This window comes from Erpetoichthys calabaricus, chromosome 11 (assembly GCF_900747795.2).
Source record: "Erpetoichthys calabaricus chromosome 11, fErpCal1.3, whole genome shotgun sequence".
Lineage (NCBI taxonomy): Eukaryota > Metazoa > Chordata > Cladistia > Polypteriformes > Polypteridae > Erpetoichthys > Erpetoichthys calabaricus.
Genome location: NC_041404.2, coordinates 41,634,167 through 41,778,345, shown reverse-complemented (window position 1 = coordinate 41,778,345; position 144,179 = coordinate 41,634,167). Strand labels below are relative to the sequence as shown.

The 144,179-nt window shown below is 36.2% G+C and overlaps 1 protein-coding gene across 1 annotated transcript; it reads right to left on the bottom strand.

Annotated features, from left to right (window-relative positions):
- Nucleotides 1-26,086: 26,086 nt before the first annotated feature.
- Nucleotides 26,087-135,271, bottom strand: LOC114660354 (protein diaphanous homolog 1). The gene is made up of 19 exons (XM_051933821.1): nt 134,564-135,271; nt 69,482-69,508; nt 68,162-68,320; nt 67,484-67,585; nt 61,675-61,805; nt 60,407-60,493; nt 60,187-60,250; nt 59,721-59,860; nt 58,780-58,885; nt 58,093-58,203; nt 57,636-57,754; nt 49,972-50,088; nt 46,193-46,308; nt 40,065-40,129; nt 38,835-39,014; nt 30,833-31,441; nt 28,414-28,528; nt 28,060-28,068; nt 26,087-26,142 (listed from the first exon to the last, which is right to left on the bottom strand). Exons 1-19 carry the CDS (start codon nt 134,672-134,674, stop codon nt 26,087-26,089), a joined length of 2,424 nt encoding a protein of 807 aa, XP_051789781.1. The 5' UTR covers nt 134,675-135,271.
- Between the last annotated feature and the right edge of the window lie 8,908 nt (nt 135,272-144,179).

The window sequence follows — 144,179 nt, the reverse complement described above, 5'->3', positions numbered from 1 at the left end:
TCTTTTCTTGCGTTGTGTCCTTCAGATCCAATTAGCATCAATCCTTCCTATCTACAGAAAAGCCAGACTCTGAACAAATACCTGACAAGCATGATTTGCGTACATGGAGCACTAAAGCATGAAGTCACATTGGCTTCCTGCTCACACAAATGTGTAATTTGTGATATTCAGTATGAAAACATATATTTTAAATATAGGTAAGACTGGACAACATTTTTGAAATATACTGAAAAAGAATATCACACAGACTAGACTTTTGACTCACAATAAATGCTAATAATTATGACTGTAAGGACCACATTCTGGTTGTTACTGAAAAAACAGCTTGAATTTTTGATAAATTATTTACAGGTAGGTATTCAATTTTAAGGATTGTTGGTAATAATATATATTATAATCTATTATTAGTAATCTGGGGTTGGTCACGTTTCCATTTCAAGCAGTCTTAACAATGAACAGATATATTTCCACAGGAAATAAACACCTTACTGAAACTGAATCCTTTTTATGGTGTCTCTTTATCTCTCAGTTAAGGTCACTGCTGTTTTAAGTCTTTTCATTTTGAGCCACAGCAATCTTTTAGAAGAGTATCTGTATGAAACGGTACATTTATGTGAAGCAGACAAAAAAGTGAATTATAAAGCATTAATTAGTACTTATTCTTAATACAGAGGCTTTAAAAGTATCTAAAAAATACAAAGAAAAGCTATCATAACAGACTCAAAGAACAACTGCAGTCCTCCAGCTCCAAGGCTGCTTGTTAATTAGAAAAACAAAAAAGCCCACTGACCATATTTACAGAATGTAATCTAGGTATCATAAACACAGCTAAAACCAAGACCAAAATTGTTACAACAATGCATACAAATTCATTGACTAATAAAAAAGGATTTCACTTCACAAACTGAAAATTTAAGCAAAAGATACATTATACAGGATTATACAAATACACATTGTGAAATTATGAACAACATCCTCAAAACCACAATTTAACTCAGGGTCACACTGACCCATAGCCTATCCTGGCAGAACTGTGCACCAGGTAGGAAACCAGCCCAGATAGGGTGCCAGTCCACTGCAGAGCCCCCTCAGTACACACATATGCTTTCATGCATTGTCAAATTAGTATTTTTTTACTGACAAAGCATGCAAATCTTTTCAGACATGAGAAGAAAACACATGCTGACAAGGAAAATGTGTAAACACCAAAGTGAAAATGGACATGAATAAACCAGGATGCTGTATCCATAAGGCAACACTGCTAAGCACTGCAGCACAGTGCCACTCACACACAGTTACACAATCATATATATCTATACATATATGAAAAGGTCCTCTCTTTTCAATTGAAATTAGTTTTGAGAACTCTTAACTATTTAGTGCAATTTTAAAGAAACAGTTTTTCTGCAATTACTGCATATTCTTCAAACGTTTTGCATACCTTTTTTGGTTACCTTTTCTAACTTTTTTGCCAATAATTTCAGTTTGTGATATCATCTGACATCAAACTTCATTCTGTGCAAAATGCTTTAAATTAGTTTAATTTCCAATTGAAACAGAAATTAATGGCCTCGCCAATATTAATAAGAAGGGTTCTCTTTTCTTACCTTAATTAATACCTTACATGGATGAATAAAGCATTCCACACAGCCTTTTCTAAAAGGAAATTTGCATAAACATTCTAACAATGACTAGTAAAGGTTTAATGAGAGCAGAGGCAAACCAAATGACTGGCTGCATTCAGTCACACAAAGGCAGAGTCGATTTTCCAGCACAACGAAAAGACTAAAGTAGTTTAAGTCTAAAATTATATATATCAGGGTTTTCTGTCCAACTCTTCCTGAATATTAATTAGAAAAAAAAATCTTTTAAAAAACTCAAAAGGGTTCAAGCTTTTTCATTTTCTTTTGTCTGTTCAGCTTGCTGCTTAAAAGTGATGGGGGACTGAGTAAGCCAGTCAATCTTGGCAACAGAACCTTATTCTGGCAGTAACATGAAAGAAGCTTATAAGAAACTGACAGACTGACAAGCCTAATTTTGGTCATTGCCATGCATCTGCAGGAAGAGACCTATAAAATAAATTCAGCTGGTAAAGGAAAAAGGCAACTCTTTTCCAAGAGCAATGCACATTTTTTGTCTGTAATAATAGAACATAGAACGAAGGAACTAAACTGTAGCCTGCTTAAAATGCTACTATAAGTGCATCATGGGTTAATTTGTCAGTTTGTCCACATCTTCATGGAGGCAAATACTAAGTAGGGAAAAAAACAAGAGCATCAATGGAGGTCAGGAAGAGGCAGACTTTGTGAAACTGCTACAAAGTCAAGTACAGTCAACAATTAAACACATATAAGCAGACTGGCCTTGGTCACAGCTAATCGCATGTTCATATAGAATAACAAAGTCAATGTTAACTAAAGTTGCAATAAGATATACAAATTAAACTTGCTGAATCAGGAACGACAGAGGTCATAGCACAATAAAAGGCAAAATAAAAATATTTTTACTGGATATAGGTATCATACATAATGATTTCCAAAATATCATTCACTCAAAGGAAAACCAAAACGTGAAAAGTATGTTTATGACACTCAAAATGCAAAAATGCATGCAAACTATATTTGGAAATCATGTACGTAAACACGTCTAAAAGCCATTTTCATAGACAGGTGGGAAGCACTTAAATTGCATACATATAAAAAGCAGATCACTGAATTTTTAAAAAAAGAATTTCATTTAATTCAGTTATTTTGTTATTAACCTTAAACAGTTTTTATATTCCTGAATATTATGCAGTGCTCTCCAACTCCCCATAAAATACATTTTTAAAGTAAGGGGATTCCTGATAGTAGAAGGTTGCATGTTCTCTATTCTGTTCCTCCTTGAAAAGGCTTGAGGGTTGCTTTTAATGATGCTTGGTAGCTTGCTCTACTCTGTGCAACAAGAGTGCTGAATTATTAAATATTAATGATTTGGGGCCAAAGCTCTTACACTACCTTGTTAAAAACTTCATGCATGCAATTAAAAAAGAAAAAGGTAGACACACTTTCTTCTCACTATTAACCCCTCTTTATCTCACTAACACTGTATATTTTACATAGAAAAATTTCACACAAGTGTATTCACCTTTTTTGTGCAATCACAAAATATTTTAGGAAAACAAAGTTAAACTATACAGAAACTAAAATAGATATACCTAATTCTAAAATAATTTAGAATACGGACCAATTACATAAAAAGGTAACATAGGTATTTTATCACTTTTTACTTCAAAGTGTTGTAAAAATAATTGACATTTAAAAAATTACTTCATGATATATCCTTCAGCAGTTCAGGGTGCCCTCTCATTTAAGAAAGACAACACAAAATACCCCTGCACAGCAGATGCATCAGGCTTGCTGCTCAGTGTTTAATATCCCACTTCATAAGTGGTTTATCTTGAATGTACAACTGGATTTTGCTTTGCAGGAAGGTGTATGCATTACATTTTCCAGATAAACTAAAATAATTCAACAGCATTTTCAGATACCAAACAGCTTCATCCACCTCTCAAGGCTATTGAGACTATTGTTGGACCCCTTTTGGTAAAAGGGCTGGCGGTGGCAGCAAAGAAGGTTGCATTATCATCTTACAATGTAACACCATTTTTGTTATTATATTTTATAGTTAAACACTTTACTCTGGTGTCTGGCAACTTTTTAGGCACAGTCAGTCTATCTGGGTGGTGCCAAAGTAAAAATAAACAGAGTAGCTCTTACTATAGACAGCAAGAGGTTTCAAAGAAGACATTCAAAGTACTTAAGAGTTTAAGAAAAATGAGAATGTGTAGTATAAATGACAATCATTTCTAATATATGTATCACATTCTACAGAATAATGGTAGTGGACATATTGCAGTACAGAGTGCATGTGGAGACGGCATAAAGGCAAGCTGCACATGTACGCAGACTTTCCTTTATGAGAGATACTCAAAAATGAGTTTGTTTATTTAAAGATTACATTTAGTTAAAACTACTACAGAAAAACCTACATTCACTAATGAATGAAGTTTATGGAGCTTATCATTGAACCAAACCAAACAACAATGATGGACACATTGCTCTCTTTGCTTTCTGGAAATATTTACTAATTCATATCATCACCTGCAAAAACAAAATAAATCCTACAGTACTTGTATATTTGGACTGATTTTAAAAAATATATATATTCTTAATCACCTTACCCTAAACAGGGTCACAGGTAGCAAGAGCAGACTGCGACAGCTTTAGCTGCAAACCAGTCATCATTAAAATGAAAAACATAAACACTAGAAACTGACAATAATTAAACACCCAGGAGGAACTCTTAAGTCATACTAAACATTGTCAGGCAATTTCACAACCTGCACATCATATTTGGTGCTCTGAAGCACGCTTGTTTTCAGCATGGAACATAAGCTTATGTTGGAATGCAGAGCAACAATCAGCTCAAATTAATAGATCAGATATTTTAAGAGTAAGCAGATTTGATGGTAGAATGCATAACACTGTTAATCTGAAGATGATCCAAATCAAAGGCATACTGAAAAAAAGGTAATTCAACTTTTTCTTTGTATTTTCATCTTATATATAAACATCTACATGTGGAAGTGTGTGTGTCTGTCCGGGTCGGAAGTGAGAGGAGGAGTCAGGGTAAGGGCTCAGCCTCCGAGGAAACAGAAAATCCGCTTAGCCGCTAATAACACAAGCGAGGCCAGCACGTCAGCAAAACAAAAACTCAGAAGAAAGACAAAGTTGCTTAGCCGCTAACACCAGGCAAAACGGTATCCCTTTTATTTTACCTCCCGCCACTAATACACAAGTGAGGCAAGCACGTCTGCAAATGGAATCCTCTTAGGAAACAGATGCCCAGAGTAGTTCCTTTCAATTAATTACCGGACTTCTCTACAGTTCCGTTTTTTTTTTCCTGACGATTTCAAAAGTTTCTAGGACCACAGGCTTTTTACAGCATGGGCTTACACAGCTAGTATATAATAAAGACTAATAATAAAGAATTAACATCTTCAAGCATTTAAAGAATTCATACCAGTACTCTATAAAATAAGAGCACAATTGATGAATACAAAATAACAAGCAACCAAAAAATGTTTCCCTTTATAAAAACTGCACGCCACATAATCAAAGATGATTAACATTTGTAAGTAATAACAACTGAGACAAGCATAAAGGATCTGTAAATAGACATTTGCCTGATCAAAGAAAGAAAAAACAATTTTAGAAAAGTATACTTCCATTGGTATAGCATAATTGTGCTTTCAACCAAGTATCTATCACAAAACAAAAACTGATTTGGGTTTTATGTTCCTTATAGCAGTTAAAGCGGGTTCAGAAAGTAAACTGATAGAAGGAAACAATGACTAAAAGGGAACCAGGCTGATAAGGATAATGTCTAAAAACTTATGACTCTGTGAGAGGAATGCAGTCATGATGCTGTAACACTACTAATTCATTATATGATCTACAAATGTTTGTTATGAAATGAAAAAATGATTAATGAAACACACTCTGAAGAAAAAAAAATGAATTTGGATGATTTTAATGTAAATATTTGATGTATCTATGTAGACCCTGAATCATACTACTACAAGTAGCACCTCATTACATTGCTACATTTTAAATTCTGTGTCAGTATACAAACCTTTGTAATGCTTTTCAGAGACATTAAGTCCTCTAAAATATTAGTTGTCCATTACTTAGTTGTCCATTACTTCAGTATTACTGGTCTAGACTTGCATGTTCACTGCTGGTGTGTTACAATGATCAAGTTAACCCATTTCTGTGCTGTATTATCATTTTGTTGAATAATTCCCCACTGATTTTGGTGAAAAAGCAGATTGTCGATGGGGTAAAAAGGTCAGTGAATATGACCCCTAATCTCTGTCTCTATTTGTATAGTGGTCGTCAGATCTGGAGTAGTGTATCTGTTGGATGCACGGCATAGTAACACAAACAACAGCAAAAACACAGCATGGGTAACACATTGAAGAATTCTTTAATAGCTAAGCTATTTTGTAGCATCACTTTTTCTATTTTGTTTAAATCTCTACCCAAGACGTCTGATGTTTGATGAATTAATGTAACATACTTTAAAGCCACTTAGCCTTTTCCTTCTCAGATTTTATTAATTCCAGTGGTACGGAATATAAAATACAATCTCAAGATGCTGGCCTCTTAAAAATCCAAGGAGAAAAAAATTGCTTTAAAAGTAACTGTTAGAATACAAATCTAAAAATTATTATCAAAATATACATATATTTATATACAGTAAATGTATATGTGTATGTATGTATGCAATTTTTCTGTTCATGTTTGAAAATTATTTTTTGTGTTTCAGGTGTGTCATTCTGTGTTATGTCTTAACTATATTGTTTTGGAAAGTAGTACTGTGAGCTGGACATAAAATTGGAAAATACAATTTATAAGAATATTCTGATCAGAATGTGCCTATGACTTACATTACAGAATGTCTCAGAAATTTAAATGTCATTTTGCAATGGAATTGTTTATGACTTTATATTACATGTTCACTGCCACTTATCTACATTTTTAAAATTAAATAAGTTCCAATTGAAAATATGTATTTTTTTTGATGGAGGGGAAAGACATGAAGTAATTTCAGTGATGTTTGACAGTATGTGGGCATGCTCTGCTACATGTCTTTTAAACTTCTGTGTGTATGAGAAAGACAAAGTCATATGCTCTCTGCGTAAGATTATGGGGTGAATAAGGGAGAAGGAAAGGCAGCACTGAGTACATATTTTAAAAAGGAAGCTTGAAGGGCAAGCGCCTTATGGACAGTTGTAGCAACCTGTAAATATCTTCTTGAATTTTTTGGTTTAAGTTCGTGTTTGTTTTTTTCATAATACACTCCAATAACTGCAATGCATGAAGTCTTTTTAACTTTTAAATCATCTATGGCAGGTGCTGTTTTACCGAGTTCTTGAATGCTCAGTAAAACAAAGTGACAAGCCTAACCTCAGTGAAGTATTCTCTCCGAAGCTCCATAGGGAATGCAACATGTCTACAACCATCTCAGAGAGACAAAGATATAAGGAGAGTTGGGGGGCTGCTGCTGCTCCTCCTCCTCCTCCAACATTTTTCTCCTCAGAAGCACAATATTGTGTGTGAATGCAATTTAGGATAAATAAAACAATAAGACACACTTTTTAATTATGGCATCACTTTTAATATTAAGTCTCTATTGTTTACCACTGTCAAAAGATGAAAATACTAAAGTGACATCAGAATGGTAATAATTTTCTTAAAATTTTGGATTAGAGAATATTATGTTTACTCATTGTCATTATTGAGGAAAAGTTAGAAAAATCTGTTGTGGTGCTAGTGACATCACTTGTGTGTAGTTGATTAAGAGATATAAATAAAAGGATAGTAAATTATGACAGTGAACCTAAAATCCAAGTGCAAAATCAATACACAGGCAATAAAAATTAGAATATCAACTGCTAAAATGTGTCCATGTTTGTCTGAATGCATACACAGCCAATGTGTACAATCTAGGAGTGGACACAATAAACTTGCAGCCACTCAAACAGCACAGCCACACTCCCTACATTATATTACATAGGCAAACTATATAAAGTGCAGTATGACTGCTGCTACATTATCCCCAATTTTCACTTTTTTTTTTTTTTTTTTGAAAAGTGCCATATAAAATATGTTTTGTTGTGGATTTTAATATACTGTATACAAATTTAGCTGAAAGCTTTCTAGTACATACATTTATTTCTGTGGCTAAAACATTTATTCAAACAACACAGAAGTGCATGGTTTTCAAACTTTTACAGTACAAGTGGCTAGTGACACAACCAGCAATCTAAATGAAGTCTCCAGACTCATGCTTAAGAGTTTAATGCTTTATTTACTCAGCCACACAACCTGAATGCTACTGCTAAATTCCCAGTTGAGAGCTAGAAATGTGTTTACTGTATTTTGCAAATGAAGGTACACTAAGTATGAAAACCTGGTAGAACTACAATAATGTGTCTTATGAAAATACCTTAAGAGGGTTTTTGACAACGACTATAACACCAGGGCATGTCACTTGCAGAAATTTTCAGGTGATTCTTCACTTATGAGAAATACTGATATGGGGATGAGACAGTATAGAGGTCAGGTGAAGAACTTTGTTTCATGGTACAGAAAGAACTGTCTCCAACTTAACATCTGCAAAACCTAGGGACTGGTTATTGACTTTAACGTACCAAAGAGCTTCCATGTCCATTCGATATTCAGGGAGCGGATGCAAAGGTGGTGTACTCCTACAAGAACTTGGAGGTTTGCATCAATGATGGATTTTGCTGGACTCGTAACACAAAGGAACTATAACAGAGGGGGCAGAACAGGTTCTTTTTTCATTGGATTCTGTGTTCCTTTAATGTGGGTAGTGACATAATGTGGGGCAGTGCAATTTTCTAAGCTGTGGTGTACTGTACTGGCAACATCATTTCCAGAGAGGCCCACTGAATCAATAAGCTAATTAAAAGGGTAGGCTCAGTTATGGGACACACACTGAACCCCCTGGAGGTAGTAGCAAAGGAGAGAAATTAAACAAAAATGAGTGTCATTATGAAAAATGTTGCACATCCTCTCTGAACATTACACATTACAGCCAATGAATCATTCAGCAGAAATGTGCCAGGAAATGCTACTGGGGCTCCTTTATACCAATAGCAATATGCCTGTATAATGCCTTACTGTGACTGCCAAGTCATAAGTATTCTTTTTTTTTTAATTTTTAGTCATTCTGGTGTGTGGTCAGACCATAGTATGTGTTTATATATCTATTTAAAGACCTTCTGTAAAAAGCCAACTTACAAAAATAGCTAGCTAGTTAATTTGTTTGTTCACTCTATATCTCTGTCTATATCAATTAAACAGATTAATTAAAAAATGATTGTATTTCTTTATAAATACAGTAATCCCTCGCTGTATCGCGCTTTGCCTTTCGCGGCTTCACTCCATCGCGGATTTTATATGTAAGCATATTTAAATATATATCGCAGATTTTTCGCTGCTTCGCGGGTTTCTGCGGACAATGGGTCTTTTAATTTCTGGTACATGCTTCCTCAGTTGGTTTGCCCAGTTGATTTCATACAAGGGACGCTATTGGCAGATGGCTGAGAAGCTACCCAGCTTACATTTCTCTTTCTCTTGCGCTGGCTTTCTCTGATCCTGACGTAGGGGGATTGAGCAGGGGGGCTGTTCCCACACCTAGACGATACGGACGCTAGTCTAAAAATGCTGAAAGATTATCTTCACGTTGCTATCTTTTGTGCAGCTGCTTCCTGAAACGACATGCTGCACCGTGCTTCGTATACTTAAAAGCTCGAAGGGCACGTATTGATTTTTGCTTGCTTGTTTTTCTCTGTCTCTCTTTCTGTGCTCTTGACGGAGGGGGTGTGAGCTGCCGCCTTCAACAGCTTTGTGCCGCGGTGCTTCGCATACTTAAAACCAAACAGCCCTATTGATTTTCCTCTGCCTTTATGACAGTCTCTGCTCCTGACTCCTTTGAAGAGGAAGATATGTTTGCATTCTTTTAATTGTGAGACGGAACTGTCATCTCTGTTTTGTCATGGAGCACAGTTTAAACTTTTGAAAAAGAGACAAATGTTTGTTTGCAGTGTTTGAATAACGTTCCTGTCTCTCTACAACCTCCTGTGTTTCTGCGCAAATCTGTGACCCAAGCATGACAATATAAAAATAACCATATAAACATATGGTTTCTACTTCGCGGATTTTCTTATTTCGCGGGTGGCTCTGGAACGCAACCCCCGCGATGGAGGAGGGATTACTGTACACTAAAAGGTTGAAATTAACACTACTGTACTTTTTGGCCGTTTATCCCTAGTTATAATGAAGAAATTCTTCTCCAGGTGCAGTGTTTTAAAATAAAAATATATTTATTTCTTTTCAAGAAGAGTTTCAAATATTTTAATTCTCAGCTAATCACAAAAAATTAATTACAAACTTCCCAAGGTTGCAGATTAAAATTTGATACCGCAGGAAGCATCACCAAGCCCAAGATAATAACCAACCCTGAAATGAGCGCCAGTTTACCACAGGGCACATATGGACAAACACTTAGTGATTCAGAGGCACTATCTTACTTAAAACACACAAATATCAGACATGGGCAGAACACTGGAGAACCCACAGTTTGGTGGTGCTGATGTGGCGGAAACAAAAATTAAATAAAACGTATGCAGACACAAGAGAAATGGACATACTTTACTTTTAGTGTATAATTTGAACCCAGGACACAGTGTTTGATACTAATACTAAAACTCCTGCAGATCATGTTTTGAGAATTTCAGACATGTGAAGAAAAGCCTTTCTTAAACAAAAAAAAAAAATTCAAGAGTCCCAGATGAACTGACCACTTTACAAAAAGTAATTTACATTTGTTTAAAGCAAAACTGTCAATATTTCCAGTAAGAAATGCAATGGAAACTTTGGAGGCTCAGGGTAATATTCCTTTATGTAAAAAACAATCTGCTGGGACTGCTTCTCAAAGGTTTAGGTAGACCCTCATTCTCTTGAACAAAGAACAGACAAACAGAAATAAAAACACTGTATTATATAAAAGGATGGAGGAGATGTGGAGCATACTGGGGTATGATCAAAAAGACATGTACAATGAAGAGGTTGAAAAGAATTTGCCACTAAATGTATTTTCGGGAAATTGTGGTGTAGGAGGTATCTCAAAGGGAGAGAAAAGAAGCTTTGATTGCCATTAGTATAACAGGTGCTGATGCGGAATGTAAAAATAAAGATATTAACAAGAAACTTGTATGCATGGGAGTCAAAAAAATCTAGGGAAATTAAATTGCAAACTAAAAATGCCTAATATTAATTACTTTAATCAATATTTCCCTAATTATGTCATTTTGATTAAAAACAGCCTAAAGGTGATGTGTAAACATAAAGTGTGCATTTTGGGAAGAAGACTGACGGCAAATTTGTCTTGATATAACAGTAACAAACAATAAGGCTGAATGTTTGCATTGTTTCTTAACAATAGAATTATTTTGTAAACTTTAAAAACTAGTCATGAATATTCTATACTTTAAATTTAACGACTAAAGGTAATACAGGTATTTAAATATTGAATAGTTCATGGATCTTTGCCTTTTCTATGCAAATATTAATCTGTATTAAAAAAATATACTTTTTGCCTGTAAAAACAGGCATTTTCTTTCTAAAAGTGCAACTGAATATTTAAACAGAAGAAAATCAATTTATGGAAAAATGCTGGAGCATGTAATCAGCTAAAGTCAGATTTGCAAGCTTATTATTGTACCTGCAAAGCTTTGAATGCAGGAAGGATGACCCTCATTAAATTTACTTTATAAACCAATTCAGAGTTTTGTCACACACAAATTCTAATAAATCTACTGCTCATTTAACATCTCAGCAATCTGGAATGAACAGAATATTAATCATAACAGAGTTAAAAGTACAAAAGTGCAACAAACCTACCATCTCCTGACGCTTGTGCTATTCTACAGCTAGTCAGTACTGGCACTGAAACCAGAAGAATACTGTCATTAATTATTACAAGATGTACTTGCTGACATTTTGCTAATTTAAATAATATATTTAGTGTCTACAATTTTTATCTCTTATTTCAATGCATTTAACTTTAGGCAGCTTGTTAATATCTTTAAGCAATTTCTGGGGTAGCCATTTCTTTCTTTTTTTGAAATGAAATGACTGTGCAGTGTTAAATCACTCCGCTCTTATGTGGCAGTCTTCTGATTGGCTGACTTATAAATATCAATACATCAGTATGATAGAGAAGATTACACATTAAAATGTTAATTAATCCATTTATCATGGCTGCTGCACAAAACTTGACTGGCATGTTTATATATAAATACAAATATTAAAACATATGCTATAGTATACCAAAAGTTTTGCAGAATCATTTAGTATGAGGTGACAAGTCCAATTTAAAAGTAGACATACTTATTAGCAATAATTTCACATCACTGATATGAAGGCAATCAGACAGCATTTAAGTCTTCTGATGGCCTTCTGCATTAGCCAACCGATTAGCTTTAAGGAAATCTCAAGTATTTGGTAAAGTGCAAATCTCAAAGCCTCTTAGAAGACAGGAAAATTCGACTTCCAGCACAAATTTTGGGCATAGTCACTGTGATTAAAGGCCAACTTTAAACAGTGGTCACTTGTGACTTAATATCATTCACTTCCATTAATAAGAGATGGTGCATGTTGTCCTCTGCATTTCCAGGAGACATTCACTGCAAGAACTAAACTAGAAGAATATAAAATTTATCAGTAATAGTCAGGAGCAGTATAAATTATAATTCAGCATTACCAGTTTAAATCACATGAACAAAAATGATGCATGGTATTTTAAATTATTTTATCCACCAAATAAAAGACAGAAGATATAATATGCTTGGAGAAAATAGTCGGACCATATTAAACTCAACCAAATCATTCTGCCAGCTGATATTTAAAAAATGATGCCTATGGGAAACCCAAACAATTGCTTTAATTTAAAAAAAAAACACAAGCTGGAGCTTCACTGCCCATGGCATATGAAAGGACACATTTTTAATATATGACTTTGAATAGTTCAAATTACAAATACTTGGTGAACATGAAAGCAATTTTTATGTCAGCACTTTTATTGTAAGCTTATATGCATGCAGAGGTGGAGGAATGAATCCAATGAAGCCTACTCACAAGAAGCAGAGCATGCTACAGTAGCTATGAGAAGACAATTTTCTGAAAAGGCCTACAAATCCCTCTTATTTAAAAATTAAAACGTGCCTGTAAAAATAAATCCTTTCTTCTATCCAATGAAGAATTTATTATTATAATTGGTTCAGTGTTCCACAGATATCGTGTGCACAGACAGACATATAGATCTATGGATGAATACATGGATGATATAGTTGCATCTCCAATCCCAACCTCCAAAGAAACATCCTAAAAGCATATGCAACTAAGTTGAAGGAACTGGCTATGACACAAAGGAATATTAAAAACCCTCTATCTTTTCCACAAATGTGCCAAAGAAAAATAAAATTGTAAATAATACAGAAAAGAATAAGGCAATGCCAAGAATAACTCAGACGAAGGAAATGACATTCACTGCAAAAATTTTAAAAAGTGGTTGTGAAGAAAAGTCAAGGAAAAGGATTATAAAAAAAAAAAAGCTGGAAGCGATGCAAACATCCCTTCATCAAAACAAACGAGTGTGCTGGCGTAGTGAGTCGTTACCAGCAGGATGTCTGACATTTCAAATAATGTCTGGTGCTATTAGGCATTGTGGAAATTAATTCTTATAGTGAATGAACTTAAAAAAAAAAATGAAAGAAATAGGCTCTCTTAAATCTGAGGAAAGAAGATTTAAGAAATACATATTTTCCTCTGTTGAATACATTAGATTATTACAAAAACAAAAGCTTGGAGAAGGAAATTGTATACCGTATACTCAGTAAAAAGGACAAGTAAGAAGGTGCCTTGCCCAGACAATCCTTCACTATTTAAATTTGAATAAAAAAGCAAACTAACCTCCTGATTAAAATCATTAAACAAGCAAATTATGGCAGTACAAATAAGCCAAACAATACAGTTGTTTAAAACTTTTCATCCCTAAATTTAACCATTTAATTAATAAAGACATCTTTTTATTATAAAAGCAATGTCAGCCATGACTGTTTCAATAAGAAAATAATGTTTTAATCAAACACAAAAAGATAATAGGACATTAGTCCATGATTGGTACATATATTTTATCCATGCACCAAGCCAATAATCTTATAATCATCCTTCATGTCAAAGAACATATATTAAGACTCGAACCAACAAGGAAACTGTTACATCTAATGACCGATATTGTTCATAATATGCATATCAAATAAAGGACATACCTTTCCGTATATATACATATACAGTATTTTACTTAAAACATTTCATGGGCACAAGAATTATACAGAATCTTTAATAAAAATATTTCAGTATTACAATATGCCAGTACACTGAAGTCACTGCTGACACACAAAGGTAGAAAAGAATTACTTGTGTGTACTGCAAAACAATGTAATATTTGCCTTCAGACAGGGACTCATTACCCAAACAATTTGGTGGATTTTACTCAGGTTGTTTTCTAAACAACCCTAGATGTTTATTATTTGCCATAAGTGCCTTTGTCCGCATAGCATTTTGTGTGTGTTTGTGTATGTACATACGCATTTATCCTATAGAAAAGATGTTAAATTAGGTGATAAACATTTGGCACTGATCAATTCTAGTTCCAGGGATCCAACTTCAATTCCAGCCTGCTCATTCTGTCCATGGAATTGCCATGTTGTTCTGGTTTTAACATCCTCGAACCTAGTGTAACTAATGTACAGTATCATTTATGGGTTTGTGTAAGACTATGCTCTGTGATTAGAGAACAAGGAAAGACCTGCTTTTATTTTTGTCTGAAATTGAAAATTAATCAAAAATAAGAACAACATGAAAAGCTATTACTGTACTTCTAGCTGAAGCCAAAATAAAAAAAGTCACAATCATTTACAGCTTAGTCTTGCTCTTCATGCTTAAGGTGGAGTAAACACCACATAGCTGTTACAACATTTCTACATTAGGGAAATGAATGCCAAAACTGCAGTCTAAAATGAAGCACGCATTAAAGCCTCATGCATTACAACCAACACAAATGCAGTTTAACATGTCAGTAAGAAAACAGCTTAATCCAAAGATTGTAGCAATTAATGTAAATAGAGAGTAGCTTTAAATTATTTCATCCTAAAAGAGATGCATTTGATTTTCACTTACATTGTTGTTTACAAGATCCTAATAAATGTAACAGGGGTGTATAAATTTGATACCGATTGTACAAGTCTAATAACCATTCGATTTTTGCTACCTTCACACACGAACTGTTGGATAAATTTTCAACTCTGAGTTCCTTAAAGTCTAACAAATAACAAATTAGTAAAGTATAAAGCTAAAAAACATGTTGGCACTGAATAGAAGCATGCAGTGAAAAAGAAACTTAACAGCACACACCACTCCATTTATAAAGATTAAGATCACATTATTGCCTGTATGGACTGTCATTGGCTCTTCTAGTATGAAGCCAATTTCACAGATGCAGTTCCATAATCTTTTAGCACAGCAGCAGATTATCACTACAAATGAGGAGCTAGAGGGCTGCAGATAATTTGGTGGTAACTTAGGCAGTCAAGAGCTAAACAGCTCAAAAACTATTTCACTTGCTCAGAGCAAGAAAGTCATCATTAATTAATAGCAAATAAACAAATCTTATATGACCAAAAATTAATTTTTTGCAGCTACCTTTTCACAATGGTAAGACATACACTCAATAAGATTTTAAATCATAGTATATTTTTATTCAGCAGTTTTAAGTTGTTAATATGACTCATGTAGACATACTGCATTGTTATTAGCAGTTGATCTGGATTTACACTGCAATCCAGATGGGAGGAGTGTAATGTGATTTGTGTATTGGTGCTTGCATCATGGACAGCATCAAGGCATTTTATTGTTTTTAATTCATAAGAATTTACACATCACTTTGTCATTGTGGCCATTGTATATATATATTATATATATACTAAATATATATTATATATTAATTATATATTAATATATATATATATATATATATATATATCAATCACTGTAATAAATGCAATGTTGGCAGATGACATTTTTTCACATAACCAATCTATAGATTGCTAAACTCCTCAGATTTATTGTACAGAGATGTTAGAGATCAAAAATTACTACATATATTTGGAGGTAAAGAAATTCATTAAAATACTTAAAAAAGCTATGCTGTAAAGAAAATAAAAGCTGCATGCAAGAGTATGGTTACCCAACTGTAACTCTGTCTTCTACTTTTCTGCTCTTTTTCCTACTACATCTTCTTTCTAATTTAAAATTACTGCCACTTTTTAGCATGTGGCGTTCATTTTTTCATTATCCACTGTATCTGCCCATTTTAATTGTAATTTAGATTTTTAATTCATTGAATCAAAATTGCAATTTGCTTCTGTCAGACTGGTTTGTTGATTTTAATCTTCCTGGTGTGTCAAGCAAGATACCAATTTTTAAGCTGAATGATGGGTGATATCAGTTTGAGGATCATAGGGTTGGCAAGGAAAAGCAGCCTTATGTTGTCTGTAGCTATGACAAATATGTAGAGAGCTTAGCTGCCTGATCAGGGGAAATAAAGGCAGCATACACTTGGCATATATTTATTAAGCATAATCAGAATAGTCTGGAAAACAGGTATACGAAAAATCAAGGTTCACATTCTAGGATCTGAGTCAGAAATATCTCAGAGCATTTATCTTCATTGCAGACATATCAGAAAGGTATTTAAAAAAAGTGTGAGCACAATAGTACTAACAGGCAAAAGCTGTTAACATTGCTCAAGTCTTTTTTCTGTGTTTCTGATCATTTCCCATTGACATTCAAAACTACTTAATTAAATTCAGGTTAATGGGTCATGAATCCTATCTTTGCAGCATTCAATTAAATGAAATTAGGAATTAACAAATTCACGTTAATAATGTTTACCTGATTTACAGGGTTGAACACTACAATCTCATACAAGAGGCCCAACAGCCATAACTCGCTTAATTAGCATTAAAATGCTCTCCGTTTTGGGACTCCAAAAGTCTCTGAAAATCGATAGATACGTAGCATATGGCATGTTTACAACAGATACTTAGAGTAACAAAAAAACTTAATATTTAGTGACTAGGAATGCAGCACTAAAACATTCCTTTACACATGAAACATGTTTGTTAACTCCACTGTTCCTCACAGGTATACATAACTAATTCATTCACTCAAATCATATCAGCAGCTGATTCAAAAGCAAACAATTACCAATAAGATAATAAGAGATTGAATTAATCCAGAGTTAAAAGGAAATGGGTGTCAGTAATTCATAGATTAATTTACTAAATGCTTTCAAAAATTCAGATAGCCAGAATAAATTATTGATTCAGATAGCACAGACATGCATAACCTTTGACCTTAAACCATCTAAATCTTGGTCATAGGTTCTTTGGACTCATTACTGTTAAGTCATTATGACAGCACTGCTGAAGTTTATAATGATAAAGAGTCTGGTCATGCACCACTGTTCAGTTGCAAACAGTGGATGCTTAAATATATATTAGTCAGTCATGGCTTAAATAAAGATACAGTTTCTACATTTTAATGCTTGCTATACAGGAAAATCACATCTCAAAATGACTAAATCGTCTGCTGAGAATGACAAAACAAGTAAGTCAAAGTTGTCATAATAAGAATAAACTGAAACCATATTGATTCTTTCAATGCTATAAGACATTAAACCTTGGCTGCAACAAAAAGCAGAAGCAACTTATTCTTGTGGAACAGTGGCTTAGGACAGTTAAGTATTTGCGGCTTTTCATTTTTTTTTAAACAGAAAAGTAGCCTTGTTTATATAATACTTGTACTAATTATTCATATCAAGTCAATTTCTATTGATAGATAGATAGATAGATAGATAGATAGATAGATAGATAGATAGATAGATAGATAGATAGATAGATAGATAGATAGATAGATAGATAGATAGATAGATACAGTTCCTAAAAGAAATTTCCATCAGAGGTTTTATTACTGGTCATTTTTTTCTTTTTTTAAAAGTACAATTTAAAATGTATTTTAAAGCAAAGTGATGCAAAAACAGATATATAATTTAAAGCAAGTGGGAATTAAATATTAGAAACACAGGCAAAATTGTAGTAAGAGCACTTTTCAAATTGCACTTAGTACATAGCATTCCCGAACATTTGGTATGATGAGGTTTTTGTGTATTTTTAATTTAAAACAAATTAAAAATTGAAGTGTACTAGTCGGGGAATATAAAGTGAAAGTACCTGTAGATGTACAAAACAAAACTCTTTGGGGGGTGGGTTTCTAATGCTTCAATTTAACAATGCTTCTGGGAGACAGCAATGTTTATTAGGAATATTATATATTTATGTCAGCAACAAAGGGTACATGTGTCTTCGAATAAGGTGGTCTACTCTTGCTCGTTCTTATAAGGTATTTTCTGAAAGCTAAACTTCTAGGTTAAAAAAAAAAGTCACACTCATGGAAGCTCTTTGAAAATATATGTCAACATTGACTGCACGAATTAGAACTAATTCCAAAAAAAAAACATGGTGTAAATGTCAAGGGGCACAGAAAAAACAATTCAATCAGCCTCTTTCTATTTTGTGTAGTGCCTTTCACAGTGAGTGCTATCACAAAGCTATTAACAGCATTAAATCACAAGAATAATCAGACAGCATGCTATCATTATAATGTGATCTGAAACATCTGTCATTTACAAATAATGGCAAGGGGTTTCTCAGTCATATCACAAATAAGCATGCTCAAAGATATGTTTGCTTTGCCAAGAAATTAAAATATGGAAAATAATCTTACACAAGCAGACAAAGAAGCAGCAAGTATACTGATACAAATTATAGCAGGATTCTATCATGATTCACATAAACAATGAAAAGTATTTTGTTGTGAGCAGTTGACATGAAAACATGAAAAAAGATTTCAAGAATCTGCATGACAGCTTTACACTGTTCATTGCAGTAATGAAATTCTAATTATTTCCTCTCAGTGCAGCACCTTCAATTTATGAAATTAATAGAAATTAATACAACATACTTTCCCACTGGTTATCAAATCAGCTAAAGACATATCATTTTAGCTGCTATAAATATGCATTAGAAAGGGTGCAAGTGTGTGCATGCATATCTGAATAATGGAAAAGGGAGGGGGTGACATTTTGCTGAGGAAATCTTATTTACTACAAATGTGTGTGTGTGTGTGTGTGTGTGTGGGGGGGGGGGGGTGACAGGAATGGTTTTGTACTACAAAAAAAGCAGTCATTATCAGGGTAGCATTTTTCATTTCATACATGGCATCATAATAACAACTTCAGAAAGAAGTCATCTTATACATTATCTTGTTCCCATTTATGTTAATGATGACTTTATTCCACAAGAATTAATTGTGTGTGCATCAATCTTCATGAAAGGCCTGAATATTTAAATGATAAGCACATGGTGCTAATGCTGCAATTTTGTCATCTGGCTCTTTGATGCTATGGATCACAAAAATGATTCAAACCACAAAAAGACAAGCTCAGATTTAACCTTTCATGTGCCGCAATGACATTCATTGTTTTATATATATAGCTTTTCACTGCAGCTATAAGGAAACTGTTTCAATATAATGAATACTGTGCATGAAGGCTTTTTCAACAGTGTCAATCTAAGATACTTATGTCTGCAAACAACAATTAAAAATGATGTTACTTTATCAGTAGAAAAGAATTAAAGAACTCACTCACAGACTGCAGCTATAATTATGTTTTAGTTTTGATCACATTGATAAAAAAAGATATTAAAATAATATAGCAATAAATAATATGTCTATTGCTTATAACTTTAGTAGATCAAGCAATGTGCAAAAATGAAAGGAAGAATTTTACTTTCCAAAAATATTAAATTAATTTACATGTATGTATTTATCTTATCTTTCAACCAAAGATATTTATAAAACATAGGTAAGAATACCATTATTTCCATATTCATATAAATATAAATAAAAATAAATATTCATATAACAGTCGACAAGGGAGCTGAGCGCGGCAAGCAGCATTAAAAGTTTGCATTTTAATACTTTACAGACTATTGGGGCAAACTGCTATCCTCTACATACTATGTGGGATAAGTACTCCCAAGAAATGTATTTACTTTAATAAAAAATGTAATACATGTACCTAAAATGAACTGTTGACTGTAGTCAAAAATCCAACTTCAAAACAAAACTTAATCTACTCCATGTCACTAATTACAAGCATAGATACATAAATTTATATGGAAATATTAAATACTTTTATTTTGAAGATGTCCCTTAAGCAGGTGGCACAGTGGCACAGCGGTAGTGCTGCTGCCTTGCAGTTAGGAGACATGGGTTCGCTTCCAGGGTCCTCTGTGCGTGGAGATTGCATGTTCTCCCCGTGTCTGCGTGGGTTTCCTCCGAGTGCTTCGGTTTCCTCCCACAGTTCAAAGACATGCAGGTTAGGTGCATTGGCGATCCTAAATTGGCCCTAGTGTGTGCTTGGTGTGTGGGTGTGTGTGTGCCTTACGGTGGGCTGGCGCCATGCCCGGGGTTTGTTTCCTGCCTTGTGCCCTGTGTTAGCTGGGATTGGCTCCAGCAAACCCCCGTGACCCTGTACTTAGGATATTGCGGGTTGGATAATGGATGGATGTCTCTTAAGCATGCTAATACAAAATTTGTCCATTAATTATTGGGTTTCACAACTTGATTTATGTGAATGAAATGATGATAAGACATCTATTCATGAGCATCTATATGACTGATAATTTGACCACTTTTACATTGATTTTTTTGTGGATAACGCTTATACACTATATTATATTATTCTATTCTTTAGAACACACAACAGTGCAATGTTTAATGTTATTACACTTTAAGTATTCAAAGCAGCACTCGCTTTTTCAATTTATTCAACTGCTTTTTTGAACCAGTTCCAAGATATCTTATATTAAATTTAAAATACTATACACTAACTTTTCTTTTAGACTGATTAGAAACTGCAATAAATGCATGTATAACTAGCTCTTTTGTACAGACCATCCTGGTTCTAATATTACTATTCAGGTCATCAGTTCCTGCTGTCAAATTCACTCTTCTCTAGATTCATTTCACTTTAGTACTTGTTGGCTCATTCTAGTGCTTATTTCTTTAAATCTTCATGAATTTTATTTTTTGAACAGCAGTGTTATTAGACTGTTCATTGGAATTGTATTCTTGTATGCTTTGTGATCGAATTATGATAAGCACTATAGTGATACATTCTGTAAAAGATGCTATATGAAATGAAGACTTATTGATTGATTGATGATAGGTACAATTGTCGATAACACATAAATAAATATGTGTCAGGCAATATAAATGTATCCCATTTCCTGATGTTGCTTTGGGAAAAGGAACCAGGCAAATAAGTAACATATACAACAAAGATATATACAGTAATGTATGTTTGTGCATTATTCCAATTAAATATTATATTCAATATGTAATTAAAAAAATGACATTATGGCATTAACCAGCATAAAGTAAAAAGATGTTGCTGAAGCGTGAGAGAATTGAAAAGCATCTCTTACTGAAAGAAAAGCACAAATGAATTAAAATGTAAATCTATATATCTTAAATGCTATAACAGACAAATGGCATTCAACCATATATCAGAATTACTATCTTGCAACATAATTTTTTATTTACAATCTACAGAATGTGAAAGGTCTTGACTGGAAAGGAATAAAAAACAACACAGTAGCAGCTGCCTTACTTTTGTGGTTTAAGCAGAAGAAGCAGTGAACATTTAAGTAAGAACCAGAGCCCCGAGCTGTCAGCTGCAGCAGGTTAGGCTGCTGGGAAGAAAGGTCAGTTTCACCCTGCAGGAATGAAGAACTTCAGGGCCCAATAGATGATGTATACATATTCCACTCTCATAACCTATTTCTGTAACATTTTTCTGAAATTCACTTCTTGTTTCACTCTTCATAAAATTAAAGCATGGAAGGATACTTAAACAGACAGATACATGATACTTAAACAGACAGATACAAATAGACCGAAACTGATGAAAAGTATATAAGGCATTTTATGTCATATGGAATAAACTAACATGTTGCATCACAGCAAACAAAATCTCTGTAAATTTACTTCCTCTGTAAAGGCAGATGACTTTATACAATATTTTTTTTACTCACACACAATTTCAGCCATGTCACCAAGCTTACCAATCTTTCAAAAATGTAAAATAATTTAGATCATGATCCTCTTTTTATGTGTGTGAATTACTCCCATGCTTAACAAACTTTCATAATAAATATTTGAAGCGACAAAGGAACACAAGCAAACAAATATTTTATTAGTGCGATGCAATGGTTAACATAACCAGCAGACACTTTAAGGACAATATACCACTGCTTACACAGAGTGAAAACTGGTAAGTGGACCCAAACCCTCACAGTTAGATATTCAGGCTTTTAGGCAAGGAACATACTGTGTACACAGCAATGCCAAAAGAAACTCCTTCAATGCTTGCAACATTTTAACAGTTTAATGCTTAGGATATTGATGACATATGTTACATCTGTTTTCTACTACTACAATCTAACAAAAAGCATAGAGACTGTATAGATACGAAGTATAAAGCAAAACCCATTGTAAGCTTCAGATGAAAAAGATAAATAACCATACACATCGAAAATAATACACTGCAATATTTTTACCTACATTTACAAGTTAACAGGAAACACAACTCTGAGATAGCTGGTGGAATGGTGTAAAGCAAAAGTCAAAAGGGGAGTTATTATAGGTGACTAAGCTTTAAGCATGTATTGTAATGGAAGATCAACAGTATCTATAACAATCGAAGAAAAAAAAAAAAAAACTTTTTTAAATGTCACACTTGACTGTCTTAGATGTACTGCATACAATGCGCATAGCAGCTCCAGGATTTTTTTTTTTTCCTGGTCATCCTTGTTTTTCTCACACAGCATTTAAATGTCTATTATAAAAAAAATCTTGGAAGGCTTGGAAGGAGACAATACGTGATTTTCTCGAGGACACTTTTACATTCCACAAGACAAGGCAGTGAGACAAAAGGACAGTTGCTGTACAGGCTTTTAAATAATGATCGACGCGCAGTGCGACAAGCAGAACACGCAGCTTGGCAGCAGCAAGCCAGCAGCTGGTCCGACCGCATCACCTGTTTTGTAATTTAAATAACAGACAAGTACAAGTTTGAAAATGTATGCATAGTTTAAAACCCCCTATATTAGGGGACATAATTACCTGATTTGACAGTTGCAGGATTTTACATTTTTAGTTACTTATCACATTTTTGTTTATTCAACATTTTGTAACAGTGAGTCATATTCAAAAATAAGTGTTAAGACAAACTGTAATTGCATGTTTAAGTGGACTACATTAAAAACCTGATTTTCAACAGTACTTTACAATATCATGTAAATAAAAATAAATCCCAAATAGGCATGCGGTGGCTCATTAGCTTTCATAAAGAGCAGACTCCAATTCAAGTCATGTGTGTTTGTTATTGATTTGACGGCCAATGACTAACTGAATTTCAAATTTCTTAAACATAACATTTCTGAAAGATGTAGATGTTAAAAGCTGTTAGCTTCTTTGCATTATGCCAGTCTCCAGCTTTGCCGATAAAGTACTGCCTCAGAGAAACTTTGATACTGTACAGATAATGAAGCAGTGAAGTTCCTTCTAGTGAAATGTACTGTAAATACTCCTTATGTACAATACTGTGCAAAAGACTAAGGCACTTGTGAAAAAATGCCATAAAGTGGGAATTCTTTCACAAATAATGTCATGAACAGTTTTTACTAGTCAATGTACTTTCTAGAAAATGTAGTAAACAGAAAAAGCATTATTTGTTTTAACCACCTTGGCTCTCTTAAGTACGCTTGCATGGAGTTTGTGAAGGTGCTCACATGGTTGGCTGTTCCAAACCTATTGGAAAACTTGCCACACATGCACTGCAGACTTTGGTTGCTTCTCTGGATAATTCCAGGCTTGCTCAATGATGCTGAGATCGAGGCCCTGTAGGTGCCATACCATATGTTGCAGGATTCTATGCTCTTCTTTTCTCTGCAAATAGTTTTTTATGATTTTGGTCGTGTGTTTGGGGCTCTTGTCATGTTTACAATGAATCTGGGGCATATTAGACTACTTCCTGATGGTACTGCATGATAAATAGCAAAGTGACTATATCTGTCAGCAGAGAGGGAGCCATCAATCTTAATCAAATCACCAACTCCAACTGTAGAAATGCAGCACTAAACATGCAGAAAACCTCCACCATGCTTCTCTGTTTGTGGACATTCTTCCATGTACTGATCTCCAGCCTTTGGCAGACAAAATGCTTTCTGTTGGGAGTAAAAATTTTCAGATTTTGACTCATCAGTACAGAGAACCTACTGCTATTTTTCAGCACCCCAGTGGTTGTATTATCATGCATAGGTGAGTTGTTTGGATTTATTTCGACAGAGGAATGACTTTTTTGGTAAAAACTCTTCCGTGAAGAACAGAAGGTTGTACCAGGGCCCCAGTGGTTTCTATCAGTTCTGAGCCGATACGGGTTCTGCAAATCTTCACTTGTGAAAGGAGGTAAGTCAGTTTCCATGGCTGACCATGGTTTTTCAAAAGCATATATGGAAAAACCTGTCTGTTGCAAAATTTCTGTTTGGAAGTGACCTTGATGATGCAGGACAACCTTCCTTGTGTTTTGTCGCTATGCTCACTTTTGCCATGGTGTAAGATTTGCAGGTTAAAGTGCCACATTTTTCCAATTACCACTTTAAAATCCCTCTTCAGAACAGATTCTGTTTTGTTTAATCAGCTTGGTTCAGCCTACACATGATGGCATTGATCACTAGCATACTGACCAAGTATTGGGTTACATGCCTAAAGATATCTCTTTTTTTAACTGAAAAGTGGTCTATTAGTTTCTTTCTTTAAGGACATTTAAATATTCATTGTATTGCTTTCTTCTTTTTTTGATGCACTGATTTAAATGATGTAAAATAACCATCTATGTCAAATACTTTTATGAACTATTGAACGTACCTAAGGCTTCCATATAGTACTGTATTTGACTGGAAACATCTTCTTTAGATGCAGAATGTTTAACTTTTTTCCCCCCAAAACTTTTTACTATTAACTTACATTAAGAGACAGGAGAACTGAGCTGGTATATCAGAGGTGCTACCCATAAGTTATACAGTATGTGGGTTCATTTTGTCATCATGAGTAGCTGTTGGACGAGTAAAAGATGAAAACATACAAAGTACACAAGTTGAATTGACCTCTCTCAAGGTAAATTTGAAGCAGTATAATAATGCGTAAGTGACTTGGCCCAGTACATTTTTCTGTTAAAACAGAGGAGTCTGAACATTTGCCAATGCTTTCCAAAGAGAGATTTTGAAATTTCAAAACTCTGCACAGCACAATGTGTTTGAAATATCTCAGTGAAAATAGAACCTTCCTGATTAATTTCATTGAAGAAAAAAATGTGCCATATTTTAATAAAATTGAACCATTGGGAGCTGAGTTGTATTGAAGACAGATGGACAGGCAGGCAGGCAGACAGACAGACTGACTATTGTCCTGCTGATTCTGCAGCTTCACTATTACCAGTTACACAAATCTTGGTTTTCAGCAGCCTTAGGAATACAGTGCAACATTTGTTATTGTCACTCAAATAATATCTGTACTTGAACAAGCAGCTCTCTGTTGATAACAAGGATTCATACTAAAGATAAAGCTCAAATTGCAATGACTAAATAAAAAAAAAAAAGATTAAAATTAAGTGGATGTTAAACTTTTTTCTTTGCCCCTTTATTAGCATTTTGATGTCATTATTTTGTATTGGATTATGGTGACATTGAACAATGAATGCCATGGTTGACATTTTTGACAGGAAAATGACTAACATCTACCTCTTACAAACTACAGCAACAACAACAGTATGCTACTGCATGGCAAAAATCAATATTTAAATATTTGAGAGTGGAATAATACTCATTTTAGTCATAAACATGTGCATACACCTAGTATTAATGATAGTACAGGTTTAGTATCCCTAATATGAAATGCCTGGGACCAGAAGAATTTTGGTTTTTGGATTTTGTAATATTTGCATGTACATAATCAGATATCTTGGGGATGGGACCCAAGTGTAATTTATTGATGTTTCATATATACTGAAGGTTAGGGCTGGGATCTGTGCCAGCAATCGGAAGGTTGCCAGTTTGAATCCTGTAAACGGCAGAAGTCCGTCTACTCCGCTGGGCAGTTGAGCAAGGTCCTTAACCTGCAATTGCTCAGTCCTGGGTATGTTGTTAATCTGCATCTAGGGAAAACTTGGGAGATGGTGACAGGATTAGTACTCCAGCCACTGTTTAAAAAAAAAAAAAAAAAAAACTCGCACTGTTCCAGTGTGATGCTGAGGCGTCACCAGTTGCATGGCTGCACTCAGGCCCTACTTCGGGTGGTTCATCGTATGGTGGGTGTGGAAATGAGCTGTATTGGCTGAACAGCACCCAAACAGCAATTACCAGCACTGTACTATTCATCATTTGCGAGGTTTGTTGCTTGAAGTTTGAAGGGGGATGGAAGAAACTGTTTGTAAGTGTTAAGTACCAGCTCATGTGCTATTCACATCCACTCATCAGTACAATTATAATAATAATAATAATAAAAAAAACATTGGTCAAAGCTCCGCATGGCTAAGTGATGTCAGGTATGGAAATTTTGTAACAGTAATATTTAACATAAATAACAAAAATATTGGGGTCTGTCATTAATTTTTAGTTAATGAACCATATTTGGAAGCCTAACTAGTTTTGATTAAATCATGGATTTACAACTTTATCTTAATTACTTTTTGGCATAAGCACTAGCAGATGTACTCCTTAAGAAAGAAGAATAATTTATAGTACAATACCCAGTATATATCAGTAAAATTACACTTAAGCAACTGATAGAAGCAATTTGCAAAAGTCTAATGGCTACTAAATCCACTAGGGAAAAAAACAAACAAACATATTGATTCATGCACATTGCTCTTCACAGTGAATGAACGCAGTCCTTAAACACAACTACAAGAAGATAAAAGTGAAGTGCAAAATCTAACAACAATTACATGCATATGCACACATATCAAAGTTAATAACAGTAAATAAAGAACCTAAAGAACATAAATAAAGAACCAGAATAACTACATGATACAGAATGATAATAATCCAGGACCAACAAAGCTACTCCATAAATATAATGTATGTACAAACATACCCATTCCATTGCCTATGTATACATTCACACTACATTTTAGAAATGTCATTCTCATTTGCTGCAAAAAATTCAAGTACAGACCATCCCATAATGTAAACATATTTACTAACTGAATGTTTTATGGCATTAGTTTAATAATATTCTCTCCAGTTAAAGCATTTACCTAATGGTTACATCAAGTGTGCAAAGCAAAGCTGAACTAATAGCCTGACAGAACATCAGTAATTCTTGAATATTTTTTGAAGCTTCATTTAAGGACCATTCAACTGTCTAGAGTGCAGAATCAATGAAGCTAGGTATAAAACAGAATGGAAAGGAGAAAAAGAGTATTGCTTTCTGAAAACATATACTAACACAAATCAACCAAAGAATATTATGTTTTCTCTACAGTAAAATCTGCATCTATGCTCCTTTCTTAGTGGTATATTTGACACTTAAAAACTTATTTTTCCTGAAATCTTAAGTGTTCAGACTTTGATGATCATTCAGTCAGACCCTGACAAATGCTGTGAAAGGTCTAGGTGATTCAGAATTAAACTTTTAATTATTAAAAGGTACTACATAATAAAAGTAATAGAAGAAGAGTATTTTTTTTCTTCTATTATCTGTGCTAGAAATCCAAACATATTGTAGTCAGTAGGTAAATATTTTAAAAGGTATTATAAAATTCTGATTTTAACCATCTTGATTTCAGTGTAGAATGTTCCAAGTATGCACTCTTTAACTTGTCATTCAGGGCATTGCTAAAAACACTTCAACAGACAGAGATTGAAAAAAGAAAGAATATGAAAGAGTAACAGAATGCACATGGCATGGTTTATGTATCCAAAAATGAGACAACACAAAATTATTGAAACCTCTTTACCTAGAGGAGCACATTCACATTTTCAGAGGGCTTTACAGTATTAGTGTACTAGTTAGAATAGGGTTTAGGTCAGAAAACTGTAATAAATATGTGGCTATAATTGCAAATATGGTACTTCACAAACATGCAATCAAGTAAGTATTCAAATATTCTTACCTTTGGAACCTAAAAACAATTAAAACAAAACAAGGGAAAAAAGAAAAGAAAATTCATGAGTTAAAAAATAACAATACAACTAGAAAACAGCTAGTTCAAGCCTAACATTTTCTATTGTAAATTATTTTTGGATAGTAGAGGATTATTTGATTGTAATAGAAAGCCTTGAGAATTAAATAATGCACATCAAGATAAAGAAACAAAAGGATAATGACATAAAATAACCATGAAGATTGTGCTTAAACGTAAAAAATGTTTGTTTAATTGCCATAATGAAAAACATACTGTAATCCTATGAAGAACCTAGCAAGCTTTCACGGCCTCCCATTTTCTAAATAATGCAAGTCCACTTACTCTTGATCTGAGAGGAGAAAGCCAGGGTAAGTTTAGCAAATAGTTCATTGCTTTCAAATTTATCTTCCTTCACATTTGTCCAAAAACTTTTCTCAGACAGATCCTCAGGGCCAAACTAAAATCAAGATAAAAAAAATATTCATCCAGGGAATATCCAAATTATGTTGACTAACACAATTACCCCATTAAAATATGTTCAAGCTCTTTTAAATGAATTAGTACATATTTGATTTGTATCTTTATAGTCTTCCTGAGATATCTGTAACTGCATTTTATAGTTTTCAGATGTGTTATATTCATATCACAGTTGTAAATAAAGCAATTTTCTATCACTGATGTGATCTGCTAATCTCTTTAATGCTTGAACACATTTGTTTCAATGTAACTGCTAGATAGTACTGTAACAACTACATTTTAAAAATTAAATGCTTTTATATTCTAAAGGAATATATTAGATGACAAGCTGTGCCATCTGCTACTGAAAAATGAAGAATTTATTATCTAAATATTACCAGGCTACATTAATATTTTATTTAGATACATATGGAATTCTTGGACCCACCTAGGGTTTAGTAATATGAGCTTCAATAAAGGGTCACACTATTTTCCATTTTTTTCATTAAAAAAATGTATTGAAACAGAACAAAAATAGGTTGGATTAATGATTTTCACCTAGATATACTTTTAATTTAAAAAAAGTGGCTCTATTAAGGATTTTTCCTTTCTTTTTTTTTTCCTTTTCACAGAACAGACTGCCATGGATACCAACCTTTCATTAATTTGTGCCCCAGTACAGAGAACAGAAAAAAAGTGTGCAGCAGGGAAAAAAATGTTAATTTAAATTACAAAAGAATGCCGTCCTTTCTAGCTACAATCTAATTATCTTTCACTTGCACAGTTAAAAGAAATGGGATTATTAAAAAAACAGATCTGTGACACTCTCGTCAAAGGCCTTTCACCACTCAGAAAATGAAAGAGCTAAATGAAAAAAGGAAAAGTATAATGTTCATGAACTCAAGAGAAGCTATTAAACTGTAGCTTTAGGCAAAAAGGCTACAGTCAGTCTTGATGTTTTAACTATTGCAGCCTAGCAAGCATGCATGTTATGGCTGAGTTGGACGATGAACAGCATATCTTCAGAGTTCACATTCAATAAACAGGAAAAAAAAACTCTAACGTGAAATGATTTCATTTCTAAATGCTTTTTGAAGCATGTTTATAATTGTTTGGATAAGATTTTACGGAGTTCTACACAGAATTGCATAGTTCATTCTTTATAACCCCCATAATCTCATGAACACTTTGCATTGACAAACTGTTCTTCCATTGTGCTGTTTAAGACCATGTCACATTATGTGACTTTTCTAGTCATTTTCAGGTCTTAGCTTTCATGTACATAATCTTTGAGAGCTGGAGTTAGTCAGAAGCACGCTCCTGTTAAATCAGACGTATAATGTGACATACGTCCAAGTCACTCTGTACAAATAATCTCTCCAACAAAATCAAATAGGTCTGATTTTGTCTTTAGTCATATGCTAGGCTCTGTGTGCATGAGTGCTGACAAACAATGAATGCTCAGCCAGGAATACATTGCATACAATAAAGAGGCGAGGAATAAAGAATACACGTTTTGGACTTCACATACAGAAGAAAAGTTCATTTGCCTAGTATCTCATGTTATACATACTACTACAGAATGGAAAATGATAGAAGGCAAAAAAAAGGAGGCCCAATTTCAGATGAACTTGCCAAAGCTATTAATAGCCATAGCTATTAATCCTTTATACAGCACTAGTTCTATCAGGCAGCATGTTATTGGCTGTCACAAAATGGGATGAGTAGGACTGTGCTGGAAAGCTGGAACACAGTAAATTATTAGTATTTCATAACCAAGTGTGTTCAATACTTAAAAGTTTTCAATTTTTATATGTTTTTAATAACTTTACAAATGCATTCTCTATGAAAGATAAAATTTAAAATAAATTTATTCTGACCAGAAAATAGTGATTCAAGGGTGGTAGATGTGAACGTGATATTTGAATTACAACAATGCTATGGAAAACAATTAATATTAATCAAAATTATGAGTAAAGAAAAAGAAATGGGCAGTTCATGTATTCCATATAAATTCTAGTTTATGCTGCTACAGCTACTATAAAGTAGGCACTTACTTGATCCACGTACATGGCAGAATGCAAAAATAGTAATCACGGCATACATAGATATATGTATAATCTTTTAATAACTGAAAAAAGATTAACATCTTATATGGTTTACATGTTTAGTTTAAAATGCTTTGAATGGACAAACTACAGATACAAAGTATGGCACTAATTCAAAAAGAATAAAACACAAATGTAATCAAATGTAAAGGAACAACACTAGAAGTATCATACTCACCACAGATCATTACTCATACCTTAGTCCAGTTGGCCCTTTTCAGCTGTATTTCAGGTTTATAATTCTTTTTGGGTACAAGTCCAAATGGAAGCGCAGGAACAGAGAAACCCCATACACCAGGGGGTGGCGGTGGTATTCCAGGAGCACCAGGTGGTGGGGGTGGAATTCCTGGTCCTCCAGGAAATGGTGGAGGTGGGGGTAACCCTGGACCGCCAAATAAAGGTGGGGGTGGTGGTATTCCAATACCACCAGGCAAAGGTGGTGGAGGGGGTGGCATTCCAGGACCGCCAGGTAGGGGTGGTGGTGGTGGGGGTGGTGGAGGAAATCCAGTACCACAACCAGGTAGGGGTGGTGGTGGTGGAGGTGGGGGAGGCGGAGGATGGCCACTCATACCAGGAAGAGGGGGTGGTGGGGGTGGCGGAGGGGGTGGTGGAGGGCACGGCAAAGTTGAAGGGGGGAGATTAGCGGGAACTGCAATTGGTGGGAAGCTTGGAATTCCAACTTGTCCAGGGAGTGGTGGTGGTGGAGGAGGAGGAGGAGGAGGAGGAATGATCTTAGGTTGATGAGGTTGAGATGCTGAGGCAACCTTGTTTTTCTCATCCTGCAGGTGTTTAGAAAGTACATCCACCTAAAATAAATAAATAAAAATCTCACATTAGTAACAAAATATGTGGACAAAAATACCGATTTCCGTACCAGATTGGTTGAGGCCCAGGTTAACAACAGCCACCACCAGTACTGTTAGCCAGCAGGGTGCTGGATGAAATAGGGCTACTGCTGGCCAAAGAAAGAGAAGAGGGGGGAGATGTGTCCAGAGGCAGGAGGAAGGTAAAGAGAGTGGAACTGAGGGTAGGAACTTTGAACGCTGGCAGTATGGCTGGTAAGGGGAGAGAGTTAGCTGATGTGATGGAGAGAAGGAAGGCCGATATATTGTGCATACAACAGACTAAATGGAAGGGGAGTAAGGCCAGGTGCATTGGAGGTGGATTCAAATTGTTCTATCATGGTGTGGATTCGAGGAGAAATGAGGTAGGGGTTACTGTAAAGGAACACCATGTCAAGAGTGTTTTGGAGGTGAAACGAGTGTCAAATAGAGTGATGATTATGAATCTACAAACTGAAGGTGTGATGATGAATGTTGTTAGTGCATATGCCCCGTAAGTTGGGTGTGTGATGGATGAGAAAGAAGATTTCTGGAGTGAGTTGGATGAAGTGATGGGCAGTGTACCCAAGGGACAGAGAGTGGCAATTGGAGCAGATTTCAATGGACATGTTGGTGAAGGGAACAGAGAGGATGAGGAGGTGATGGGTAGGTATAGTGTCAAGGAGAGGAATGAAGAAGGTCAGAGGATAGTGGATTTTGCGAAAAGGATGGACATGGCTGTGGTGAATACGAATTTTAAGAAGAGAGAGGAACATAGTGTGACCTACAAGAGTAGAGCAAGATGCACACAGGTAGATTATATCCTATGCAGGAGGGTTAATCTAAAGGAGATTGAAGACTGCAAAGTGGTGGCAGGGGAAAGTGTAGTAAAGCAGCATAGGATGGTAGGCTGTAGGATAACGTTGGAGATCAAGAGGAGGAGGAGAGTAAGGGCAGTGGCAAGGATCAAATGGTGGAAGTTGAAAAAGAAAGACTGCAAGGTTGACTTTAGGGAGGAGGTAAGACAGGCACTGGGTGGCAGTGAAGAGTTACCAGATAGCTGGACAACTACAGCAGAAGTAGTAAAGGTGATAGCAAAAAGAGTGCTTGGTGAGACTTCTGGACAGAGGGAGGAGGAAAAGAAAACCTGGTGGTGAAATGGGGAAGTACAGGAGAGTATACAGAGGAAGAGGTTGGCGAAGAAGAAGTGGGATAGTCAGAGTGATGCAGAAAATAAACAAGAGTACAAGGAGATAAGGCATAAAGTGAAGAGAGAGGTGGTGAACACCAAAGAAAAGGCATGTGGTGAGTTGAATGAGAGGTGGGACAATATGGAGGGAGAAAAGCACCTGTACCAATTGGCTAGACAGAGGGACTAAGCTGGGAAAGATGTGCAGCAGGTTAGGGTGAGAAAGGATAAAGACGCAAACATACCCACAAGCGAGAAGAGTGTGTTAAGCAGATGGACATAGTACTTTTAGAGACTGATGAATGAAGAGACTGAGAGACAGAGAAGGTTGGATGATGTGGTGATAGTGAATTAGGAAGTGCAACGGATTAGCAAGGAGGAAGTAAGGACAGCTATGAAGAGGATGAAGAATAGAAAGGAAGTTGGTCCAGATGACATACCTGTGGAAGCATGGAGGTGTTTAGGAGAAATGGCTGTGGAATTTTTAACCAGATTGTTTAGTGGAATCTTGGAAAGTGAGAGGATACCTGAGGAGTGGAGAGGAAGTGTACTGGTACTGGTACTTTTTAAGAATAAGGGAGATGTGCAGGGCTGTAGTAACTACAGGGGGATAAAATTAATAAGCCACAGCATGAAATTATGGGAAAGAGTAGTTGAAGATAAATTAAGAGGGGAGGTGATGATTAGTGAGCAGCAGTATGGTTTCATGCCAGGAAAGAGCACCACAGATGAGATGTATGCCTCGAGGGCGTTGATGGAGAAGTATAGAAAAGGCCAGAATGAGTTGAATTGTCTTTGTGGACCTGGAGAAAGCGTATGACAGGGTACCAGGAGAGGAGCTGTGGTATTGCATAAGGAAATCGGGAGAGGCAGAGAAGTATGAAAGAGTTGTACAGGATATGCATGAGGTAGTGTGACAGTGGTGAGGTCTGTGGCAGGAGTGACAGATGCATTCAGCTTGGAGGTGGGATTAAATCAGGGATTGGCTCTGAGCCCTTTCTTATTTGCAGTGGTGATGGAGACGTTGACAGCCGAGATTAGACAGGAGTCCCAGTGGACTATGCTGTTTGCTAATGACATTGTGATCTGTAGGGAGCAGGTTGAGGAGACACAGGAGAGGTGGAGATGTTGTATGCTCTAGAGAGGAGTGGAATGGTCAGTAGGAACAAGACAGAATATATGTGTGTAAATGAGAGGCAGGTCAGTGGAATAGTAAAGATGAAGGATGAAGAGTTGGCGAAGGTGGATGAGTTTAAATACTTAGGATCAACAGTACAGAGTAATGAAAATTGTGGAAAAGAGGTAAAAAAGAGGTAAAAAAGAGTGCAGGGAGGGTAGAATGGGTATCAGCAAGAGTGAAAGGGAAGGTCTACAGGACGGTAGTGAGACCAGCTATGTTACAGGTGCTGGTCATCAAATTAGAATATCATGACAAAGTTGATTTATTTCAGTAATTCCATTCAAAAAGTGAAACTTGTATATTAGATTCATTCATTACACACAGACTGATGTATTTCAAATGTTTATTTCTTTTAATGTTGATGATTATAACTGACAATTAATGAAAGTCTCAAATTCAGTATCTCGGAAAATCAGAATATCAATTAAGACCAATGCAAAAAAAAGGATTTTTAGAAATGTTGGCCAATTGAAAGGTATGAACATGAAAAGTATGAGCATGTACAGCACTCAATATTTAGTTGGGGCTCCTTTGGCCTGGATTACTGCAGCAATGCGGCGTGGCACGGAGTCAATCAGTCTGTGGCACTGCTCAGGTGTTATGAGAGCCCATGTTGCTCTGATAGTGGCCTTCAGCTCTTCTGAATTGTTGGGTCTGGCGTATTGCATCTTCCTCTTCACAATACCCCATAGATTTTCTATGGGGTTAAGGTCAAGCGAGTTTGCTGGCCAATCAAGAACAGGGATACCATGGTCCTTAAACCAGGTACTGGTAGCTTTGGAACTGTGTGCAGGTGGCCAGGTCCTGTTGGAAAATGAAATCTGCATCTCCATAAAGTTTGTCAGCAGCAGGAAGCATGAAGTGCTCTAAAACTTCCTGGTAGATGGCTGCGTTGACCTTGGACCGCAGAAAACACAATGGACCAACACCAGCAGATGACATGGCACCCCAAACCATCACTGACTGTGTAAACTTTACACTGGACCTCACGCAACGTGGATTCTGTGCCTCTCCTCTCTTCCTCCAGACTCTGGTACCTTGATTTCCAAAGGAAATGCAAAATTTACTTTCATAAGAGAACATAACTTTGGACCACTCAGCAGCAGTCCAGTCCTTTTTGTCTTTAGCCCAGGCGAGACGCTTCTGACGCTGTCTCTTGTTCAAGAGTGGCTTGACACAAGGAATGTGACGGCTGAAACCCAGGTCTTGCATACATCTGTGCGTGGTGGTTCTTGAAGCACTGACTCCCGCTGCAGTCCATTCTTTGTGAATCTCCCCCACATTTTTGAATGGGTTTTGTTTCACAATCCTCTCCAGGGTGCGGTTATCCCTATTGCTTGTACACTTTTTTCTACCACATCTTGTCCTTCCCTTCGCCTCTCTATTAATGTGCTTGGACACAGAGCTCTGTGAACAGGCAGCCTCTTTAGCAATGATCTTTTGTGTCTTGCCCTCCTTGTGCAACGTGTCAATGGTCGTCTTTTGGACAACTGTCAAGTCAGCAGTCTTCCCCATGATTGTGTAGCCAACAGAACTAGACTGAGAGACCATTTAAAGGCTTTTGCAGGTGTTTTGAGTTAATTAGCTGATTAGAATGTGTCACCAGGTGTCTTCAATATTGAACCTTTTCACAATATTCTAATTTTCCGAGATACTGAATTTGGGAACTTTCATTAGTTGTCAGTTATAATCATCAACATTAAAAGAAATAAACATTTGAAATACATCAGTCTGTGTGTAATGAATTAATCTAATATACAAGTTTCACTTTTTGAATGGAATTACTGAAATAAATCAACTTTGTCATGATATTCTAATTTTATGACCAGCACCTGTATATGGGTTGGAAACAGTGGACATGTGAAGAAGAGAGATGCTGAATATATTGGGAAAAGGATGCCAAGGATAGAGCTGCCAGGCAAGAAGAAAAGAGGAAGGTCTAAGAGAAGGTTTATGGATGTGGTGAGAGAGGACATGAAGGTGGTGGTTGTAACAGAGCAAGATGCAGAGGACAGGAAGATATGGAAAAAGATGATCCTCTGTGGCAACCCCTAATGGGAGCAGCCGAAAGAAGAAGAAGAATAACAAAACAATTTCATTTATTCTAATTGTTACTGGTGCTGATGTACTGTAAAGTAAGTATTACACAAACTTACACTTTTTACTAAAACATTATCTGTTTTCTATGTTTAATGTCAGTCCAAACTGCCACTTACTAATGTACTTCTTACTGTTTATTAACCATTCACCAAAAAACTTTTTGCTTCTCTCCCAAGGAGTTGAAAAAATACAAACAATTTTATTAAAAAGTGCATGTGTCTAAGCTGTTGAAATCTTACTGATGTCTAATTTATATTTATTCTCATCATCTCAACAATGTAAACACCATAAAAAGAAGTTGGGCATTATCATAAACATTGTTTCATTTCAATATTGGACTTTTTTCAAGTACAATGATGTTACAGTTGTTGTTTCAATATATCACTGTGCAGAAGAAAAGCTGAGGCTTTTCCTTGTTTTGAAATGCATATAATTTAATTGATAGTAGAGCTAAAGACAGACAGGCTGACTAAGTTGTATTTTCAGTGGCAAGTCCTAAATCTGTTTTTCCCAAAAGCCACTCGTGAAGACTTGCAGCCTTCATAAATTCTAGTCAAAGAATGATGTGTCCAGAATGTGCTTCATCATAAGATTCAACATTAGCACTTTGAAGTCTGAGTAAGGGGAAAGTCTGATTGAAAAAAAAAGGAATAAAAAAATAAACATCTTTCTGCACAAATTTTTACAGACCTTACATTGTTTTTGTTTATATTGGTAAACAGTAAAACATTAAGCTCATTGATATTAATAGCCTATTGGCAACACGACTGATTTCATTAGTGTTAGATGTTGAAGCCTCCTTTTCAAAGGCCACAACTGAAATGTGATTTTTTAATGTAAACTATAAAAAGCAACATTAAAGCGAAAGTAAATGCAAGAAAGGCACACTTTAATACGGCTATAACCGTTTTAAAATGTAAAGCTCCCATTTGTTAAATTATATTTTTTAAATCATTACAACTATTAGCAGACACTAATTAATATATTCAAACAAGTTGTTAAACTGTCAATGCTATTAATTAACACACAAGTAAAGTGCTTATTGTATAATGCGTTCAAAGCAACCATTAGCATGCACTGCAAATCCATACACTTCAGCTTTAACTTGTATCACTTTCAATCATGGAAGCTGCATGTATCCAGGCCTTTAGATAGCTGTAGAGTGACAATATTTTGCAGCCTTTGATCAGAAATTAGTTGAATAAAGACTTCCAGCAAAACACTCTTTTCTCATGAACAAGTTACAAACTTTGTCAAAAGAAACTTGTCCAATTTCCCTTCATCAGTACCTATACTTAAATATGTTATTCAGCAATGACAAAAGACACTGACAGCATTTTATTAGTTATTTTGTCTGTGGGTATCACTAGACAATCTTATGCAGCAACAAGAAAAGGGCCTCTCAATTAATATCTCAGACAAGGAATGGGATTCAATTATTCATAATTTGTGCAAAACATGGTACTATAAACTGTGCCTCACACAAATCTTTCAAAATTAAAATTATATAAAATTTATTAGAGACAGGAGTGCTAACTGCAAAATATGTTAGCATGCATCAGTTTAAATTAGATCTTATATTCTGGGAATGTTTCAAACTAAGAATTTATGGGAAAACTATTTTCTTACCAGTTGGTCTCACAATCATTTTCTAACACTATTATTTGGATTAACACTGGATAGGATAAGATTAAGCAACAAGAAACCTACAGTCATCTCCCATGCTAGACTGTTCATGTGTAATTTTATCTTGCTTAATAGTAAAATTCTCACCTTTCCTCTTATAACCCAAATGTTAATATGTCTTATTCTTTAAACTATAAAAAAATAATTTTATATGTATGATCAACAGCACAAAGCTTTTTACACTATCTATTAATTTCAAACTATTATTTAAAGAAGAATTGTTAATGTTGCTTTGAAAATAGCCTTCTGGGTTTTTTTATTTACTAAATTCTCAATATATGTGAGGAATTATCAGATTAATAGGTTTTTTGGTGTGCAATGCTTTCTAAACTGGGTAGAGGCAGGGTGTTAAGGGTTGACTGTGGTTATAACGTATCTAATTTTCTAGAATCATGTATTGTGAGCTCTTGATTGAATTTTGCTTTGCTTCTGTCTGACTTTAACATTGATAAAGTTTTAATGAGATCATAGTGAGTATGAATTAAGTTAGGTAGTTAGCACCAGCAATACTGCTGAGGTAAAACAGAGTCATCTGTCAATGGAGGCTTGGTCACCACATAAAGAAGCATCAATTAACAGCAGTTACTGTATGTAGTTGGAAATCAATAGTGGATTAAATAGGCTGTCAGATAGTTACATAACAGATTTCAACAGTGGTTTTGAAGAAAGGCATGTTAAAAAACAAAGTTTGTCATTATTTTATCATGGACAGAATAAAGAAAATAATAATCCCAACAAAATCTATTAAAGAAAAACAAGATGCTGATGATGCCAGAAAATAAACACAGCAAACTAAAAGTCTGGAAAAATATTACCTGGTCTGATCAATATCAATTTCCATGGATTAAGACTGATTGGAAAATCAGGAAGTGGCATATACTCCATGCGTCTATGACTTCATTCTACCATTATGAGTTGTAATTTGGGTACTTGCACTGGGTAACTCAGGCATAAGCACAGCAATGTCTGAATGATATTGGGTAAGTGAATATCATTAAAGATCAGGTTAATTCATTTACAAACTGGGTACCCAAATCAATAGGATAATGTTACATGCCACGAGGCTAGAAAAGTCATTTAATAGATGAAAAAACACATCAGTGAATTAATATGGCACTTGGAAACAAGTATCCATGACATTTACTTACTCCTTTAAGAACATCATAAAAAGGACTTCTAAGTCATGCTCCTTTAGGTAAAAAAGACATAACAACTGGACATACCTCTTCTACAAGCTTCTTGTTCTCAGCCTGCAGCTTTGTGATTTCTGCTTCTGTGGTATTTAATTGTGAAATAACATTTTCATTTGAAGAAGTCAGTTCTTTCTCTTTCTGTTCAAAATCACTCTCCTTTTTCTTCATCTCCACCTGAAGCTCATGTCGTGCTGTCAGCTCTGCATCAAGCTAAAAAAGGAGAGAGAGAGAAAGGGCAATCAATAAACTGTTATTACTAGTATAGCCCTCCACTTCAGAACCTCACTTGCAGATATTTATTTTTAGCTTCAAAGTTAAATACTACAACATTTTGGTTTTTTTCCAACATCAAGAATACTGTAGCTGTCAAGGATATCTGTAACTTAGCACAATTTATGACTTGAGCGTTAAAGTTTTTAGAATGTAAACAGTATGTGCAGTGTAGAACTGGGAGAAAGAAGAACAGAATCATAAAGCATAATGGACAAAATTGCATGGGACTGAAGGAAGAAGAATAATGAAGTCCTGTCCTTGATAACCTCTGTACAGGCTAACTCTCTCATTTATTCTTGTTTGTATGCTAGGCATACAATAGAATATCCAGCGGGGCTTGGGCAGGCTTTTGGTTGCATAACCCCAGAGGCCTCCCCCTTTCTTTTCCCCACTGAGCATATAACCCTTAGGATAATGAGTTTATTTGATCACCCTTTTCTTCATTTCCAATTACTACTCATTATAAAGCACTTCAAATTAAACTTTTTTAAGAAGGAGCTATATAAATACATGGTGTTTTGCTATGAATGCTGTAATAATTTTAAGTACATGGGAAGTACACTGATCAGCAAATTACCTTTGTTTCGAATATTCAGACCTACGTCTATATTGACTATTTTAAACTGTTTTATAAGGTCTTTAAATAAAATGTTTTACTTTTTTACAAATCCATAATCCGGAGACAGTATATGAACTATCAAGGAAGAAAAAAATATTTGCCTTGGACAGTAAAGACTTTTTGGCTAGATTAAATCCCACTGTAACATTCGGTCACATGAAGCAATAAATAAAACAGTTACCAATTAAGCAAAATACTATCAGGCAGAATTTCAAACAAATGCAGCATGCAGTTTTTGTGGATCATTGAGAAAATGACAGAAAATGGATGAGTAGCCACAGCATCAAAATGAGAAAAGTTCTTAAAAATGAGAAATCATCACTATTTCTTTAGGAATTAAAATTATTTTAAGGACATATTTACTGCACCTTTTTTTCCAGGTCAATAGCTTTAGCTTCGCTTGTCTGTACTTTGGTTTTGTCAATCATATTATCTTGAAAAAAAGAGAGAAAAGAGATCATTTAAAAAGGAAAAAAGTTCAAAGAATTACTCACTGAAAAATAAAGTTACAATTTTTTATAATTTGTATTTTGTATAGTGACAATAGTAGTGTATAGTACTCAAATGGGCTTTAAAATAGCAAGATAAACTCAAACACACTAACATAGTACGTACAGAACAATAACAACCAAAAACATAACACTGATATAAACCAAGCTGTTAAATTGCAACGGTCAGTATCAAAAGAAGCCTTACAGATCACACAGCTATAATTAGGAATGGGTTTAGCAGTTCAATACTCACTAATAAAAAGTACTTGACTTCTCAGTGCAACATTTCTTTCAGAGCATGTTGTATTAGGGAGTCAAACACACAAATGTAGAACTTAATTTTCTCCTGCTTTTTCAATCCAGTAAAATAAGCAGTGTAATATGATTTCTAAAAGGCATATCTTACAACAGTAAGGTCAGGATTTTTTATTTAGCTGTAAAAAAAAAACATGGTATGTTCAGCACAATATGTGCAAGTATTTTTAATTATAAGTAAAAATAAACCACTTCATGGAAGTGCAATCTATGAACAAAGTTATGTTAAATTAACTAGGACTGGTTGGTGGTGCAAACAGGTTAGCCGACGATGAAAACAAGAGTTTGTCTTCTTATTGAATCTGGTGGCAAGATTTACCATCAAAGTAATCATCAAATGCAGCTCTGCTACCTTTTAATATATTTACTTATAGTCTGATAAGTGTTTGCTGAATCACCATGCAGATTTAACAGCAGAAATATTTTTGGCCTGACCAAAATAAAAACACCAGTTAAATAAGCAGACTAATAATGGAAAACTGGAAGAAGCTCTGTCCTTTTTCTAAGTATAACCTTTAAATTCAACAGGTTATATCACTTGGGCAGAGAGAGGCTTCATCTGTCCACCTTTACTTTCATTCTGATTTTGTGGTGTTATCAAAAACTCAGTCTACCCTAAGTTTATAATTCTCTTCATTCTTCAGCATTTTTCTCTCCTTCTATAGACTTTACAATGGCTTACTAATATGCCAAAACACCAAGCAGCCTTGACTGACTGTTCATGGATTAACACTGTGATAATGAAGATCCAATGGCAAATAATTCAGAAAACAAATAAAACCATGTGTTCTATGCAGTATTTAAAAATGAGCCACTACATGACTAATACAGGTGAGCCTTCCTTTCAGAAACAGAGCTTTAGTATCTTCCTAATGGAAAGACGGATATGAATATGCACAGTTAGTCAAAAAGGCCCATTCCTAGTAACACTGAAAACCGAAAAACTAACAGCTACATTTAAAAACTATTAAGACAATAAATTATGGAAGCAGCTTTCAAATACAGGGGATCAAGGCAGTATAGCAGAAAATGTGGCAAAGACAGTCAATGAATAGGAAAACTGAAATATAAAAATGACGAGAAAACAATTAAAGGGCCAGAGAGAATAGATGAGTCTTCAGTCTTATGACATAAGAAGTGTTGACAAGTATTCTGAAGCATTAAAATATTAAACATCAAGTTAGTAGCAGAAAAGAAAAAAAGTCAATCAGAAAAAGTAAATTGGTATTTCAGAGCGGTGTAATGATATTACACATCCTCACATATTACACAGCTTTATGCCTGTTATCTCACAGTTTTCAACAGGAACGTCTGATATTCTCAAAGGCATGTAAATAAGTGTTTTAGTGACAAGCACATAAAAAGAAAGTAGCAGTGTCAAGGTGATTTTCAAAACAATCTCAATTTTCCAATTAATCTATCTGGTTTTAGGGAAAAGGGAAATGTGTTTTGATTACAGTCTTGGGAGTTAATTGGACTGGTTGAGTATAAAAAAAGACTACACACTTAAAGATGAACACTGCCAGAAGTAAATGAAAATGAAAACAAAATAGTAAATGCTAGAAATTTGATTCTGTTCATCTGGACAAAGTTTTTAAGTGGGAGAAATATTTCGAGACTTATCCAAGTCTCTTCCTCAGTCTCAATTGACTGCAGGTTTCCCCAACCTTATAAAAAATACCTTTGCTTAATCACAGAGACTAGCACCATTGACAAAGGGCCAGTTGATCAGTGATATGCAAATTGTCCACTGATTAGTAGACGTGTGAACCATTCATAGAGGGTTGAGGAATGGCTGCAATCACAGCATTGTAAGATGGCGACAGATGTACCCTTAGGCCCCCTCCTCTGTTCAGAGATGGTCGTTCCTTTTTCACGTAAATGGCCTCCTTGATTCCTCTCTCAAACCAGCGCTCCTCCCTGTCCAGGATGTGCACCTCTTCATCTTTAAAGGAGTGACCACTATCCCATAGATGTAAATAGACTGCGGAGTCCTGGCCTGACGAGGAAGCTCTTCTGTGTTGTGACATGCGCTTAGCCAGTGGCTGCTTGGTTTCCCCGATGTACAATTCATGGTACTCCTCCTGGCACTTAACTGCGTAAACTATGTTACTCTGTTTGTGCCGTGGGACCCGATCCTTGGGATGGACCAATCTTTGGCGTAGCGTGTTTTGGGGTTTGAAAGCCACTGAGACCTGGTGTTTCAAGAAAATGCGCCTCAGCTGTTCCGATACTCCTGACACATACGGTATCACTAAGGGTTTTCGCTTAGGCAGTGGATGTCCTTCCTCTCTCATGAATCGCTTGGAGCGTTCTTTAGGTGTCCTCCCTGCTTTGACAAAGGACCAGCTGGGATATCCACATTTACTCAGGGCCTTTTTGACGTGGTGTTCTTCTGCTTCCCTGGCCTCTGAGTCTGTGGGAATGGTGTTAGCTCTGTGTTGTAGAGTCCTAATGACACCTAGTTTGTGCTCTAGTGGATGGTGAGAGTCAAACCTTAGATACTGGTCCGTATGTGTGGGTTTACGGTACACATCCACTTTCAAATGTCCCCCGTTGACGATGGAAATTTCACAGTCTAAGAAGGCTAGCTTGTTATTTTTCATATCCTCTCTGGTGAACTTGATGTGTTTGTCCACCCCGTTGATGTGATCTGTGAACTGTGGTACCTCCTGAGATCTGATTTTCACCCAGGTGTCATCCACATATCTGAACCAATGGCGCGGTGGTGTTCCAGGATAGGATGATAGAGCCCTCTTTTCCACTTCTTCCATATATAGATTGGCTACTATAGGTGAAACAGGGGAACCCATGGCACACCCGTGCTTCTGCCTGTAGTACTGGCTTTTGTATATGAAATATGTTGATTCAAGACACAGTTCCAAAAGCAGGCACACTTGGTCTGCATTGAGAGAGGTTCTTTTACTGAGAGTGGGGTCATTCTGTAATCTCTTACATACTACCTCCACTGCTTCAGTCACTGGGACACAAGTGAATAGAGATGTAACATCAAATGAGACCAAGGTTTCTTCTGCCTCCATAATGACCTCTCTCACTTTCTCCACGAAATCCAAAGTGTTCTGAATGTGGTGTTTTGAGCTGCCTACCACCGGGTTAAGAACAGCGGCCAGGAACTTTGAGATGTTATACGTGACTGAATTGATCATGCAGACAATGGGTCTTAAAGGAGCACCCTGTTTGTGTATTTTTGGTAGACCATACAGACTTGGTGTAGATTCCCCTGGGTATAATCTGTAGTATGTGGTCCGGTCAATAGCATTGTCCTGAACTAACTGCTTAAGACAATCTATCACCTTTTTCTTGTAACCACTACCTGGATCTCGCTTTAAGGGCTCATAAGTATTTTTGTCACTGAGCAGAGATAAAATTTTCTCATGGTAGTCTGTCTGGTTAAGCACAACTGTGCATCTCCCCTTGTCCGCTGGAAGGATGATGATGTTGTTGTCCTTGCTGAGTGCCGTGAGGGCCTTCCTCTCCTCAATGCTGATATTGGATGCAGGGGGTTTTGCATTGCTGAGACATGCCGAAACTTTTATCCGCAGTTGTTCAGCTTCCAAATCAGCAATGTTGTTGTTTCTGATAGCAGATTCTGTGGCTGTAATCAGTTCCACTAGCGGGATTTGTTTCGGTGTGACCACAAAATTTAACCCTTTAGAAAGGACGTTTTTCTCTGCTTGGGCGAGTTGTTTGTCAGACAAGTTCTTCACCCATTTGTCCACATCTTTAGTTTCTGTCTGGCATCCTTCTCTCTGCTGGTTGTGGAGGACACTCCCCATAGTGTGCTGGTGTTTGTGACGCACAGCAAGTAGATCAAACTTCCTCTTTTGCCTGGTTTTAGACTTTTCATGCTGTGCTAGACGAGCCTTCTCGGTGAGCCTTCTCCCACTTAAAAACTTTGTCCAGATGAACAGAATCAAATTTCTAGGATTTCCTTACCTGGATTATTGAGCATGCATCGAGACAAAATAGTAAATGAAAATTTGCGACATGCAAGCAGTTGCACATTCTGCTACATATGCAGCCACTCTATGCTGATTGATTTCATGTGCAAACTAGCTTCTCTGCATTAAATTTAGGCAATGTAAAACTTGCATTGTGAATTATGTATTGACTTACCCCCTTCTTTTCTATTCAAATTAATGGTCCATAACTCTGTAAGCGTTAAATATGGCAAACAGTCTTCTCCTTAGTTTTGCTTTTATACAGCTGAAGTCAAAATGAATTTTGCTGTATATTTTGGTGTAAAACTCACAGAAAATATTATCAGGTAAGGCATATTTGTGACATTTTGTAATATCCAGGAAACAAAAAGATGCATATGTAAAAACTAATCTTTCTGTTTTCCTGTTTGCATTCTGTTCCTGGTTTACTGGTTGTGGGGAGCACAAAGTTTTAACATAGACTAGAGCAAGTTAATGCTGATATTGTGCTCTTCAATAAATAAAGAAAAAGCTTTAAAATATCACAAAATCACTAAGTATACTCCACCTTTTCTGTACATTGCACCATCATACTCTATATTACTCCTGCTTTAGTAACACTACATGGTATACTTCTCAGAGAAATGTACTTAATATTACAATATAAACCTGAAATCAGGGTTGAGCAAAAGTATACAGAAGTTTAAGACAGCTGCTCTTAAGCATATTAAAAATAAAGTTCTGAAGTGAACTTATGGTATGGTTATACGAGGGTGAGTCAAAAATTATCCACGCTCCACTTATATTAAAACTTCTGTTGGCAACGTACGAGGTCCCTGTGTCTCCAATCAATGTTGTGCAGGTGTGAACGTGTTATATCAAATCATTTATAACTGTGGTGCGAGAAACAATGGCTGCCCCACTTGTGATTTGCACAAAAGAAGAGCAACATGCAGTGATTCGTTTTTTGTGGTCCGAGGGTGTGCCTGGTGACAACATTTATCGAGGACTTTTTGCACAGAAGGGAGAAAGTGTTTTGTCACGAAGAAGTATGTATGAATTGAAAAAGAAGTTCAAGGAAGGTTGCACAAGTGTCAGCCATGAAGAAGGAGCTGGACGTCCGTCCACATCCACAACTGATGACGACATTGAGTATGCAAGTAAAATTATTCTGTTGAATAGACGAGTGACAGTAGATGATGTGGCAAGTCATTTGCAAATCAGCCATGGCCCTGCCTATGCAATAATCAAACAACAGACTTGGGTTTCGAAAGAAGCCCGACAAGGACGAAGATTCACGTCTGATGAAAAGGTGAAGACAGCGGTGCATTCGTGGCTCACAGCTCAGCCTTAAATATTTTTAATGAAGGAATACAAAAGCTTGTTGACAGATGGACAAAGTGTATTGAAATGCAGGAAAATTATGTCGAAAAAAATTATGCATTTGTCTTTACAGAAAGTTGATGAAATTAAATTCTGCAACCAGAGTGCGGATAATGTTTGACTCACACTTGTGCATAGTAAAGCTTTCTTTAAGGACTGTTCTTTAATACCTAAAATACTGAATTTGTAAGGAAAAAAGAATTCAATTTAGAAACATTTAAGGTAAAACGTGAGCAAGTACATATTCTGCATAACAGGAAACTGCAATTATATGAGAAAAAATCCTTTTGTTGTCTCAATACATTTACTCAAATAAATATAACAGTGTTACAATTATTAATCAGGCAAAAAAAACATAAATCTTACCAATTAATCCATCAACATCTAGTAAAAATTTTTTGCATTTGAAGTCAGGATCTGTGCCATTACGATGGAGGACAATCTGGGAAATACATTCATCTATAAGCCTGTAGTACTGAGGTCTAGAGAACAGATAAAACATTTTTATTTTAAAGTAACTGTTTAAATGTTAAAATATGCTGAAAATGGCATATTACATAATGAAACCATAAATGTAACTACAGATTTTGAATCCATGAATATTCTAGATCACATTAATCTGATTAAGGTCAAAGAGAACCAAGGGAATAAAATCTAGAGTGTGCAACGATGTCCAGGCCTGTGTGTTAAAGTGCTTGATATAGTCAATGAAGGGGCATGATAGCACATTACTGAATTGCTCAGAGCACCAAGTGCTAGCAAATCTCTAGCACGTATTGGAAGACTATACATTATTGTGTACACAAGCCACTTAACCTCTATAAGAGGTATTTCCTTAACGATAAAAGGTAACACACAAATATTCAAGCACTTTCTTAAACCTTTAAAATATATATTTTATTTATATATGAAGGGAACAACTGCAATACTTTTTCTAGGCTGTTTTCAAAGTTTTGTGCAATACACAGATTGTCCATTTCTCCTGAATTCTACATAATTCATCAAAATGTTGTGTTTTATCAAGGAATACTTGCTGTCTTTAGCCTATTACACTTATTACTTTGTCTTTCTTAAAAAAAGCACATCTAATCATTTAAAAACTAGTGTTTAAAACAGCAAATTGAGCAACAGTACATTTAGGATAGGCTTCTCTTGTTTGCCTGATGGCAGGTTGACATTAGTCAAGATCAGCTACATCAATGACACTATTATTTTCTTGAGGCACATCCTTCATATATAAAACCAACCAAGAAGCAAAATGTCATGGTTGGCTCTGGATACCTTAATAATTTAAGGGAAACAAAGGAGAAAGCAGTAGTATCCTGCATTCTGGCACTAATGGAAATTCAGCAAAAGACAAACATCTGCTCAAACACCTCTGCTACCATTACCAGTGGCCACCAAAACATTAATGATTGACCATTTTCAAACATTTGCATAAGAAAATGGAATGGGAACAGACACGGTGTAAAAAGATAAAAGAATGTGTCTCTGTGATAAGTGGTACAAGGCAATGTGCAGATTTTAAAGAAATAATTGTGCCCAAGAATGTGCATGCTTGGAAATGGGTGCAGGTATGCACCTGACAACAAAACTCCGGGGTTAACTGTGGTAGCTTGGCCGATCACGTGCACGCATGTATGTGCAAAAGCAAATAGATCTGTCAGGTGCTGCATTCACGCCTCAAGAGTGGAAGAAGGTGTGCACCAGTGGCCGATCACATCCTATAAAGAGGAGCCCGTACAGAGGGAAGGGAACTAGAAGGGAGACAGCAGTTTAACGTTTTAATTGTTTATTTATTTAATGGATTTTTAACCTCCACAATCACTTTGGATTTAATTGGATTATTAGATAGATAGATAGATAGATAGATAGATAGATAGATAGATAGATAGATAGATAGATAGATAGATAGATAGATAGATAGATAGATAGATAGATAGATAGATAGATAGATAGATAGATAGATAGATAGATAGATAGATAGATAGATAGATAGATAGATAGATAGATAGATAGATAGATAGATAGATAGATAGATAGATAGATAGATAGATAGATAGATAGATAGATAGATAGATAGATAGATAGATAGATACTTTATTAATCCCAATGGGAAATTCACATTCTTCAGCAGCAGCATACTGATACAATTAAATAATGTTAAATTAAAGAATGATAATAATGCAGGTGAAAAACAGACAATAACTTTGTATAATGTTAAATGTTAACGTTTACCCCCCCCCCACCCGGGTGGAATTAAAGAGTCACATAGTTTGGGGGAGGAACGATCTCCTCAGTCTGTCAGTGGAGCAGGACATTGACAGCAGTCTGTCGCTGAAGCTGCTCCTCTGTCTGGAGATGATACTGTTTAGTGGATGCAGTGGATTCTCCATAACTGATAGGAGCCTGCTGAGTGCCCTTCGCTCTGCCACAGATGGATTATTATGGATGGAGCACAGTACTTTAGAACACTGTTTTTTGATTTATTTTAATAAAAGCACTTGTCACTTTTGCACCTACCCCTTGCTGCATGAGTATTGAAGGTGATGTATTTAAGAGGCTCCCAGATGCAACAGGGAGCATACAGCTGACCTGGACTGTCACAGTCTCTAGCAGTAATACAGTATAAACAATTAAAGGTGCCTTAATTTCTTTCACAACTTCACTGGATTTTTGGAATTTACAATTCTTTTAGCAACTTTCGATGAAAGTTCTTTTGCTTTTACTTCTTGATGGACGATGATGAACATTCACCATCAAAGCATTACAAAATTACTTTATTATTTAAAAATACATGTCATCATTAACTTTTGTAGAATATCTACCCAGCTCAGGGTAATGGGGGCTTACCAGAAACAGGAGCAAAGCATGATATAATGCTGAATGGGATTGCCAGTACAGATATTTAGCTTTTTTTTTTTTTTTTTTTTTTTTTAATAGAAAATGGAAATAACATAGTGACTGTAACAGCTTGCATTTCACACTAACATTTTGTTAATTTTTAAATAATGTAATTGCTGGTTGTACTACATGCCCTATATTTCAATAATGTTGCTTGATATAGTCTTGGACTTTGAAACAAACAGTTAAAACCCTGGTGTCTTTTTGTTGTACTTTCCCCTCTAATTTCTCAGATTTCTCATTTCTCTGCACTCTATTAGAGTCAGTCCTATTGTGTGATAGAGTATTACCTTGGGGGTAATGGAATTGCTATAGCAAAATCACTCACTCACTCACTCACTCTTTCTCCATCTCCATCTCCATTCACTGCAAACCCATTAAACAGACCTGCAATTCACTGTAGCTCTCTGGAAAGCTTCAATAAGGCCCTTAAATGAAAAAGTGCACAATATGGCTCTAACATTTAACCCATTAATCACTCAGTGAAGTAGATAACATTCTTCTACTAAATTAAAAGCAGGTCTAATCTTAACAGTGTCACAGAGCATCCAATAGTTCTTCTGATAGATAAGTAACATTTTAATATCACTAATAAATTCTTTGTGTATATTTCCATTCTTACCAAATGTATTTTTTATGCAATACTGTATCACTCTGAAGGCACTTTTGGCAAGAATAAATAAGTTGCACCTATATATACTGTATAACTAAACAATGGAAGCAATTAATTTATGAAGCCAAAGCACAATCAATACCTGTCATTAAAAAATGTTTTTCTTAAGAGGCTTTTTGTTTACATGGCAAGGAAAGTTGCTCTGAAAAATCAGGAATGTTATGTAGATGATATTGTTATATAATAATTCAAATCAATTGTTTACTAATGTAAATTCTCTTGGACTATATACATGTGTGTATGTATATGTATAGAAATGTAAATACCTGTGCATGTGTTCTCTATATATATTCTCTCTCTCTCGGAACTATAAAAGACAAGCTTTGCAATTTATTAACACAACACATTCTTACAGATTTGCAGGGGGAAATTAATAAAACAATTACATTGTGCCATTCAGTGTAATCTAATACAAAAACCTGATTATATTTTCACTTGGCTGCCTTAAATCACATGCAACCCCCAACTCCCTCTCCAAGTATGCAGTGGACAATTATTGTTGCACTGTAATTACTACTAAAAACCCTTCCCACATTCACAAACCACATCCTTTTAACCCATTTCTCACCTGGCAAAGTAGTCATTGCGTACGAGAAGAAGGTGTTGTAAAATGGACAGAAAAAGCCCTTCTGTTTTTGAATCCTTTACTGTATTTTGAATAATCTGGAAAACCTCAGTGACATCAGTACAATGTGGTTAAGAAAAATAAACATTAAAAGTATTAAAACAGCGAATTTAATGTACAAAGCTTTTGAAAGAGAGGAATAAAACATTCACGGTAAAAACAAATACATGCATACAAATATAAACAATAAGACAAATACAGACACACAGACAGAAACATCTTTATTTGTCTATAAGGTGAATTTACATACAGTATATACTCAATCATCTGCATGTCTAGCATTATATTATGCAGGGTGAATGATACTTATAATCTTATATAGAAATATTATGAAACTAGTATCCATTGCCATTTTACAATTTTAGCATATACATTTCCAGAATGTCATGAAACTTATACATTGCCAGCACCTCTTAACTGAATAAGCACAAATGTAGAAAAGATCTCTGTTTCATTAACCATTCAACAACAGGAAAATCTTACACAAATGTGTATAGGCTGTAATAAATATTCATGTGTTCAAATTTATGATTTTTGACTCTAATTCCAGAGTTCTTTATTAAAAAAAGTATTTGGAAAATGCAACATTAATTGCTTTATCTCAGTTTTCCAAATTTCATATATAAAGCAGGGTGCACAAAGAGTGACTAATAGATGGAAGTCAGCTATTAATTTATAATTGTGAATCAAAACTAAAACAAATTCAGGTTCTGCCAGGAAGAACAGCAAATAACCTTAGAACAAGAGAATTTATCTGTCAGTGGGAATGAAAAAGTATTTTCATCTACATATTTTACTTTTCAAAGACATGCATAAAGATCATTTTTTGTAAAATGTAAATTACGGACATTTAGTCCTAACTATTGACAGATTTTGTCCTCAATGTTTATTTTAAGTACAGGATCTCATATTTTTAAAAACATAAGAAAAACAAATGGAATTGACTCTCTAAACAAGTTTACTTCAGATAAAATATCTTTATTTGCATTCAAACTAGTTGTGAAGCGAGCTGCTGTCCTATTATTTAATTCAAATTACAAAACAGTTATTAATTATAGCTTCAAACGAAAATGAGGTAAATGAAAATGCAATCATTGCTTCTGATTTAATATTAGTATTGAAAAGCTATTTTTAGGCTGTATGATTTTATTTTCCTAAAAAGCATACTAATGATGTACTCTTAATTAATGCCTTACTTTTAAAAGTAAACAAAGTTCAATAGCAAAGAATCAGTATAATCCATCAGGTTATATAAAAACTACATAAGGCATTTTGAATTTCTCCTTTAGTATCCAAATAGTTAATGGTTTGGAATTTTTTATGATATTAACAACAAAAAACAAAACAATAATTTACACTAGAAACAGTATTAATAAATATATGGTTATATAACTTTAGTGTAATAATTTTATATAGAATTGTTTTATTACTTTTTTTGTTCTTCAGGAGCCATCTTGTGGTGAAATGTTAAAAATGAAGTACTAACACAGTAATATTTTTAAAAATGAAGAAAAACAATTACCAAAAATAAAAAAAATAAAATAAAATAAACACATAACATACTAACGTCTGGTAATATTGAAAAAAAACAGCACAACATTAAAAATGTGTTATATATAGCTATTTTAATTTAATACTTCTGAATTCTGTGTTATTTTGGTAAAGAAGGCATTTACTCTGGAGACACCTAGTGGTGAAAGTTATAAAAATAACCCAAACACTTGAAAACTTTATCATGTTCTTCACCTAGAAAGCAATAACTTTTATTTAAATGGTAACCTGCTGAACTGAGCAGAATCATTTAAAAATATGTAAGAGATCAAATATATTTCCAGTATTATATTAAGGGATGTGAAACTACAAAAAAGGTGTACTGCCTAATGGTGAAACAGATTTGCTTATTTCCTAGAAAGAAAACAATAAGTGCTTCAGCCTTTTATATTTACTTACTACAGTAACAATAAATCCCTATGACAAACAGTTCAGCCCACCATTTTTCATTCAACCGACAGGAGTCCAGATTACAGAATATGTTTAGTATTTTTCAAGCTGAAGTTTTTGTTTTACCACAAACATGCTATATATGCACTGGTGCTGTGAAACATTAATCGTTTTCTAGGAGTTGAAAAAAAAACAAAAAAACTATATATATATATATATATATATATATATATATATATATATATATATATATATATATATACACACACACACACACACACACACAGGTCCATAAATATTTGGACTTTTTTCTAATTTTGGTTCTGTACATTACAACAGTGAATTTTAAATGAAACAACTCAGATGCAGTTGAAGTGCAGACTTTCAGCTTTAATTCACTGGGGTGAACAAAACGATTGCATAAAAATGTGAGGCAACTAAAGCATTTTTTTAACACAATCCCTTCATTTCAGGGGCTCAAATGTAATTGGACAAATTAAATAACTGGAAATAAAATGTTCATTTCTAATACTTGGTTGAAAACCCTTTGCCGGCAATGACAGCCTGAAGTCTTGAACTCATGGACATCACCAGATGCTGGGTTTCCTCCTTTTTAATGCTCTGCCAGGTCTTTACTGCAGCAGCTTTCAGTTGCTGTTTGTTTGTGGGCCTCTCTGTCTGAAGTTTAGTCTTCAACAAGTGAAATGCATGCTCAATTGGGTTAAGATCAGGTGACTGACTTGGCCGTTCAAGAATTTTCCACTTCTTTGCTTTAATAAACTCCTGGGTTGCATTGGCTATATGTTTTGGGTCATTGTCCATCTGTATCATGAAACGCCACCCAATCAATTTGACTGCATTTAGCTGGATTTCAGCAGACAGTATGTCTCTGAACACCTCAGAATTCATTCGGCTGCTTCTGTCCTGTGTCACATCATCTATAAACACTAGTGTCCCAGTGCCACTGGCAGCCATGAACGCCCAAGCCATCACACTGCCTCCACCGTGTTTTACAGATGATGTGGTATGCTTTGGATAATGAGCTGTTCCATGCCTTCTCCATACTTTTTTCTTGCCATCATTCTGGTAGAGGTTGATCTTGGTTTCATCTGTCCAAAGAATGTTTTTCCAGAACTGTGCTGGCTTTTTTAGATGTTCTTTAGCAAAGTCCAATCTAGCCTTTCTATTCTTGAGGCTTATGAGTGGCTTGCACCTTGCAGTGCACCCTCTGTATTTACTTTCATGCAGTCTTCTCTTTATGGTAGACTTGATTATCAATACACCTACCCCCTGGAGAGTGTTGTTCACTTGGTTGGCTGTTGTGAAGGGGTTTCTCTTCACCATGGAAATGATTCTGCGATCATCCACCACTGTGGTCTTCCGTGGACATCCAGGTCTTTTTGCATTGCTGAGTTCACCAGTGCTTGCTTTCTTTCTCAGGATGTACCAAACTGTAGATTTTGCCACTCGTAATATTGTAGCAATTTCTCGGATGGGTTTTTTCTGTTTTCGCAGCTTAAGGATGGCTTCTTTTACCTGCATGGAGAGCTCCTTTGACCGCATGTTGTCTGTTCACAGCAAAATCTTCCACATGCAAGCACCACACCTCAAATCAACTGCAGGCCTTTTATCTGCTTAATTGATAATGACGGACTTGTCCACACCTGCCCATGAAATAGCCTTTGAGTCAATTGCCCAATTACTTTTGAGCCCCTGAAATTAAGGGATTGTGTTAAAAAAATGCTATAGTTGCCTCACATTTTTATGCAATCGTTTTGTTCACCCCACTGAATTAAAGCTGAAAGTCTGCACTTCAACTGCATCTGAGTTGTTTCATTTAAAATTAATTGTGGTAATGTACAGAACCAAAATTAGAAAAAAGATGTCTCTGTCCAAATATTTATGGACTATGTGTGTGTGTGTATATATATATATATATATATATATATATATATATATATATATATATATATATCTTGACCATACTGGCACGTTACATTGCAGTCGGTGGGGCATGGAAGAGAAGTTTAAAATCTTACCAAACACATTCATTTTTCAAGCTAAGACAGTTGTCGAGTATTGATTTGGATCTTACAATTGTAAAATAGTGTATACATGTCATTTTGAACAAAAATACATCAATAGTATGAGAGTCAACCATTTTAAAAGAAGACCAGCCATGTGCAACAACTCAGCACTTAGTCTTCCTGTGCACAGACTTTCACACCCAGGTACGTGGGTTCCTCTTGACAGTCCAAATCACAGTAAACTGTCTGTGCAATGTGGTTGGTTTTGTTTTTATTAACTTCTACACATACGGTAGAATTTGCAGAAATGAATAGAAAAAACTATCCTTAACATGAAAAAAACAGTACCAGTACTATGTGATGAAATGAGTATTTCCAGATCTCTTTTGCTGTCACAAACATGAATGAAAAACATGGAAGGCACAAATCAATAGTCGAAAGCTGTCTTGGATTGAAAAATGAACGTATCTGGCAAGTTTTTACACTTTTCCTCCATTACCAATCACTGTAAAGCACCAGAGTTGGCAAGATATTTATATTTTTTTTAATTTATAGAAAGCAGTTAACTTTAGAACACAACTCCGTGTGGCAAATACCTGTATACCATATTTGTGAAGGAATATGTTTGACTTAAAAAAAAAAAAAAAAAAAGTCAAACATATCCTAAACAATTATCTACTGCAGGGATACAAGATTAATAATTAAATGCAAGAAACAAAACGGTGCTCGTGCACAGGGGAAACACCCTGTACCTTATATATGAAATTCATTTCTACCTTTTACTATTTAAGCACAAATTGCTCCACAGAGACTAAAGGTGCACTAACATATACCTACTTAACTACCAAAAAAAAAAAATGTTTGAAGGACACATTTGTCTCACCATTATTGAGTGTTATCAGCCATATACCACAAAACAACTAAATTATTTTATTAATATTTAAATCATAGCTATAAGGTTTTACCTAAATGAAAAACTGCTTCAGGAATACGTCCTGTCATAATACAGGCTTTCACTGAATGTTTGCTATCCATATTACTAACCGAGAATGCTAAACCGGATGATGGACGCAGGCACATCCGGCAATGGGCCGTAGCTGCAAAAAGACGTACTGCGCAGGCGCAAAAAGAGTCCGCGAGGGTCGGCTGAGGAGCCGAGAAAGGCGGATAGAAGAGGGCGAGAGAGGCGGATGAGGGGCCGCGAGAGGCGGACAAGACCACAGAAAAAAGGAGTGAGCACAGGAAAAATTGAGAAATGAGGCGCAAAGAGCACCGAAAAAAGGAAACGGCACATAAAAAAGTATTCAAACGCAAGCAAAGCACGAAACACATTGCACACGAAACTAGACCCAAAAAAAAAAAAAAAAAAAAAAGAGGCTCGCGCACAACAGCAAGGCACCCCCCCCCCCTACAGACACCGGACGGGACACACACCAAGAGGGGGATTCAACAAGCCCATGGAACACAAAAAAAAGAACACAAAACCACCCCACAGACCCTACAAGCAAGGGACGGGACACACACAAGGAGGGGGATTCAACAAGACACAGGAACACAAAAAGAAAGAAGACGCTCGCGCGACAACAATCCTCAACCCCCCCCCCCCACACACACACATCCATAAGAAGTGACACCCAAAGCCACATATTCTAAAGTGAACATCAACACCTTCACACTAGACAGCATAGGTGTCAGCATTGGTGGATCTCCTTACAATAAAGCACTATTAACCGTTCAACTGCAGAAAAAGAAACATATTAACAGTGACTGCGATCCTTCTTATTACTTATCCATATTTCGCATGCTGAGAAAGAAACAAGTCATGAATACACGGTCACGGGTGCAAAACGAAAAGGAAAGGATAACAGGAACAAACACACGAAAACGAAAGAAACAACAAAATAGACGGCTATGCAGCATAGGTGGATCTCATTACAATAAGACACTATTAATCGTTCAACCGCAGAAAAGGCTCCGTATTAACAGTGAGTGCAATTCTCCTTATTACTTATCCATATTTCTAAAAGAAAAAATGTCTCGACTCCAAAAACGCAAAGCTCAACTAAAGCTTCTAACTAACGATGTACCTAAAAGTAAAAACTTTATGAACTGCATTAGATCCTACAATGGTTCATTTGCTTTTGCATATACCGGAGTAAATATCAGGCCACCAAAAGGCAATGGCCCGTACTGCTTTCGCATATGTGCACGAATACTGCATCGCATTGGAGCAGTGCACCCTGAAACAAATCAACAACGAAAATATGCACAAATCTACATCCTAGATCCACATGACGCAAACTATCAATCAAAGTGCTGCATCGCAACAGGCAAGGATTCAAAACGAAACACCTCCCGTCTCAGACATACGTTAATGGCAGCGAAGGCTACAACGGGCTTCTCACACAGCACAGGCAAATCGATTACAGCTCCAAAACAACACGTCCCAAATACTACACATGCAACAACGCGCCTCTCAAACGGCACAAGAAAAACATACACCAGTAAAATTCATTCGGATTAATGAATGTCATTTGCAATCATTGTCATTCAGTTCACTTCCCTGAAGAAACAACTGGAAATACAAGTTATACATTTACACGTTGTTGTCAAAAGGGTCAAATTAGACTGCCTCCTTTACATTCATATACTGAATATCTACAAAAGCTTCTAACTAACGATGTACCTGAAAGTGAAATCTTTATCAACTACATTAGATCCTACAAATCGGTATCCACTATGAACATTAACGGTGGCACTGCACGTGACATCCGTCTTGAAAAAATGTTGTTTATTGATGAATGTTCAATGGCATGAAGTCACTTACTCAACACCATTCATAAACTTCTACAAACGTTTATGAATAATAATATTCGATTTGAAGGAAAGGTACTTTTATGAGGAGGAGATTTTAGACAGTGCTTAGCTATTCTTCCAGATGCCATGCACTCAGCTATTGTTCAGTGCACCTTAAAATACGCAGACAATTGGCATTGCTTTCAAAAGATACAGTTAGTAAAAAAGATACGATGTCCAGAACCAGATCATAACAATTGCTTATTACAACTGAGAGATGGTACACTCACCAATACAGATGGACTTCAGCCACAGATTATTACAATTCCTCAAGCCTTTATCTGCGACAACTTAGTTACAGAGACATTTCGAACAGCAATCTCATTAGACCAAATGCCCCTTTTAACACAACGCACTATATTATGTCCAAAAAATATTAATATAGAAAACATTAATACCCAAGTCGTTCCATTACTTCCTGGAGAGACACAACTCTTTCTAAGCTCTGACAAACTTGACTCTGATCACAACAATAACCATCTTAAATGACCTTACAAGTTCTGAGCTGGAATTACCTTTTACACTTAAACGGCGTGTACAAAGAAATTTTCAAATAAACCTTTACACTGTGCCACACACTTTATTGTTTGCTTTCTATTTGCATCATCTACACCGTCACACTATTCTATATCTCATTCATACATCACGCTCTTTGTCATTCCCAACACCAGGGGTTGGCGAGCGAAGCGAGCAGGGGGCAGAGCCCCCTAGTTAAAAAGAAACAACTGAGCTGAATATATAAAGTATATTGCATCAAATGCAAAGATTAATTTAAAAGGATATTCCATTTCAGTTCTGACATCATCCAGCCGACCCCTTAGTTCTTCAGAATCATCTTCTGCAAGCTCATCAAAAACATTTAACTGAACTCTTAGCTCATCATTCTCAACAGCACGAACATCCTATAACAAACAAATACAAATCAAGTGTGTGTAATTGACTGATTAGACCTTGCATTATATTTCCAATAACTTTCTGTTGTAAGTACTATAAACATTAGAGTAAATTAGTTACTTTAAATATATCTACAAATCATTTCTTGTAAAAAAAAAAAAAAAAAAAAAAAAAAAAAGGAGTTAAAGGAAAAACAAATGAATATCAAACAAGAATTTTGAATTTTGAATGTATTTCTATACATTGCAAAATTATAATTTCCTCAGTAGGAATATCAAGTTCACATTCACTGCAGCTTTAAAGTAGCTTTAGAGTATACCTTTAAAAGTGAAAAATAATGGTTCACCTTCAATATGTCTTTCAGTCCAAGACGCATAAGTTCACTACGGATATGAATCCTGAAGTCCAGTTCTTCACCTCGACTTATTAATGCATTTATCAGTTGCATGCAGCTTGCCTAAACAAAAAATTCTTTGTATTAAAGCTAAAATAAAAAATCTTAAAAACAAAATAGGAGAAACAATCTAATTACGTCTTTTTAAACAACATACTATATCTAGTGTCTATAGTTTTGTGAAGTCAGAATGTTTCATTTTAATAAAGTTTATGGAAAGTTTTAAGCAAAACTGTTCACTAGTCAATGACCACTATTTACACCCTCCTGACAAACATACATACACAGCGTATATTTCACTAAAGCAAAAAAAAAACATAAGGAGAAACTGATCAATAGATATACAGAGAGAGATAGGTCAATAGATCTTTATTTGTTCCAAGGGGAAATGTCACATTTTACAACAGCTCAAGGAAATTTATAACAAATCATAATATCCCCCACACTCCAACACATATAAGAATCACAAAAAAGGAAAAAAAATCTCCTAACTTGGCTCATGACAAGAAAGCAGTCACAGTAGTGTTTCTAGACACATTCCTGTTCAGTACTTTGACGGCTAAAAGAAGGCAATGACAAAAAAGGCAAAATGAAAGTATTGGATAGCAACTAATAAAACTATTTTGTTTATTAGCTCACCTTTAGTGGAAAAGAGGGCAGCTTCATTCCAGATAGCAATGGTTGGAACCTTTCAATTTCTTCAATGTCAGCCTGTTCTGTTATTGCTTCCAAAACACGTTCATGACTTTATATGTATATTAAAAAACACTTGGTTAGACAGTGGATGAAACTTCTCGTCCAAATACAAAATTCCTACTTCAGAACAATTTCTCTATGAACACAAGACATTTTATATAATTGGAGACTATTCAGTAGTCTATCAGGTTTATTTGTTTACCTGATAAATTGTTCCAATTTCATTAATTGTAATCTGCAAGTTGCACTACTATTGAAAACAGCAAAACAAAACACAGGCATTTTCTACTGTTTTAACCCCTGAACTATAAATTATATCAGACCTGTTTTTGAAAATTGTGTTTATTGAAAAAGATGAAAAAAAATCCTGAAGCACACTGAAAATCAGGAAAGAAAATAAGCATGACTCCTTCACATAAAAAACGGGCTGAACTCTCAAACTATTTCTACATAGCATGTTCTGACATAAGAAATTTCCAAATCCATCAAATAAAAATTTCATTTGCTTGGCATGACAATGTATGTTTATATTATTATAATATTTTACGTTTACAAGTTTATCTATGCCTTTAAAGTTAGTTTGCAAATCTAAAGGAAATGTTCTCACCACAAATTCAGCTTATTTCTACAATAAACTTTATGTATATGAAGTATAACAAGAAAAAAATCCAATAAAATAAGATCCTGTCCAGTTAGAAGAACATTAAAATTACTTTTGCCAAGTATTCAACTTGATTTCAATACCACAGAAAACAGAAAGAAGAGGCTTTAAAGCTTCTTTGAATAGAAAATGTATATTAACAATAATTCATTTTACTACGTTAATTTCATAACTAAATGTCTACAAACATAGCTTCAACAGTTACTAAAAGTTATCCACTTACATGTTTTCTGGATCATCTAAAATGCATATTGCAGATACTAGTTTTACAGCATCCACCATCATGTGAGGTACTGTAGGATTGATGGCACGTACAAGAAGCTGAATTCCATCTTCTGATTCCAGCATGGCTTTAATACCATACTAAAAATGGAGAGGAACAATGTGAAATATACCAAAAAAGTGAGAACTTAACAGTGATTTGCATTTGCTTAAGATCCTATTTCATTATATATTTTATTGTTGCTTATGCAAATTATCACGATGTTGATGCTTAAAACAATTTAAATTTTAAGCTTAAGTTTTCAAATGTATATACCAAATATTATTACATATTGTACAAATGATTAATGTTTACAGTCTATTAATAACCCCTCAAGTTCAGTTATAAGAAAATATCACTAGAAAATATGAAAAGTTAACTGAGAATATAATAAAATAAGAATTTTTTGTTTTCATTATTTACCTACCCTGTTATTCATGAAGGCTTTTAGACACCTGATAATTTCATGCTGGCACTTGACATCAGTCCCACTGTAAATGTAAAAGCATCACTTTTAACATTTTTTGCATAATAAATCTAAAATACAATATCAAATAATTTATTAAAATGTTTTGTTTCTATGTAATAGCTTTTCGTCAAAGCTTTAAGCTCTTGTGAAACAGCAAAAATTTTAGGTAATGGTTCACCTAAACATTTCATCCTTTTCATCTTGGAGCTTCTTCAAAATGTCCAGAAGCAGTACAAGGCCTTCTGCTCCAAAATTTTGCACCCAGCTTAAAAAAAAAAAAAAAATCCCAGCATGAACACATTAAATGAAATACAGTACATGACAGAATAAATATGCACAGATTTGCAGAAAACAGACATACTACATATATCTGAAGAAAGACTCATACAGCAATCAGTCTGGACCAAGGGTTCCCAAAAATTAAGTCAAGTACCCCCAAAATGTTTTACCACCTGGTAAGGGCTCACCACTATTATGAACCAAATGCTTTGAAACACATTGTGATCTTGCACCTTGACTACTGCCAAAAGTAACCACGCAGCATGATTTGAAAAATAGCAGACCTATTAATTAAAGCAGCTTTACCAGACTTGACACATATGTGATCAAATGCCTCAAGATACCGCTAGGCTATAACCACATTAACAAAGATCAGATTTACTCTTTTTATGACAACTGATGAACACTTCGACTTAAGTTATTGAAAAGACAATCTTTAAAACCAGATTATTTATTTATTAATTTTTAAGAATGACAGACTTACAATTCCAGCACCATGGTCCCGAGCCTGAAAACCATTGCCTTAAATAATCTTAACAAACAGGCGGAAGACTATATACATTATGTTAGCAGAAACATAAATATATACAGTGCCTTGGCAAAGCATTCTGTCCCATGACCAATTCAGAAAAACAAATCCTATAAGAATAGGCTAAAAGAATTCCAGAACAATGTGCAAAACGGGTACATACTTAACTCAAAAAACTTAATGTTGCTGTTGCTCAAAATGATGGGTTTTCAAAGAATTAAAAGTGTAGGGATTTAATACTTATGCAAACAGTATATATTTTTTTCCTTACAATGTTTGTTTCTAATGTAAAACAGTGTCACATTAAATACTTTTGAGTTTCAGCGCTTTGATACAAAAATATCCAAAAAAAAAAATCCTGTCTGGGATGTGTTATTCAGAATTGGTTAAGCAAATTAGCACTTTTCCAAGGCACAATATAAAATATTTACAAGATGAAGCTGTGCTCAATTTAAATTTTAAAACCACTTGCTTACTTAAACTATTAGCACCATGTGTACTATAACAAGGGCTCAGAGAGAATAAAATATAGTCTATAACAAAAGATCACTAAAATTATGAATAAAACTTGGAACAAGGAAAGAAATACCTCTGTATACGTCCCATGTGTCTTTATATCACATCATATTACCTCTTACCTGACAGGATTGTTACTGAGGGAAACTCTGAGACTTTCAAGGACATTCAGAAGGTGGCTGTCTCTAAGACCACTTTTCAGATCCTGAATGTACATCATTGCTGATTTTGAACTTTCTTTTTGGCTTTGGCCCTGTATAGACAACATATATTTACATTCACAAACTATACAGAAAAATGTTTATAAAAAAAAAAAAAAAAAAAAAAAAAACCTTGAACATTGCCAATAATGCATGGATTGATATGTTAAAGTAAGTCCTATGACAGAAACTATTGGGTCCAGGTGAGGTGCTTGCGCCTTTGGAACCTACTGTCTATCTAAGATTTATCAAAGTTTGTTGGAAAATTCAGTAGTATTCATGTCTTAACGCACATCTCGTGTTTTAGCCCACTGAATTATTGATAAATGTATATATTTTAGCTGAAGTTTACACAAAACACAAAAGAAGGTAATATAAGAAACTTCCCCTTGTACCTTAGCTTAGCTTTTGCTACAGGCTGATGAGTAGCAACCTCAAAATGCAGCCAATGTCTTATTTAACCATATGTAAAGTCCTGACTGGGACAATATGAAACTGTGTGTACTGTATTTCTGCTCAGCTTAAGTCTAGATAGGTGAAATTATCATACATGACTACAGAGTCACTTTAATACTTTGTGGCAAAGTAATTAAAACATTTAAGATATTTTTATTACTTTTCTATTTATGACAGCTTTTTGAAATAAGTGAATATTGTTTACTAATGCCCTGTAAAAGGATCTCTGTTGCTTTTTCAGTTTATGCTGTTCTCATGGTTGTGTTTATATAAGTATCTACCATACATGTCAATTTGAAGGCATGGTGTGGGTATTAAAGAGCACTTTTAACTTTTGTTTAAAACAAACATATTCATAGTTCAGAACAATTCAAATCTGGTTGTAGGTCCTTAAGAAAATCTTTAATATGTGGGTGTGAATTGTACATATAAATTGTTATGGTTGTTGGTCATGTGAGAGGTCATGAAACATAACATCTTTTAAGTTACAGGTCATTTTCCCCTTGGGATTAATAAAATATGTACCTATCTATCTATCTACATATACTTATTTAATGCATATTGAATTTTTGAATTGAAACACTTCAGCTGACAATTTAATATATAACAATTAACAAATCAAAAATGTATTACGCAAGCATTTTTTGTAAACAAAAAATAAAATGAAGATCAAAACTACTAAAAAAACAAAACAATTAACAAAATTAAGATAAAAAACTAAAACTATATAAGGCTACTAAAGCAGCTGAAAAGACTAACTGAAATAAAATAATATATTACAAAAAACATTTTCAGTTTTTGTCAGAATAAGATGAACACCCAGGCGGCTTACCTGTGCTGAAGTGTTTTTAAAAATATTCAAAATTCATGACTTTGATTTGTCCAATTTCAATGGTATGGCTCTAACTGAATTCTCCATTGTATTCAGCATTTAACATGTTTTTTCTATAATGAATACTTTCTAATCTACATTTTGGATTATGAGCTTTCAAATACAAAAACTACTAGTAAGATGAAACAGACAATCCACAGATACACATTCCACACTCTTTGGCAAGTGTGCAATCAGTGCTATAGCAAATGTCTAACAGCAAACTCTTAACTGATATAAAGTTACAGAATATAAAAAGTGTCATTATTCTTAAAAAGAAACTAAATTATTTATAAAGAGAAGTGCCTGAAAAGAACATAAAAGCACAGTTCTGTGAAAAGTATTTGCCCCCTTCCTGATTTCCTCTATTTTTGCTTATTCATAATCTCCAAACAAACTTAGTATAATATAAAAAGCCAACTAACGCAAACACAGTGCACAGTTTTTAAATCATTTGACTCATTGAAGGAAAAAAATTCCCCAACACCCATATCAGCCATGTAAAAAAAGTAATTGCTTATTTAGTAATGTGATTATGTGGGGATGCTTTGCTGCTTCATGGCCTGAGTGAATTGTCATAATTGAGGGATGCATTAATTTAGCTCTCTACCAGAAAGTACTGAGAATAACTGGTTATCAGACTGTGACCTGAAGCTCAAGTGCAATTAGGTTATGTAGCAGGACAATGATTCAAAGCAAAAGAGCAAGTTCACCTCTGAATAGTTGGAAAAAAATAAAATTAAATTAAACAAATGGTTATGGATTGAACTAGTCAAAGTCCAGACTTGAACCCCATTGAGATGTTGTGACAGGACCTTAAACAGGAGTTTATAGTCGAAAGCCCTTCAGTGTAGTTGAATTAAAATAATTCTGTAGGGAAGATTGGCCCAAAATATCTCCACAACAATGCCAAAGACTGATCTCCTGTTACTGGAAGTGTTTGACTGCAGTTTCTGGTGCTGAAGGTGACACAACTGAGTATTAAGTTTAGGAAGCAATTACTCTTTCACATGGGTGATATAGGTGTTGGTGAACTTTTTTTCATCAATAAGCCAAATGATCATTTAAAAATTTGGACATGAGCATCAGTAGGCTTTGAGCCCTAGGAACCAAGTTACCCGAACTACTATTTAACACTCTATGATGCTGATCTTTCTGATCAAAAAATAGGTCATTACGATAGCAATTGATGAGAACTCTTAATTAATTGCAGAATTAACAGTACTTGAGGGTTCCTCTAGACTGCCTCTTTCTCTTACACAATTTGCCTCAAAAACTAATCACCACATCGTCACCTCATAATAGGCTTAAGTGTGAAGTTTGGTTATTTTTCCATCTATCCATTTTAGCCCTAGATTGACCTCAAGAAACTGACACACGTGTGCACAGACAGACAGACGTCCATCATCGAGATATTGATGTTTTTGGTATCAGGGAACCCTAAAATGATTTTTCACAAATCTAAAGTTTTTTTTTTTTTTTTTGCTCTTCACCCATAGATGACAGATTATGGTGGGAGAGTTGCAAAGCAAAAAACTGTGTATTGTGTTCACTCAGGTTGCTTTTTGTGTTATACTAAATTTGTTTGGAGATTAGAAACAAGTTTTATGAATAAGCAAATTTAGAGCTAAGAAATACATTTTCATAGCACTGTATATGCAGTATGAGTTTCTCATTCACAATTTCATTCTAAAGCCAAACATCTTAACTGTGCATCAAAAAAGTGTAGTTTTAACTATGCTGTCCAAATAGTTCAAAATGTGAATACGAAATAAACCATCATTGTGCTAAAATGCTCATTACCACAAAAATTCATATACATTCAATTCAATACATAGGTTTGAGAGTTTATTATTATTATTTTAATGCCTTTGAGATTTCATTATAATGAACATATTACAAGTCAGTAAAGCAAAATGACAATTATAAAACTTGTACTAACAGTTATATTGTTAATACCTCAGCTTTAAATATGTTACAAAATGTGTTTTGTTAATACTGCTATTTGTAAATTGCACAAAAATTCATTTTTTTAATATTTGAAATATTTTTAGATTTGGATATTGTAGTACTAGAAAAAGCAATCAATTAGCTACCAAAGAATTAACATTTTTAGGAAGTCTAGTGCACTGGACTTTAAACCACAATTTTGCGAGTTGAACTGATACTTCTGGTTCCGTTTGCGACTCCGACTGAGTCACTTCACATTCCTATGTTGTAATATATAATATCCTAACAAGGTAAGTTTCCTCTGATACAGGTATCAGCCTAAGAAATTTGGTTACCATATGTCAGAATGTTTATTGTAGTAAAAATTATTAAAATGAAATTAAAAATTTTAGTGTAAATCATGATGTACAAGACAAAGATGGTACAAAAACAGATCACCAAGTGATCAAAAATGATTGAAGCTGGGGTAAAAAAAAAACAAACTTGTGTGGCCTGGCTTTTTTTCTATACAATGTTTGTAAAATGCATCCCGACCTATATTTATCAAGAACATCAGAGTAGGAAAATGGTCATAACTGGCTCAGAATTCTCAGAATGATGCAATTTTTGACCTACTCTTAGTAATAGAAGTAAAAGCATTATAATCAGGTTTCCTAATTTAGGAAACTGATCCTAACTTCACCAGGATTTAGGAGAGATTGTGAGTTGTCCTAAGTCGCTAAGAGCAGCTAAAAGATGGGGTTCAGGTAGAAACTGACACACAAATCCTTTGGAAAGCCTGGACAACAATGATCTTGTAAAAAAATCTGACATAGATGGAATAACATTCATAGCAAATCTTGTACATTACATTATCATTCCATCTGCACAGAGAAACCAAGTGCCATCAGCTGAAACGAAAGCATAAGGTTGCTTATAAAACGTAGCTTTGAAATACTGATGATACGAATCTGTAACAACCGTGCATTTCTCAAATTTTGTACCAAACATTTAAATGCCCTTATAACGTGTGAGATAATAGCGCAAAAAGATCTCTGCACCAAATGTGGATAAGCATGCATATGTGAATTACAATTAATATCACAGCTGCAAAACACAGGTGATCATTGACAAAAACTCTACTGTAATAGCGAGCATAATACTCTGAGGATAAGCGAAGTTGGAATACAAGTTAGACAGATAATCTTGGAGCACTGGAGAAATGAAGCCTTTCAGAAAATAAAGGGGGTGATCATGGAGATAGGCACTACACAGTGGAACACAATAAGAACACTGAAGAGTGAACGTGACATCAGAAGCAGCACAAGAAAAGCTGTGGCTAGATTCAGTAAAAATGCAATTTTGTAAGCCATTTTGTGTTGACATAAGAGTCAATAGGTGATTCATCTGAAAGTATGGCTGTGGATAACCCATACATGCATACATCCACCATTTTTCTAAACCTACTTTATCCTGAGCAGGGTGAAGAGGCAGCAGGAGACTATACCAGCAAGTACAGGGAGCAAGGCAAAAAATCCCTGGAGCATTTATTGTTAAATTAATGTAACTGTTACTGGGCTTTACAGTCATTCTGTGTGTATGTCTCAGTCCTTCCATCTTGGTGTTCATTACAATATTATACATGATGTTGCAAAGTAATTGCATGCAGCTTAGCACAGTATCCTTCTTCTTCTTTGATTATGCTTATCTTTGTGGTTAAGTCTCTGAGTTATCATCAGAAATGTCATCATAAGGTGGCAAGTGGTACCATAAAATCTCTATGTCATTCATTCGCAAACCAGAATTCGTACTTTTAGCTGGGGCCAGGACTAAGACACTTTTTAAATATTTCTTATGTCCTTCTCTGAGGTAGGACAAATTCTTATACTCGAGTGACTTTGACCCATAAATTCTTTTTCATATGGGTAGTTTGAAGTAAAATGTTAACTCTGATTAGTCAGAAGTGACACTTTTTACTACCGAGACTATAACAAGTGACTAGTTCAACATAGGATTGTGAACATCAGTAATTAAATTCCTTAGGTATAAAAATAAAAATATTTACTTAGAGATTCCAAATGTGTTAACTTTCTACAAATAGCACATTTTAAACATTCATTTCTTGAAGTGATTTACTTTGTATGAAATGAGCTTATAAAGTGCCTGTTTATTTTATACCTTTCACCGTAAAAATGCAGCTTAACCTGTGTAGTGTCTGTTTAAAATAAGAAATCTCTTAAATAAAAATAAAACTTCACAATTGGCTTAACATTAAGCTCCTGCTCCGCACTGAGTTTAGGTAATGTAATTTAGCAAAGGGATGGAATATTTAGGATTTTATTTTCTTTCTATTATTTTTCATGTAATTTTTGAGGTCTATGATAATCACATTAGGTGATACAGTATGTCATTTTATTAGTTTACTAACACAATTTGTATTCAATAAATTAAAAATGCATTCAAGAAAATACTTACAGCTTTAGAAGTATGCAAATACTGTGAAACCATTTCTCTCTTAATAGCGATGTCCTTTTCTCGCAAAGGCTGCTGCCTTTCCGGATTAAGATTCATATCAACCTGGATAGGTATAAAGCAAAAATAAACAAATAAATAATAATGAAAAAAAATAAGAAGAAGCAGTTTAATAACTAAGAGCACATATTGAAACTGTACTATTGACTATGCTGCATTTTATTACAGTTAAAAGTTAAAAGTAAATGTTAAAGACTATCACTATAAACAATTATGTCTAATATTTACAAGCCTACCCCAAATCCAAAATCTTGGAGAGTGAGCTCAAATTCAGGCCTGGCAGGCCTGAGTTTGCTTTCTCTCCCCATGTTGCTGGATTAAAAGAAAGGAATGTTAAGTTAAGTGGTAACTCTGTGGCAGCCTGGTCTACTCATGGGTGTACATAATTATGTCTTGAGATAGACCGGCTCTCTTTCAGAGTTGGATCCTACTTTTGTATGATGCTGATAGGATATGTTTTGGCACACATAAACTTGAACTGGGCTAAGCAGGGTTTAAGAATGTCATAATCATAAATTTCCATGGAAAAAACAGACATTATAACCTTCAAAATTATAAATGTCAAATGTAGACTACTGCTTTAAATAATATTTGCTCCTAAGCCAATTTAGATACACTCACCAACATCTGTTCAAAAAGCTCAAGTACTGTGGCATCAGGTAGGTCATGAAGAGAGCTGGACTGACCACCAATCTCGTACTGTGCAGCAGATGAATGACGATGAGTTGGATATGGCTTATCCTTTTCCTTCTTCATCCTCATACTTGTAAATCGTTCAAGCTGTTAAGATAAAAATGATTCAAAAACAAGAAATAGATTCACAATAAGAAACCAATCTGATACTTTGTTTTTCTCAATCTTTCCCACCTGCTTCTGAACATCAAAAGAAAACATACAAAAGGTATACTCTACCTGATGTTTATATTGTAATCTACATAAACAATAAACTGAAATGTTTCATTTGAGCACTGGTGCAGTACCTAAAACTAAGTTGGTAGTACATCACAAGCAAATTATAGCACTCTATTCATCAATGCTTGACTTCAGAAATTTTAACATAGGAGCTATGCTAAACACGCTGGATGCATTACTAATCAAATGCATTTATTATAAAAAACAAATAACAGGTTATTACTTATGTTAAGTAAATTATAAGCAAAAAAAAAACATTTTCCAAATGGAAACGAAGAGTTTGCATTTAAAATCAGGTGTTTTTAGTAAGCAAGATGTCCTATGAACTGCATATTCAAATAAGAGGGCAAAGTGTACCTTATTATGAGATTTTCTTTCATACAGTATTTTAGCAGAAACACCACACATGACCTCCAGCTACACAATTTACCCCGGAGATGTAACTTCTAAACAAGGACACTGATTTTCTACATGAATAGAGGGACTAGCATCATTCATCACTGAAACTGTACATCTATTAATATAATAGAATGGATTCTTATTGCACAGCACCTGACTTATTCAAAAACAGAAATCAAGGAAACTTTTCAGACATAACGGTTCATAAATGAAAAGGTCAAAAATAATATAAAGGAAAAAAAAATAAAGATCACATGCAAGTGAAGGGGAATTATAAAAGTAAAGGTGGACTCTTCTTTAATCAAAGTATCCAGATGTGCAAGCCCACTTTAGAGAATAAAGACATATATCCAGGAGTTTTTAAAATGCATCCCTGTAAAAAATGTTTACAAGTTAGTCAAATAAAGGAGACAGAAAAAATAAGCACAGCTGAGCATAGTTTTACTGGGGAATTGTGGGTATACGTACAACCATGATCAAGGGTAATAGCTATTGCAAGCATTATTACTGCTGTGATGGAAAGGTCATGCAAATGCAGTCCGATAAAGCTCAGTGTAAAGTGGGTTAGTTCATCAAAACACTGGAGCCAGCATATTGTAGGAAAGCCTGCAAACAGAAAAACCCTCCTACCTCATCTGGAAAAAGGCGCTTCAATGTCTGTTGGCAAAGAGGGGAAAAAAAACAGTGAAAGAGTCAATCTAAAATAGCCCAATGACACCAAGCAGGAGAACTTAAACATAGGCATCCCGGCATTCAAGAAATTAAAGATAGAATGAAAAGCAAATAAACTCACCAAGAAAAGGAGGCAATGAAGAAAAGCTTTAAAATGCACAATTTAAATGCAATACCCCACATTACGTTTAAACATAAGATACATACATTAGTTTTGACACAGCATGTAAACCCTATTTTAAAAGCTTGAACACACCTGCAAGTGCAAATTACAAGAAGCTTCACTAAAAGAATACTGAATTTTGAAAATCACTTCAGCAAGTAAAATGACACATGGAATTGGAAGCAAGTGTTTATACTCAGTTTTGAATTTCAGAAAGTTTGCGTTGAATATTATCCAACAGGTGGCAGCCTTTCCTTAAAAATAAAACATCTACAGCTATCAAATGCTTTGCGTGAAAAAGTGCCAAAAACAAAAGTTTATGGAAATCAGCTCCTTTTCAGCATCACTTATATTGTACAATACAAGGAAACATGAAATTATAAGTTTGTTTCATTAGATAACACTTTAGGCAAAGGGAAAATTGAAACATTATGTCTAAAACTGCAAACATAACAAAACTAAGTATACAGATAAAATGATTACAAAAACTACAGTAGTATGGATGCATTTGATTTGGTTTGTAAATATACGTTTAAAATAAATGTACTAATTGCAGCCTCTCCTGCAGTGTCACAAGGCAGAGTAAGCAGCCTAACAGCCTGGAACATGGGTCTTCTTGTAAAAAGTTATAGTAAACACATGATTTTACAAAACAGAAAAAAAAAATCATATACTGGTTCCTTGTGATAGTGTCTTCTATATGCAATCAGTATGTGTCATTGGCAGGAAAACTCAAAATAACCAAAGTGCTACTGCGACAAAAAGTGTCAAGAAGGCTTGTGACAAAAGAGGAAAATACTGCAGTAATGGTTCTCATTTCAGAACTTAACACACAAAGAAAAAACTTTATATCAGAAAAAATTATTCAAAAATGTTTTGAGATTTAATAATTCTACAATTTTCCAAATTGTAGCTAAAATTTGTTATCCTCCCATATGTCCCAAGTCCTCCTTACATAGTCTGCATGTTGGATACTTAGGCTTCCTCCTGGTACTTCACTTTCCTTCCACAGTCTAAAGTAATATGAATTTGGTGGATTATCAATCCTAAATAGGCTTGTGTGTGTGTGTTACCCTGCTGTCCAAGGCGTTGCTGCTGCCTTGTCCCCATTATTTGCTGCAGTAGGCCCCAGTTTCTCTGCAACCCTGTTCCAAAGAAGATGGTATAGAAGATGAATGGATTTACAATATGTGTGTGCAATACTGGCAATAAATTATATCTTGATATTTTCTGGGACTTTGAGAATAAAAATTGGACGATATTTTGCATCCTTTAAAAACATGTTTGTAAAAGTCTTACTGTACTAGCATGGTCTTGTTAATAGGATATTAATTATAGCTTACTAATGAGATTAATAGAAACAACAGTTAAGGAAAACAAGTTTATTTATTTACTTAAAACTGAAGTAAAATAACACAAAAACATTTAAATCACCAGTGAAAAATATTACCAAGATCATACAGTGCAAGTATGAGTAAACCATTTCAAAGTGGCATGCAGGATTAACACATAAGACCAACAAAACTATTATAATGAGAGCATTTTAAACAGACACATATCCTTAATATAAACAAGATATGAATCCAAAGGGAATAAAATACTAATCATAACTGAACTACAGGGCATGAACATTATTGTCTGGATAAACATAAACTGCCCTGCTGTAAAGTGAATTGTATAGCATACCAGGAAAAACAAAAATCTGTGTTATAGTGAAAAAGTCCAAAATTCTGTCAGATATGGCACAGGAAAAAAAAAAAAAAAAAAAAAAAAAAACTACAGCATTTGTAAACACATTCTGTCATATATTTCATAAAGATACAAAAAAAAAAAAACATTTTTAAACATACAGTGATCCCTCGCTATATCGCGCTTCGCCTTTCGCGGCTTCACTCTATCGCGGATTTTATATGTAAGCATATTTAAATATATATCGCGGATTTTTTGCTGGTTTGCGGATTTCTGAGGACAATGGGTCTTTTAATTTCTGGTACATGCTTCCTCAGTTGGTTTGCCCAGTTGATTTCATACAAGGGACGCTATTGGCAGATGGCTGAGAAGCTACCCAACTTACTTTCTCTCTCTCGCGCTGACTTTCTCTGATCCTGACGTAGGGGGTGTGAGCAGGGGGGCTGTTCGCACACCTAGACGATATGGACGCTCGTCTAAAAATGCTGAAAGATTATCTTCACGTTGCTACCTTCTGTGTGCAGCTGCTTCATGAAGCGACATGCTGCACGGTGCTTCGCATACTTAAAAGCTCAAAGGGCACGTATTGATTTTTGACTTTGTTTTTCTCTCTCTCTCTCTCCCTGCTCCTGACGGAGGGGGTGTGAGCTGCCGCCTTCAACAGCTTTGTACCGGCGGTGCTTCGCATACTTAAAAGCCAAACAGCCCTATTGATTTGTTTGCTTTCCTCTCTGTTTCCTTTGAAGAGGAAGATATGTTTGCATTCTTTTAATTGTGAGACAGAACTGTCATCTCTGTCTTGTCATGGAGCACAGTTTAAACTTTTGAAAAAGAGACAAATGTTTGTTTGCAGTGTTTGAATAACGTTCCTGTCTCTCTACAACCTCCTGTGTTTCTGCGCAAATCTGTGACCCAAGCATGACAATATAAAAATAACCATATAAACATATGGTTTCTACTTCGCGGATTTTCTTATTTCGCGGGTGGCTCTGGAACGCAACCCCCGCGATGGAGGAGGGATTACTGTATTGCTAACTTCAAGTAAAGATATCAGAAAAAAAATAAAACAATTGTAAAATTCTACTGAGGAAACGTAAGGTTTTCTGACAGAAAACACTAGTCTGTCCACAGCATCTGTCTTCAGAGAAGCATAACAACATGTTACAACATTTCCTCCAAAGCTGAAAGATCTCTCAGAAGGGCTGCTTGAGGAAGGGATGTACAGGTAGTTTTTTGCAAGTTTCTCCTATTTGAGGAAATGTACTTCTTGTATTTTCCACTACTCGAGTGGATTTACATCACTGTCCACCTCAGGTATCAATAAGTAGCTTTTGATCGCTTTTTCAATGGCAGTGTGCAGAGACTCGCCTTCTCTGAATTACTTTTCATTCATTATTTTCTTGAAATAGCTGCTAAAATACTTTTTTTTTTTTTTTTTGCTCTGCCCCTTGTGTCATCACCTGCTCCAACTTCCGCAGCCACAGGGGCAGGGATGGAGTGGGGTGAGGAGGCGGGGATCTGTGCAAGTGTTTTAAATAATGGAAGAAAAAAAACTGCTTTAAAATCGATGATTCCCAAAAAAGAGGGCTTGTGATATAAAACATGCCCAATAGGCATATGCTTCTTATGGAAAAAAAAATAATCTGTTCCAAACCAATTACATGATTTGTTCGAATGGATAAATAATTCATCCAAACTGAATTTATTTTTTTTATTTTGCCCAACACCTATAGGACTCCGTACTAGATCAATTTCACTTAAATTGCATTTAATAGAGGAACAACAGTTTTTGCCACACCGGCTCCACATGCCGTGACTTATCTCGATCTCAGTTTTATTACCTGCAGCGGTTTCGACTATATTCAGTTACATTTGTCTTACAATTATAGGAAAGAATGCAATTGATGTTGACAAAAAAATGAAAGTGATCAAGCAGTATGGGGGAGGAAAAAAATCAAATGCGACTGCATGTGACTTTAAGTTATCCCACTGTAACAAGTATTTACCGCACATGCTCTACTGCTGCACACTGGCTATGAATCCAGTTAGCCCCCAAAGCTTCTGCGCTGTGACGATGTGTCGCTTCATGTGAGCTGTCACAAAGGGGTAATGAAACCACACTGAAATCCTTTATCTGTTAATGTTTATTATTAACAGGCTGAAATGTTAAAACAGAAAACATTTGAGTTTCTCATACTCTGCTTGTACAATTTCTCCTCTCACAGTTACACAATGAACACTGGGAGAGGCTCACACTGATGTGATGTGAAAACAACATTTAAGATATTATTGTAGACGATACATATTGCACACTCCTAACTCCCAAAGACATGAATGGTATGCACATGTGGGTGTGAATAAGTGCACCCAGTGATAGACTAGCACAGTTAACAGAGTTGCTTCCTATCTTACGATCGAGTACTTCTGGGGGTGGGCTGTACCACCTGCACCTTTAATTGAATTAAGGTGGTTTGATAATTTTGAGAATTGCTATTATTCTCTATATTCTATCCTACCACTACCAAATGTTATCCTCCATCCATTCTCTAAATTCTTTTTTTGCTGTACGAGGTTGTACTAAATTGATTGCTAAACCTAAGTAAAAACTTAATAAGAGCTATTCCATTATAGAGTAAAGGTAACTACTATATCTAAATTGACTCAGTGAGGGTGTAGTCAATTGCATATCTTTGGAATGAAGGAGAAATCCAATGAAACCGTACATAGACAGAACAATTTTTGGAATGGAAAAAAAATTCACTTTCCTGTAACTGACGGGCAACATCATTAATCACTGTGGCACCTTGTCATGGCAATGCTATTTTAAGATTATTATATGCCAATATAATAAAATTGTAGGCGCACTAGATTATTTTGTCTTGCATGCATATTTTTTGCCTTCTATATTAATGTGTCAGTAGAATAAAAAACAATTAAATGTTAGAGAAATGTTTGTAGTCTGTTAAAAAAAGTAACCTTTAAGTAATAGATCACTTTTCAGATAAAAATGTTTTTGAGATATTCAGCCAAGTGAATGATAAAATAAAGATAACAGACAGGTAGTAATGATCAATGACATAATGAGTTGACTACACCAAACTGATTAACTAAAAATAGAAATGGGTGTGGAAGGAATCAAATTTGGCACAGCACAAGGAAACTAAAACGTGAGGGTGTGCTAGATGTGACCGTTAAAGTTTCTAATCGTCGGCAGTTACATCATGGTAAGAGTGAGCATAGCAACAAGACACAAATTAGTCATTCTGCATCTGCAAGGTCTCTCTCAAGCAGGATTCTGTGGTAAAGGGGTTTTAAGATGTGCTGCCCAAGGTTTCTAGGAGAACAAGAAAATGGGAAAGGCTGAGGGACAGAAACACACTGATCCATCACAGAAACTGAATGCAGTGAATGAGAGATGCAACTAAATTGACACTGTTTTGAAACAGGAAAAATTTCAGCACTACTGTCAGCTCTGAACTCACAGAAACCACTGAAACTTAAGCATCCCCGTGTACATTATGGAGAAGTGTTGTCAGAAGTGGTTTACATGGAAGAGCTGCCAAAATTTCAGAAAAGCCATTCCTTTAAAATGGAAATAAAGACAAGAGACTCATGTACTTGTATAAACATTGCAGTGCCAAACAAAGTCAGCATGTGCTTTAGACTAACAGACCAAATTTTGAAATTTTAGGCTCAAACAAAAGGCAGTTGGGCCATTGAAGAGAGCTACACAGATGACTGTCTGTAACCAACAGTGAAACAGGTAAGAGGTTTCGCCTAGGTTAAGGTATGCAAATGTCTACAAATGAAGTGGATGTTCTGGTAAGAATCAATATAATCCTCTACACTAAGTACAAGTAGTTTCTCTTCCACCACAAGACACAATGAGGGAGGTGTATGATCAGTACCAACTTCAGTATAGAGCAGGACAATGACCCAAAACACACAGCCATAACCAAAAAGAACTATTTCAGCAAAAACAATAACACAGAGATCTGCAATGGATGGTATAGCCCCCACAAAGTCCTGATCACAACTTTGTTCATGCTTTCTGGGATTAGCTGGCAAGACAGCCAAAGAACTGTGGCAAATTCTCAAAGATGCTTAGAATAAAATATCAGCCATTTTTTTTATAAAACTCCACAACAGAAATTGATGCAGTTTCATTGGCAAAGGGTGGTCACAATCAAATATTGACTCAACTATTTTACTGTTTATTACTCTTTATATTATTTTTTATATATTTTATAAATTTTTTTTCATTATTATTTTTGAAAGCATCCTTGCCTTACAGATTTTTTAGATTATCTAAAACATTTGCATAGTACTTGTAAATGCAGTTTATATTAAGCACTGAAATCTAGGTCTTTTTTCAGTGTCCTGTCATTCATAAGTGATACTAATTTGCAGGAAGTATAGAAAAAAGACAAGTTCATGATCAAAAACAATTAAGAAAAGTTAAAAATAGTATATTTATGTTCCAAATGTGAATCTTAGAGATAGATGAAAACATTAAAAAATAGTTAATTTTCTGAACAAGTAAAAGATGCTTTCTACATTGTTCTAGCTTCAAAAAGCAGTGTATTTCATTTCCACATGTTAGGGATAATACAAGTATGACTCTAAATGGCCCTAATATGCTTTCACTAGCACAGTCCTATTTCTGTGAATATAAATGCAACAGAATGACTATATTTTCTGCCAAGTCACATCCACCCTGTGTGCAGGCTGTATTTCCTGCAGAGGGTGTGACAGGAAATCATTAACATGTACTCAAGGCAACTGTTGCTAATATCAGGAGGCTGTCTGTAACTGAATTTTGAATAAAAGATAAACTATATCAATAAAGGTTTTGCTTGAAAATGACACAGCATATATTTTAATATATATTTTTCAATAGCATAGCATTTTATAAGTAACTTTGTATACTTAAGATATCTGAATCTTTGCCATAATAAACATGAGAAGGTGCACACTGAGGATAAAACTGAGCTCAAAAAGTTAGGGTTATCTGGTGACACACTATAGCAAACAGCATCCAAATAACAGCTATGTGTGGGAGTAGACATTACTCATACGTGCTTTGTAAGGCAAAGCAATTCCAGCACTGTGAAGTGCTAAGTTCTAGAGGCCTCACTATGGCAAGCTAACAATCCCTGCCTTAAGGTTTCCTGACAGTTTACAGAAACGCACACAAAAGAATATAAAACTCATTGACATTAGCAAACAAGCACATTAGTCTACTTCACTCTAGGGAGCTCCCAAACAATTTAATTGGGCGGGTGGGATTTCTAAGATGAAGAAAATGAAAGGAAATCATTCATGTGACACATACACCCAGTTGTAACATGGGGTAAAAACAATGATGCCCTTGAAGACTGGTTAAACGGAGATTTCTTCAGTAGGTGAACTATTCATTACACTGCTGCCATAAGTCTTATGAAGTAGATTTTAAGTGCTCCTTCTTTAGGTACTAACAATTTAATGACTAATAAAAAAATTAATGCCAGAAGCAAACCAAATTAAAAGTTTTGATGTTGATTGCTTTTCTAATCCTAAATAACCTATGAGCAAGCAACAATAAATTTAAAAATAAGAAATCCGCAAAGGCATTCTTAGTATGTTTCACACAGATATGACAGCTGTATGGTAATCCTTCTCCACTTCTCGTTGTGGTTTGACGCAGGAAGCAGTAGATCTATGTAATACATACAGTGGGGCAAAAAGTATTTAGTCAGCCACCATTTGTGCAAGTTCTCCCACTTAAAAAGATGAGAGAGGCCTGTAATTTTCATCATAGGTATACCTCAACTATGAGAGACAAAATGAGAAAAAAAATCCAGAAAATCACATTGTCTGATTTTTGAAGAATTTATTTGCAAATTATGGTGGAAAAAAAGTATTTGGTCAATAACAAAAGTTCATCTCAATACTTTGTTATATACCCTTTGTTGGCAATGACAGAGGTCAAACGTTTTCTGTAAGTCTTCACAAGGTTTTCACACACTGTTGCTGGTATTTGGGCCCATTCCTCCATGCAGATCTCCTCTAGAGCAGTGATGTTTTGGGGCTGTCGCTGGGCAACACGGACTTTCAACTCCCTCCAAAGATTTTCTATGGGGTTGAGATCTGGAGACTGGCTAGGCCACTCCAGGACCTTGAAATGCTTCTTACGAAGACACTCCTTCGTTACCCGGGCGGTGTGTTTGGGATCATTGTCATGCTGAAAGACCCAGCCACATTTCATCTTCAATGCCCTTGCTGATGGAAGGAGGTTTTCACTCAAAATCTGACGATACATGGCCCCATTCATTCTTTCCTTTACACGGATCAGTCGTCCTGGTCCCTTTGCAGAAAAACAGCCCCAAAGCATGATGTTTCCACCCAAATGCTTTACAGTAGGTATGGTGTTCTTTGGATGCAACTCAGCATTCTTTCTCCTCCAAACACGACTTCTATTTTGGTTTCATCTGACCATATGACATTCTCCCAATCCTCTTCTGGATCATCCAAATGCTCTCTAGCAAACTTCAGATGGGCCTGCACATGTACTGGCTTAAGCAGGGGGACACATCTGGCACTGCAGGACACTACCTGGTGGCGTAGTGTGTTACTGATGGTAGCCTTTGTTACTTTGGTCCCAGCTCTCTGCAGGTCATTCACTAGGTCCCCCCGTGTGGTTCTGGGATTTTTGCTCACCATTCTTGTGATCATTTTGACCCCACAGGGTGAGATCTTGCGTGGAGCCCCAGATTAAGGGAGATTATCAGTGGTCTTGTATGTCTTCCATTTTCTAATAATTGCTCCCACAGTTGATTTCTTCACACCAAGCTGCTTACCTATTGCAGATTCAGTCTTCCCAGCCTGGTGCAGGTCTACAACTCTGTTTCTGGTGTCCTTTGACAGCTCTTTGGTCTTGGCCACAGTGGAGTTTGGAGTGTGACTGTTTGAGGTTGTGGACAGGTGTCTTTTATATTGATATATTCAATCTACATGCTTCCATTAGGTCAGATTATCTCGGGACATAACGTGAGCTACCACAGCTATGCTGATGACACACAGCTGTATTTATCAATAGCACCTGATGACCCCAAATCTCTTGATTCGCTAACACAATGTCTAACCTGTATCTCAGAATGGATGAATAGTAACTTTCTCAAATTAAATAAAGAAAAAACCGAAATCTTAGTGATTGGCAATAATGGATACAATGAGGCTATTAGAAATAAACTGGATGCATTAGGATTAAAAGTCAAATCGGAGGTAAAAAGCTTAGGGGTAACCGTTGATTGTAATCTGAATTTTAAATCGCATATTAATAAAATCACTAGGACAGCATTTTTTCACCTAAGGAACATAGCAAAAGTTAGACCTCTTATATCATCGAAAGATGCAGAGAAATTAGTTCATGCGTTTGTCTTTAGTCGGCTAGATTACTGTAATGCACTCCTCTCAGGACTACCCAAAAAAGACATCAATCGTTTGCAGTTAGTGCAGAATGCAGCTGCTAGAATCCTTACCAGGAAAAGAAAATCCGAACACATTTCTCCAGTTTTGATGTCACTACACTGGTTACCTGTGTCATTCAGAATTGACTTTAAAATTCTGCTTATGGTTTATAAAGCTTTAAATAATCTCGCCCCGTCTTATATATCGGAATGTCTGACACCTTATATTCCAAATCGCAACCTCAGATCCTCAACTGAGTGTCTCCTTAGAATTCCAAGAGCAAAACTTAAAAGAAGTGGTGAGGCGGCCTTCTGCTGTTATGCACCTAAAATCTGGAATAGCCTGCCAGTAGGAATTCGCCAGGCTAATACAGTGGAGCTCTTTAAAAAACTACTGAAAACACATTACTTTAACATGGCCTTCTCATAACTTCACTGTAATTTAATCCTGACACTCTGTATATCCAATTCATTATAATAACTATTCATTCAAAATTTGTACTAACCCCTACTCTCTCTTCTGTTTTCTTTTCCGGTGTCCTATTGGTGGTGGCTTGTGCCACCACCATCTACCCAAAGCACCATGATGTTCCAACAATGATGGATGGATTAAAAGCCAGAAGTCTGTATAACCATCAGCATCAAGTGACTCCGTGAGAACCCTAACTACAAAGAGGACTATTTCATTTATGTTAGGTAGAATGCCCAAAGGGGACTGGGCGGTCTCGTGGCCTGGAACCCCTACAGATTTTATTTTTTTCTCCAGCCTTCTGGAGTTTTTTTTTGTTTTTTCTGTCCACCCTGGCCATCGGACCTTACTCCTTTCTATGTTAACTAATGTTGTCTTATTTTAATTTCTTATTTGTCTTTTATTCTTCTTTTCTTCATTATGTAAAGCACTTTGAGCTACTTTTTGTATGAAAATGTGCTATATAAATAAATGTTGTTGTTGTTGATAACGAGTTCAAACAGGTGACATTAATACAGGTAACGAGTGGAGGACAGAGGAGCCTCTTACAGAAGAAGTTACAGGTCTGTGAGAGCCAGAAATCTTGCTTGTTTGTAGGTGACCAAATACTTATTTTCCACCATAATTTGCAAATAAATTCTTTAAAAATCAGACAATGTGATTTTCTGGATTTTTTTTCTCATTTTGTCTCTAATAGTTGAGGTATACCTATGATGAAAATTACAGGCCTCTCTCATCTTTTTAAGTGGGAGAACTTGCACAATTGGTGGCTGACTAAATACTTTTTTGCCCCACTGTATGTTGGGACTTCAGCAAATCATCACACAGTCGCAACAAAGTACAGGAAACTTTAGCCAGGGGCTAAACTTAAGCAATCCTCTATTTAGTACACAGATCCATAAAACTGGGCAAAAGACAGTTTGTAAATGATCATCAAAATTTAAGAAACTTCTTTCAGACTTTATTCTGGTGTTATGTGCTTAAATACATAGATGCTAGTTAGTACAGGTGCAGCTCAATAAATCAGAATATCATTGAAAAGTTCAATTATTTCAGTAATTCAATTCAATAAGTGAAACTATATATATTATATAGATTCATTACACACAGAGTGATATATTTCAAGTGTTTTTCTTTTCATTTTGCTGACTATGGCTTATAGATGATGAAAAACAAAAATTCAGTATCTCAGAAAATTAGAATATTGTGAAAAAGTTCAATATTGTAGACTCATAGTGTCACACTCCACTCAGCTAATTAACCCAAAACTCCTGCAAAAGTGTCCTGGGCCTTTAAATGGTCTCTCAGTCTGGTTCAGTAGGCTACACAATCATGGGGAAGACTGCTGACTTGACAGTTGTCCTGAAGACGGTCACTGACACCCTCCACAAGTTGAGTGGAAGGAAAAATGTGGCAGAAAATGGTGCACAAGCAACAGGGATAACCGCAGCCTTGAGAGGATTGTGAAGCACAGCCAATTCAAGAGTTTGGAGGAGATTCACAAGAAGTGGACTGCGGCTGGAGTCAGTACTTCAAGAGCCACCACACACAGATGTATCTGGGACATGGGCTACAACTGTCACATACCTTATGTCAAGCCACTCCTGAACCAGAGATAACGTCAGAAGCATCTTACCTGGGCTAAAGAGAAAACAGACTGGGCTATTGCTCAGTGGTCCAAAGTCCTCTTTTCAGATGAAAGTAAATTTTACATTTCATTTGGAAATCAAGGTCCCAGAGTCTGAAGGAAGAGTGGAGAGGCACAGAATCCAAGTTGCTTGAGGTCCAGTATGAAGTTTCCAAAGTCAGTGATGATTTGGGGAACCGTGTCATCTGCTGGTGTTGGTCCACTGTGTTTAATCAAGTCCAAAGTCAGCGAAGCTGTCTACCAGGAAATTTTAGAGCACTTCATGCTTCCCTCTGCTAACATGACCATGGTATCACTGTGCTTGATTGGCCAACAAACTCACCTGACCTAAACCCCATAAACAATCTATGGGGTACAGTCAAGAGGAACATGAGAAACACCAGACCCAACAATGCCGGAGAGTTGAAGGTCGCTATCAAAGCATCCTGGGCTTCCGTAACACCTCAACAGTGCCACAGTCTGATTGACTCCATGCCACGCCGTACTGATGCAGTAATTCATGCAAAAGGAGCGCCGACCAAGTATTGAGTGTGTACATGGACATACTTTTCAGTAGGCCAACAATTCTGTATTAGAAATCTTTTTTTTTTTTTATTGGTTTTATGTAAGATTCTAATTTTCTGAGGTACTGAATTTTGAGTTTTCATTACCCGTACACCATAATCAGCAAAATTAAAAGAAACAAAATCTTGAAATATATCACTCTGTATGTAATGAATCTATACGAGTTTCACTTTTGAATTGAATTACTAAAATAAATTAGAATATCACCGAAAAGTTAATTTATTGAGATGAACCTGTACTCCACTATGATCTCTATAAAAAGGAATATTAAGTAGAATACAAATGCATCTCTCCTAGCAATATATCAGTTGCAAAAGCAAAATGGAAAAAAGCTAATAAAACATTAATGTAATGAACAAAACTAAATGTATATCTGCAGTGCTGAAACCACTCTGTAGTTAACACCCAAACAATGCTTCCTCTCTCAGCTGCAAGCTAAATGTAAAATTAATTAAGAGTCTACAGAAAATAGACAAGTGGCAAGGCAGAGAGGAAGCATATAAAACTGAAAGTTTTGCTGTTCATGTGAACATCTGAAATCAAGGCTGTTCAGTCATTTCTATGATTTAACATACCATCTTTTCAGTGAGTAAAACAAAAAGAAGACCACAAATTTCATGTGAAATAAGCTTTTGAGAACAGCTATATTGAACATTAAAGAGCATTAAAAAAACTTCACATCGAACTTATCTAAATCAAGAAGCTAACTGAGGTTTAAAAGTTTGAGACAGAAGGGCTACCCACTAAAGCATTTTTCTAACTCTGTAAAGCTGTGGTTCTCAAACTTGGTCCTGGGGACCCACTACAGCTGCAAGTTTTTGCTCTAACCAGATTCACAATCAGTGGTAATTGACCTTGTTTAATTACCCAGTCTTTCTAATCCTCTTTTATTTTACATTTAGAAATGCACAGTATTATTTTTATATTTATAACATATTTTGAAATATTTCTTTTTGCTATAGCTTTAAATGCTTAACTGCTCTTCATTTTTATTTCCTATTTATCGCCCTTTTTCTATGTAGTTTACTCTTTTCATTGAATCCTAATAATGACAATAAAAACAAATAGAGCAGACAACCAGGCAAACAATACTTAATGCTGAGAGGCTGCAGCTACTTCAGCATCAGACCCTCTAAGTAATTAAAAGCGGATTTAAAATAACCAGAACACCAAAAAATGTTGTAAGAAAAATCAGGATTAAAATACTGTTTAAAAATTAAACTACATTAACTGCACAAAACTGCTTAGTTCATTCTAATACAAATTTGCCAAACTTAGTTTAGTCATTTCTACACTGACCCCAAAACATAGAAACTGGGAAATAACAGCTCACCTTAATTTAGCTAGGAGTCAAATTAAAAACAGAAGTTGGATGGAACAAAAACTTGCAGACACAGTGGGTCCATGGACCATAAAAAGGACCATGTTTGGGAAGCGCTATTGAAAAGCATTTATCATGTGCACCCCTACCCTTCCAAATACATACTGTTCTTCAGTTTAAATGATAGCATCAATCCCGACAGTATGTTTTTTTTTTTCCTCTTACAGTGGGCCTTAAATAAAATTTAATTAGGTGAAATTTGTTGTAGATTCTTTTCATCCATGTGTTCTGGATTTCTTTCAGAGTTCTCATTCACTTCACTCTCACTGCTGACATTTGTAATGAATATGGCACTTTATTCTAACATTATATGTCATCTTGCATCTATGAGTACCATATTCATAATAAGACACAATTCAGATATTCGCTAATTTTCCAAACCTACTTTTTCCAACGTAAGTTTGCAGTAGCATTGTGAACAATGGACAACCAGCCACTGCAAGTTCCACATTGATTGTGACTAAAGCAGAATTTACATTAGAACTATGGAATGACAAGGAAGCAGCCCTAACTAAAGCACAACAGTGCTACTCACTTTCCAGTTTATTTACTCTTTCACAGGGATTTGAATTATCTAGTTTAGTACAGAAACTGAACATAAAAGCGCTAGACAAAACAGTGAGCTAATTGAAAATGAACAGATGGTAAACCTTAATTGCATAAGATCACATTTAACACATCTAAGGGTAATGAAATTAAACAATCTCAGTAGATGCATCCAGGGTACAGCAAACAGAGGACCACACTTTTATGCACACAGGCTTGATATAAAACCTTTGATGTTTTAATGTTATGGCAAGGAGCCTGTATACGAGACAAACATACACTTTATTTAATCAAGCATTCTGAATAATGTACACCATTTCAAACCATTACTGTATACAAGCACATATTTAAAACAGTTAATGGTAGTGACTAAACCAACAACATGGTACTTTGAGGTCTAGTACCTTAGCAATTTAGGATTAAGACTACAGCGCAAATTTAATATGCAGGTGAAAACATACTTTGAGAAAGTTTTATACAGAATGGAAACATGCTTGCCATGTTAAAGCAAAATAAACCAGATGCATTATAAGTATATGCAAGGAGGTGGAATGGAGGATTATTTCTTGAAGAAACGAGAAAGATGGTGACATTATTAGAACAGAAAAAAAAAAACTGAAAGAGAACTGTTTGCAAACTAAACTGGAAAGGATTTTTAAATATAAACAAGTCAGGCTGCCTTGAGTATTTATTAACTTAGTATAATAAGAAAATTGGTGGGGTTCGAATGCAGACATTGCTCTTTTTTCCAGTCCACTTTAATTTGCAAATGATTGGATTGTCTATGAAGCATACCTTACTCTTATCTATCAGAGTCCAAAAAATTTCAAAAGGAAAATAAAAACTATCAAATTATTGGCATAATTAATGTGGGTTGCTTAGTAGATGATTGATATTGCAGTTTGTAACTATCAATTCAAAAGATTGCATTTGTGAGATACAATCAACTAGTTTTTAATCAGAAATGTTAATTCACTTGTTTAACACAAGGAAGGAAACTGCACTGTTACTACATCAAGAAAAGCAGCTATTTTTGTTGTTGTTAATGTCCAGACAACAGAATGACAGCAGAAGGATGGGTGTCAATTAACGTTCTAATTGAAGCTGTGCAATAGCATGGCGATCTGAGTGGCCAGGGCCTGAAGTGTTGAACCTTCCTGTTTAGACTTTGACTAAACAAGATAAGCATCTAAAAAAAAAAAAAAAAAAAAAAAAAAAAAACCTACAGAAGGTACGTGTGTGTGTCCCTTCTGTTTATGTGAGAATAAATGTCTTCCAAGTTACATGTCTTTGGATAAATGTGCTTCATTTGCCAACTGAAACAAACTGAATAGTGCTTTTGATGAACACAAGAACATTCTGTTCAGAAACTTATCCATAATTCAAGCTGACTGCCACACCAGTCCAAATAACTTTTATGTCAACCTTGTCTTTCCCTCTGTCTGACAACAAAAAGGAAACAAAACAAATTAGAAAATGAACACATAATGTAACATGCTGGTACACTTGGGGACTTAACTGAATGTAGGAGGCTTTTACATATTTTAATTTAGTTACATATTTTTCAACAGTACGTCATAATCAAAAATAACAGTGATAACAGAATGTATCTACACGTGTTAGTAGACCAAATTAAAAACATACTTTTTAACAGTAATTACAATATTATAGTTAAAAATGTAGCCTGAAAAGGACCAAGATGGTTCGACAGCTTTCACAGACAGCAGATTCCAACGCAAGTGATATTAAAATGGCATCGACTGATGTCTATTTTTAGTTGTTGGTTGTGGAGAATCTGACTAACTGTAGTTGAAGTTTCTTCAAACATAACATTTTTGAAACCCATACCATAACAAGAGGTAAAATTTGTTTATGACTCAAGGTAAAATCGTTGGCTGCTTCAGTCCATGATGGAGAGCAGGTCTGGAGCTTTGCCAATAAAGTAGTGTCTGTGAAACAAATCTGTAGCTTGGTGCTTTGCGGTCCATTGCTTTAACCACACGGCTGCCACAATGCAACAGAAAAAGGAGATGACTGATCCTCAGCTCGGCACCTTCGAGCAAATCTGACCAAAGCACAATTTATCACATTCCTAGCTACAATCCTATGTTTAAAACAGCTATTATCACATTCCTAGCTACAATCCTATGCTTAAAACAGCTACCTGTTACCACAAGGACAGTGAGGAAGCGCAGCCTGGAGGCTGAAATGGCTCTGAATGAATCCTTTCAAATTACACACTGGAAAATAATGTGCGAGTCGCATGGGGATGATATTAAGGGACGCTATGACTGCATCACAGACATTAACTTTTGTGTTAACACTGTGCAACTCCTCAAAAACGGAGCATTGCTTTCCAAACAACAAGCCCTGGATTACTTATGAACTTAAAATTCTTCGGAATGTGAAAAAGAGACCATTCAAATCTCATTACAAAGAAGCCCTGACTGACACACAGCAAGTGATATAGAAAAAGCTGAGTGAAGGAAATGAAGCTTACAAAGCTAAAGCAGAAACTAAACTTATTCAGAATAACATGAAAGATATCAGGAAAAAACTGGGCATAATCACTGGACTCAAGTAATCCAGGGCTCAGGTGCTAAAAGGGGCTGTGGACAAAGCTAAAGCCCTGAACCAATTTTTTTTTTCCCCTCCCACTGCCACCTTTTTGCAATGACGAGTCTCCCCCTTCCATCTCTACTACATCAACAACGGATAGCCAGTGATGAATCCACCTCTGACCATCAGTATGGGCTATCCATAACTGAAGACCAAAGTAAGGAGTCAGCTTTTCCTGTGTGTAGCTTCCGCAGTTAATGGACCAGATGGAGTCAGTCCTCAAGTTCTTAAGGCCTGTACTGAGCAATTTTGTAGCATCCTCCGTCACCTGTTCAATCTGACCCTAAGGCTCCAGAAAGTGTCGCTGCTCTTGAAAACATCCTGCATTCTTTCTTTTCCAAAGAAGATGAAGTCTCTTCACCCGATGACTACAGAGAGACCAGTAGCACTTACGGCTCAGATTATGAAGACCTTTGAGAAGCTGATCCTGTACTATACGAGTCCTCTTGTAGTAGACCACCTGGACCAACTGCACTGTAGCATGGAGGATGCAATTATCAATCTACTCCCCAAGGCTTATTCTTACCTGGACAAAGCTGGTAGCACTCTGAGGATTATGATTTTTGATTTTTCCAGCACCTTTATAACCATCTGCTTACCACATAGTTGAGGGGTAAACTCAAATATATGCAAGTGGATGAGCCTATGGTGTCCTGGATAATCTGTTAGGCAGAATCTCCACTTATGAAGTGTATTGGTAAGGGGTATGAGATAGAATATAGAAGTCAGGTGGAGAGCTTTGCTTCTTGTGCAAAAATAATTTTCTGCATTTTAACAGCAGCAAAACCAAGGAACTAGTTGTCGACTTATTTATCACCGCACCAAAGAGTCTAGCCACTATTCTGGGAGAAGATTTAAAGGTGTTGTACTCCTCCTACAAGTACTTGACAGTCCACATCAAGGATAGGTTGGACTGGTCAGAGGAGCTACATAAAAAAAGCAGAACAGGTCCTTTTTTTATTATGAGATTGTGTTTCTTTAATTTCAGTAATAACATACTTTACATCTTCTACAACAAAGCTGCAGGAATCTGTGGTATCCGGGATAAAAGGGAAGGGTGAGCACCTGGACTGCGGCAACTACTGGGGGATAACACTGCTCTCTTTGCCAGGTAAGGTCCATACCAGAGTCATCCTCAATAGGATTCATTATCACTTGCTCACCTACCAGCAATCAGGGTAGTCTGGATTTACGCCTAAGAAGTCTACCATCGACTGCATCCTGGCACTGAGGGTTCACATGGAGCACAAAACGCAAATATCGTCCTAGTTTCCTTGCAGCCTTTGTCGACTTTCGTAAAGCATTTGACTCAGTTGATCGAACTGCCCTGTGGGACATCCTGAGACTTGGCGGGATATTATAGCCAGCCTGTACATTGGTACTGTGAGTGCTGTACAGAGTGGAGGCAGAACCTCTGCGTTTTTTCCAGTTGATTCTGGGGTTTGTCAGGGGTGTGATCTTGCTCCTAATCTATTCAATGCTTGCATAGACTGGGTGTTGGGCAGGGTCGTGGAGTCCAGCAGCTGTGAGGCATCTGTTGGTAAAGAAAGATTCACTGATCTTGCCTTTGCCCACAACGCTGTGATCTTTGTGGAGTTAATGGAGGCTCAGATAGGGGATCACAACAGACTAAGTGAGGAGTCAGTGTCTGTGCTTGTGAGTATCCTGGATAAAAACCAAGATCCAGGCCTTTCGTGACCTCTTAGGCGCAGCCATCAGCAGTGTGTGTGCGTCTGTGGAGAGAATATGGACTTTGTCGAGAGGTTTACTTACCATCAGTAGACGGACTGGTACAACATGGGGGTTCATGAGGTCTCTGGAAAGGGGTGTGTGGCACTCCCAATATCTATGCAAAAGACTGAAGGTCCAAGTGTGAGTCCTGGTGCTTCCTCTTACTATATGCTTGAGAGACAAGGACGTTGCCCAGTGACCTGAGACAAAGACTGGTAGCTCACAGAGCCCAGAATGAGACACATTACCTGCATTGTGAGGGAGTGTCAATTATGTCACCACGTTGATCCGGTTCACAGGGTCCTCATTTTTGAGGACCTGAGAGGATGGAGCAGGCCATGGGGATGCCCACATAACACCTGGCTGGCTGTGGCAGAGATAGATGGTCATTTCTGAAGGGTGGGACTGGACCATGTGTCTGCCTGGGGGGTTGCCAACCAGGATCCTGAGCTGTTTTGTCATGTGGTGGGTGCGGCAACAAGCTGTACTGGTGCATGCTCCCCAACCTGACCTGACCACTATGTGATAGCCAGTGTAATTTTCTATGCTGTGGTGTGCTGAGCTGGTAACATCAATTCAAGAGATGCTTGCCAAATCAACAAGCTAATTAAAAGGGCAGGCTCAGTTATGGGACATGCTCTGGACACCCGGCAGGTAGTGGCAAAAGAGAAAATTAAAGTAAAACAGAGTGCCAATATGAACAATGATTTATATCGTCTCCATGACGCAGTAACACTAAAGACTTTCAGCCAACAAATTATTCAGCAGAAGTGAGTCACGAAATGTGACTGGGGACTCCTTTATACCAATCGCAATACCCCTGCATAATCCATCACTGGAACTGGGACTGGCAAGTCATACGTTTTCCTTTTATAATTTTAATTCTTTTTAGTTAGTCTGGTGTGTGTTCAGACCATTGTGTGTGTGTGTGTGTGTATTTATTTATTTAATCAATTTGCAAGTCCTCACACAAATTGAAAAAAGTCTCTAATGAGTTTTAAAAGCATACACATGCTTCATATATCCTTTTTTTATCCCTGTATACAGCTGTTTGTATGACCACTCCAATGTAAACATTTAAGATGCGATGCACCAGAAGAAAAAAATGAAGACATACAACAGTTCAAACCCAGAGCTTTACACGTCCACAAAAGAGAAATCTGTATTTATTTTGTATGTCAAATTGCATGTGGGACATACACACGAGTAAGATTTATTTACTGCACTGTGACAGTGACAATAAACTTTATATCAGCAAAATGTATACAATTTTTACTTTTCAGTAGTACTAGGGTGTTGTACCGTGTTAGCCATTATGAATGTAGAGAAAAGCCAAGCAAAATGACACCTTTTATTGGCTAACTAGAAAGATTACAATATGCAAGCTTTCGAGGCAACTCAGGCCCCTTCTTCAGGCAAGATCTTGCCTGAAGAAGGGGCCTGAGTTGCCTCGAAAGCTTGCATATTGTAAACTTTCTTGTTAGCCAATAAAAGGTGTCATTTTGCTTGGCTTTTCTCTACTTTTCAGTATGAAAAGATGAAAGATATAAATTGCCTCTGACGAAAGAGATGAGAAAGACATTACCAGTTTTGGATTTATCAATCTAGAAATTCATCAGCTCCACAAAATATAGTGCCACCCATTATTTAGTAACATTTCAGCCGTTTGCCATGAGTTTACTTTTCTCCGATATACGTGACATACTCATTCCTTTTCACACAAAGTGTAAACAAGTTGAATTTCTTCACAATAATCTTACTTTGTTGTCTATATGTGAAGTATGCATATACCTGGAGTTGTATATGTATTATGCTAATACAAACTTTTATCAGCTCTTTTGGACCAAGACACGAAGACTTGACAATCTGAATCTGGCCTGAAATTTTAACCGGTTTAAGTTCATCAGTTTTCTACTATAAATGGAACAACTGCCCAGAAAATCAGCATCTATATTACTAAACATCTATATTACTAAATAAAACTTGTAAACAGTTTCTACAATAATTGATACCACCTTAATATTAGACACTGACTTCATGCTGAAAATAATTATAAATAAAACAAAAATCTTTAATCTTTACTTGTTAACTATATAGGCATACAGTAGTTAACATTTGGTGCTGAGAAAAAACAGGGCTATGCCGAACACATTTTCTTTTTGTTTTCTACCAGTTTTTTTTATACTGCAACACTAACAGAATGCATCATACAACACTTTGTTCTGTTTAACGAGTAAGACATTTATATAAAATTATACAAAACTATACTATATACAATTTCTTTACATTTTTCACTTTTGACAGAAATGAAAACTTATACATTTTATATAAAATTTTTATATAAATACATATAAAAATGTCATAGACTGCAATAAAAAGTAGGCATTTAAATTCATCTAATCTGTTTATATTCAGTGAAGTCTCAAACGAAGTAAACAAATTAATGTAATACATGACGGATATCAAAATGCTTTTACACTATTAAAATGAATGTTTCCAAGCAAGTTGTACAGACAAAACAATAAAATAAAATAATGACTAACTCAAATGTACATCTGCCCTAGTTTTCCATGTTGTTTAGTATAACGAAAACTGAAGTTTCAAGATTCAGCTCTTTACAAACAACAAGTGAAACTTTTGGGGCATAATAAAAGCAGACAGTGTATAAACATGGAAGCCAAGCAGACAGGCTGATTACTAAAACTAATACCCTGCATACTTGAACAGAGAGCCCTTTTAGGAACAATCAGGTGACAGAGATCTGGTATGTGCATGCACAATTACTGACAGATTTACATACCAGATACACAAAAGCCAGTGTTGGTATAAGATTGATAACACTAAACAGCCAATCAATAACTTATATCCAGTAGTAAGAAAATGCACAAAAACACCACAATGTTCATTTAACCTTTCTTCATTTTCACAGACCATTAAACACCAATAAACATATATACAATTATTAAATAATAAACTGACATATTAAGGACGGCAATCCACTTCTTTCCAACATACCACTGGAAAGCAAGATATACAACAGAAAGGTGCACCAATACTGCAAAAATTATAATCAGCAACAAAAATTTGACTAAACAGGCTTTTTTCAAAGACAAAATATATAAATGAATAATTGAGGAGCTAGCATTTGTGACTCACTAATCAGCAGTGGAGAACCTCAGGGTTGCAAAACTACTTTATGCCATAGCTAATGGTTTTCAACCACAACTAGTAAGCGACTGTTTTATATTGGTGGTTATCTACAGCTACCTTCAAGTAAAACCTTGCAGTATGATGAACTGGCCATTCAGGAGTACTTATTAAGGGGAATCTAGCAATACCATAAGATACAGACAACTTTAGGAAAACATGGTCAAAGTTTACTGAAGGAACAAGTGAATACATACAAGAAGGTACAAAATGTTTGTTTTTTTACAGTACACCTTACTGCAAGATATTTGTAATTATTCTTCTTTAAAACAGAAAACACAGATTATAGACCTTTACTGATGTAAAAAAGTGCATTTTGTAGTAAAAGGTGAGCAATCTAATACATTCCCCACCCCTTCTACAACTATACAGCAATTTTAAATTAAAATTAAAAAATATTGGCATCATTTACTTAAAGAAGAAAGTAAAACACTGAGCAATAATTATTTATTTTGAATGTTTGAAATGATGCCTTCTATACCTGTTATGAAGTCTCAAGAGTAATTTAAGAAATATCAATGGGATAAAGCAAAATAGCTTTATAGTACTTCAGGCATTTATTTTAATGCTATCTGTAAATGGTGGATACAGTGTACAGTATAACACTAGAGTATAGTAGGCAGCAATATCTTCAGTTTCTTTCCCAATTTCCTTGTGAGAACTGGGTACTACTAGTAAAGAAATAAAAAAAAAACATCAGAATCAGACTACAAAATACAAGACAGTCAATACAAGGGAACTTTGTGACAATGATTATATTTTGCAAACTTAGAAACAAAATGAGGAGATTCACATTTTCTTTTTGTTAAAGTACACTATATTGGTTATCATATCTCTACAATGTGTGTACAGGCAGATGAAGTGGTTTTCATAGTGTCGGCCAGAGTTAGAAATTAAAAAAGAAAACAAATCTGTAGCTTGTGCTTTGTGGTCCATTGCTTTAACCACAGGACTGCCACAATGCAAAAGAAAAAGGAGATGATTGATCCTCAGCAAATTTTTCATTGTGGTCCACTATTCATCTCGATTCTTTTAAGCTGTTGAAGGTAGGCTCTTGTGTGTGTGTGTTAGTTAACAATCAATGAGTGATTGAAGTAAAATGCAAAAATGTAACAGCAAGGAAAAGACGAAAGTGGGTTCTTTGGACCACGCAAACAGAAAAGATGTTTACCTGTCCAATATTTCATGATGTCAACCCACATAAGAATATAAAAAGGAAATAAAGACACAGAAAGACTGCAGCTGAACTCATCAATGTCTGAAAAAATGTATATAGCCACTGGTACTGTCATGTAGCATATTAGGGTTATGTTATAACCACATGATACTGTATGTTACAACAGTGCAGGTCACAGAAATCTAGAACACGATAAGAATTGACACTAAGGATTAGATTATGGGAGTAAAGCAAGGATGAGCTGGTACAACAAAAATCTACAGTCTGAATCATCAACGTGACATTTGGAAAGGGAAGATGTCCTAAACGTAGATGGGGCAAATTATGGTCCTCAAAAACCATTACTGATAAGAACTCTTCATTACAAGTCTACTTGTTTTTATTGCACTTCTATCTTTTGAAAACCTGGATTACGTCTCAGTGTTTTGCAGAAGTCCGTCAAAGCACACCTCTGTTCCCAGAAAGCACTTGTAAACAGACATGTCTCCTTTCAGATTTTGCTCCTTTGTTTAACTATAAACAATGAATGTCACTTTCCTACTAGCACCTCACTTTTGAGGACTGACTCACTTCTTAAAATTAATTTGATGGATTTAAAGCATGTTATTACTTATGCAAATAAAACAAAACAAGTTTAATCAGTAGACATACATGTACACTGTTAAGAAAAATTATGTTACTGCTGTAACTCTTGCAAAGAGGCTCTCTATATTACATTAATCCAGGCTAAACATTGTTCTGAGACCCTTACACGCATTCAGGCTATTTTGGGAATTTTATGGCAAGCTGCATTTGCAAACACATGTATTCTGAAAACTCAGTCAAAACCTAGCAAAATTCTAGAGAATTCCCTGCGTCTGTGTATTTGCAAACACAGCAGTAAATATGATGGGTCAAGGAGACTAAATACAATAACAGTCAAATATATGTTGTTCTGCCAATGAAGCAAGCAAAGAAACCACACAATGACTTGGAAAACCTTATAAGACTAGTTCGATTTATTTCTCAGGTGTTATTTTTTTGGTAAGATTAGATATTTTTAAAAGTGTCTTGAAACTGTTCTTTTTCTAAGATAATGAAGGTAGTTTCCATTAAAATCTACGAGGAAACTGTTGCAGATGAAATCTTCATGATGCAGCCATGTACCATCTGCTTTAATACCACTGTTTACTACTAACAAAGGGAAAAGAGTAGTAAAGTGGCACCAAATGTGCTATAATTTGGTAAAAACTGAAATTAATGTTACTTTCTATAAAAGTCAAATCTGCTGGTTGTTATTTAGCTCTGTTATACATCTGTTCCCTAACCAGAGCATTGTTTGTGTCTATAATGAGGCTTTCATGGTCAATATAAAATTAAATAATAAACAAGGAATTGAGACATTGTTACTTACTAACTGATTAAAAAAAAAAAAACCCTGGTTGTTGAAAGACCTTTAGTGCATCTTTAAGGATCTATATTTTCTCCTCTGGAACTGTAAGGTGTGAGGAACAATACAACATCGGAACAATGTTGACTAGAACAAGTCATTCAGCCCAAAAAAGCTCACCAGTCCTATCTACTTAATTCTTCTAAAAAATAAATCAAGTCTAGTTTTGAAAGTCCCTAAAGTCTTAACTGTCCACCACGCAACTTGGTAGCTTATTCTAAGTGTCTATGGTTCTCTATGTAAAGAAGAACTTCCTGATGTTTGTGCGAAATTTTCCCTTAATGATTTTCCAACTGTGTTCCGATGTTTGTGCGAAATTTTCTCTTAATGATTTTCCAACTGTGTCCCAATGTTTTTGATAAACTCATTTTTAAATAACAGTCTCAATCCACTGTACTAATTCCCTTCATAATTTTAAACACTTCAATCATATCATAACTTAATATTCTTTTACTTAACCTAAAAGGCTCTGCTCTTTTAATCTTTCCTCCTATTTCATCCCCTGCAGACCTGGAATAAGCCTAGTTGTTCTTCTCTGGACCTTTTCTAGCACTGCTATATCCTTTTTGTAGCCTGGAGACCAAAACTGCACATAGTACTCCAGATAAGACCTAACCAGGTCACAGATCTGCCCAAGCCTGTATGCTGTCCAAGTCCTTCTGTAATGATTTAACAGATTCCAAATTATCCGCCCATCCACCTATTTTGGTATTCTCTGCAAACTTAACCAGCTTGTTACTTATATTCCTATCCAAATCATTTATATATAGTAAAAATAACAGCAGCCCTAGCACAGACCCCTGTTGAATGCCACTCTTAACATTAGCCAATTCTGATAAGGTTCTTCACAACATTACTCTCTGCTTCCTTTGTCTGTGCCAATTCTGCACCCATCTACTAACATCACCCTGATCTCCCACTTCTATTAGTTGGATGCCCAACCTCTCATGTGGCACCTTATCAAATGCTTTTGGTAAATCAAGATATAGAATATCATATTCTCCACTTTGATCATATAATTTTATTGCTTCCTGATTGAATTCCAGCATGTTAATAAAAGATGACCTCCCTCTTCTGAACCCATGCTGACTGTTCAGAAAAACTCCTGTACATGACATGTGCTATTCAATCTTATCCTTAATTCCTTCCATTCATTTTCCTGTGATGCACATTCATCTTACTGGCCTATACTTGCTTGGATCTGCCTGGTCACCCTTTTTATATAACGAGATAATATTTGCCATTTTCCAGTCCTTCGGAATCTCCTCAGTGCACAGTGACTTCCTAAAAAATATGTGTCAAGGGTTTATATATGTACTCGCTAGCCTCCTCAAGAACTCTAAGGTAAATATTATTTGATCCTGGTGATTTGTTTGATTTCAGCCTATTTAATCTGAGCAGCATTTCTCCCTCTACAATTTCCAAATCACTCAGAATCTCCTTCGCAGTCCCGTTTAACAGTTATCCACTTCCTCACTTGTGAAGACCTCAGAAAAATGCAAGTTAAGAGCGTCCATTTTTCACTGTCTTCATCTTTAATTCTGCTTTTCGGATGCACTTCACCTCCTCCTGACTGTTCTTTTGCTACTAAAATACTAAAAGAGTCTCTTAGGGTTGTCTTTCGCCTTATCTGCTATAATCCTCTCCAACTGTCTTTTAGCCTCCCTAATATCCCTCTTAATGGTTACCTTCATGTTCTCATATGCCACACAATTCACTTTGGAGATATTAGACTTGTACGCCTTATACAGCTTTTTTTTTCCCTTTGCAGCTGCTTTTTTAACTCTTCATTAACCCACTGTGGAGTTTTGTTTTTTTTTTAATTTCCTATCAATTCCAAATTTAGGTATGTACCTGTCCTGCATTACATGTAAAACATTTTTAAACATGCTCCACTGTTCCTCAACTGTCTCCACACTTAAAAGCTTATCCCAGTCTATCATCCTTAGACTTTGCTTCATTTGCTCAAAATTTGCCCTATTTTCAACTTAACAATTTTAGTCTTTGTATTCATACTCTTACAAAACACTGAGAATTGTATTATATCATGGTCACTTGACCCTAGTGGTCCAATCACCTCTATATCACCACTTTTATCTTGATTATTACAAAATACTAAATCCAGACAGGTGTCACCCCGCGTTGGTGCTATGCTAAAAACAGTCAATTACTTAAAAAAAAAACTCCTGCTCTTATGTTCCGCCATTTGAAAGGTTATCCCAGTTAATATTCAGAAAGTTAAAGTCCCTCATGACTATAATATCCTCCTGTAATCTTGCTTTTTTAATATTACTTAAAAGGTGTGTTGAAATTACTGTCTGCATTGGGTGGTCTAGCACACTCCTAAAATAAGGCCTCTTTCCCTAACGCAATCTAGGTGAAGCCACATGTTCTCACTAAGATGGAGCATCATCCAAATGAAGAAGGTTTGCATTTAAATTCCGTTTGACATAAACAGCAACACTACCTCCTTCCTTTTCTGTTCTGTCTTTCCTTCCTAAAAAATGCGTATCCCTCTATGTTACACTCATGCCCATCTTTGTTACTTAGCCAGATTTCCATTATTGCTTCTTCTTCGTTTGGCTGCTCCTGTCAGGGGTTGCCACAGCGGATCATCTTCTTCCATATATTTCTGTCCTCTGCATCTTGTTCTGTTACACCCATCACCTGCATGTCCTCTCTCACCATATCCATAAACCTTCTCTTAGGCCTTCCTCTTTTTCTCTTGCCTGGGAGCTCTATTCTTAGCATCTTTCTCCCAATATATTCAGCATCTCTCCTTTGCACATGTCCAAACCAACGCAATCTTACCTTTCTGACTTTGTCTCCCAATCGTCCAACTTGAGCTGACTCTCTAATGTCCTCATTTCTAATCCTATCCATCCTTGTCATACCCAATGCAAATCTTAACGTCTTTAATTCTGCTACCTCCAGCTCTGTCTCCTGCTTTCTGGTCAGTGCCACCGTCTCCAACCCATATAACATAGTTGGTCTCACTACCATCCTGTAGACCTTTCCTTTCACTCTTGCTGATATCTGTCTGTCACAAATCACTCCTGACACTCTTCTCCACCCATTCCACCCTGCCTACACTGTCTTTTTCACCTCTCTTCCATAATCTCCATTACTCTGTACTGTTGATCTCAAGTATTTAAACTCATCCACCTTTGCAAACTCTACTCCTTGCATCCTCACCATTCCACTGACCTCCCTCTCATTTACACACATGTATTCTGTCTTGTTCCTAATGACCTTCATTCCTCTACTCTCTAGAGCATATCTCCACCTCTCCGGGGTCTCCTCAACCTGTTCCCTACTATTACTAGAGATCACAATGTCCTCAGCAAACATCATAGTCCACAGGGACTACTGTCTAATCTCGTCTGTCAAGCTGCCCATCACCATTGAAAATAAGAAAGGGCTCAGAGCCGATTCCTGATGTAATCCAACCTCCACCTTGAATGCATCCGTCACTCCAACCACAGACCTCACCATGGTCACACTTCCCTTGTACATATCCTGTACAACTCTTACATACTTCTCTGCCACTCCCGATTTCCTCATGCAATACCACAACTCCTCTCGAGGTACCTTGTCATATGCTTTCTCCAGGTCCACAAAGACACAATGCAGCTCCTTCTGGCCTTCTGTATACTTCTCCATCAACACCCTCAGAGCAAACATCGCATCTGTGGTGCTCTTTCCTGGCATGAAACCATACTGATGCTCACTAATTCTCACCTCATTTCTTAACCTAGCTTCCACTACTCTTTCCCATAACTCCATGCATCAAGTTTATCCCCCTGTAGTTACTACAGTTCTGCACATCCCCCTTATTCTTAAATATCAGCACCAGTACACTCCTTCTCCACTCCTCAGGGATCCTCTTACTTTCCAAGATTCCATTAAACAATTTGGTAAAAACTCCACTGCCATCTCTCATAAACTCCTCCAAGCTTCCACAGGGATGTCATCTGGACCAACGGCTTTTCCATTCTTCATAGCTGTTCTTACTTCCTCCTTGTTAATCAGTTGCACTTCCTGATTCACTATCTCCACATCAACCAAGTTCTCGCTCTCATTCTCTTCTTTCATCAGTCTCTCAAAATACTCTATCTGCTCCACACACTCTCCTTGCTTGTGAGTACGTTTCCATCTTTGTCCTTTATCCTCCTAACCTGCTGCACATCTTTCCCAGCTCGGTCACTCTGTCTAGCCAATCAGTACAGCTCCTTTTCTCCCTCCTTAGTGTCCAAACTCTCATACAACTCATCATACATCTTTCTTTAGCCTTCGCCACCTCTCTCTTCACCTTGTGCCTTATCTCCTTGTACTCTTGTCTACTTTCTGCATCTCTATGTCTATCCCACTTCTTCTTTGCCATCCTCTTCCTCTGTATACTCTCCAGTACTTCCCTATTCCACCACCAGGTTTCCTTTTCTTCCTTCCTCTGTCCAGATGTCATGCCAAGCACCCTTCTTGATGTCATCCTTACGACATCTGCTGTAGTTTCCCAACTGTCTAGTAATTCTTCACTACCACCCAGTGCCTGTCTCACCTTCTCACTAAACTCAACCTTGCAGTCTTCCTTTTCACAGTTTCCCGCTGCGCCACGTTCCGAACGTTGTTTAGGCTTTTTAAACCGGTCTTGCGGTATCAGAAAAATCCATATCATAACAAAAAAACGTTTTTTGGTATGAACTGGTATACCGCCCAGCACTAACATTAATACTCTAATAGTAATACATAAGAAACTAATTACAAAGGGAGCATCACACCCCCCTTTCCAGTGACCTCATGACCACCAATGCTCTCCCAATCTGTTTACTGACTTCATAGGAAGAGTCAGAGACAGACACACTGCTGATGGCTGTGTGCAAGAGGTCAATAAATCAGAAGAAGAATTAAATTTGTTGAAGCTTGAAAGGTAGAAAGTTACTGTCTATACAAGATGGTAGGAAGGCCCAAATCTGTCCTAATATAACAGCAATTTGAAGAAGGACAGGTGTCAAGACTGGAAATATCACAACTAGAAAGGTCATTAACTCCTAAAAATACTCTGAATGCAAGTTAGCTAAAGATTCACTATAAGTCTGAACAACAACAGGCCAAAGTAGTAGACAGACAGACAAATGGGAGGGGGTGGAAGAGGAGTGGATGTATGCGCTGATTTAGGATATATGAAGCTGGTACTGTATAGAAGCCACTCCACCTAACAGACTTTTGATTCTTTCTGCTCTCAGTTGGATCATTATTCCCTTGTGGCTTATGCTGAATAAATCTATATGGCCTATTGTTTGGAGTTTGAGCAACCAATAGGAAATACTCTTTAGAGCATTATTATGTATTATTGACACAGAATTTAAGCTAAATAATGCATTCTGATAATCACAAACCTACTTAATCCATTTCAAGGAAGCTATCATTTATATCAGGAGCATGTCCAGAAATTAGTTCTGAACAGAGTGCCAGTTCACTGCATGGACCACTTATGATCACAAAGAACAAGTTAACAATAGTGAAACAATCTAATGAGCTACTTGAAATAAAATCTTAGTAAACTGAAAAACAGATTGCTGTGTCGGGCAAATAATGATAAAGTTAGGTAAATGTAGATACATACAGCTAAATTTAAAATGCTGTTAAAATACGGAAAAATTTTATAAATAATGAAATGAACAATAAGCACCTTAATGTTTCCAGGTCTATTTCACTGGTAAACACAATACAAGACAACGTTACTTTAAAAGCTAATAGAACAGCTACTGTTTTGCATAGGGACTAGAAGCAATAATTCAGAGTTTTGATTGCATGATTTGAATTTTCTTATGTGGTTAAGTTCAGTATCAGCAATGCTTCTGTGGTTTCATTTACATAGCAGTGAGTGAACCTTCCCTCTACTTTTAAGAGACGAGGTTCAGCTCACAATTTTTAAGCTTTGCATTTAATTGTTCTTGCTATCTGAACAATAATTATCAAAGTATGCTTACATTAGTTAATTAATTAATAAAGAAGAACTGTGTTTCAGCAAAGCTGGTACAGAACAACCTGATTTATAGAGGACTACATAACATTGTCAAACCTGCTTAATGCACTTCAGGGTTGTGGAAGGGGCTATAGTACAATACATTATTTTGCTTAAATGCTTAAAATATCAAAACGTCAGTTAGAGTAAAACTGGGGAAAATTGCCTAAAACCATATATTCCTTTATAAGCTTAATTGAATCTAACTGAGTTTAAGAAGAGAAAATTAATTAAATGTGTTCTGGCTGGATGTATTTTAAAAAGATAAAGGAAGTCAACAAAACCCTGGGTAGATCATGTGGTAAAGTTGTTTCTATTGAAATGTCTGATGTTGGACATGTTTCATTGAAAACCGTCTTGGCTGATTAAGCATTGGTGCACTATTTCTGGATAAATTTAACAACACTATTATATGCTGCATATGACATTTTATCTTGCTTCATTTGGAAGTAAATTGATGTTGAAATCTGTATGTCACTGAGAAAGCTTGTATTGTGTGGTAAAAGGTTTGACTGAAATTTCACATTTCTTTTAAAACCTTTTGGGCCTAGGTCATTCATTTGTTTTTATTTTGTACTACTGGATGCAACTGACATCCAATAACACAGACATGTTGCTTGCTTTTTTACCTTTTGCTGTCTAAAAAGCAATGGTATTTACTTGAATAACTTCTAATTTTAGCATCACTGGTAATTTCTGATTGTCATGTTTTGCTTTCTCCTTGTTTGCTTGTTTTTAAAGGAGATTCTACAATAGATTTACATGTATTTTCTTCATTGTCCTACACATTTTACAGTATAATAACAGAAATAGAACCTACAACAGGAATAATAATTAAATGTTTTCTTGGACAGAACAGAGTCAAGAAATGCAGTGCAGTCTGGAATAAATTGCTTAACTGTGTCACTGAATAGGATATGTTCCGTTTATTTTTAAATATGTGTGACTCCTGTAGACTGCAAGATGTAAAAACACCATGCACTAGTTAATTATCTATTTTTATTTTTTATTGTATTAGAAATCAACTATAAATTTCTTCAGTTATTACTGATTTTTTATATTGATGTATACGTGAAGTTACTGTATTATTCATTTCTGCACAAAAAAGTGGATAGATCTATAATGACAAGAATCTTTGCTCTACTATGTAAGTTTATAGGACCATTATTATCAAGTGTGCAGAGTATAGGGAAATTCTTTCTTGCACATACTATTCAACATGTAACCTTTCTCTGCAAAACAGAAACATGATTAGTGAGTATAACTACTCTACCTTAAAACTAATGTCTTCTTTACCTTAAATAACTACCTTACCTAGAAGAGTACATTCACTTTACCTGAAAAACCTCTGAACACATTAGCTATGTGACTATAGATTAACTGATCCATTTAGGTTATCAAAGAAAAGAAAGGAAAAAATGTCTTCACATACCTCAAAACCTATTTAGCTTTTAACTGTTTGTGTCTCACTGTGCCGTACACAGTGTATTCAGGTACTTTTTCTTTTTATCTGATATTTTTATCCAAAATAACCCGCTACCCAAACTATAACAACTGTTAATAATCTTTGTCAACAATGAGCAGGATAAGAAGTTTATTCAAAAATGTGGATTCTCCAAGCAAGTTTGGGGGTTATACTTAATAAACAAAAGTCACTAGGTCATGCAGCCTATATTGACCTTCTTCCAAGATTGCTCATATGTGCTCATATGTTTTTGTTACAAAATCTTGTGAGTCATGGTTTAACCCAGAATTGCGCTTTGGAAAGATTTTAGGAGTTCTTCCCATTGCTCATATGATTATGCTCAAAATTCTTACTAATTAATTAAAAACAGATATCCGGTCAAACTACACTTCCCTCATTTGATGTTTTTTTTTTTACATTGCTCAATTATGCCCTGCAATGCTTTAATCATTCATGCTGTGCATCACAAGTGTTTCGAGCAGACCACTAGTTAAAAGAAGCATCTAAATGGATAAAGTACGTTTTTACAGACATCATTAAATAAGGAGATAAAACATTAATACCTAAAATTGATAATAATAAAAAAAAAAAACTCAAACCCTTTCAATCCCATTCAGGGTCAAAAGGGACTGTAGCCTTTACTAGCATTACTGGGCACCACACAGAAAACCATCCTGAACAGGGCAACAGAACATTATAGGGTTCACTCGAACATGGCAAATTTGGAATTGCCAATTAACTTAATCTGCCTAACCTGGGAATATGGAAAGAAAAAAACATGCAGAAACAGGGAGAGTAAATAGACTCCACACGGACAATGACCAGGTATAAGATCTGAATCACACACACCCCCACCCACTAAGTTAATTTTAGGTATTAAAATTAATCAGTACCTAAAACTAACAGACATTTCTAAAAAAATCATTTTAAAAATACCCAACGCTGAGTCAATAAACACAGACTAAACTGGTTAATCTGTTGCCCTATCCATCAAAAATGAATGAAAACTGTGTCTGGGGTTGTTTCCTCTATTGCGCCCAGTGCTTCCAAGGGTAGACTCCAGCCTCTAGTGACTCAGATATGGATTAAGCAAGTTGTAGGATATTTTTATGCAAACTTTTCCCATGTTTGCCAAGTTTCACTCTGAAATACCAAAGCTTTTTTGCTTGTTTTAGTGATGTATAACCCATTGTAAACAGCAATTAAATTTAATATTTAAGTTATGCTGAATAATCATATCATTACTTTTTAATGATTGTAGCCTCTTAGCTAAGTTTTTCTATAGGTGCCTTTAGCATTTCACTTAATAATTAACAAAATAAGTCAAGATGCTGCTAAAAGACATAACTAAGGTTTCACAGTTAAGGACATTCATCTGTCTTTAAGAGTGCAATATTTAGCATCCTGCCTGGTTAATTCTAGCTTTTAACACAGACAGAGAATGTTAAGTCCATAGGCTTATCACAGTTGTCCCTGAAATAAATATAGCCTGGCTCCTAACATGTTGTGCTGCCAGATCAAAGACAAGGAGTCTAGCAAATCAAAGATGACATGCTACAAACAGTGCCCTGCACTGATCAGGGTAATATCTTGTGTAAGACTACAGTGACTAGCAGACCAGAGGCCTCTAAGCACATTGCTGTTACTCAATTAACTCAACAGCAGCTTCCTGTGGAGGATAAAATTCATCAAAAGCAATTCTGTGAATTTTCAGCATACTTAAGTTACAAACAGCTGGGAAAAAAACTGTGTGATAATAATACAAAAAAAAATAATCAAGGTGGTACAAATAAGATGCATGCGTGATAATAATACAAAAAAAATAATCAAGGTGGTACAAATAAGATACAATGGCATTAGAAGCTCTTATGCTTAAAGGATTCACAACCCTGCTACCTGACCTAGTTTCAGACATGAGAGAAAACTGCAAAACCTTCAGCCATCTTGTAAAGTCTACACATGCACCAGCTGCTTGATCTCTAATGAAAAGAAAAGAAAAAAAAAAAAACTTAGTGTCTGGCATGTCTTTTACAAGACTTGCCCAGACCGTATCTATATAAAATTCATGCTGCTAAATATATTTTTTATTCCACTAATGAGTTTAGATTGCAGATCAGACTATTACTTTTCTCTGTACAGTGAATTAAGGAGTTGTATCAAGGATCAAATACCCTGTATTTTAAGGTTTTGAATGCTGGAAAAGAAAGAATATAGTCAAAGAGTGAATATTAGTGAAAACACATCTACGATTTCTTTTATCTTACTTTAGAAAAAAAGAAAAAAAAAACAGTTTCTCAAATTCAGTGGTATACATTTTAGCCATGGTGGAGTGTAAATTATGAAGATCACATTTAACTGTGGCAGATTATTTCATTATTTCATTTATGCACTTAAAACTACTCATTTGCCCACAATTCAGTTAAACAACTAATAAAAGTGAACTTGGGAATTTCACTTTCCTTTTTTTTTTCTTTTTCGTTTTCTCCATGGGCAATTATTATATTTTCTCTAATTATAGCAATATGACATGACAACAATGTGCATATTTATTTACACATTGTCAGCCAACTACATGTGTTTTCTGTTCCATGAGCGAACTACATTTTTTTCTTTTAGAAAAATATTTTTATTGTGAGTTTTGTTCAATAACAAAATGAATTTATTAATATATTAAAATAACATTGTAATTTTACAACGGAGTTATGAACCTATTGCCTATTGTTCCTGTGGCAGTCAACATGTTAATAGCATAACCTCTAACTGAGGCTGGGAAATATACAATAAAATGTACATTAATGTACAATTTGAATTTTGGATAGTAATAATATATGTCACAAAATAGGCTTTCTTCTTATAATTTCAGTAGAACAAGCTTTAAAAACAGTATGTAAGTTTTTTTGCTTGAGGCTAAATATTAGGTTCAACTGAACATTTTCAAGAACATTTTAATTTTGCAGAATGGAAACAATAAACTTATGAATAAGAATTAAATCAATATGTAATACTTCAAGTACAAATCCTATTAAACTTTATAATATAATACTAATAAAAATATAATATTGCAAATGTAAATGTAAAAAATGTTAAAGTAATAAATCAATAACTCCTCAACCATTCATACTCCTCAAGCATTATATGACATGAACAGTGTGAGATTTTTTCATGGACTTTTCATGGTATACTGTATTCACGAAGAGAAATGGGTTAAGTAACATATAAAAAAATAATTTTTTGGATGGAGTATTCCTGTGAATTCCACTTTTTTTTCTTCTGATTTTTCTTTTTTTTTTGCTTTCTTCGAGAGCATTCTTATATTTTCTCTAATTGAAGCAATATGATGCGACAACAATGTGCATATTTATTTACACTTTGTCAGTCAACTGTGCCAGAATGGCTGACCTGTCAATAATCTCTGATTCAAAAACACAAAAATAACTGGCAGTGTGGTGCAGTGATTAAGGCTTTGGACTTTAATTAATGCTGTGCAACTATGAGTAAGTTATTTCACCTGTCTATGCTCCAACTGGCAAAAAACAAATAGAAATATAACTAAATGTATCTCCGATGTTGTAAGTCGTGTTGGATAAAGTCATCAACCAAACAAGTAAATGAACCTCTGCATTCCTGCCACCAGTGCATCTTTTGAGAAGTTAACCAGCCCTGGTAACAAGTATGCAGAAGTGTATCATGGCCAAACTAGACAGTTTTTGAAACTGGGCTGCAGAATTCAGAGTGCATTCTCATACTTAGTTAATATTTGAATGCATGTTTCTATTTTATGTGATTGAAGAGTTTATTTGTATTACTGACTAAAATTGTCATCAGGCATAGTTTGCAGTTGACTGTTATCTACTTGTGGCATGACTTTTGAACAATTCTAAAGAACTAATGACATGCCGTTATTTCCCCAACAACAATTTTATGGACGCACCAAATATGTGCATTTGTTTTCAAGGGTAAGAGAACACCAGACAACATTCAGTGTCAAAAATCTGCACTAACACATGAAATCAGAAAGGGTTTCAAACACTTCTTTGCAGCAATTTCAATAGACTCAAGGAAAGAAAGGTCATTCACTGTAAGGTTGTCTCTACTGCACAGCTGGTTCCCAACACCTGGAACATGGTTTGAATTTCAGATGGGATGTCTTCCGAGGGAATTGTGCACATTTTCTCTGTTTTTATACGACATGCAGCTCACTAATGAATGTGGATATTTCAATATAAGAGCACTCTGTGCTTCATGCTGCACTGGGTAAGCAGGTTTTTATGACAATATTTGCACATCATAATAACATAATTTAGTCATTTTGCCTTACAGTTTGAACACAGGTGATCACTTTTAAAATAACTGAGAAAAAATAGCAATACAGCAGTAACGCACTTGGTTCTAGTAATAACTTTAAACCTCTTAATCCCACTGGATAAAGCTTTAGTCTAACCATATAGCAGTTGAACCAACACTTTTATCAAACATGTAATACATTAAAAGCAACTTTTATGACTGTCAGTATTCCAAACCAGTTTGTATTAATTATACTATACATATCCTTTCAGATTTTTACTCATTGCAATCTGTGAAGGTCATATAACAGGCCAAGTTGGGAATTGTTGTCTTGTGCATTCAAGTCAAACTGCTTTAAATTAGCAAGACTCTTTGAGGCTAAATAGCATCATATTATTGATAAACGGATCTGTTGGTTTATGCTTTTATCCATCAAGAGCATCACATAAAAACTCTGACATGTATGCTGGATTATCCAATGGAACAAGAAAAGGTAACAGTATGATTATCAATACATTAATTAAGGAGAGCATTGTATATGACACATGGTTAAAAGATAAACAGCAGACAGAAAGGGAAGTTTGGGAATCCAAAATATTACACTACAGGTTTGTTACTCAGAAACAACCACAAATTGCACAATAGCCCGAAGAGATAAAATAAAAGTGGCAATGTGGTACATTACACTGATGACTTAGAAACTTATTAATTTCAGCATTCTACTAAGGGTATTTTGTTTCTCCACCGGCTGATGCAACAATGGGTGAGCCAGGGAGAAAGAGAGACGGAGGTGGGCCGGACAGTAAAGAGAGAGATTGCATATGTGGTATAGCGGGTCCGCGGCCTCCAATAAAAAAAGGCCAGGTTTTAAATCCATATAACCGTGCCGTTCTCCGTGGATGCGATTGCATGACCGCGGGGAGTTAATGGGAATATGAAGAGAACCCTCAGAGTCACATTTTGGTGGCAGTGGTGGGATGAGCTGGCGGTGAGAACCGAAGAGCAGAAGGGGCAATGAGCCAGAGGGATTGGTACCAGATTTAACAAAGAACCCACGGACCCAAGCTGGAGGAGGACATTTTTAAAGGACTGAGCTTTTTAATGGACATTTATTTATTGTTTCCTTTTATTGTCTCTTAAAAGTTCATATTCTTTTAACGTCCTGGTTTTACGAAGGGGGCTTGGGTTGGTTTTATTATGGAATTGTTTTTTGTGCTTTTATTGTTTTAGTGCAGAGGTAGTGGGCGGGGTGTATTTATACGGGTCGACACCAGGGAAATGGGAAAAAAAAATCTAGAATGGGAGAGATAGATCGAGGTAAAGAGTGGTCTAAGCAGGAGGATCTGGACACCTGAAAAGGGGAAGTCGAACAAGCCGGGGCCCCGCAAAGCAGCCTTAGCTGGTGGCGCCCTGGGGGCTAGTTCGCCCCACTGAAAGTTCGAGTGAGTGGTGTGAGCAGAGAGGTGTCCTCCCGAGGGATCTGAGGAGCGATTGCGGGAACGCGAAAGATGAAGGGAGGACAGCCAACCTCGGACGGTCTGGCAGTGACGTCCATAAGGAGGCCAAGACGGAGGTTGGCTGAAGGAGCTCATGGCTGTAGGGTCTCCGCCGGCTGAGGGAGCAATGTACTGTACAATACTGTATCTAATCAGCACAGAAATCACTGCGAGGCCATATGGGAAAACTAATACAAAATGGCTCTAGTAAGACCATATTGGAAAACTAATATTAAATCACTCCAGTTAGTGCCAATGACATGATGAAACATAATAACTAGATTTGACACAGAAACATCCATAAGAAAAAGTGAAATGTACTACAATAATTTGCTTAACAGTATTCAAAAGAAACCACATTAAGCTGTCAGAATTGTCACGATAAAAATATACAGTAATACTCTTGGGTAGATGTGCAACTTGTATCTTTCTTCTACAACTGCAATACATTAATGAGGCATGTTTAATATATTTTAAAAGCACAACTCTTTTAAAGCACCTAAAGTTCTCCAAGCCAACTGTAATTTTTCATTGGTTGTGTGCTCTTAACAATAACTTTGCAAGATTTCAATCATAGTGTAAAGCAGGTACAGGAAGTGTTGCAGTCATGAAGTTGTTATAATTTGTCTACAGCACACCAACACGTGAGGACAAAGCGAGTAAAGAAAAACAAGATCAGGGAAGGTTAGCACTTTAAAGGAGAACCCTGAAACATAGTCAGGGCAGGCAAAAAACCAGAAAGGCAGGAGAAGTCATGAAATACAGGTACTCAAAGCAAAAAATTAAAGTTAAAAGTTTGTACACTGACTTTTTTTTTAAGAAGCCAATCCAAAACCTTTGATGTCATGTGCTCTCTACCACCATCTTGAATAGCATTTGCATTAAGACATCGCAGATCATGCCTACATGATATCACATGGCAACAGCATCATAACTATAAACAATATGGCATCGACGAAGCCACAAAGCTGCAGAATGGCACTACTCTTGAAAACAAAATGGTGTGAAGAGTAATGCTATGTTCACCTGCTATCAGAGTTTTCAGAGCAGTAACGTGACATTTCATTTTCCCACTACAGTGCTGTTGTGCGAGTTTCTGGTTGGATATTTGGGAGAAACACAATGGGCCTCATGTATAACGCCTTGCTTAGAATTCACACTAAAACATGGCATACGGACAAAACTGGAAATATGCTTACGCACAAAAAAAATCCAGATACATAAAACTGTGTACGCCAAGTTCCACACACTTCCACTTTATAAATCCCAATGGACATGAAATTTAATGCACATGCACACACCTATAGCTTCACCCTGACTCCTCCTAGAATTCGGCATATTTGAATATGTAAATCAATACAAATAGCCCCTTCTGTTCAGTGCTTTGTTAAAAGAAAGTGCGAAGTGGAGGCAAGGAAAAACATACTATTTGTTGGCTTAAGCAGTGGTATAAGCAACAAAAAGAAGCTGATCGAGTGATACAGCGTGATGGAAACATTCAAAAGTTCAAGTTCAGAAAGTCACACAGTGCCTAAATTTAAAAAAAAAATGGTCAGATATCAAAGTTAATGTGAAAAGCAAGTCATGGCCCACCATCTGTTTATTCTGTTTCAGATAATATTACAAAAACTGACCCCCAGTGCCAAGAACACAACTCCACGTGGTGATGGTACTGCTATGCCCAGCACATCTTCAGATACTGGCTTCACACACACCTCTGCATCAGAAACCACTGGGCGACTATGTGGCTGTGTGCTGATGGACGCTGTTCTGGAGTCACAAAATGTAATAGTGGATGCTGTAAGAGATGTGGCCAATGAACTAAGGAAAAATAAGGACTGTACTACGTAATATTGACCACAAATTAAATGAATTGGTTAAAAAATAAATGCTGCATCTGATTACCTGTTTTTACATTCTGCTACTTACATTCAAACAAAGTTGTAACACTGTCTGATTTGGCTGATCATTTGGTGGGTCAGGGTCAGATTCATCATACCGCATATCTTCAGGTACAGGTAAACCACGATTGTGTGCTGCACTATGCAGCACGCTACATGCTTGCACAATGCAGCACACTTTCAGTGAATAATACAGCAGCAAAATAATATTGTGGAAATTATTTTTATTTACATAAGCAAATTCAGTCTCTGAAGGCACCTTTACGGTGTAGCGTCCGTGCCGACCGCCACAACGAATAGATTCTCTACTCTTTACATGGCTTTTTGAGGTGACTCACTGTCTTGAAAAGGACTGCTTGCCTTTTGCTACACTAGGTGAAAAAATCACCTGAGACTGTGCAGAGTTGCTGTTTTAATAGGCTCTCCTGCTATAATTGATGTAATGCCATCTCATTCTTTTGGTAATTCATCCCTGGCTTTGCAATAGCAATGTGCGTGCAGTTGACCGCTTCGATTACATCTGGTAAACCAGACATTGCTGCAAATTGTGCTTTGATTTTCCCAGTTTAGCCACAGTGTAAGGAAATCGTATATTTCTTTTAGACAAGCGGATAATTCCATCCTACACAGCTGCCATAGTGCAACTCAGTGAAGATTGTAAAATACCCGATCAGTCAGCAAGATCACGTTGAAAAGCTCCTGTGGCTGAAAACCTGAGAGTAGACAGAATTTTCAAAGGAACAGGTAGAGCAGAATTACTTAAAGCCTGCTTTTGTAAATCCGGTACCAGTTCAGCACACAGCTCCAGGAGGAGAGATCTCGAAAATCGAAATCGACTAAGAAAAAGTCAGTCATCATCATTTATAAGTACACGCTCTCTTCTAATTCTTCCATTTGTGATATGCTCTAACAACACTACAGCAGCCACAGTAGTTGAAATAGATTGTCCATTCCATGTACCATTATATTGTTACAGAATGATTACAATTAACTGAAATTCATTTGTAAACGATATGCAATTAATTTCAGTGTATTTGATAAAGACTGTGTCATGGATGTGAATATGAAATAGCAGGGAAACAACACAGAAACAGTAGCACTGCTTTGACACTGGGTGCTACCAGTTTGCAAAACCAACCAAAAAAAGTCTGAGGCTGCCATGAAAATGTGCGTGGCTTTAAGCCAAGTTTAGTTTTTATACATCTCAAAGTAAGTGTGGAAAGAGGCATATGCAACATTTTTCTGTGTAAACACTGTTTATAAATGTGTCCCAAGGTATCTTGAATTGTTGCTTGGCCAGCTAAAAATGCAATTAATGCTAACCTGTTGGTTTGCTCCCACAGTCCAAAGTCATGTAGGTTAGGTGGATTGGCAATACTTAATTGGTCCTTGAGTGTGTGTTCTCACCATGAGATGATGTGGCACCCCTGTCCACAGATTGTTCCTAGCTTGCACCCTATGCCTGCTGGGATGGGCTCCAGCTTCCCCATGACTCTGCTTAGAATACAGCAGGTCTAGAAAATGAAAGGATGGATTGATGTATTTTTTCATTAAAATAGACAGAAAAATAAAAAATATTTAAGTTGAACTGCATTGCTCCAAATGAGACTCAACCATCAAAATGTCACTTCTGGCTTACCAGGTTTTATTTTTTTTATTTTATAGAACTGACTGGTGAAAGGTACCTTACTATATGTTACAACTCAGAGAACTCGGGCATCGTTGTTTTATCTGAATTGTCTTACTCAAACCTCAACTTCGTTAAGTACTTATGTCAAATTCCAAACTCAGAAACTCATATTTCCTGTCTGTCTGATAGCACATGAATGCAGCTTAATAAAATAAATACAAAACAATAATACTTCAAAAGAATACTTAAAAAAAAAATCCCAAACTCAGGGAGGTGCTAAAGAAAAAAAGTCAATAATTGTGAATTTTGAAACAAAAAAGGGATATATTAATTTCCATTTTATTTTGTTAATTAATTTGATTACATCTTGCTTTTCCAATTAAGGAGCAAAGTTCAGCTGTATTGTTCTAACTTGCAATTCTAAATATAGGTGCAAACAGCTGCCACCACAGCCCACAAGTATGCCAGTTTCCCTTTGTGCAAATGTTATATTTTTAACGACAAGATACCAATAATGAAATTAATATATATTTTTTAAAATCAACGGGGACAAGGCTATGATTTTCTTTAAGTACTCAAACATATGCTATTTTCATATTAGAATAACCAAAATAACATTTAAAATGCTCGTGTCTAATTAGCAGAACAAACCTAAAGGACTTTTCAGCAGTATTATGTTCTCCAGTGAATACATAAGTTTTCCGCTGTGTTATCATTTCCTCCTATAGTCCAAACACAGGCAGTTTGGTTAACTGTAAATATCTCTATGGGACCAGCGTGGTTCAATGAGCACATCCTGTGACAGATCGTAATTTTGTTTGTCATATTCTCATGCTTCATAAGTATGACTGAAACTAGCTCACAGTGATGACAAAATGAAGACAAATTTTGGAAAACTTCTGGTACAAGTTTCCATAAACCCTATGGGACCTTGCTTAATAAAAAAGATCCAAAGGTTGAAGTGTAAAACAAAATATAATTAAGAGCATATTCTTTTATTATTAACCTAAATCATAAGAGCTCACAGAGATATTAATTGCATCTTACGGTGTTTAAAATGTAATATGTTAAAAATGCTACTGAAATATCAGTTACCAGCCAAACAGAAATGAACTGAATCAGACTTATCTGGTTTAATCATTTGTTTCCACTGTATTTTTTTTGGCAATGGTTTGTGGTCTTCAACAAGGTTGTAGTGATGTTTCAGTCTTTAACTAATTGCAGCTTAAGTCGTCACACAGACTACAAACATGTATTTGAAGATTTAATTTGCTATGTACCATTTGTTCAACACTAATAACATTTGATTAAATTTTCTTTGCACAGTACTTGCATTGGAGCCAAAATTAAAAAAAAAAAAAAAAACAATTAAATTAGTAGATGCACACATTTACTAACAGCGTTCCAACACAATTTAGAAGATTAGATCCATAATGATGCTCTAAATTATGGGTTCACAACCTTTTTGTCTTGGTGTGTTACCTCCCCCAGGAAAGTAATGTTTCATAGTACCACCAATGTTTTTTCAAATCTTAAAACTGTGAAGTACTACTTTTATTAGGTACAGATGATACGTCTCTATCCACGTTTGGGTGGTTTAACAATGAGTATCTCAATTTTTCTTATTGACCTCTATTTTTTGATATACTGTATATATTTTAATATATAAAATACAGTGTGTTTTGCTCTGGGTTAAAAACTAGAAAATAAACATTCCTTCACTTATAATTTACAAAAAAATGTGCAGCTCAGAGTGTCAATTTCATATGTGAACGACAGGGAGATTCCCTTAAGGTAACAACGAAACGGGATTTTTTTTTGCCTTTTGGGGGATTTCAGTGTAGGGTTTATAAAGAATCACATGACCATCAAAGTCTGCCTGATTTATCGGATTCTTGTGCATATACTAAAATTTATTAACTGTTTCTGTTTATTAACTGAAAAATAAACACTGCTTAAAACCAATACTAAAAAATTCTGTCACTGTCATATTATTGCCATGTGAATTTGTGCATACCAAGATATATTAGTGCATTTTTATTTCCACTAACTCTTTAAAGATGCGTTTGTAGCACCATAATTTTCAGAAATTCAGTTTTGTTGGTTTTGTAACATTTACTGTTGTGATATTAATTTAGTTTGTGGAGGAGACATTTGCTGGCTAATAATGCTTACAAGAAATGTAATATTCAATGGAAAAGTCATGTTAACTCAAATTTCAAATGTCACAAACTCTTGATGCTTCAATTTCCCAAATATCTAGCTTTTTTTTTTTTAGATTTATCCTAAACCTAAAGTTTCCCTTGTAAATACACTTATTTACTACTAAATTAAACTTGTCAATTTAGGATTACTATTTCTAAAGTCCGGTAAAACAGCCTTTGTTCTATTGCTTTCAAGCTGCTTCACATAACTGATCATACTTTTGTTATTATATAGGCATATATACTAATCCTGAATTTGCCACCAATACTGAATGGCAATAATTACTCATACCAGTATACCAAGTCTCATTCACACCCATACCATTCAAATATGTGTCATTTCTGCCTTCACCACATTCACTACATTTTAGTTGTTATACCAATCACCATTACCATGATTTCAAAGTTACAATGAAGGACACAAAAATAGCACTTGACAATTCTCTGTCAGCAATGAAGTATACTGTTTTAGTGACCCCAATAACTGTGTGTCTCTCCGATTATGTGCTTCAAATAATGCATTACCTGTTGTATCATTAGAAATTTGTGATGTTTGTCTCATGATTCAACTCCTTACAGCTCCAGCTCCTTACAACTCCATCACATGCAAGTCTGGGCTAGGGCTGTCACAACATCAAACTTTCAAACTTTGATATCATACTGAAAGCACTGAAATTCCATACCATTTCCAATACCCAATACATTATATTACGCAACACAATAAAAAACTTAAAATAAATTGCAATTCTGTACACATTAAAATTTTTACATTAATGAAAACAAATAATAAAAACTGTAGCAAATAAACGCAAATACTTCAAGTAGTACAATTTTTTCTAAAAGAATAAAGTTCAGTAAATAATAAAAAGTAAGGAAGTTTAAATCCAGTCAACAGTTTTTTTACATTGATGAAAACAGATACTGTCACTGAAATAGTGCAATTAAATGGTACAAATGTCATTAAATGTTAATTGAATAAGTATTGTAATCTTGTGTAAACAATACACATATGAAAATTAAAGCAAACATTAAACATTCAAGTAAAAAGAACATTAATGTTCTTTGTAAACAATTGCTCAGAAAAGTAACAGACCACTAACATATTTAGAAGACTTTTCATAAATTCAAATGGTGCACATTGCACTTTTGTGAAACTAAACTATGATGTCTTTGTTATTTCCTTATTTTTGGCAAGAAAAACTAGCCTGTCAGTGTGCTCTCCATGAGGACTGTTTTTGTTGAGCTGCCCAGTTGGAAGTATATGAGCACACGGAGGAGTCACACAACTATTTATTTGAGCATTGAAAAGTTACAGTGTCTTACATTATAAAGTAAATTTGAAATATAATTTTAAAATCACATATAATAAAATTAAAAAAGTAATGCGCTTCAGCAGCACACATTGTGGAGACAGTTTATAAATCAACAGATAGAAAGAGTCCTAGTGCTAAAGACTGTTGCTCCCGAATGAACACAACACAAGAAAACTGGCACAGAAGTAAAAGAAATTGCAGACCAGTCTTAATGCGTTAAACATTTAACTGACTGCAAAAAATTGTTTTAACCTATATAAAAAATTTTACATCACATCCTTGAAATGCAATAGTTTACATGTATATAGTTATTAATGTTTCCGTAATTTAGAAATATGACATCTTTCTAAATCATTTGCATTAACTTGCGTGTCGGTTCTTTAGGCAGAGCCTTTTAAGCAACATAGGCGGCTGCCAAGGACACAGTTATTCAAGGGCTACCATTTAGGCAAGTTAAGGGGCAGATTCCCTGGACACCAAAGGAAAACATGGCCCCACCCCCACCACTTCTTGATGTCTCAAGGTACTGACTGCTCGCAACCAGACAAAGAGGGGCTCCAAAGTCGATGAAGTTGTCATATTAATGCCTGTGAGTGGGTGAAAATAGGGCTGAAACTCTAACCAAGGCAAACCAGAAAGGCATTTGTAACACATTCCAAAGATTCACTAATACTATATAAAATGAGCACTGAAGTAGTTTTACAATATTAAAATCAATACATATGGATATTTTACAATACTTTTGACAACCCTAGTCTGGGCAATGTGGACGTTTTGAAGCAATAAGTATGTACATATTCAAATGAACATGCTGCTCATTTTGTCACCATTCTTGACAGATGCTTGCAGGTTTTGCTCCCAGCAGAAAGTTGTCTGGCTCACACACTGGGTAGCTGGGATAGGCATCACTCCCAATAATTGTAAACTGGGGAAGTTAGTTACAAAATGGTGGATGGATGATTTGACTGTAGCCATGTACCAGCAGCTGTACCACAAGCACTTCAGAAGATGTCATCCACCTGAAGTTAAGCATGTTATGTTCTGGCTTGGCCAGTATTTCGATGGGAGACCATCTAGGAAATGCTTGGCTTTCTCCTGGAAGAGGTGTTGGTGAGGCCAGCAGAGAGCACTTACACTGTGGTCTGAATATGGATACTAGTGTACTGATGGGGACAATGTGCTCCAAAAATTGTGACTTCCTTCAGATGAGACATAAAATCAAGGTCATTAATCTCTGTGGTCATAAAAGATCCCTGGGCATCTTTCATAAAATGTCCTGACTAAATTGCCCTCCATGACCTAGTCATTCTTGCCCCTGAATCATCCCTGTTTCTATCTGGCTATCTCTCTCATCACTTCACCATCTAATAGCTCATGTGTGGTGAACATACCGGTGCAAAAATGACTGTTGTCGCATCATCCATGTGGATGCTACACATTAGTGGTGGCTGATGTGGCTCCCCACCCACTATGGAAAGGACTGCATAGATGTAAAGAATTAGTATTATTACATTACAGAAAGTTTCTTCAATATTCCCTCTATAAGGAATTGTGCAAATATCCATCACTTATATACTTTTCATTGACTAAATAAATATGTTAAGTGTGTGCTATGTGAGCATGTAAAACATATTTATGTCTCTCCTATGGCCAGAACATTTAAATATTTTTATAAATCCAAATCATTTTGTTAAAAAATTAACACATAAGTTTCATGAATACAAATTTCCATTTAAAAAAAGTTTTTTTTTTCCTTCAGCTATATTATTTTAAAGTTTTTTGCTATGTGATTTAGTTATCAAAGAAGAAAAAAATCTGTAGTGCTAGGAAGAATAACCAGAAGATGAGATGCAGTGAGAAATCAGGCAAAGACCATAACTAGGAAAGACATCAAAACCTAATCGAAAACTAAAAATTACAGGTGAAAGAACTAGATTAAGATGCTTTGTAGACCTGCCACATAAATTTCATAGGAGCACATTATACCTATGTGCTACATATTGTACATTGCCAGTCTTTTGTGTGCTGCTCGTTAGTGCCTTGGCTTCCACATGCTTAAATACAGTGTTTGGGATGGTGGGTGGGTTTCAGTGGTTTTTCCCATTACAGGACAGTGAGCTGCATGGTAGTGACTAACAGCATCACCCTTTGTGGGTGGAATTTTGAAACATCCGTGAAGAACTGTTCTGGTCAGGAACCAATGACATATCAGGAAGGTGAGCTGCATGGTGGTGTCTGACAGCATCACCCTCTGTGGGTGGAATTTTGAAACATCTTTTTGAGGAACTGTTCTGGTCAGGAACCAATGACAGATCAAACTGCCAAAAAAGGAGAAGGAAGTAATTTGAGAGAAAATGGCTGATCTATGTCCAGGCATCACTTGCAGTTAAAGAAAGAATCAAAGAGACGTATTCTATCAATGCCGATCTGAAAAGGTACAAACGACTTATCCCCTGCCATCATGGACAAGATTTATGAGGTGGCCACCAGCACACCTTTTTAATACTGTCCTTTTGATCATCAGAGGAGGTTGAAATCAAACCTTGTTTTGCCTTTGGGATAGTGCTGTCTTCTTAACTTCCTCCATTTGCAATATTGATCTATCTACATCCACTCCATTCAACAAGGACAATGCATCTTTTAATTATGGATTATAATGTCTGGAGTCTAGAATGTTAACAAAGTTTGCATCAAATGTTTTTGTGTATATTTATGTATATATTTGGGGTTAATTGTACTATATGATATTATGATGATACCTGGATCATTATACAGTAGTATGACTTTAAAAACTGGGTCAGTTCTTGTGAGATGAGCCTTATATTTGAAGTAGACCAACAACTGAGACTAGAATGTTTTACTTTTAAAAGTAAGCTGGAACATTTGCAAATATGAATTTTAAATTATTAGAACAAAATACATGTTCATTGCCAAAAGATATGTATCGACAGACATGAACATGCTATTTTCATAATAAATGAATAAACTTAAAAGCAAAGCATGTCAAAAACATTATTTCTCAAATACTAATAAGCTGAATTTAAATAATAACTGGAAGGGGAGTATTGTGATGATCTGTACCCCCTTTTTATTGAAATGAAATTAGTGTAGAGGCACTACCATAGCCTACGAAGGTTATTGTTTTATTATTGTTACTTGAAAAATTCCCCACCATTAATGACAAATGGCAAAAAAGCATCAGAAGACGTCTGCAAACTTAGTAGGCAAATGTGATGTGAAATATTAACCAGATTTGTCAATTGAAATTGTGTAGGTATTTATAGGATTTACGGAATTTACAGTATTTCAGTGCCCATTTAAACAATACGTCCCTACAGCATTTACATCACAAAATGCATTAAAATACAAAAGATAGTAAAGACAGGAATTATATTGACAAAGATGACAAAACATCACAAAATGTAATTTTCTGTTATGTACTGTATTTTTCGCTCCATAAGACGCACTTTTATTCCCCAAAATTGGGTGGAAATGTTTGTGCGTCTTATGGAGCAAATATTGCGTCACAGATCATGATGTGTATTACCTGACCTGTCAGCTGTAGCAACAGCTGTTAGAAGAGGAAGTGGTAGGCCCACGAGAAACCCCTGGGGACGCTTAACACTAGAATTACCAAAGCCTACGAAAAAAACTCGTAAATCTGTCCCACCTTTAATCCCACTTTTGCCGTCGCTGTACTTTGTATATGTACACGGGAAGCTCTGCAGTCTACTTGTGACTTTACGCTGTAGGAAGATAATTAAATAAATCAAGGTAAATAACAATCAATCTGGCTCTTATATACAAAGTACAAGTGACGGCAGCTTCCACCTGCAGCTATAGACTCTTCAGTAAGCGAGCGACTCTCCATGCTAGTGTTTAGATCTGGACGGTGTAAGTGCCCAAAAAAGAAGTCTGACTGCATTCTCATACCATTGCTTACGAACTGAAGTGTCAGCGTGCACTTTTTGTGGCATTACACGTGTATTTTTTGAGCATGCCCATGTCGATCAAACACAGGAAGCTCTGCAATCTACTTTACGCTGTAGGAAGTAAGTAAATAAATCAAGGTAAATAACATTCAATCTGACTTTTATGTAAGTAACATATAAATGTTTATGTTTTGGGCACATTCACCATCCAGATCTAAATACTAACGTGGAGAGTCGCTTGCGTACTGAAGAGTCTATAGCTGCAGGTGGAAGTTGCCATTAGCAATGCCTTAGATGGAACTGAAGATAGTATCATATATGAAGATAGTGAAGAAAGTGATATCAGTAATTGTCAGAAACTGAGCTTCATAAATTCTGACACTAGCGATGAGGAGTTCTTGGGGTTTCCAGAAAACTAGAAGTGTGCTTGAACCTTAAAGCCTCTCCTCATTTGTTAATGACAGTGATGATGGCTCTTAATATCGCTGTTGACTTTACATGGTTGAAATATCATTCTGCTATATTCAATTAAATATATTAGTACACCATTTGGTTCAGAATATTTTTTTTTCTTGTTTTCCTCCTCTAAACCTAGGTTCGTCTTATGGTCAGGTGCATCTTATGGAGCGAAAAATATGATAATTTATATCATTAAAAATTCCAAAGTTTAAACGTTTAGCGACAAAACAACTAAAAGCGGAAGCCTTAATGTTTTATCAGAAGCTTCAAAGGTTTATGTCAGTATGTTGGTAGAAGAAGATGGGCATTAATGAAGGAAAGTGAGCTGTTAGGCATATAATGGTTTATCAACATGAATAAATGTGAAGGGGAGGTTTATGATGTTGTGCCTTGAAAATTAAAGATAAAATTTTAAGACAAACACTTTTCACTACAGAGCCAATGCAAATGACATAAAACCAGGGTGACACCTCATGGCAACCTTGTACAGTACTTGTCAAAAGAGTGGCTGCCAAGTTCTATATGGTCTAGAGCGAAAAAGCAAACAGTGTCAGACTAGAAATTTACACTAATTACCTCACCACAACTAGACAGATAGTAGGATAAACCATTTAAAAACAGTGTCTGACACTCCTGCACATGATTCTAAATAATGTTAGCAGAATGTGATCATCCACTGTGTCATATGCTACTGAAAGTTACAGCAAAAGCAAAGCAGAACAAGATCTAGCATCACAATTCAACAGAAGATCATTTACTACTTGAACCAAAGTGGTCTTCGTGCTGCATGTTTCTCTGATACCATACTGGAATTGCTCAAAAAGATTGTTGGCTGGCAAGTAATACAATAATTGGTTTGCAACATATTTCTGCAAACCTTCTGAGAGGAATGGAAATGAGAGAGTGGGCAGTATACTGACAAAAATCAGAAAAAGAAAAAATATATACAAAAAAGTTGGTGAAATAATAGTAAATTCAGAGAAAGATGGAGGAGGAGGAAAAACCTAATTAGAAACTGCTGACTTTAATTACCACCGGGTATAGATATGAACCATTCATTATATTCACACCAAAGCTTCAAGACCTTCTTGCTGCTCTTACTCACTTGATCAACATAATTTGTTTTTCATTTAACTTTATTATTCATTCTAGGTTGATGGTCAAGTAGGTTTTTTTTTTTGAAAGAACATACCAACTAAAATAATTTAAACATATCAAATATAGTTTTAAACTTCTATGAGCTGTACATGTACGTTAGTACTTAACATACTTTCGCATGCATCATTATGATCAATATTTTTGCTTGGGGTGCATCTTCAAAGCATACACCATTTAAGAGGCATGTACTGACACAGCTTTCATTTGGAAAACATGTTCCTTTGCAAAAACAGGATTTTCTATGCATGGAAAGTGGCATGATCAAAGAGAAACTTGGAACCGAGACACTTCACATGCCTGCAATGCACATATGAAATCTACACAAAAATCACTCACAATTACATAAACACGTTACTGTAGTCCCCCGTGCCTAGCCCTCTCCTCCAGCCCTCTACTCTGCTATGTGCCTTTCCGATCCTTGGGTGCAAAAGACATAGATCAGTGTCCATCTAAGCTTATTTCACATAAGTCGAGGCACAGTAAGTCTATTTGTGTTTCACTGATGGAATTGCTTAATTGAGTAAATACTGCAATGTAATGATCTTAAAACATCAAGTAAGAAGGAAATACTTTATCTGGTAAACACTTTAATTAACAGCATCTTAAACATTCAGCTTCTAAGTAAAAATATATACAGTGGAACCTCGGTTCACGAATGTCTCGGTACACTTACAACTCAGTTTACGACCAAAAAGTTCGCCAAACTTTTGCCTCGGTTCACGACCACACACTCGGTATAGATACGAACAAGCCAGTTTCCCTTTCGGTTTGTGCGCGCTGATGATTTCCGCACGTGTTGCATTGTTCTCGGTCAGACATGCGTGCTTGCTTTCGCTGTGAAGTCTTCGTGCTCTATTTCATTTCCCTTCCAGTTCGTACGCGCTGATTACTGTATTTAAGCACGTGTTCAGCCTCTCCCTGTTCATTGTTCTCAGTCAGACGTGCGTGCTTTACCTGTGAACTCTTTGGGCTCTACAGTATTTCGTGTGCTTTTGCAGTTAACTTGGCTGCTAAGCAAGTGAAGAGTGGGGAGAAGAAAGTGTTGCAATATTACTTTTCTCTTTTTTCAAATGTTAATTTTTTTCCCTGTGCTTAAAACTCATTTAAAAAGAGTGTTTACAGCGATCGGGTTGTAATGCTATTAGCGTGAACTCCTGTAATGTTACTTTCTTGGTTGGCTTTTAAATAAAGTTCGGATTTGTTCAAATGTTCCTTTTTATTCCCCCTGTTCTTAAAACTCATTTAAAAAAAATAATTTTTACACTGATCGGATTGTAAAGCAATAGCGCGAACTGCTGCAATGTTACAGAGACAGAAGGGGCTCGTGTGTTGCTGAGAGAGAGAGGGAGGGAGGGCTCGTGTGCTGCTGAGAGAGAGGGCTCGTGTGCTGCTGAGAGAGAGAGAGGGCTCGCGTGCTGCTGAGAGAGATCAAGCCTGCGCATGCAGCTGAGCAGGGAGCCTGGGTGTTTGTGTCAGTGTTATTCAATGTTTTTACATTAGTTTACTATTACACTGTACATTCTATGGTGTGATTAATTATATTTGTGCTTAAAAATCTTTAAAAAAATATATTTACATACAGTTCGTACGGTCTGGAACGGATTAATTGAATTTACATACAATCCTATGGGGGAAATTGCTTCGGTTCATGAGCAGAGGTTTAGAACGAATTATGGTTGTGAACCGAGGTTCCACTGTACACAGCAAATTTGAAAAACACCTTGCAAGAAATGTAACAAGTGTAGGTTACAGCTTAAAAAAGTAGCTTGTGAAATGTAAACCAAGCATGCAGAATAGCCCAATTTGATGTGTATGTAAAGAATAATATACAAGGTTAAACTAAGTTGGATTCTTTTCCCCGTTTACAAATTCAGCAAAAACATAACATAACTTTAATGAAAACAGAAGCCAGCTTTTGTTTGCTACAATTAATGCAACAGCAAGTCAAGGATCTCAGGTTCAAAAGTGAAACAGAATAGGTTCAGAACCAAAATGATATTTTAACAGCACTGGAGAAGGGCTGAAAATCTGTTGTTAGTACACCCATTAACCTTTTGCATAGTACAGAATTAGACTTACTCAGCTACAATTACCAGGACCCATTTTGTCTCCCTTCTTGAAGACTACAGTCACATTTGCAATTTTCCAGTCCACAGATACTTCTCCTTTTTCAAATGACTGCTATTTGTTCAGTTCATTTGCTATTTTCTTTTATTCCTCCTTTTGCATACCTGAGGTTTCTTAAATTTTCTTTTATCATCTATTTACTGAATTAGTGCTCAAAAAACTTATTGTTGTTATAGAATCATCTAGTTTAGCTACCTTGAAACAAGTCGCATGTGGCTCAGAAGCAACCTCCAAGTGGCCCAGCTCGTGGTCCTGCTAGAAGCACAGACAAAAGACGAGAAATACAATTTTCACGAGCCTTCAGAAATTCCTAAATGAATTACTACAGTAGTACAGACCATGAATGCAAACTCTACGTAGTCTAGCAACATTCAACCCACGATGCAGTGTGTTGTTGTGTGTCCAGAAGTGGTGGTAGTAGTCTATGATACAGTGTATTTTGTTTTTTGTAATGGTACCCAACACCTCAGCTGCGACAGCTGGTTGTGGCACCAACTACATATTAAAAAATTGGGAGTGGTCTCCCCTAGACTTTCTCGTATACTCAGAGAAAAGCCAAGCAAAATGACACCTTTTATTGGCTAACTAAAAAGATTACAATATGCAAGCTTTCGAGGCAACTCAGGCCCCTTCTTCAGGCAAGATGTAATACAGAAACTGGAGTTTCCTATGTTTATATACACACTCTAGGACAAGAAACAACATTGGTAAATATTTAAATGAGAAATTTTGAATGTTAAAAATTAATAGATTCATTCAGGCTAGGGTTAATTTAACAAGAGAGAAAAGAACAATGTACAGTGATCCCTCGCTATATCGCGCTTCGCTTTTCACGGCTTCACTCTATCGCGGATTTTATATGTAAGCATATTTAAATATATATCGCGGATTTTTTGCTGGTTCGTGGATTTCTGCGGACAATGGGTCTTTTAATTTCTGGTACATGCTTCCTCAGTTGGTTTGCCAGTTGATTTCATACAAGGGACGATATTGGCAGATGGCTGAGAAGCTACCCAACTTACTTTTCTCTCTCTCTCTTGCGCTGACTTTTTCTGATCCTGACGTAGGGGGATTGAGCAGGGGGGCTGTTCGCACACCTAGACGATACGGACGCTCGTCTAAAAATGCTGAAAGATTATCTTCACGTTGGCTACCTTCTGTGCAGCTGCTTCGTGAAGCGACAAGCTGCATGGTGCTTCGCATACTTAAAAGCACGAAGGGCACGTATTGATTTTTGATTGAAAAACAAACTCTGTCTCACTTTGTCTGCTCCTGACGGAGGGGGTGTGAGCTGCCACCTTCAACAGCTTTGTGCCGCGGTGCTTCGCATACTTAAAAGCCAAACAGCCCTATTGATTTGTTTGCTCCTTTGAAGAGGAAGATATGTTTGCATTCTTTTAATTGTGAGACTGAACTGTCATCTCTGTCTTGTCATGGAGCACAGTTTAAACTTTTGAAAAGGAGACAAATGTTTGTTTGCAGTGTTTGAATAACGTTCCTGTCTCTCTACAAACTCCTGTGTTTCTGCGCAAATCTGTGACCCAAGCATGACAATATAAAAATAATCATATAAACATATGGTTTCTACTTCGCGGATTTTCTTATTTCGCGGGTGGCTCTGGAACGCAACCCCCGCGATGGAGGAGGGATTACTGTATTGTCAAGATCTCTGGATAAGATAACTGTCCAACAAAGTCTTTTGAAGTTTGTAATGAGTTTTTTCAAAACAATGTGGGTCTGTAGACAGGTTGTCTGTCATTCTGAGAGATGTAAACAATCCTTATATCTGGCCATAAAACTCTTGTCTTTATTCAATCCATGTTGTAAAGTATTAAATTTTAGCATGAGTTTAACTTCCCATTCTTTTCACTCTTGCTGTGTTTTGAAGTTGCCCATAAGCACTGTGACTTTAAAGTTCTTCTCACAGTGTCCATGGCTGTTGAAGTGGGCTGCCACAGGAACATCTGTGTGGCCATGTTTAATGTGGAACCTGTGTAAATTCATTCTCTGGCGGAGTGTTTGTCCAGTTTCTCCCACATAGAGTGCAGTGTCAGGACATTTCACGCAGAAAATTAGGTAGACTACATTAGATGATCTGCAGGAAAATGATCCCTTCATGTGATGTTCAAGTCGGCAGTGTGATATAACTATACGGTCTGTATCATAGATGTGGGCACATGTTTTGCATCTTTTCTGTAGGCATGGAGATGTGCCATATTCTGTTGGTTCACTTAGGGAGCCTCGGACAATTAATTGTTGAAGGTTTGGTGCTTGTCTGTATGCCAGGAGGGGAGGTTCAGGAAATACGTTTTTCAGTGTTTGGTCATTGTTTAGTATTGGCTGAAGTTCTTTTATAATTTTTCGAAGTGTTTCAAGATGTGGGTTGTAGGTGACAACAAGGGGGATGCGATCCTTGTCGTCTTTGTTTTTATATTCCAGAAGGTTGTCTCTGGGTATGGCAGTAGCTCTTCTTATTTGAGTGTCTGTTGTTTTCGGGGTGTAACCTTGTCTGATGAAATCTTGTCTGAGCTCCTGCAGTTGTTGATCCCGGTCTGTTGGGTCTGAGCAAATACGATTGTACCGTATTGCTTGGCTGAAAATAATGGAGCACCTTATATGCTTGGGGTGGAAGCTATCACTTTTCAGGTAGGTCCGTCTGTCTGTCGGTTTGTGAAAAATAGAAGTTACAAGGGTGTTGTCTTTCAGTTGAACGGTGGTGTCAAGGAAGCTGACTTCTGTTTTTGAGTAATTCAGCTTCAGCTTTATGTTGGGGTGAAAACAATTATATTCATTATGAAGGGAGATAGATATTTGAGGAGTAAACCGCAAAACAATGATTACATTGTTGATTATATTATGTACATTAAAGAACCATCAAAAACAAATCAAGTAAATATATTGTACAGTTATTATAAAAGTTAAGTTGAATAAATCGGACTCTGCAGCTTCATGAATAAAAGGTATAGTTCCACTTCCGGTTAGCGTAACTAGCCCAAAAGTTGATAGAAATCTATGTTTTGTACCTAATACTTGTATGCAAAATTTGATTGACCTAATGAAAGAGTACTGAAGTTGTCGTGTTCTCTCTCTCACACACACACACACACACACAGACATACAGACGTATTTCCAAAAATGGTATTTTTGGACTCGGGGAGATCTAAAACGTAGATATTCATCAAAATCTTGAAATGGAATATTTGGAAGATTCCAATACTTCCCTGTACTTCATATATGTGAAAGTCAAGGAGGTCTAAAACATCGAGATTCATCAAAATCTCGACATTGAATTTTTGTATGATTACAATATATTCCCTATACTTCGTATGCAAGAAAGTAATGATTTTATAATCAATTGTGTGCTGAGTCTTGGTTGTATTCCAGCTTTCATCAAGTGCATACAAATGTGGGTTTTCGCAAATTAATCTAATTACTCCAATGAGAGCCTCGTTATTATCAAGCAACCTCTCCACACTTCTCTTCATATGATTGGTTGGCCCTCCACTTACACACTTCAATCCTACGGATTCATGGCTGTTACAAGGACAACAACCAGCCATTAACATTGAAAGAAAAGAACAAATTAGAAAGGCTGCATTTGATGAAAACAAGCAGAAAGTTTGGCATTTCTTTAAAACTCAGTCAAATTAAGAACTGATTGCTCTGCGGGACTACATAACTTGCAGAATGCAGAGCTCGTTATTAACTTGCTGTTAATATTTTTCAATTTTGGAAATTCTGTGTTTGAAATTTTATACTATCAAACACAACATCATGCAGCACAGTATACCTGTGCAGGTGGCTTAATGAAAGTGTCTCTGCCTTGTAATACGGAGATCATCTGTTTGCACCCCAGGTCCTTCTTGCGTGGAGTTTGCAAAGTACTTTGAGTAGTAAGTAAAGCGCTTTAAAGGTAAGATATTATTATTATTATACTTGATGATTTGTCAGCTTCAAATTTTAAAGATTATGTTTTTTCACCAAATAACAAAACACGTAGCCCTAGGGCTTTCAGTCTCTATATACCTTCACAGATCTCAAACTTGATCCAAATGCAACATATGCATACCTACAACTTTTTGTTTATAAAAAATGGACTGCTACTCACACATGTGGCAATTTAAAACAAACCTAGGTTCCCAAAGTGTGCAGTGCACGTTGTATTCATGTGTTTTAGTCAGTGTTATTCCTTGTTATGGGTCTGTGCACTGACAACTTTGATAGTTTTTTTATTCTGTTACATGCACTTTGTGATGTGCCTGGGTCTTATATGACTAACATATGTATTTTATTTCAAAACGTGAACAAATGTTGCTGCTAATACTGTACACTTTTTTGATTTTATGCAGTTTGAGATATGCCTGGGTCAGATGTGAGCAAATTTTAAAAGGAAACAGTTAATAAATATTATAATACATTAATTTGGTTTAAAATTTGTTATTACCTGCTGCTTACCAGCTGCTGAAAATGTCTGGTTCAGCCAAATTTCTTGGTTTGAAAATCTGGCCCAAATGAATTTGTAATTGAATAACCCTGCTCTAGGGTTGCCTAGAATTAGTAATTTCAATATAAATACTGCAACATCTATATCAAAATGAAGGAGTCACAGTCTCATGCTTATATAATGCAATCAGTATTTCAAGACTTAATAAAGGTGGCTCTTACAGATATCCAAAATTGAATGAAATACTTATCTTTAGTAAAAAATCAGTATAAAACACTTTAATATTAAAATGCTACAGTAACGACAATCAAAACTGTTTTAAAAAAATATCAGATTCACATTACTTCAGGTTAAAACCAGATCTTAAAATTTAGAATCGTTCATGTACTGTAGGTGCTCAACAACATCCCCATTCCTGCCGATGTTGAAGGCCTCCATCACTTTTTGTGATTAAAGCCACTATCACCATTATGCCTTTCTTCCCAGATGCAAGAACCCCACAAAACTCTTTTTTAACATTTACAGGCCCGATAGAAAGAGTGACTCAAGATAAGCAAACCCATGACCATTGTTACAGAACTCCCAAACTACCTAGCTATTTGTTAGTCAAAGGAGAATGACACTCTGTCATCAATCAAAAATAAGAATCTAAGTCGCCTTGACACAAAGAACCTTCATTTTGACAAGACGATAACCTTGTATTTCTATGAAAGAGAGATGGGTAAGATTCATATGAAATTACTGAGCAACCAATTGGTTTTGGGTATCTTTGCCCTGTCTTTCAGCATTTAAGCATTCTTTGTTTTATAGATTACTCCACGGCAGTACTCTTCATTAACAGGTAATACAATTCAAAACGAATGCCAATATGACTGCACATGATAAAAGACTTTCAAAAAATTAGTTTTACTTAAGAACGGTGATAGGGTGTTCTGACAAAAGGAATAAATAAAAGGTCAGCAAATCATATAAGTAGCTCCACTCAAAAATAAACTTCAATTAATGAGGTGAATGCCAAAGGTTTAAACATACTGTTTGTTTAGCAAAAGCATTTTTTTTTTGGTATTATTTTTTTAATTAACTCTATATCCTTAAACTTATTGCTTTCAAAGTTGTGAATTAACAAGGGTACTTAGTAGACTGCTAAAAGAATAAACAAATATTTTAGTGATCTTTTTCTTTGCCGAATATATCAATCATGTTTTCTCTATGTAAGGGGATGTCTATGTGACATAGGATTGGCAAGAGAAAAAGTCCATCCAGGACAGTAGGTGACAGAGTATAGTTCCATCAGAGACATCTTAAGAAAACCAGTGGCCAGTGTGAAAAAAGGGGTTGCTCTGCCATATTACTCTAAATAGCAACTAAGAAGTAAACAAAGTGAGGGCAGTAAAAATAAAAAATACTGTAAGGCTGTGGATGACTGGTAAATAGCCAGTACAAGCAGTAGAGGATAATTTGAGCCCTTATGTGCAAGAAAGGATGAAGACAATCCAAAAACATTAATAAAGAGCTTGATAACTATGAGTAGAAAAGTTTAAAGGCCACCCATTATACATTTTATGGAGAATCCAGAGAGAGAGAGAGAGAGAAAGGTTAGTAGCATGCACTGGCTGATACAGCACATTGCCGCACACACCACATGACAAACCACCTCAGGATTACAGATTAGGATCGGAGTGGAGCCACACAACAGGTGACACCTCAGCACCACACTAGTTCCGATGGAATGGAACAGTGCAAGGTTTTTTTATGATGGCTGGGGTGCCAACCCTGCCACCAGCCCCCACGTTTTCCCTGGAGCAATTGTAGGTTAAGGGCCTTGCTCAAGGGCCCAATGGAGTGGAATCACTTCTTGCATTACGGGATTTGAACCAACAACCTTTGAATTGCCCCTGAAGATCCCTAGCCTCAGAGCCACTATTCCGCTCCACTGAGACAGAGTCAGACAGAGACTGGAGGTGAAAACAGAGTGATTGGTGGTACTTGAGTGGTATGGCCATGTGAAATTCAACCACCTGGATAGGCCAGAGTTATAGAACAGTATATGATTTTGTGTTAGATATTGTCCAGCTGGTCGCTAGAGAATATCACACTACACAACTAGGAATTGCAGGGAATGATGGATTACATACAGTAATTGCCAAACAAATTTTCAACACAATTTCAAAGTTCTAAAGTTTCAAAATTTTGTCACAATTCAACAACCAACTGACGAGCAGCCTGACATCATTGATGGGTGTACAAATGGGGAGATCAGCCACAGTCTTGTCCTGTTTTTCCTTTTTCCATCCTGTTATAGTACAACAAATGAGAGACTCTGTATGGACAGACAAATAACTTTTCTGTTTGTGGGGTCCAAAACACCTTGTTTTCTTCTTTTCCTGTGACTATCCTACATGCACTGTTCTTTCAGATGAGCATTTATTGGTTGTCAACGATCACACATGCAGAAGCCTATACCCACAATTTAAGGCAAGGACTGGATCACTGGAAATGTCACACTTTAAAACTGATTGTCATGGGCACATAACCTAACTGTCTGTGATTCGTTAAGATTACGTAAATGAAAGATATTGCTGAAAATCGCTGCAAAAGTTGTGTAGTGTGTCAGATTCATTACTCATAGCATCTATGAATTCCTTTTTTTATGCTACACTATCCGTTGGGATTTTCCGTATATCTTTCTCTGAAATGCACTCTCTTACACGACATGTGTATCCTGTGAAGAACTGTGGCCCTTTGTCTTCACTTTCCTTCCATTCTAGTGAAGATAGTTTATTAAACATTGGGGGTTGAATAATGCAAAATACAGAATAGGGTTTATGGACAAAAAACTTTATTATGGCTGGCTAAGAGGCTTTTGAGCCCCTGCAATATGTACAAGGAGCCAGAAATTAGTCAAAAAACTACAATTTGCACTTACTGACAACTTCCCCATTTATTAAGAAGCTATGATAAATTTAGCGTAAAGTACTTTACATGCAGCTCTAGACATCTGTGCTTTATTCATTCATTTTACAGCTACTTGAAAAGAAATCAATACACATACATTAATAATCTATTTAGTAGTTATTCAGCCTGCACAACTGCATCACCAGACACACTTTCTTAAAAAGCAGGAAAAAACACGACCCACTAATAAGGTCCAGCAAAACAGTTATGCTAGCCAGTGTTCAAATATACTTAATTTTTAACTTAAGACAAATGCATGGGATTTGGGCTTAGTTATTTGTTTGAAATAAAAGAAACCTGTATGACTGCTGTTAACTGCGTTATGATCACCAATATCAATCCGATACCACACATTATAAATACCACACTATATCTGTACTATCAAATTTGGATGCTCCATGCTGCAACTGTCATCTTTGAGAATTCAATACCTGGCCAAAAAGTTTTTCTATGGAGAAAAATGAACTTAAAAGTATGAAGTATCCTGCTTTTTAAGTTGTCTTAACTGTTTGAAACTGTTCAGTGTGATCTGCTTAACTGAATTAGGATTTAAATAAACATGTGGATTCTGTTTTAATGGAACTAAAAGATTTGAGTAATCATGCGCATAACTGGCTGCAAAATTACCTAAGTATTTCTGTTCGTAAGCCTTAATAAGGTTTATTATTTTCAAACTATTTTAAGCTGCACAGAAACTTGCATGCATGTTTGAGATGGTCTATTTACTGTTTACTTTTAGACATATACCAATAAACCAGTATCTTGTTTAGACAGCAGAATTTCTGTTTAATCAAACTACTAGTTATGAATTAATTTACCTGTCATTCTTATCTACTGATCCTTCTGTGTTGACTACATTATAATAGCTCCCTTCCTTTTTTAATATGAAAGCAATTTCCTTATTGTATAAAGTAGTACTAGGGTGTTGTACCGTTTTAGCCATTATGAATGTAGTGAAAAGTCAAGCAAAATGACACCTTTTATTGGCTAACTAAAAAGATTACAATATGCAAGCTTTCAAGGCAACTCAGGCCCCTTCTTCAGGCAAGATGTAATCAAATACTGTATAAACAAACAAATACAGTAATTTGGCAAAATGAACTTGGATGCGTTTGCCATACTAAAACATTCTGTTCATACAGGATACAGAAAAAACAGTCTTTCTTGGCATAGTCACTCCTGAACACGTAATTGTTACTGTGATAAACTATTACTGAAATAGGCGACCCCAGAATTCACCCTACAAATTTACTGGGATTCAATGTTACACAAACTGTAGCAACCTAGCCACTTCCTGGGTTGACAGTATTCAAACATGAAAGATTCATCACCAGAATAAGGGGAAATTGGGTATCATAAGCACAAGGACTAGATTTCTATCTTGTGTGGCCACAAGTGTGAACTCTATGTCTAGTTCGCCTAGAGAGAGCATGTAGCACAACACATGGCCCCTTACTGCTAGAAAATACAGTATGTTACCTACAAGGCAGCTTTTGGAGAAAAGTCTCTACATTTGCCATGTCGGTGTGAAATTAATGTTTTCTCCTGCTTTTCTTTTCACTGTGCAAAATTTTAAAAATAAAGTGTGTGATTGAAAACAAAGATAAGACCTGGTATGAATTCCTTTAACCACCACAGAACTCGGATATATCGTGCCACAATACAATCTATTTTTTTTCTTTCAAAAAGAAAATACACTAAGGAGCTGTAATACTAGGGGCACGGATTCAATATCTGTTGCAAACATTTTTGTGAAAGAGGCTGTGCATTTTTATGTATAATAAATAGGCTTGACAATTTTCTTTTTGATTTGGAATGAAGGAAGCAAGACCATTCTCTTAAACCATCCATTTTCACCTGAATTTGTTTACATATGCTTACATGTATAAAATAGATTTGGAAGACAGACCAAGAAAAATCAATACAGGTACAACACAAAGTTCACCAGTAATTCTGTAGTGTCAACTTATGAGCACAGAAGGAATGAGAGCCAACAAATCACTGCAAACAGATAGGAAAAGAGCTGCAGTCTGCAAGTATAATTCAAATAATGATAAAGTGTTAAGAAAACACAATTACTACCTCTTCTCAATTGGAACAGATAGGGCAACAAAGAAGATACCATAAACTTGTGTTGACTTAAGACAACATGTTCTTCATAAAATACCAATGCCCAAAGATAATCAAAGGAAAAAAATTCTTCAGCTTTGTAAATGGGCAAATACATTGAAGTCAGTAAGGAGTTCCCTGTGATTTATCTTTGTCTTGAATTATCTTGTAATGCACCTTGTGTGCTGTACTGTATTGTTGTTTCCTTTTCAAAGGCCATCTGATGGTTCTCATTGTGAAAAGTGCTACATAAAAATCTTAGTGCAGATAATCAGCAGCATGTGGTACCAAGAGCAAAGTTCAAGACCTTTAAATACAAAATTAACATTGTTTACCCTACCAGTACTGGCATACATTCAAATATAATTACAGCCAGAAGCAATACCACATGCACTTCAGAACAGGTTATAAAGATTGGGTTACTGCCGGAAGAGGTGTTGGTGTGGCCAGAATGGTGGGGCCAAAAGAAGATTGTGGATTCCAATGCTCCGGTGCAGTGATGGGGTCACTGTGGTGTAAAAATGGCACCCTCCTTCTGATGAGTCAGAAAACTCTCTGTGGTCATTAAAGATCCCTGGGCATTCTTTGTAGAGACTAGGGTGTATCCCAATGTCCTGGTTAAATTGTCCACCATGGCCTAGTCATTCTGGCCATCTAATCACCCCCTGTCTCTGATTGGCTAACTCTCTCTCACCCTTTCACCACCAAACAGTTAATGTGCGATGAGCATACTGGAAAAAAATGGCTGCTGTCACATTATTAAGGTGGATCCTGCACATTAGTGGTGGCTGAAGTGGCTCCCCACTCACTGTGTAAAGGCACTTTGAGTACCTTGAAAACCACTCACATAAATGTAATACATTATTATTAAATATTTGCTAAAAGTTCCATTACTTGGAAAGAAATTAAGTTTCTGGGTAATGCTCATTTTCTATAAAGCCCATTTATAAAAATATTAAAATTTGAACTGTGGCAAGAAACATCCATATGCATAACCAGTGCACTTAATGAAGAGGTTTAAAGTGGCACTACAACTTTGGCATTTGAAATATGTCACAGTTAACTAACAACATGCAGAGCCCTATAATAGTCAAAATTATCAGTAACACGTTTTTAGCATCATTTTACATAACATAAATACATATACAGTGTGTGCCCTGTGATGAAATGGGTCTCGCTCAATTGGTTCCCATATCCAGTGCAGTATAGGGTTCTGCTCTCATGCATAGCATTAAGTGGTGTGATGGACAACCGGCTACAGACTCCAGTCGCCACACCCAGGCCGCTAGGAGGAGCCCTCCGGACCACATGATGGTGCCCCGAGTTCCAGCAGGGCCTCATGGACTTTGTAGTTTCTATACACAGCCCTGCTGGATACCTTGGGGACCACCGGGAGTCGCTGTAGGGGGGCTAGTGGGCTCTTGCGTGCCCTATAACCCGGGAGTGCGTCATCATCACGTGACCAGAGGAAACGACGTGCTCCCGGGGTGAAGAAGAGGACTGTTTTCCCTGACCCGGAAAGAAATGGACTTGTGGGTTGTGCAAGGAACCACTTCCGGGTCGGGAGATATAAAAGGACTATGGGAAAGCCCAGACACTGAGCAGAGCTGGGAGGTAGGAGCGCGAAGTGTCTGGGCGAGGAGGATTGGTTTGTTTATTGAGAGAGTTGGTGATTTATATGAGTAGTGTGGTGTGGAGAGTGCTTTGTGCACCTGAAGACAAGAAAATAAATAAGTCTTGTGCTTTTACAACGTGTCTGGAGTGGTACCTGAGGGTTCAAGAGGTGGACAAAGGGCGTATCTTTTACAGTGGATTAGAAAGTGGACACTTACATGGATACTTAGAATAACAGTGGAGTGGTTGTGTGATCTTCTACAAACTCATATAAGAAATAAATGCCCCATTGTCAGCAGATCTCAATTATTCCATCTTTCCATGTAAAATGCAGCCATTTAAGTAAACTGACAGAAATAACCAAAACCACAATTAACTCAGCTTTAATAAACACTAGCCTGTAAATGCTTCCCTGAAAACTCTGATGGACATATTCATTTTGGAAATGCCCAGCATCTGTAAGAATCTGCTTACAAAAATCGGTTCATTAAGCTATTTAGTCCCAATACTGAGAAAGAATCTTAGGCCCTACCTTTTCTCTCCTATATTATATTGTAATGCTTAAAATTTGACATTTAATATTGACCTTCTAACTCTCCCCCTTTGGATGCCTTGTGTCTGTCATGGTTTATTATTGACTATTATGTACACAAAACACATTTTTGGTCATGTTTTGTCATCTTATTTTATGTTTTGCAAATTCCATAATGTCACTACCCACATTAAAAGGCAAAACAAACAGAAATAAATGAATATTCAGACTCTTATAGAATATAAAATACTGAAAGGTTAGGGGAAAAAAATACAAAACATATTCAAAATGCCAGGTAAGTGTAATATCACTATTTTAAAATAAACATAAGCTGCTTTTCTGCAAAATCAACTATAATGGATTGAATGTAGGCTTGATCTTCCTAAGAAAATCAGTAAAAAAATATGTACTATGACATAGTGAAAATAAGTAGGCAGATAAGTGGATTAGCACTAAACAGAAAATATGCATACTATGCTGCACTGGATCTCCACTATCTGAACTAGCCAAATAGCTGGAGTGCCAGGAGGGGCGAGGACCTGGTGGTTCAATGTTGGTTGATGAGGGCCAGTGTGAAATCAATGAAAGTACAATTTGGTAACCAAAGAACTACATTCCTGAAATTATTGTCACCCAGTAAGTTAACTATGCGTTTCAAACCTAAAGTTATGTTAGGTTGACTTTTATTGTTCCAGAGGGAAATGTTTTTGCATCAGGACAGTACAGGCTCTATTACACAGATACAAGAAAAGTAATCCAAGACACAACAACTAACATCCAGTGTTATCATAACTACACACACTCAAGATTAGCTCGAAGAACGACTACCTTTAAACAGCACACAGAAAAATAATTCAGAATTCAGCAGCATCCCTACATAAAACTGAATTCAAAATGTTTACAGCTCTACAAATAAGAGTTATTAAATCTGTTGATCTTTACCCTTGGGAACCTAAATCTGTTGTATAATTGCACTAACTGAAATCTAGCAAACGAGGATGGCGGCTGTCGATCAGAACTTAGTTGGCCTTCTTTACAACCTGTTCAGAACAATGCTGATGTCAATCTAAAATCCCAGTAGTACCAACAATTATTGTTCCTTATCTTAGTTCAGGTATCAAGGGTCCAAGTGATAAAGTCAAACTGAGTTTAATCATTAGAGTGCTTCTGATTTTTTTTTCTTTCTACGTAAATAATACACAATTAGCTCGAACACCTGCGAAGTTTGGGAGTAGCTGTCACCGCCTCCGTTTCCGCACACATTGAAAAAACTACGTAAGGTTACAAAAAAATTAAAATGTCAAGCAATCTGTATACATACAAACTTCTTCTTTCCATCTCCGTCCTCCAAAGCCTTCTTCGTCTTCTTGTCCTTGGTGCTTTTAGACGTTGGCACTCCGGCTGAGGCTGAAGTTCCGTATTGCGAATCCATTTTGATCACTTTTATTTTGGGCTGGGTCACCACATATAAAAAACGACTATTAAACTTAACTTGTTCGGAGCTGCGTCTCCTTTAAAAGTCCATCCAGGTGTACGGCATTTACATACACCCTCTTGTCCTGCTTTCCCTCTCCGACAAAAACTCCACTACCGTAACGAAGAGGCCTGAGATCAGGCAGTGGGGCAACACAAAACTCAGAGCCCCTTCCTCCTCCGCCTTCACCGAAAAGGGAGGGAAATTTAAAAATAATGAAGGCCAAAATGCAAATCCAGCTTTCGAAACTAAGTGATTCTTTACTCGTAGTCTCACTTTTTCCTCAGATGTTTTTCGATCAGACGAGTTTTCGCGTCTCTCAACTTTTGCTGCATTCGGAGAAACACTTTTTTGTCTCTTTGTGTATCTGTAATCCACAAGTTGGCGTCTGCGTTATTCGTATTGCACATCCACACAGTTGTCGTTTCGCCTCCAAATTTACTTTACTAGCCCTCCCGTCGCCTTTTCCATTTCTGAGGCATATTGTAAGTTCTAATAATCCTCTCGTCTCTCACTCACTCGCACTGCCGCTCTGCTTCCTGCTGGGACAGGTTTTTCAAGTGGGCGGGGCCAAGGCGTGAGGCACCTGAACACGCGGGGGAGGGCGCCCTTCCATGGCATTCCGTGTGGGAGCGGTGGACGACATCGCGCTTCAGTTACCAAGTTATTAATGTATAGATCTTCGGGAAAAATGTTTGTTGTGATACTATGAGCAAAGGCACCTTGCAATAACACATATGGATATGAGCACAGACTCACATTTGACTGGTGTGCCATTACCTGTGCTGTCAGTCATGAGTTTCGGTGAGGACTTGACCAATCAGAGTTATTTCCGGAGCTACTTCCGTCTTCACACATGCGCGCCACCCTTGAAGTGAGGCGAGACGAGGCTATGCGCGCGTCTGTGTTGGTAATCTCAAAATGCGCGAACTCAATCCCTGGGCTTCAAACGTGTCTACTTAAAAATAAGCATTCGGTGCTTTACTTTCTTAATACGTTTTGTGCCAAATAGAACGGCGGTTTTGTTGTCCGGACTGCTTTCGAATGATGTAAAAGTTGTGTTTTCTTATCTAACGGGAAGCAGTATTTGTCAATTTTTTTGCATTTAGCTAGTAGAGCATGAATTTTCCATCGCCCCTGTAAACAAGTAAATTTGTACAGGTCATGTTTTTATATATGATTTTGCAACGTTACTGGAGGAACTTGTGTCTTTTCTGTCTTAAAGCGTCATTCAGCCTTAAGAATGTTAGTGAATGTCGTACGTGGAGTTGGAAACAGGAAACAACGTTGGCCGTATGCCGTATATTTATTATAACAAATAAGATATTTTAATATTATCTTAAAGTTATACACGTAGCGCAAACGTAGGAACTCCTGTCGTGAAAAGATGAAAGGTTAATTTTAAAATCCAGTCTGGTTCATTACGTGTGAGTGTACAGTTCACCATAAACTTTGTTTATCCATCCATTTTCTAAACCCTCTGATCTGTGGTGGCCTGTTTAATGCTATTGCGTGTGTAAAAACACTGGTTCGTTAAATAGACAGATGTCATCCATTTTAAAAAAGTAAACCACATATTATTGTTATTTTCTTTTTTCATTTATTTTTGATAATATCAGGCCCGGTCAGGTATTATGGGGCCCTAGTCGAAAGGGGGGTCCAGGGGCCCCCTGAGGGGGGCAGAGCCCCCCTGGAAGCTCTGTGAAATGCGTGAAAATTAGACCAAGGAGTCAATCCGGGGCTAGGCGGTCGCCAACTTCGCCTATGCCTAAGGCCGGGCCTGATTGGGACAAATAATGCTGTAGTATATTTAAATATATATGACAATTGCTCACTCGGACAATTTGTTTGGGGGCCCCCAAGAAGGCGGGGTCCCTAAGCTATAGCTTGTGTATCTTATACGTAAATCCTGCACTGGATAATATGCAGATATATTAAACCTTTTCAACATTTTTGCAGGGACAAACTTTATAACCTAATATTACTTCTATTTAATTACTAGCTGATTACCCAGTGGCTTCGCTCACTGAGGGCAAGGGAAAAAAATAAACTGTAGTATTTATAAAACAAGTTTGTTAATTGCCAATTTTATTTTTCAACAAATAAAGAGCATTTACAATAACATAGAAATCAATATAAACATTATTAACATCATTATCATATGAGAATATGAAGTAATATATAAGAAGCACATTTCATATAAATATAAATTATTAAACAGTAAAATATTTTGATAAAAGAATTTGAACAACATATAAGAAGCATATAAATTATTAAACAGTAAAACATTAACATTTAAGAAGTAAAGATACATTGAGTACTACTGTAGTGCTTTCGGGTATAATACATTTTTTGTTTGCCCATTATGTGCATCTCTATATATAATCTTCATTTGGATCTTGATCTTTGTTTGTCCACGAATGAATTAGAAGAAGAAGCACTAGATGGCAGTAGAGAGACAGCTAAAACATAGGCATTGCATTAAGAATCTCCTTCAGGCTTATACTACTGAAGACTGTAGTACTCCAGTCACACCTCAAAACACAGACATTCAAACTAAACAGATTGTTGTGCTTTAAATGAACTAATCTTTATATATAATCTTCATTTGGATCTTGATCTTTGTTTGTCCGCGAATTCCACGCATGCATAGACCACCTTCCAGTTTAGTACGTTGTTGTTACTCACGGATGTCAACAATGTGCCGGAATAACGAAAGGGGTGGTGGACAGTGTTACGCTGGTTAGCTCCTGAGGCCTGGTTAGAGAATGAGATTGCCGAAGATAAAAGGTATGTGCCTAAGTAACATATGAATGAAAGAAAGACAGTGGGTAAAATGAATGACAACGTAACAGCACGTTCCGGAAATTATTATTGTTATGTTGTAGCCGGCGAGTGCTGCGCGTCTCACAGTTGTACCGTGGCTTGCTCACATGTCAGTGAAGTGATCCCTATTTATGCTTTAAAGAGCCTGGATACCTATGTGTCCCCTTTTTATAACCATTGCTCTGTGTATATTACCTTACTCTTTGGATTGCCACAAAGCAACCTGCGAGATTGGAGAAAGGTTGAGAAGAGATCGTGAGAGGAAACGACAGCGTTGTGAAAACGAGATGGACTGTGAACGGAGAGAAGCAGAAATGCTCCTACACCACCACATAATTACTATTCGGACAGTGATTCCGAGTAGGCCGTTCCTATCGAATCAATGTCCAAGGGTTTTCTTTTCTAATTTTGTTTCCCTAATGAAAAATCATAATGCTGTGCAACGAAGGGCCCATTTCACGCCTGCAGCCGCGTTTAAACAGGGAGCCGTTCACAGACAACTTTAACACGTGGCTAGTAAATTTATAATTTTTTTGGTGTACCCACCCGAGAACACGCAACATATAACTGACCGTGGGAGAAGCATGGATTTTAAACATGCGTTAAGTTCATCCGCTGGTGTCCCTCGTGGAATAACTGGTAATGTTTGACGAAAATCTCCTGCAAGTAAAACAACAGTGCCTACCATTATTTTGCTAGGATCTCTGAGATCTTGCATTGTTCGGTTCAAGGCTTCATAAGCTCTTTTATGTGCCATGGTGCATTCATCCCAAACTATTATCTTTGAATGTTGCAAGACTTTTTTGCCTTTCCAGAGCCCTTGCGTATGTTGTAAATTGGATTTTCGTCATGAGCGAGGTTTAATTGTAATTGCAATGCCAAATGCGCTGTACGGCCTCCATCTAATAATGTAGAAGCGATTCCCGATGACGCTACAGCCAGAGCTATGTCACCATTCGCTCTCTCGGCAAGAATCAGGTTTATTAAGAATGTTTTTCCTGTTCCTCTGTGGTCATACGTACTTTCTGTTTCAAATGCGAAAAGAATTTTATATATATAGATTTGCCTTTATGCAGGAAGACATTTGAAATACAGTTGGTTACATTTATTTTGTTTTTCCAATTAGAACACAAGTAGGTGAAGTGACTTGCTCATAGTCACACTGTCAGTAGCAGGATTTAAACCCACATCCTTAGAGACTGAGATTTAATAGCATAATCACAGTGTCACACTGCCTGCCACATACAGCCTAATATTTTTTAAACTGCTCAGTCAGGATTGCATGGAGATTCTGTGTGGAAGTCAGAAAACTTCTTATGCATCCACTCACATAGCACCAATCTGGAATCATGTCTTTTAGGAGTGCGAGAGAAAAATCCTACACAAACACAGGGAAAATATGCAAATGCTAGCTGGGCAATGAGTGCAAACTCCACGTGGCCATGGGTACAGAATTCAAACCCAGGGTAATGAGCCAGTTAGGTTGTAACTATGGTCAATGTATATTACCAGTCAAAAGTTTTAACAACCCCAATTCAGGTCAGGTTGGGGAGCTTGCACTGGTACAGCGTGTTGCCGCCCCCACCACATGATGAAACAGCTTGGGATCCTGGTTGGCAACCCCCCAGGCAGGCATACAGTCCAGTTCTATCTTCTAGGACATGACCATCTATCTGCCAAAGCCAGGTGTTAGGTGGGAGTCCCCTTGGCCTAGTCCAGCCACTCGGATCCTCTACAATGAGGATCCTGCACACCGGATCACCCTCGGGGAATTGCACTACATGGCCATAGTGCTTTAATTCACGCTCCCTCACAATGCAGGTAATGTGCCTCTTTCAGGACAACGTGAGCATCCACACATTTGACACATAGTCAAACTGGCGGTACCCAAGGATTCTCTGAAGAGATACATTATGTAAGGAGTCCAGTCTTTGTTTCGGGTCACTGGTTAGCGTCCATGTCTCGCAACCATATTACAAGACAGGAAACACCAGGAATCTAAAGACTTGGACCTTCGTCCTTTTGCATAGATATCGGAAGCGCTACACACCCATTTCCAGCGACCTCATGACCCCCCATGCCCTCCCAATTCGTCTACTGACTTCATAGGAAGAGTCACCAGAGACATGAATGTCACTGCCGAGGTAAGTTGACACTTTCTCCACAGACAGACACACTGCTGATGGCCGTGCCTAAGAGGTCATTAAAGGCCTGGATCTTGGTTTTTATCCATAAAACTTGCAAGCCCACACACTCAAGACTCCTCGCTCAGTCTCATGAGAGCCCCGATCAGAGCCTTCATTGACTCTGTGAAGATCACAGCATTGTCAGTAATGTCAAGATCAGTTGATCTTTCTTTACCAAAAGATGCCCCACAGCTGCTGGACCCCACAGTCTTGCCCAACACCCAGTCCTTGCAAGCATTGAACAGAGGAGGAGCAAAAACACACCCCTGACGAACCCCAGAATCAACTGGGAAAAATGCAGAGGTTCTGCCTCCACTCTGTCTAGCACTCATAGTACCAGTATACAGGCCGGCCATGATACCTAACAACCTTGAAGGGATCCCGCTAAGTCTTGGGATGTCCCACAGGGCAGCTCGATCAACTGAGTCGAACGCTTCACAAAAATCAACAAAGGCTGCAAAGAAACTTTGCTGATATTTATGTTTGCGCTTCATTAGATCCCTCAGTACCAAAATGTGGTCGATGATAGATTTCTTAGCCGTAAATCCAGACTGCTCTAGTTGCTGGTAGGTGAGCAGTATTATCTCCCTGTAGTTGCCACAATTCAAATGATCACCCTTCCCCTTTCCAAGTAGTGACAACAAGACCCATTTTCCAGTCAGTTAGGATGATGCCTGTCCCCCAAATGGAAGCAAAGATTACTTGCAATGCCAGGAGGACAGCTTTACCACCAGCCTGGAGAAGTTCACCCCAGATAACCCAGAACTTTTTATATTTCTGACAGAAATTGATCACTTTTCTACAAGATACCATTAAATAGATTTAAAAATACAACAAAGATATTATTATTAAGGCTAATAGATATTTCTGCTTGAAATAACTGATTTTTATTTTATTATTCACATACAGTATGACTGCAAAGCCTCATTGACAGCTGCCATTCCTTCAGTGTCCTAACTGTAACTCCCTTAGCGTATCCTTGGTCATTTTAAATGGTTATTACAGAAACCTCTGTAACTTTATTAACAAAATATGTACACTGCTGATATGTGGGAGTGGAAGAGCAACTGCTGAATCACCGAGTCTTGAAACATGTAAAGTATGACTGTAGGAGTTACTGGATTAATTTCTTTGCTTAAAGTAAGATTAAAGAGATTGTCTTTTATACTTTATGATAACTTGCGCATAAACAGCAACTGAATTGTTTTGATAACTTTAATTTATTAGATGCAAGTATGATTTTTAATTTGGTAAACAAATAGTACAGAAAGAGGTTATTATTAAATACAGTATTTCAAGGGTAAGTACTGTTTCAATTTTTAACTTCTTAGATACTATACTTCTGTAAAATTTGGTTTAATTTTTTTTTTTAACTTATGAGTGTACTACTGGTTGTCAATTCAAAGTCTTTATATAGTCCATCCTAATTTCACAAATGAGTAGCATGAAAAACATATACCCCATATATAAGAAAACTATCTGTCCATCTTCTAAACTTTCTTTATTGTGAGTAAAGGTCATGGGGAATCTCAGGCCTATCCCAGCAACCAGAGGGTGCAAGGCATAAACAGTCCCTGTACAGAGGACTTGTCCATCGCAGGGTGAACATACATACTAGGGCCAGTTTACCCTCACCAATCTACCTAACCTGTCTGTGTCTTTGTACTGTGAGAGAAAACTGCAACACCCAGAGGAAACCCAGAAAAACAGAGGGAGATCATACCAACTCCACGCAGGGAGGACCTAGAACAACAACCCTGGTCTCTTTAGTGTGAGGCAACAATACTTACACTACACCACCTTACCACTTTTACTAAACTAGTTCAAATAAATATATAACATACTACTTCTAGAAGTTCTCTCAACAGTAGGACTTAGGACATTGCCATACACAGGCATTTTTTTTGAATGGTCCATTTGTGATATGAGCCGCAACTAATATGTATAAGCAAAATGAACTAGATAGATCATAAAAGCATTGGTTCAAAATATTTTAACTTGTTTTGAAAGTAATTTGTTTTAATGCTCAAACATTGGCATAACATCTTTTTTTATTCCTGTGTTTACAGATTAATATTTGGCTTGCATTAAATAAATGTGAAATGTTTTTGCTTGAGGGTTATGGGGGGGAGTCAGTTGAACTACTCAATCTTCAGCCATACTGGCTGCGTGGGTGGAATCTTTTCTTTATTAGGGACTACTGAAATGTATAATCCATGTAAAAATAAATGCTTTGCTTTTGCAAATTGCCTCTGCAAAAGAAACAAGAAGTGTGTCTACATAACTTAGTCAAGCGAGTTAATGTGTCTGCCTGATCGCCAGAAAAAGCAGAATGTTCTGACTGAAATCATCAGTAAAAATGTATAAACTTTGTGCACCGAGTCTGTGTCAAATAGTTGACAACAACCAATCACATCCTGCAAAAAGAGGCAATGTGTGAATCTATGTAATGTCCATTAGTGTTTTGCATCTGCCTTATAACCTTTCACAGTCTGATGCATGGTATAGCTTCTTCCAATTAAAGAAGGTCATAACTTATGTGTGAAGTAAAAACTATGATTAAGAAGACTTCGTGCAATATTTTGAAAACTATTTTTCATGTTTCCACTTAATAGCTGTCACCATATTGTATATGATGTAATTAGGCTAACTATTGTTTAGTAATTCTTGTCAATAATATTTGAATAAGACGATACAGACAGCATCCACCTCAACCTGCTGCTCGCTGGCAGTTGTTTTGTTGGAATTAATCAGGTCATTAAACCTTTTGACTTTTCCTTAAACCAAGCCACCTAGTCACAGCTGAAGGCTGAGACTCCTGTACTTCAACAAATGTTTGTTTTAGGAAGTTTATTCAGCATTACAAATCAAGCTAAGTGCTGTTTTATCTAATTTTTAGTATTCTTGTTCTTCCAGTTTAGAGGTGTAGGTTTTTTGTGCTGACAAGAACATACATTTCAAGGAGCGTACATCCCCAAGAAAATACAAAAAAGAGGAGTGAGTATGCCCTGTGATGAACTGGCATCCCATTCAGGTTGGGTTACTACATAACAAGTAGTGTTCAAGGGAAAGCCTTCTGCTCTGTGTGACCCTGTAGTGGAAAAAAAGCATGTTCACAAAGTATTTGTCAGAAATTAAAGATTTAAAAAAAAAAAAAGCAATAAAGCATTTGCTTACATTCTTTTCATTGTTTTTTCTGCTCTTTAATACCAATGTTGCCTCCATGTGGTAAAACTGGGTATTTGCTGGTTTCTGAAAAGTCTGCCTACAAAATTGATACATAACATATCCACTTAATCCAATTCAGGGTTGCAGAGGGTTGGAGCCTACCGTGGGAGAATTGGGGAAAGGCCAGGCACCAATTCTGGATACAGAACTAATAGCAACTTAAAATTGTATCTTTAGAAAGAGATGACTAGCATGCTGAAATATTTTTAATTAAGGTCAAAACCACATCTTTTCTCACTGTTGGCTTTATATACTGCAGCACTTCAGCTAATATATTCATATTGGGTGACAGTGTTTTGGTAAGCTGAATATTTACTAATTTTGGAAATGTGTGCAAATTATACATCATCGGCACAACCTGTATTTTTTCACTTTTACATCCACTTGTCTTTTTATCAAAAGCAACTTACAAAAGAGGTCAACATAATCAAGTAAACATTAGTCTAGAGCAGGGCTCGGAGGACCACCATGGCTGCAGGTTTTCATTCTAACTCTTTTTTTAATGAGTGCCCTGTTTGTGCTGCTAATTAACTTCTTGTGAATTCATTTTAATTGAATTGCTTGTTTACGATTTGTTCCCCTGAATTTCTTCATCATTCCTCTGAATTGCTTCATTTCTTTCCTTAAATGGCACCCAAACGGAAATGAAACGTGAAGTGAGTGTGCCAACAGAAGACCAACTAAGTGAGGGCCTCAAACTCCAACCAATTTCACTCCAACCAGCTGCATAATGAGGTGCCAATTCTTGTTGTTAATTAAAACGTTCTTTAATTCTGTGGTTTCTTGCAGCTCTCATGGTGCATTATCAGACATTTCTGAAATTGTTGATTTTCTCTTTCTAAGAGCACTATTGAAATGTTTTGGGTACCTGAGCAGATCGACATTCATGAGACCTTCATCTTTCTTTATTTTCAGATATTGTATGATGGACACCAGTTGTTTTGGCTCATTTTGTATCTCATTATTGTTTGGCTGCTAATTAAGGAAAAAGAAACAATTCAGGGGTCTGAGTCTTTAAGAACAAGTCAATTAAAATTAGTTCAAAGAAGTTAATTAGCAGTAAAAACAGGTCACTCATTAAGAAAAGGGTTAGAATGAAAACCTGCAGCCATGGTGGTCCTCCAGGACCAGAGTTGAGGACCCCGTTCTAGACGATTGTTTGGGAATGGGTGTCACAGTAAAAAAATGATTGCCATAATTGTAAAGCACAAAACTAAATGGAA

What these genes read in the sequence shown, in the direction of transcription:
- LOC114660354 (XM_051933821.1), bottom strand. Translation starts at nt 134,674, where the DNA reads ATGGATTCGCAATACGGAACTTCAGCCTCAGCCGGAGTGCCAACGTCT. An exon ending in AGCGCCTTTTTCCAGATGAG is followed by an intron (nt 68,321 to 69,481) that starts GTAGGAGGGTTT and finishes TTATCTTAACAG; the next exon opens with CTTGAACGATTTACAAGTAT. An exon ending in CTATTGACCTGGAAAAAAAG is followed by an intron (nt 39,015 to 40,064) that starts GTGCAGTAAATA and finishes CTCCTTTTTTAG; the next exon opens with CTTGATGCAGAGCTGACAGC.